General features: G+C 44.9%; 2 protein-coding genes across 3 annotated transcripts; one reads left to right on the top strand and one right to left on the bottom strand.

Moving 5' to 3' along the window:
- The first annotated feature begins 784 nt into the window (after positions 1-784).
- Kiaa0040 (KIAA0040 ortholog) lies at positions 785-36940 on the top strand. 2 transcript variants are annotated; one of them, XM_075988363.1, is made up of 3 exons: positions 785-1140; positions 15062-15133; positions 33462-36940. In XM_075988363.1, the coding sequence occupies exon 3, from the start codon at positions 33585-33587 to the stop codon at positions 33885-33887; it is 303 nt and encodes a 100-aa protein (XP_075844478.1). In that variant the 5' UTR covers positions 785-1140; positions 15062-15133; positions 33462-33584; the 3' UTR covers positions 33888-36940. The 2 variants fall into 2 exon arrangements, with proteins under 2 accessions (XP_075844478.1, XP_075844480.1); XM_075988365.1 differs by lacking the exon at positions 15062-15133.
- Positions 36941-45240: 8300 nt separating this feature from the next.
- Tnn (tenascin N) lies at positions 45241-107497 on the bottom strand. The gene is made up of 21 exons (XM_075988366.1): positions 107069-107497; positions 105684-106058; positions 104676-104939; positions 100384-100569; positions 98939-99028; positions 90247-90510; positions 86385-86648; positions 85395-85658; positions 82645-82908; positions 80663-80926; positions 76121-76384; positions 73558-73821; positions 72183-72446; positions 69932-70195; positions 65743-65873; positions 64090-64222; positions 63535-63686; positions 57263-57359; positions 56268-56435; positions 49398-49561; positions 45241-46304 (listed from the first exon to the last, which is right to left on the bottom strand). The coding sequence occupies exons 1-21, from the start codon at positions 107475-107477 to the stop codon at positions 46164-46166; spliced, it is 4686 nt and encodes a 1561-aa protein (XP_075844481.1). The 5' UTR covers positions 107478-107497; the 3' UTR covers positions 45241-46163.
- Positions 107498-144179: the final 36682 nt, after the last annotated feature.

Genomic DNA, 144179 nt, shown 5'->3' on the forward strand with positions numbered 1-144179 from the left:
ACCCTGTCTGGAGGGGATAAAAAAAACCTACCACAACCTAACTATTCTTGGCCTTTCTGGATGAATGCTGGGCCTTCTCTTCAGCCTGTCAACCCAAGGCCAGCTGACTTCTCTTAAGTAAACAGGAAGAACACTCTTGTTTCTCAGTTACAACCGGTTCACCAGTCATTCTAATTCAGGCACGCAAAGGCCAAAGGGAACCTATAGCCCAGGCACAGTCACTGGGAAGCAAGCACCAACTCTGCCCCTGCCACCTACAATCCAATGGGCAGAATCTCATGTTCTTATCATGGTGAGATCTCCCAAGGTGATTCTGGGGACGTTCCTAGCTGTCCACAGCCTCCTAGCCGCCCAAGAGATCTGAATGTAAGCACGTGAAGAACAAATGAAGTAAAAGGAAAGAAGTCCTGAGAACTTTTTGAAGTCTGTTCTCTCCACTCTCTGTGCTCCTAACAGCTTCAGGCGGCTCCTATCACTTTTCCTCAGTGTCTTAGGTCAGCAGCCTAAGATTTTCCAGGCTATGATGCCTTGAAGCACACACACAAGGATACCTAGTGGGGATGAGGCATTGCAGCCTGCTCTCCCTTAAGACGCTCCATCCCCTTTCCTAGAAGGTGGGGCCCCGTCTGTTCGGGGCAACACCGGGCTGTTGTTTTCCTGATTGGGAGTTTACACCCCACCTCCCTGCGAACACTGGGACATCTGTCAGCTCAAGGAGAGCACGGGAGGGGCGGAGGGGCAAAAGTACGTCACAGCGGGGCGGGGTGGGGACACTGGCGGGGAGCCCCGGAGGAAGGGGACTGGGCTGTGGCTGTGGCTGTGGCGTGTGAGCCCTAGTTTAAGGAGTGGGCTGGGCTGGGGAGCGGCCGGAGTCAGCCAGTCAGATTCAGGAAGTCAAGCTCCTGACCTCGGGAGCAGAGGTGGGAGCCCCGAACAGCAGGGAACACAGGGGGTGCTTTCCTCCACACCGCATGGGTGGCACCCACTGATCCGCAGAGCCGCCTCCCTCCCAGGACCTGGCAGGGGGAGGGAAGAGCTGGAGGAGGGACTGAGACCTCGCCCTTGTGCCCAAGTGACCCAGACAGCACCCGAGCAGGTCCAGGGTCCCACACGCAGGAAGTCCTCCCGCGGGTCCCAAAGGTGAGTTTCAAAACTTTCTATAGTGCTTTGTGCTGTTGCTTTCTGAATACGTTTGGGAGCCGCCCCTCGTGTGGAAGGGGACTTCCCAGTCACTTCTGTCTGGAGAAGGGTGAAATTCGCCCCGGAGAGAAGTGAGATAAAGTGGTTATTTCTAAGAAGCCTCTCGCCGGGTTGCTTTGCTTTCGTTCTAACTTACTTTGCTCCTTTCCGCCCCCGGCCTGCCACTGGGGCTCCCCTGGAGTCCGGGGTGGAGTTCCCAGCTCCAGTAGATACCAGCTGTGGGTAGGAGTCACTTGAAAAGGATCAGATGGACACTGTCTCCGCGGACAAAGTCAGTATTTGAGATGATCCGAAAATCACACCGGTTTGGGTTTTTCTTAATCACTTTAAGAGAAACTATAATTTCAGCCAGGCTACGAAACTGACCAAACTGAAAATGCGGCCTGGAGCCAAGGGGTGGAGTGAGACCTGTGTGCTATTCTGAGTTCCCAGGGAATGTGTGTGACAGATTTTTTTCTGAACTTTTCTGACTCTCCAAAAGCTCCTTGATCTTCTTCCCACCTGGGAACGTAGACCCCTGAAGGTGGAGCAGCGCTCATGGCGCCCTGATTCCCTGCCTGCCTTTGAAAGGGCTTTGTCGGAATGATTTGTGTAATAATAGTTAAGTAAATGATAGCCTGAGAGGTAGCCGAGGTTTTGAACACCAGCCCTGCCTAACTAAAGGGAACCTGAGGCAGGGACTAGTGCTTGCCCTAATTTAACAGAGAACACCAGCCAGTCTGCCATGGGACCTGCAGGCCTGCTCGGCTATCTGCTCAGCACCTAAGGGTCTCCAGAGCGCCTGCGCTCCAAACTACCTATGCTGCATCCGTAAGAGCCTGAAGGTCATCTAAGGAGCCTTCGTTGTGAAGTCCTGTTGGGGACCAAGAACAAGTCTTACAAGATACACGGGTGCATCGCGTCCTTAACCCTTTCCAAAGTTTACCAGTGCCACCTGAGTTGCAAAATCCTGTAACTGAAAGTCGCTGCTACCTTAAGCACAGTGTACTGCTTCTTGATTATTGTGGGGTTTCTAATGTAATTTTTAAAGTAAATCTTCTTATTCCATAGAGTTATGTGTGAGTGGGAAAATTCCGCAAGGTTCTCTCTCCTACCTTTGAACTAATCCAGATCTATCAACTACTTAGTCTGATGGGTCTTCCCTCAGCCCAGTGCCTCCCTTTTTCTGAAATTCTGCCTCCCCATCTTTACCCATAACACAGTTCTAGGAAAGAGGCCCATTACAAAACAAATGTTTCTCTGGCCTTCATTGTCAACATTCGGCCTATGGAATCAGGATCACGACATTCAGCAAGCTACCTTACTGGCTTTTATCATAGAGGAAGGACATCCCATCCATCCCTAAGCCTTACTGCACTTCTGTGTGTTGGGCAATGTGCCACAGCTATGGAATCGAAGATGGTGATATAGTACCAAGGAAGAGGTACTGTGGGCAAAGGAAAAAGCTTGCACAAAGCCAAAGGCAGGTGGGAGGAACAGCCCGAGAGGGGATAAGATCTTCTACTGCCAAGAGTGAGATTTCTCCTTCCAGCCCTACTAAGCCGTCATTAGGTAGTGAAAAGGCACCCTCAGATTGGTGTTTGGAGAAAGAGTTACTGGCCAGAGGAGGGCTGGCTTTGAAAGAAGAGAAACAGGGGTCCTACATGAAGACATGAACAGGGGAGACTGATGAGTACAAGCTAGGAAGATAGCTCAGAGTCAGGTTTTTCTGAGATGTCTGATGGCGAAATTCTTTTTTTTTTATTGATAAAAGGAGAATAAAAAAAAATTTCCACCTCCTCCGAGCCTCCCATTTCCCTCCCCTTCCTCCCACTCTTCTCCCCCTCCTCCCACCCTTCTCCCCCTCCCCCCACTCCTCTCCCCCTCCCTCTCCAGTCCAAAGAGCAGTCAGGGTTCCCTGTCCAGTGGTAAGTCCTAGGTCCTCCCCACTCCGCCCATATCAAGGAAGGTGAACATCCAAACTGGCTAGGCTCCCACCAAGCCAGCACATTAAGTAGGATCAAAACCCCGTGCCATTGTCCTTGGCATCTCATCAGCCCTCATTGTTCGCCATGTTCAGAGAGTCCAGTTTTATCCCATGCTATTACGGTAACAGTCCAGCTGGCCTTGGTGAGCTCCCAGTAGATCAGCTCCACTGTCTCAGTGGGTGGGTGCACCCCTCGTGGTCCCGACTTCTTTGCTCATGTTCTCCCTCCTTCTGCTCCTCATTGGGACCTTGGGATCTCAGTCCATTGTTCCAGTATGGGTCTCTGTCTCTATCTCCATCCTGATGGCGAAATTCTTAAAACTGTGAAATAATTCTGGACGAATGGCACCCAAGTATGACATACCGATTTGACTAAGTGAGTGAATCTCTAGAAATCATTACCTTATTGTAAAGGAGATGGAGAAAACCTTAGTTAGGTTGTAAGATCTGCTACGCCTCTCCAGAATGTATAGCCACACCTGTGTGAGAGACCTTTCTACATTCGAATGAAGAGAATGGCCAGGTAAGACTGATTTCAGACCCTTGCAGAGTTACTTTTAGATCGGAATGCCAGGACCCAGATCCAGACCTTATGCAACTTGCATAGAAATTTATAAAAAGAAAAAGGAAGGAAGAAAGGAGGAAATAGAGAAAAGAAGAAGGAAGGAAGAAAAGAGAAGGAAAGAAAGGAAAGAAGAAAGGAAGAGGAAAGAAAAATCCTTGGTGGAGCTAAGATGCTTGTGCAGTGCCCGGCTTTAACCACTTATCAACTGCCCTTGAACAAGTCTTTGACTCACTCTGCTTCATTTCCTTTGTATTTAAAACTGGGATAATTATTACTCACCAGGGCAATGGTTAGACTCAGAATCCAATTGAAAAAGTAAGTACATTTAACGTGCAACATAAATTTTAAGACTCTATTAAATGTAAGGGCTTATTATTATGATCTCTTGAAGCTGCCTAAACCAGATGGGGTGTGCTGGTGCAGGACACAGCAGCGTCATGGGCTAGACTTGGTGTTCTTTTAATCACATGACATATTTTAAGGTAGGAATGACAGAAGTCTCTGTCTTATCAGGGATGTGCATTAGTGTAACCTCTCCTCATCCTTCTCCTTTTCTATGGCTCCACTAAACGGGCCAGGGGCCAAAGTAGAAATGTTCTGGGATATGTGGGCAAGCAGGTTGTTCACTTCACAAGAATGTCTGAGCCCTCGAGGGGCTAACAGGAGTCAGAATTCTGATAGGCCACTGACCCACCCACTTTGCCGCTGAGTCAACCCATAGGTGACTCTTTTTTTCTAATCCTCATAAAGGTACCAGTCTAGTAGGTGGTAATTCTAAATCTGGACATCAGTTATAACTAAGGTATATTTGTGGCTTTCTCTCATCCCAACCAGTGAAGCCTGTATCCTGAAAAGATTCATGTGAATCTCATACTCCAACGTAGTAGAGTTTGAATATTATGCCAGCATCAAAACTTTTAAGTGAACAGGGGCTGTTTGTTGATGAAGAAAAGGAAGTAGATTCAGAGACTTCAAATGGAAAAAAAAAAAAAACTCTAGAGATAAACCAACCCTGCCCTTTCACTTCAGAGATGAGCAAACTGGGGTTCAGAGAGGGGAAGTGAGTGCCATAGTCATATGGCCAGTTTGTGGAGGGGCCACAAGCAAGCACCATTGCTTTCTTTTGGTTATGCGTAGTCCCATCCAAGGCTGGTATTCCCTAGACATCTGTCCATGAGGACATATGCAGTGCTCAAGTCTCAAGTGATGGCAGAGAGAAAATGAGACGATCACACATAAAGGCTGAGTCCTCTCGGAGTGACTTCTGGGGCAAACTCCAGATCTTGAAGAGACTCAGTTAGACCTCATTTTTTCTGACGATATCCAGACTATCCCTGGCTCTTCCTTTTCTGAAACTTCAATCAGTAACTGTCCTTGGGAGTTCAGAAACACTGTTTAAGCAGGAAGACCACATACTGGGTGCCTTAGGTAACTAAAGCCTTTTCAGTGCTTGCTCAAATAACCGTGAAAACTAGTCTAAGAGACCAGCAAGAAGTTCCCCTTCCTCAGCAGGCACCAACGCATAGTGCATTTGTTTGATGAGAAAGGCTTCAGGTGAGCAACCAGAGCACGTGACGCTGGCCATGGTTACAGTGAGAAATAAGGACAGTGACAAGAGACCTCTTCCCTCTCTAAGCAGCAAGGGACGACCTCTTCCCTCTCTAAGCAGCAAGGGACAATCGACAGCAGATGCTCTGTAGGGCCACAGGCCAGCTGAGGTGTCTGTTCTTTCCCCAACATTGTCCAGGGCTGTCTGTGGAGTAGACATTCAGTGGAGGACAGAAAAGAGAGTTGAGTTCTAAAAGGAACACAAACCTGGGATTTCTTCATTAGGGGAAGGTCTCAAGGGACCATGGCAGTGCTGAGGTCCCAGTCCTCATGTCTGACCAGGCACTTGCTCCCACTATTGTAAACAGGCTACCCCTGGAATTTTTTTCTCTAAGAAAAAAGTAAACCATAACCTTTCCAAAATTTCTTGGCTTCAACTTGAAGAAGAGAGAGTGCTTATAACCCACTCGAGGCTTGCCCTCACTCTTACCTCTGCAACTTCCCCTCCACACAGTATTTTTCAGCTGAGTTTATTTTCTCTTCAACAAGACTCTCATTTCAAGATAAAGAGGTCTAAGGAAAGCTCACAAGCAATTCCTTTTAGGGTTTTTTTGTTTGGGGTTTTGTTTTTGCTACTAATAAAAGAAAGTTGGCAGAAGACAGACAACCATTTGAAAACTCTGATAGGATGGCTGCATCTTAGAGAACCTTCATTCTTCAGACTATTCTAGCAGGGAAGAGGTCTGGGTCATGGATACAGAGGCGAGGCCGGAAGGCAGGGAGAGAGGCAGTGGAAACGGGGGGTTCCACCAGTGTTAGTCCAATGGAGCAGAATGACAGGAAGGACATGCTGTGCATAAACCTAAATGACATGTGACGGTGGCAACTGTGAGGAAGGGAACTCAGCTGTCTGAGTCAGAGCATCCTTATTTTCTCCCCAACCCAAGTAAGACACCGAGTCTGTCTCTGTCTTCCTATGGTTCCCCATCGTTGACTGATCCATGAGCGGGACAAGTACAGGTTTTCAATATCCTTTCCACCTGTGGTCCTCGGACACCCAGAGCCTTGGGGTAACCTGTAAGCTTCAGCTAGCCACTCGTACACACCAGCCTCAAACCACACAGGAAGTAGTTGTAGTCAATGTGTCTTTCCATGGAAACCAGAGTAAACAGGGTTCATCCACTCTTTCCCGGCTCCCCGAAGCTTCTGTGTGCATACCAGTCTCTCCATAGTTTCTTCAGGGGTCCTGTTAAGAATCTGAGGCCCTCAAAGATAACAGTCATCACTGCCTCCTACCCTCCAGATTGCCTAATGAACACATCACAATATATTTTGGCTCTTCAGCATAACACTAGGGAGAAATTCCTAAGTGAGCGGAGAGAGCGTCACTCTTAAATCTAGCTCTGCAGACTGACACCTTGGTTTCCACCCCCCACCCCAGCCCCTCTGCCCCCACCCCGCCCTTTGCTCTCTCCAGTTTCCACTCCTAACATAAAACACCTGCTGCCTGAGGCCTGCAGTCTGCTGAGTAATGGTTGCCAGTTTAGCACAGCGTGGCCTAGATGAAAGCCAGGCTGGTCACCAGGGTAACCCCCACCATTGAGAAATGAAGTCTTTGCTGAGAAAGGAGACCTATTAGCCTACCACCTCCACCTAGACACAGCCTGCTCAGAGATCTCCTGGCTTCCAAATTAAAAAGTTCAACCTCTGCCCTGTGGGATATTTGGACCAAAGCCTTCTCTGGGTCAGGAAGAAAGTAATGCCCTGCCAGGTGGCACAAAACACAAGCTGACTTGCAATGGCTGCATTCTTCTTGGCATAAGGATTATTTCACTGGCCTCTCGGAGGAAGGAGCCAGGATTTTAATTTACATGGATGGATGGCGCCACTTCCCCATGGAAAGAATCTCTCTCTTTCAGACTGTCTGGGCCAAGGGAGGAGACAGTCATGGGACATGCGCCACACGGAAGGTCAGACGTTCCTGACTGACATTTTCCAGGAACAAGAGTTTAGTGTTCTGAAAAATACTGTTGTTTTTTCTTTCAAGATGGAGCCCAAGAGTGAAGGGAAAACATTGTTGATGTGTGTGGCCATTAAACGTCTGATATTGGTATGGGGTGAAAATTCAGAGAACTTTAACACTCTGTACTTTTCAGATGGTTAAAATGATAGCTGTGCCGTCATTTGTTTTCAAGAAATTTTGTATCATCGCCTGTATCTTCTATTGACATGAAATGAGAATTATGTAAAATTACCTGTGATAAACAGTTCAGTGGTAGTTAGTACCAAGCAACCACCATGCCTATCTACATCCGAAATATTTGCACTGCCCCCAAATGAAACCATTAGGCGGTTCTTATCCATTCATGCCCTTGTCTCTGACAGTCACTGACCTATATTCTACCTCTATGGACTTACCTGTTCCAAGAACTTCCCATCAATGGAACTGTGAAGCATATGACATTTAGTGACTGGCATTTTTCACTTTGCATGTTCTTAAGATTCAGCTGTGTTGTGGCTTCTATTAACACTTTATTTCATTTATATCGCAATCTTATTTCATTATATAGACACACCATCAGTTTATGAGCATTTGGGTTTCTGCCTTTCAGCTACCATGGGTAACACTGCTGGCAATAGGTACATACGAGGATTCCCTTGAACGCCTGCTTGTAGCTCTTTGGGTGTATGCCAGGGAGTAGAATTGTGGGAGCCTATGATAATTCTATGTTTAACTTTTTCAGGAATTGTCAAGCTAGTTTCCTTTTCTCCACATTTTTATCTACATATTTACAGAATTCACTGGGCTCCAAAGTCTGCCATAGTATGTGGCATAACTTTCAACGCCTGGTCTCTTATTTGTTGCCTTGGAAAGTAAATTTTAACCAGAGATATTAAACCACATTCCTTTAGAAATTTCTGAGTTGTTTAGACTCCTACTTTATGGCTACGTGGGCATAAGCACCTCAGCCAACAGGTATAAGAGGCAATAGCTTTATGGCAAGTCTAGAGTGTCCCCCAAAAGTAAGTCTCTCCAGTCACGTGGCACACCAAATTCTAGAATTTAGAAATCAAAGCCTGGTGGTTCCCTCTCTATAAGTTTGAAGCCAGCCTAATCTATCTAGTGAGTTCCAAACCAGCCAGAGCTATATAATGAAAGCCTGTCTCCCCTGCTTACCTCGTGGACAGGGTGGGGACATGATGGTTAGGACAAGGTCCCTCTGTGTAGCCCTGGCTCTCCTGGAACTCACTCTGTAGACCAGGCTATCCTCAAACTCACCTAAATCTACCTGCCTCTGGAGGGATGGGATTAAAAGCATATGCCATCATACCCTGTGAGTCTATCTTTAAATAATAATAATTAATAGTAATAATAAACACTTAAGTCTCACCCATCTTTCCCAGGATCCGTGAGAGCTGGGTGTGTCACTTTCTCTTGACCACTTGTTCTCAGCTCCTCTCAGAGAAAGGAAAATGGTGAAAACCCTTAGGAGCCTGGTGGTCTTGCCTCTGATGGCAAAGGCCGTCTCCACATGACTTGGGCAGCATTTTTTTTTTAAATGCACAAGCATTCCTTTGACATCTGTGTGTTTGACACTGCTAGAGGCTATGGGCAATCCTCAAAACAAAACAAAACAGCCTCAGACTGCACCTGTGGGGACCTGCCACCCCGGAGCCTGCAATCACCTGCCCCTCTTCATCTAGGGCTGACAGAGGCATCTTCCCCAGGGAAGGGTGTCTCTGCTCCTGCTACCAGGTCTTCACTCGCTGCAGGTCAGGGTGCTGCCTCTCTGGAACTTCTGGCACCAGCTTCTTCACTGCTGCTGGGCTAGCTCCCCAGACGGCTAACCAGTTTATTTGACCCATACTTGCTGTTTAGGGCTGCAACAGAGAGCTCCACTTTCTCCAGGACTTTCCTGCTCCTCCTGGATCCCAGTCTCTTTTCTTTCATCCCATGACCCTAGCTTGCAGAGGCCTGCAAAGATGTATGTCTAGATAGGGTGTTCGTGTCAAATGTGAGTGTCCTAGTCCCAGTGTTGGCCAACAACGTCCTCACAGAGACAACACTAAACTCCACTTTTTCATCTCCCCAAACGATAAGGTATTAGTCAATCCATTCATCAACAACAGTGCATTTACAAACACCTTCATGTGCTACTACCAAACTGAACAGGAGATGCCCGTAGAAAAAGGCGCAGAAATAGGCCAGCGTGGAGCAGGGAAGAGACGAGAGCAGCATCCACGCTGTCAGGGATGTAACCATCTTCCACGCCTTGTTATGGAGGCCATGTGGTGGTGAGGAAGACTTCAAATAGCATGATTCCTAGGTTATAAAGATTCCAGAAGAAAAATCAAGCTACCAAATCTTCCTTATCTCACCCCTACCTGCTGGGAGCTGTACAAGAGTCAATCTTTGCTCCAGTTTTACACTCCTCCCTGGGTCTGAAATATGAAAACCATCTTTCCATTGGCACACACAGGCGTCATCACTAGGATCCCTTCTGTACACTTCAGCTCCCTGCCACCAAACCACAGCAGGGACCACAGAACAAATCCTGCAGGGAAACAGAGGGGCAAAACTAACATTCACTCTACATTTGCCCCACTGTTTTAACTAGAGTGTATGTATTTAACTTATCTGATTGTTCCAACAATCCTAGGACACAGGATCTGTCTGTAGTCTCTTTTTATAGCTAAAAACATGGCCAGGGGCAGGGATGGGTGTCAATGATTTCCATGTTCAGATAACCAGAGTTGGGGTAGGCAGGACTGACCCAGGCTGTCCTCTCTGAAAGAGAAACTCAGGTCATGTTGGATCAGGATCACAATCATGACAGGCACTCTGCTAACTGGAGAGCTGGAAGTGAAACCACAGAAATCCCCTTCACTGGACACACCCATCTTACACACTTCCCATCCCTCAGCTCTCACCCGCGGACCGGTCCAGATATTTCCCAAACCTCATTGGGTTTCCACGAACTTATGCTAAATATTGGCAGTGTTGCTATACAAACTCTCTTTTTTTCTCTCTCCCTCCCTCCCTCCCTCCCTCTCCTCCCTTTTCCTCTCCCTCTGCCTCTCCCTTCTCCCACCTGTCTGTCTCTTTCTGTCTCTTTGTCTCTGTCTCTCTGTCTCTGTGTGTGTTTGTCTGTCTGTCTCCCTCCCCCCAGCAGTGTGTGTGGGATATGGGAGTGTGGTGGATTGTAGGTATATGTATAGAGTAAGAGAACGAGAATCCCTTTAAACCCAACAACTTTAGTTGCCCAAGGCCTTGTAGCAGATCTGAAATCAGGATTACTTCTAATTTAAAAATGTGCAAAGAGAAAAGGTATGGTTGGGGGGGGGGCAGAAAAACCACCTCTGTTCACTCAAGCATTCATACACCACTCTACTTCCTTGATCAAACATGAAAATCTTGCAGGTTTTCAGGCCTGGAATGTCAGCAGTGACTCTCCATCCTGGGACTTTCGGGTCATAATACCTTGTGAACTATGTAGGAAAAGCAAGTTTCCCAATAGTTTCCTCCACAGGCTGTGGCCCTGGGGAATCCCTACCATGTGCCAGGCTGCTCCCTGGAATGTTCTGGCATTTAAAGCAGCTAGAGAAAGACCCAGGAAGAGGGAGGGTCAGAGGAGGAAGCTGGTTGAGGATTGTCATAGTAACAGGGAGGTTGGAAACCTCCAGATCTGAGCTGGAGCCTGAGCCACCTTAATTGGATTCTCCGTGGGGCCACCTCTCTCCTTTAGCAAGCTGTAGTCACTTTTCTTTTCCATCCTTGCTGCCTTGTCCTCTGACAGATGCCCACTCAGTGCTCACCTGTCTGGATCCTTCTATACATTCCTCACGGAGATTAGCTCATCCTGCCTTGCGGCTCCCGTAACCGTTGGTTTGAATTCCCTTTGGGGCACATAACTAATCCTGCCTTATGGTGCTTCCCCTGTGCTCACCCAGTTCCCTAGTAAACAAATTTCTAAACATAGTCTGTCTTCAACTCGGTTTTGAATCTTTTACCCAGAGAGCTGGCAGGGTGTTTATTTTCCATTGTGCAGCCTTTTCTAAGAAGTCTTAGAAAAAAGAGAGATGTCCTTCGTGTATATAGTGGGCAGCAAGATGAAACTGAAACAAACTGCCTACTGCAGGCAGCCGAAATGGCAGCTCGTGGTTTCCTCTGCCTTAGTGATGTCAGCAACCCAGGCTCAACAATGGAGAACAGGAGACAGTAAAGGAAGTCCCTCTGGAAATAGGGGACACAGACAGACAATTTTTGTAGTAATAGCAATGGGATAGTGAGATGCTACTACTACTACTACTACTATTACACACATACACATGCACACACACAAACACACACATCCTGGACTCAGTTTGTGTGACTGCTGGTGTCACTATGTAAATATCATCCGTCAAGAACACAACATGTCAAAAACATGAGCAGGCAGGGCTTTCCAACAAATTGGGAGCAGTCGCTTTCAAGTAATGTCATCTTAAACTTCTATATGGTGTCCCATGAAAGGGCCAATCACCTTTGCCTGCAGAGTGTGCTACTCTGGGAATCCCAGAAACACGTGGTATCTGAGCAGTGGTCAGGCTAAAAGGGTTCTCCACATGGGGAATACTGAAACTCTGATGTGTGTACTTTTCTAAGTATCTTTTCTTTGACTACAGTGCTGTATGTGAACCTAGACATCAGCCTCGGCACGAGTGCTAGGTATTCCCAGGTAGAAATTTTTGTCAAGGCATCTTTGATAGCTGTGAGACCTTGGATGAGTCATTTAATGTCCATAAACCTCGCAGTTTTCTTATCTAGAAAAGATGTCCACTCATTAACTTGGCAAATATTTCTCAGGAACAGAATAGGTCCCAGACACTGTGGATCCCGTGATGAGAGTAGATTCCATGTGAAAAGGAGGGGGGATGGCTGGATATGAAATTACTCTAATGCTGACAAGGGCTGTGGCAAGAGTATAAAGAGTGAAGGGCACAGAGTCAGGGCTCTGGCCTTTAACACAGCCCAGGAAGTTTTCCCAGGAGGAACAAGGTTTTATCTAGGTCAAGAAGATGAGTAGACAAGAAAACCCGATGGTGCTAGGAACAGTTGTGGGGTAGAAAGAGAAGCATGTTTGAGACTCCAAAACAGGAAGGGAACCCCAGGTCCTAGAGTTTGAGAAAGAGAAGGTTTCATAAACTTCCAAAGGGATTGGTGGCCACTGCTTGGTGGCCTTGGTGTTGTTTCTTGGGAGCCAGTGCAGTGAGGAGTGCATCACACGGGGACACAAAAACTGCGGCCTGTCTTCCTGTGATGACACAACAGCCTTGAACAAATCCTATGCTTCGTTCACCTGGGAAATGGGGCATTCAATCCCTCCCTTCTCTGCTTTACAGTTCGACAAAGGAAAAATTGTTCACAGGATCCATTAATGAATCCCTGAGCTGGGTGTGATGGTGTGGGCCTGTAATTCTAGCACTAGGGAGGCAGAGGCCAGAGGAGCTCCAGTTTGAGGCCACACTGGGCTACATGATGAGGCCCTCTCCCTACCACCCTCAAATCCAGAGTTGTAAGTGTGAGGCCATAATAGTACTCAATTCAATCATAAATAAAGCCAAGCCCAGTTGGTGTCAGTTCAAAAATGAGACATGAGTGTGCAGGTGTCCTTAGCTCCCACCCCCTTTCCCAAGGGATCAGGAAATCAATAAATAACACCTTCTTTCTTATTTATTTGGTGATATTTCAGATCATAACCAGATTTTTGTCTAAGGGAGAACATACGCTATTAATAAAAGTTTTTAATTGTGATATAAATGAATACTATGCCTACACACCACCATTGGCCCTGGAGTGGTGGCTTAAAGCTGGGTAATCCTGAATTCTGGCAAGGTGCCCTTTCATTTGTGAGGGAGATCAGGTACTAACACTGAAATGCTGCTGTTACCAGGTCTCTGCCCAGGGCTTCTGGAACCTCCGTGAGCTTCATTGCACTGAGCCCATATCAAGCACTCGGAGTCTCGCCGAAGTCATTTCTCAAATGTCCTCCCTGCCAGTTCACACACAGGCTCTGTGCATGCTGCCACCGGTCCCTCTGCAGCAACCTTCCCAGGTAGCCTTAATTTCCCGTCAGCATGTCCAGCCCTGGCGTAAAGACTAAATTCAAACACGGGCTACCAGAGCCTCGACTCCTGCCATCCCACTTTCCAGCCCACATCTATCTCTCTAGTCTGACAGAACTCACATGGGGGCACTTGCTGGCTCTTGGTTTAGCATTTGGAGGAACTGAGGATGTAGTTCAGCGAGTAAAGGGCCTGCCTAGCATCCACAAAGCCTTAGGTTCGATTCCCTTGAAAGGATAAAACCTGGCACGCTGGCACACACCTGTAATCCCAGGATGCGGAGGGTCAAGTATGGGGATCCCGTGATGGGAGTAGATTTCATGTGGAAAGGAGAAAGGATGCTGGGATAAGAAATTACCCTAATGTTGGCATGGGCTGTGGCAAGAGTATAGGGACAGTAAAGGGCCCAGAGCCAGGACTCTGACCTTTCATATGCCTGTGGTTTCCCAAGAGGAATAAGGTTTTAAATGAGGCTTAAAGATGTATAGACTGAAAACCTAGTTTTGGGAAGAGTGGTAAAGGCAGGGAGGTCAGAAGTTCAAGGTCATCCTCAGCAAAGTAACAAGTTGGAAGCCAGCCTGGGATGCAAAAGAACTCTTTCTCAAAACCATAAAAGCTACTCTGCAGGGCATTTTCAAATTACAAAGAATGCACACGTATATCACTGTGGGCTTTGGGATTAATACTGGAAGATGAGTGGAGCCAATGCTGGTACTGTCTTACCTGATACTGTTGGGAAACCCGAGGCTTCCAGTGCTGCGCCTCTTGACCCACCCTCTGGCAAACCAAGTCATAGCTCTTACCCTTCCGGCCCTTTAACATATGCTGATCACATAGTAAATACTTAACACTTCTTGACATAAAATCCATATGATCTACAAGGAAACAATTCAAATGCCATATTGCATTGGCACAGATATGAGAGGCACCATGAGCCTCTCTGAATGTAAAGATCGGAGACTGTGGTGTTATTTTTATGACAGGGACTCAGTAAACAGGCAAGGGAGACTCATAAGTAGTCTCTAATCCACAAACATCACAGAACAACCAGAGGGCAGCTATGAGGGTCACTCCCTTTGCTCTCATGAGCAGCCCCGCTGCCTCTCGGTGATGGATGGAATGCGCATATCAGAACCTGCTCAACAGGGTGGACATGTTGTTGGTCCAGAGTGCACATAAGGATTCAAATTTCCAGCACCTGACATCAAGTAGGCCTCCGCTCACTACCCTGGCAGAAAGAACTTCTCTGGAATTAGGCCAAGTGATGATCTACTATCCTTCCATTCTGGAAGAATGCAGGGAGGACCCCCCCCCCCCAATCACTGAAATAATTCTCCCAAGGACTCTAGGCTGCTCTGGCCTTGGGCAGAGCCAAGGAGTGACTGCTGTTGTTGTTTGTCACGTGTCTTCACCTGCCAGAACGATACCAAGTGTGACTGCATATACAGTTGCTGGAAGCCTGGCTACGGGTCACAGCGCCACCTGCTTCACCTGGAAAACCCTGTGCGAAGGGCATCACAATCACAACCACAAAGAGTGTCTGACTTTAGGGAGTGTGCATGTTTCTCATTAGAACTTCATCGAAAGATAGAGAGGGAAGCCAGTCCATGTCTCCAGTTGTCTTCTAGAGAAACAGTACAAACATTACCTTCATACAAGCACTTTGTGTGTTCTAGATTATCCGCATGGTGGAGATAGAGGAACTGCAGCCCAGAGCAACTGAGTGACTGTCCCAAGACACATACCGAGTAAGTCATACCCGCTCATCCTGTCTCTGTCTGCGAGTCTGTGGCTCTTTGACTGTCCATTAGCTGGTTTTTGATTTTGACTCATGGGGAATTCACAAGAGTATAAGCTAATAAAACCAAGAAAAAGTCAAAACCCAAGCTGGAGGCCTGGGACCCACAGACTTCCCAATACGGAGCCTACCTGCATTACCACGTATTTCCCTTCCTGGCTGCTCCAGGCCAACCCTCATCCCCAGGAGCCATTGCTGCCTCCTAACAGGTGGGTCCAGACCCACTCTTCAGACCATTCTCCAGTAAGCATTCCCACCCCACCCCTATTCCTTCGAGATTCAACAGCATGACAGTTGCTATCATAAGGCTGTCTGAGTGCTGGAGAGAGAGAAAATCTAAAGGCTGGTACCCAGCCGGAAGATAGCCCACCTTGTGGCCACACCATAGAAGGCCTGGGATGATGAGACCTGAGGTCCCTAGTGTTTCCTGTCATTTAGACATCTGGAGCAAGTGGTAGGAGAGGACAATAAGAAGGTGCACATGTTTTGATCTATCTTCTGTCTATATTATCTATACCTGCAGTTAATTTTAATTTATTAATTAGTCATGGTAAAACACTAGCAGTAAAAAAATAATAAAATAGAGTAATCATAATATACTGAAATAAATTTATATATTATTAGCAATATATATTGCAATATTACTATTATATGTAATATATTGAAAAGATGCACATGCACATATATATTACATATAATGTACATGTTATCTACCTAATCCAGATGAGGTAAACATCTAATTTTGAATTTGATTCTATTAAGATATATACCTATTTTAGCATATTATATATATATATATATATATGTAATATATATGGCCAACATCAGTTCCCTTGTTATATGAGTCCTTATTAGGTAAAAATTATTTGAACATAGCACTGCCATGCTTTAGCAGACAGTCTCATAACCCAAGCAGCTACTAAGGAAGTAACAAGTCGATAGTATAGACAGTGTGGAGACAGTGCAAAAGAATGATTCATATCCTTAGCTGTACACACTGGCCAGGATGTCATGACAAGCCTCAGAATGGTAAATTGTGTATTTCTGGAATTTTCTCAGTAATGATTTTTGATGGCAGAAAGTGGAGCCTTGGGTGAAGGGGGACTCCTATGATTGTGTTTTCCTTTGGAAAAGGCATTTCAGACTTGAGAAGGCACTTGTTTGTTACACGGGGTAGATCCGGGAAGGGGTGAAGGGAAGGGGTGAAGCTGGTAGAGTTAACAAGGAGGCAGCTGCATCTGAGACTAAAGAAATGTCCTATCTTTGGGATAAAGAGTACTAGCATGGTAGGGCAAAGACATGCTATTTGCCTGGCACTTGGTTGTACTCAGTATCTTAGCTCAATAATATGTGCCCTTTGCATTGATCAACTGTTATCAAAATGATCACAAGGAAAAGGCCTCCATGCTCTCTTAGAGACACGGGTTTACACCCATGCAGAGGACAGGTGAGGGCTCAACCTCTCCACAGTTCCCCGGGACAAAGGAGGCTGTGACCCAAAGCCTGGTGACGGAGGGTGCTATACATTCCACGGGGCTGAGTTATTACTGAAATGACAATATTTCTGCCCATTCCCCCGATTTGGCATGGGCGTTTTAAGCCTCGACACTGTAATAAGGTAGCATTTGACTTTTAATTGCCTTGAACTTCTGTGAACATGAAATGAAGGGGGGAAATGGGAAGGAAAATAGAACCCTATCTGTACAGCTTTCAGCTCGCATAATTGTATATTTATGCCACACCATTAGTTTCCAGCCTGGAAAACCTCCCTCTGTCACCACCGAGAAGAAGAAATAAGTCTGCCTTTCTGTTAGTGCTGCAGTTCGCGGAACTCTAAATGCCCTTCTCTGGTATATATATATATATATATATATATATATATATATATATATAAAAATGTAACTTTTAGTTTAGGGTCTATTTTTTTTAATTGCCACCTGTGTAGGAGCCCTTGAATCACATAAGTGTTTGGTTGACCTCTTGCTTTAGAAAAAGAAAAAAAAAACATACTTTCCCCTCCTAAAGGATATAAGTTGGAAGACTTGAGCAGCAGGGGCTGGAGTCCCCCAGGAGCTGAAGGCTCCCTTTATTTATGGAACAGAAGTGCTGCCACCCCACCCTAACCACTCCTGACTCACGGATGACCTCAGAGGCTTGCGCCTTCCAAAAGTAAAACCTCACCTAGCTACTTTACCACACCCAAAAATATTGGCTCCAAACTTTCACCAACCACTTGTGAAGAATGAAAGTGAGGGCTGGGTAATGGAGGTCTTTCGCCATGACCGTGGCTCCAGACTTTGTGAGGACTAAGACCAGGAAGTGCCCTGATTGGACGTACAGAAGTGTGAGAGGTACCTGTGTGCACTCGTGGATCCTCGGCCTTGGAAACCTAGCTCCTGCTGACTGAGACTCCTAGGGGACCTGGGGAAAGGAGTGGTGGGGAAGGGTAGTGCGCTGCCCTGGAGAGAAAAGCTCCGGGTTCCAATTCTAGGTTTAATCCCATCTTTTTTGCGTTATCCTTAAAATGCCACTACCTGGCATTTCAACTGTGATCCCCCTCACCCCCAGTGTTTTTTTGAATGTCTTGTCTGTTCTTCACAAGAATCTTGAGGACTATCCACGGCAGGTAATAACCTTGTTTCTCAGACAAAGCAAGGATTCAGAAAACTTCACTGATGCTGTCTGAGGTCAAAGACATGGAAGGCAACTGAACAGGAACTAGACCTGGTTCCTGTAACCCCTAGCTTCATAGTCATTTTGCTTCCCCCTCTACCAGCGTTTGAGCCCAGGGATATCTGTGTGTGGACCACCTCCTTCGATACCATACCTCATCTTTATCATTCCTCACGTTGACCAGAGAGCAAGCTCTGTCATCCAGGAGGCGAGTGCTGCTCAGACAGCCTGGCCCTTTGTCCTCCTTTACATTTCCCCGGCTGCTGCGTGGCCCTCTCTACAGAGATGGCAGCACAGAGACTAGGTACTGTGGTCCCTCCAACGGGAATTTTATAATTCAGGCTGCAAGCTTGAAATGCCTCCAGGGACCAGGTAGTGAACACGACTAGATAAAATGGGGATCTGAGAGAGCTCTGGCCCTTCAAAGCTCCACAGACGATGCATTCATGGGATGTAAGTGCAGCTCAGTAGTAGGGCTAGCTAAAAACTGAGGATGTTATGTAAGCCAAGAGGGGAAGTGACCGATCATCAGCATAACAAAGCATAGGTGTGTCGGCTCTAACTCTTGGAATACAAGTGGGCATTGTGCCCATCATGAAGGTCTATGCCTTAGAGGCCCATCGCCTTCTGACATACGTGGTGTTGGCTTGCACTCCCCCCCTGTTCTGTGTGGTCTTGTTAAAAATTCAAGCCCCATCAGGAGATAGAGCACTAGACAGCAGCTCCAGAGGTCCCTGGCTCAAATCCAGGCTCCCCCTGCTGATGTATAGTTAGGGTTGGAGCGTTGGTGCCGTGGTTAGGAGCACTCACTTCTCTTGCAGAGAACCTAAGTTCAATTCCTAGCACCACCTGTGATTCCTAGTCCAAGGGATCTGATGCCCTCTTCTGGCCTCTATGGGCACTGCAAGCAGGTGGCACACAATCAGACACATACATGAATAAAACTAAATTTTGAAAATATAAGCCCCTTTAAAATCACAACCTAAGTGCCATCGGGATATTTCCATAGGCTGTGGCCTACGTGGAAACTCTCCCATGCTGAAGGGGATGCTGAAGGGGATGCTGAAGGGGGTGAGAAACCATCATCCTGACAGAAAAGGTCCAGAAACTGAAGTCCTTGGTCTCCTGAGGATGGAGATCACACACCAGAGCAGCTGCAGCAGAACCTATGTGCTCCACTGGGATTAGATTGAAACCTCATCTTGCCCTTTGGTAGCTCCATGGCCTTGGACAGGTTTCTTAATCTCTGATGGCCTCAGTTTCCTCAATGGAGATAGAATTACCTTGGGTTGTGTAACTCCGCCTTGATATAAAGGCCTGATCACACAGAGGGGAGGGGGGCGGGGAAGGGGAGGAGAAGAGACTTGTGCACTTAGTCAGACCTCAGCAAATGGTAGCATTCGACTCATCAGATCGCCTGTTCTTGGGAAAGGTGCCAGGACGTTCGCCAGTGCTCTGTTTGGAGGCTTTGACCCTCTGAAGCATCTAAGGCAGACGCCGGCTCAAATGAAGACAAGTGAGTGTTGGAGCTGAAACTAAGAAGAGAAAGACTGAGAGTGATGGACAAAGCAAACCCCCCAAGAAATTAGATCCTGGGGGTCAGGGGGCTGATGGGAGGGCCAGGATCGGGAACGGATGGAAATCAGGGCAGCGAGATAGCAGAGAGAGGAGCCAACTGGAGCTGCCTGCTTTCCTGGGAGCTGGCTAACGTGCCCTTGAAAGCAATTCAGTGAAAAACTGATCCAACAGGGATCAGAACAAATGGTCTGTTAATAAAAGATGTTCTAGAATACTAGGCTGCTTTCACCCCTCGCAGTCATTTTAAGGCACCATCGTAGTGCGTGCTTTGCACAGCACCGCGGATGCCTTTCACCTGGTTAGTCACTCAGATAGATGTTGCTGTCCGTCCACATTCCACCAGGCACCGTGTCAGACTCAGGGCCAAATGCTGCTGCACCGTGGTTAAACACCCCACCCCGTAAGCCAGCAGGAAAAGCTGACCACACGGCACGGGTGTGACTGCTCCCAGACCCTCCACCATGCTGGCCAAAGACACAAAGTCCGTGGTACACATTTTCTGGCTTACAAGAAGGAAGGTGAGGAGGCATCTTCCTTATGATCTCGGGGTGTCGACTTGCCATGGATGGACTGGAGAGTCTGTGCTTACCACATGAGCACAGCTGGTGTCTCAAGGAATCAGAGAGTCATGCATGCCAGGGACTGTGTCTGGGAGTGGACCGAGTGGGATGGGCTGTTCTCAGGCCTCTGGAACGGACCCTTTGGAAATAATGAAAAGGTGAGCAAAGGAAGGGGAGGAAACAAGACAGAAATAAAGAATAGAGGAATTGGAGACTCCAGACTTTATTTTTTTTTCACAATAGAAAAAATCAAAGAAAGTCCAAATAAAGCCCATTTTAAACTCTTTTCTTTGTTCTTAAATTATTCGCTAATTATTTCCCGGTATCATCTTTAAGAAGAGGCTATCTCTGACTCTCCCTGTATGAACTACCATGGCTTAATTAATACCTGATTGATTGAGAGATTGACTCATTTGAACCCAAAGTGAAATAGAGCTTTTTAATTTTCTCTTCTGCTGAACCTGAAATAGAGCGGACAGTAATTAGGAAGGGTCCCTTGTTATCTGGAAGTCCCGGCTACAATGGGCCCTTTGCAACTGAGCACATGGAAGGCAGGTGATTATTGAGAAGCTGATAAAACATACAACACTCCCAACTGCTCTCCTGATAATGGGATTTTCGTGGTCCGTTTTTTCCCCTCTCAAAGGAACTCTATGGCTGGAGGATCTGATTGGACAGTGCTAAGCTATCATCCAAGTTCAGCTATGATCAGTGCTCACCTTTTACACACTCCGTTCTGTTCCTTCTCCAGTGACCTGAATGACCGAATCATGTCCAGTCAGGTTCCCTTTTCTTTTCAGAGCCCCTGGATGAAGTTCATTCATTTAGATGGCTACTGCCAAAGTCTAGGCATTCAAATAAAAAAGTCAGGCGAAAGGCCCTGTTCTCCTGCGGCTTGTATTCCAGAGGAGAAAGACAGCCTTTAAACATGTATATCTCCATGTACGGGAAATCATGTAGTTAGGGATGAGATGATAAAAGGAAAGAGAGGATGAGAGAAAGAGAGAGGGGAAGGAGGAGGAAGACGATGAAGATGATGAAGAGGAAGAGGAGGACAGAGGAAAGAATCAGAGTGAATGAGGTATTTCAAAGTGAGTCATCCTGCAAAGGCAATGAGACAAGATGCCACGAGAAGGCCCTTACTGAGGTATCATTGCAGGAAATTTGAAATTCATTTGCAGTAAGACCTGAATGTTATGAAGTATTCATATCAAGTTCTGAGATTACATGGGCCAAGCAAAGAGATAAAAGTTTTGAGCGGGTAGAGAATCCCAGGATAGGACACAGTGAATGAAACAGAAAGGAATGCAATACAATGTCAGAGACAGAAACAAGGCTGGATGATGGAGACAGGGACCAGATGATGCAGACAGGGTACATATGATGAAGGCCCCTAGGGGCTAGAAGGTGGAAAACAGGGACCAGATGATGGAGGCAGGAGGCAGGTGATGGGGTAATCTGTGGGATATGATATAGCATTTCTCTTTCATACTTCATGTGGTGGGGTGTCATGAAGCATAAGTTAGGGACGAGTGCACTCTGGCCTGTTCATGTGGTGATAACTAATTAGAGCAAGGGAAAAGTAGAGCCAGAAAGACTGGCAAAGCGGGGGAGGCTACTGCAGTAACCCAATTAATGGGGAGCAGTGATCTAGTGCAGAGAAGTGGATAAGTGTGGAGGCTATTTTGGAATTAGAATCCAGATGATGAGGTCATTCTTCTGCTCCGTTTAAGTGTCCACAGAAAACCTTTACATGTCAAATATTCATTATCACCTATTATATGATAAGAACAAAGCTAGATCTCCAGGCCAAACAGAGGAGTGAGAATCACTGTTTTCAGGAGCCGACAAGGTGAGTATGAAAAACAAGTCAACAAACACAGGAGTGTTTGAGTCTTATATAACCCTCTGCATTTTTTTCTGAATCCTTGTAATTTTTCAAAGCAAACACATTTATAATGCATTGAGATCAGGGCTCTGGTAGGTAATTGCCTCTGTGGAAACTCAGAAGAAAAAGCAATCATTTTGTGGGGGAACAGGAGATCTAGAGTCACACCTCAAGGCGAGGCCTGAATGGCCAGGAGTCCACCTGAGGAGTGGATGGAGGGAAGGAGGTGGGGAGACACGGGGCAGATAGAACACAGCAGAGCATTGCAGTGGGGAAAACTGGAAGTGAACTTAGTGATGAAAGGAGATGCCAGTGGGGTAGAAGATGAGGCTGGGCGGAAAGGAGGAGTAGGTCCTCTGTGCTGAGCATGGTTTCCATCACCGAGGGTTAAGCAGTGGATACAAGTCACATTTAGAGTCTAGACAGATTAAGGGAGAAAAAAAAAACTAGAGACTCATTTGAGCACTTGGACAAATGCAACAGCGGTGGCTTTGAAGAGGGCACATTGCTCATCTCAGACCCTCTCCTCCTCTTCCCACACACAGGGCTTGAGTTCACTCACTAAGGTCTGCTTAGAAAATGCTCACCTTTGGCAAGTGTGCTACCTCCCTCACCTGTGGACATCATCCCTGTTCTTTCTCCCGGAAGAGCCCCGCCCTTGTTGCTCCCGCCTTCTGGGGTCTTTGTCCCTGTCTCTGTGCATATGTGGACCTTTGTCACCCCCAAAGGCACCTCTGCAGAGGCCACTGTAATCACTTCCTTTGTATAAAGAGGACCCGCTTGGGTTTCTTTCTCGGCTCACTTGTTTATTGTCTTCTCCCTGTGGAGAATAAGTTGCTCAGTCACATCTCTCCTGCCCAGGAGTCAAGAGCAGTGCCTAGGATGCAAATCAGCACAGACACGCAACTCACTAAGTACTCTGGCAGGAGGAAAAGGGGAGAAGAAGAGACGGTAAAGGATAGTGTCACATGGAGGTGGCAAAGCAGACTTGGGTACCATTCTGCACTGTCAGGTGAGGGCTATGAGAAGATGATGAAGAGATGTCTCTCTGCCTCTAAGTGATGCCCATTCATGAATTCCTGGGATCATTGGACAGAGAAACAACAGGGAGTGAGAAATTTAGAAAGAGCCTCCATGTTCCAGGAAAACTAGAGAGAGGGGAAGACAGTCTCTTTTAGAGGCTTGCGTATCAAAATTATTATATCAGAAACATGCTGAAATTTTAAAGGGCAAGCAAAATCATCATTAGCTGGGCAGCTGAGGGCTGTTTATTTTAGCCAGCAAGTCTTTTTGCTTGAGGTCAAATCATCATATTTATTGCCTAGGTAGACTCAATGATGTAGTGTTATTTCATTGGTGTTTTAATCAATAAAGCTTGCCTGAAATTCAAAGAGTAAAACAGATGCACTGGTCAGCCCTACAGACCAGGCAGGTGGCACACACCTATAATCCCAGTAGCCACACTAGTTTGCCATAGAAACTGAGCAATAGTGGCGTGCACCTTTAACCCCACCCTGCACTAGAGAGGAATATAAAACAGGAGACAGCTCTCAGACACAGTCTCATTTTGAGATTCCTGGAGGCAGAATCGCCATTTCAGACTGAGGTAGAGTTAAGAGCCAGTGTCTGGCTGTTTTGCTTTTCTGGTCTTCAGGTTGAACCCCAACATCTGTCTCTGGGTTTTTATTAATCTTGCTACATGGAGACAGACACTCTACCAACTGGCGCAGTCATTTCTCAGAACACTCTGCTGTCAGCTCCATTTTACAGGTGAGAAAATCGAGCCCAGGGAGAGAGGTTGGCCTGCCATGTGGCACACTTAATGAGCAGAAGAGCCAGAATTGAAGCCAGGACATCTGGTCTCAGAACCACCAGTCTAAGGCATGGAGGTGACCCACTCTTGGGCCAAAGTTGCTCTCAAGGAGCACTGTAGACCTAACTAATCATATGTGTCTTGTAAGCAATAATCAAGATGAGCTGTATTGGTTGGAATGGGCTCACTGCTGGTGGGGGCCAAAGTCAGTGGCTTCCCACAACAGTTAAGTTCTGCCCCATACTCATTCAGAGACATCTTCATCCCCACTGTTCCCGGGCCCATGCTGTCCTTCCCTGGCCATACGAGTATGCAGAACAAGAAGAGGACCTTGACCAGCACCATTCCCATGGCCCCTAGAAATATAAAGGGGCCGCAAAGTCTTATGATCCACATCCAGAAAGGCAACACGTAGGTGGGCTTTTACAAAACACCTCCTAGGTGCCCGTTTTTAAGGACTTCTTTGGAGAAAGCCTGGCAAAGTGAACTGAGAAGAGGGAGATACAGGTTCTGGTTCTGACTGCACAAATTGTTCGTGGCTGACCTCCAGCAATGGACTCCAGACTTCTCACTAGTGAACTAAAGGAGTCTCACCCGGTGGCCCATCTCAAGGCTCTTCTAATCCAGGAAGCACATTCTAATAAAGTAACCTTTGATAATTTTTAAGAACTCTAGGTACCGTAATCATTTCAATATTGATGATCTATTTGTATTTTTGTTCAAAATTGTAACCATAATTGCAACATTGATTCTAGAGGGAAACACTATCTATTTTCTTCCAACCATCAATTTCTAGTCATATATCGGATATGCATGCTTTAGGGCAGGAACAAGCCTCCAACTTTTATTTTAGAACTAGTTATGTGAAGCAGTACATTACATTGGAGAAAATGTTTATTTTTATAATGTCAAGCACTGGGTTTCAGGAACAGATATGATGTTCAGCATGTAGATTATTTGCCACCACCCAACAAGTTTTGTTCAACACGGTTCTTCCATGAATTAGAGAGTACCTATTTATCCCAGGTGAGAGGGTAGCGCTGTCACTAAAATACAACCCAGGTCAGCAGAGTTGATATCACTAGGTCAGGCTCTACTCTGTTTCCTCACAGCCAGAGATGCTTGCTTGGTGAACTGTGTGACGTCATAACCATGGGGGATTTTTTAAATTTATTTTTATTAAGATTTATTTATTTATTATGTATACAGTATTCTCAGTATTCTGTCTGCATGTATGCCTGCTGGCCAGAAGAGAGCATCAGATCTCATTACATGTGGTTGATGGGAATTGAACTCAGGACCTTCGGAAGTGCAGGCAGTGCTCTTAACCACTGAGCCATCTCCCCAGCCCCACCACGGGGATTTTGTAAGATGTGTGGTTTGAGAGTCGGGGTGAGGATTGGGTGGCTAAGGTGGGATAAGGAATCAGAGATGGTGGGAGTCAGGAACTTCTCGATGGGATTCTTCTTCCTTCTTTGTGGATAAAAGAAAATGTATATTTGTATATTTACACACACACACACGGATAAAAACTGTATTTATATTTTCACACACACATGCACATGCATGCTTGTGCCCACTCAGACTTCTCACAGGAGACCAGAACTAGAAGAAAAGTAGAGCCAAGGAACATGTCCTCATGTTTTGTACGTTCTCCTCCTCACATCTGGAGAACATCTGATCCAGGCCTTTATCCCACCCTCTCCAATACGATCATCCTCTGTCCTGATGCCAGTCTCTCCACACCTCAGCCTCTCCAGTCTGATTTCTCATGCCTGCGTGGCATCATTTTTACAGAGTCTACATTCATTTTAGTCCCACTCGCTCTCACGGCACAGCACACCCCAGCCTGAGCCCAGCCCTGGGCGTAGCCCTGTAGCCACCTTTGGCTCTCAGAGATTGAATTCACCCTCTGAGGAATGAACCACACCCGTGTACTCCCTCCCACAGGTCCCGAAGCCTGGTCGCAAGGCTCGGGCCTGCAAATGCAGTCATTCTCCTGAAGTGAGCCTATGCACTGGGCCTGCAAATGCAGTCACTGTCCTGAAGTGAGCCTATGCACTGGCCTGCAAATGCAGTCACTGTCCTGAAGTGAGCCTATGCACTGGCCTGCAAATGCAGTCATTCTCCTGAAGTGAGCCTATGCACTGGCCTGCAAATGCAGTCATTCTCCTGAAGTGAGCCTATGCACTGGGCCTGCAAATGCAGTCACTGTCCTGAAGTGAGCCTATGCACTGGCCTGCAAATGCAGTCACTGTCCTGAAGTGAGCCTATGCACTGGCCTGCAAATGCAGTCATTCTCCTGAAGTGAGCCTATGCACTGGCCTGCAAATGCGGTCACTGTCCTGAAGTGAGCCTGTGAACTTAACAGACCTCTAAACACCAGCAGGTTCCCCTCAGGTGACCTTCCTCTTCCTGGTCTCTGGATGCCTGAGTCTATAACTAAAGTCACAGACCTGCAGGGTGCTGGCAAGCATTGAAGCCCCTTGTGAGGCCTCTTTCATTCGGTGGGATTAGGGGCTTCTTTTTGTAAATTTTTTTTTGTTGCTCCTGAAATTATAACTAAACATTTCCCCCTTCCCTTTCTTCCCTCCAAACTCTCCCATATACCTCTCTCCTTGCTCCCTTTCAAATCCATGACCTCATTTTTTTTATTAATTGTTACATAATACATAGATACATAATATGTAAACACAGTTTGCTCAGTCTGTACAGCAGTGGTGCTCCCTGAGCTGGGGAGATGGCTCCGCGGTTAAGAGCACTGGCTGTTCTTCCAGAAGTCCTGAGTTCAATTTCCAGCAACCACATGGTAGTTCACAACCATCTGTAATGAGATCTGATGTCCTCTTCTGGCCTGTAGGCCAGATAAAAATACTTTTTTTAAAAAAAACAGTGTTTCTTCACCTTCCTAATGCTGCGACCCTTTAATACAGTTCCTCATGGTGTGGTGACCCTCAACCATAAAATTATTTTTTTTGGCTGCTCCATAACTGTAATTTTGCTATTGTTACAAATCATAATGTAACTATTTGTGTTTTCCAATGGTCTTAAGCAACTCCTGTGAAAGGGTTGTTTGACCCCAAAGGTTCACGACCCATAGGTTGAGAACTGCTGCTGTCTGCTATCTGTATGCATGTCTTCAGGGCTAATCATTTGGTTCTGGATAACCAATCAGCATGATCTTCTCTGGAGAAGACTATTGTTCCCGCTCTTGGAATTCCTTAGCTGTCTGTAGCTCTTTATGTAGGGTTGAGCCCCATGGGCTTTCTCCGTCTACTTTAGCTGCCCTTCAGCTCATTTTTAGGTGGTCATGTTGGTAAGATTTTGTGTGTGTCGCTTCTAACATTCATAAAGACACAATCTCACAACAAACTCTTACACTCTTTCCGTCTCCTCTTCCACAATGGTCCCTGAGCCTTAAGTGCAGGAGTTGTATTGTAGATATGGAACGCTCTGCATTTTGATTGGAAGTGGTTTTCAGTCATGGTCTCCCCCCCTGTTGCAAAGAGCAGGATTTTGTTTGTTTTTATGAAGGGTGAGGACTACTATCTGTGGATATAAGATGAATGATTCTAATGTAGTAAGTGTTGAACCAGACTGATTTAGAGGATGTGGAAAGAAGACAGAATAAATCTTTTCCAGGAGGAGGTTGTTCTTCAACCAGAAGGATGAAGGATACCAGTCTATCCTTGGGAGTAGAGACTTAGGGTACGTGGTGCAGAGGGTTGGGCTTCTAGAAAAGGGGACTTTGGGAATGGAAGATTCCATCTTCAAATCAGTCCCCCTGCAGTTTCAAAGTGACAATTACCAAAGGAGGCTGGGATGGTCACATTGTCAGGAGGGAATGTTTTCTAGAGAAAGCGAAATTTCTTTGTTTAGGAGGATACACTATTCTTTGGACTCCCTTCCAGATCCTGATAGCCCACAGGTGTTATCAATCAAGTCAACTTTCCTGTCCAGTGTTTGTTTACCGGCCCATAGGAGGTTATTAGGTCCATAACTTTTCTGTTAGGATTTATGCTGGTTTAGTAAAGCAGCAGGTGGGGTTCTCCTCCAAAATACATGACTCCAATAGCCCCAGGTAGTTAGCCAGGTTTCTAGTACCAGGCATGGTTTCCCTCTTGTTGAATGTCTTAAAAGTCCAATATAGGAAACTGTTGGTTACCACCAAGGTATGTGTGCTACTACTGCACCCAAATGCTTATTGTGTTGTGCTGACCATTGCGTGGTTCATAGTGTCATAGCTGGGTAAGGTTGCTAGTTGGGTTCCCTCCCTCCTTTGGAAGCTTCCTCTGATATTGTTGTGCATATGGAAAACTGCTTAGCTGTTCAGAAAAGTTAAATCATGAGCTTTACATACATGTATGGCTGGAACTAGAAAAGATCATACTGAGTGGGGTAACCCAAACACAGAAAGACAAATGTCACATGTTCTCTCTCATCTGAGGCTCCTACCTCCAAATCTTCAGATGTGAGTACATAGCCTAGAGTAACTGCAGAAACCAGGAAACTAAAAAGGGACCATGTCTGGGGTGGGAGTGTGAGAAAAATAAAGAAGGGAATAGTTAGGTACAAATAATCTGATGGTAAAGATGAGAACAATGGAGGGGCACCAATTAGGAATCAGGACAGAGATAAATATAGAAGAAGGGTAACGTAACAATAACAATGTCTGAAAAAGTCATAAGGAAATGTACTAGTAACAATCTACCAAAAAACTAAAACAAAAAGCCTATAATATACACACATCTGTACATAAATATGTGCATATAGTTTAAATGAAAATTTCCCATCTGGGTTGACAATGCTCCCTCCAAGAACCAAAGACCACCCAACAAAACCCCAGTACCAGGTATTAGAAGCCCCCTTTTGAGCTGTTGGCCAAGATTGTCCAAGAGATTTACAAAACATACAACCTATTATTGTTGCCCTGGGTTACCTCCCAGAGGTGGAAGGTAAGTCCCTATTGCTGAAGACATCATAATTCAGACGCAGGATCCAGAGGTCCCTGAGCTGGAACTGAACTGAAAGCCTCCTCCCTGAGGACCAGCTTTTGAGGTAGTGCTTCTTTAACAATGAGGATGGAGCTAGGAGGTTCAGGATGGGAAGCGAAAGCTCATGGCTGGAATTAACCTGTTGTTATTGGAGAGAACCTGCTGTTTTATGGATCATGTTTGCATAGTTTACATTTTACAAAATGCATGAAATAGGCTTGACTGTTTTGACCTCACAGCACCGTACAGATGCTTATTAGCTTCATTTTGTAGTTGAGGTTCAATAACTTGCTGTGGTCACGCAGGTTAATCTGAGGCTCAAACCCAGATCCTCTGGCTCTAGTACTGTGTTTCCCAACATCACCTCATACTCAGGCAGAAAGAAGCTGGGGGAGAAACAACCACGAATGAAGATCTCTTTCCCTAGCCAGATACTACAGAGGATTGGAGAGATTGAGAATATTTTGTTTCTAGGGAACTGAAGGTAACTTTCCCCCATTCTCTCTCTCTTTCAAACCCAGCCCCACAAGCACAAACGCGTAGATAGACTGGCACCTATTGTTCACTTTACAAGAATAGATGAATGATGTTTCTATGGCAGTGATACTTGAGAGCAACAAAAGGATAGGCTCTTCCGAGTACATTCAGCCCAATGTGTGACTTCCTTTGCATACTGTCCCATGGAAGCCCTAACTTTTCATTCATACCACTGAGGAGATGTTTGATTGTTTCCCGAAAACACTAATAACACAAAGCTCATAAATACTAATGAAATGCTATAGATTAGCAGAGCTCAGCAAGGAACCTAGGGAGCCTAGACAAGAATTCTTAGATCAAAAAATATAAAGAATACCTTTTAATCGAATTTTTCCCAGACTGGGCTCCTAAATGCTAATGAGTACTTTCTCTGTGTGGAGAACTGACTTGAACAAGTACCTTTAAGAATGCAGAAGTGAATTATTGACTTAGCTTTAGTTGAAAAGAAATCTATTTATTCAAAGGCTAATTTAGGTGCCACTGGATGGACGCATTTAAGACAAAGGAAGGAAGGTAGGAGAGCCTGGGACGTTGAGATAAACACGTAATTCAAATGCATGCTTCTATTTCAGCCAACTAAGCAATCTAAGTGAGAATTTGCTTATTATATTTGTCTTTGATGACACAATCCTTCAATAATAATAACTGCCCTGGGCTCTAAAAGCTGGTGTCAGAAACTATAACTTTGTCATTCATTGCTGAATCTACTATGCCCGGCCCAGACTCTGGCACAAATCAAATGTCCAATAAATGTTTGTTAAATGGATAAAGGGCTCTCTTTCAATATTTTACAGAGCCTCTCAGATCTGTGATCTTTTCCTAAATGTCAGCTCGGATCTCGGTGACTGCGGCAGCACTCCCACATAAGGCCCATTCTCCACCATAACCGCCATTTGTCCTTCTCACCGCTCTCCTGTCTCCGCCTCTCCCACTCCGGGCTTCGGGCTATTGGAAAGCAGCCTGCTCTTCCATTCATGTTCTAGACATTGCGCTGCCTGAGATGCTTAAATATCCTTTCTGCCCAGTTCTCAATCAAAATCCTATTATCTTTAAGATAATTTCTAAGTGGCTGGAAATTGCCCTAACATTTTTCATGGCTCAGTGTCCTTCCTCTCTTGGACGCCCTTCTCCTTGCAGAGCCCGGCACCACCTGGTGTAGAACAGTCTATGAGTAACTGTGGTCTTGGTGTCACAGACGTGAATCACAGATACTGTGCAAGGAGCCCTTGGTCCCAGGACGGCTATGTTTGGGATCAGCTGAGAAGAGATTACCCAGATCCTCCCACAACAGAACAGAAAACTTGCTCTAAGTCAGTGGTTCTCAACTCGTGGGTTGAGACCCCTTGCGAGTCTCATATCAGATATCCTGCATGTCAGATATTAACATTACCATTTATAACCATGATAAATTACAGTTATGAAGTAGCAACAAAACACTTTTATGGTTTCAGGGGGTCACACAACATGAGGAACTGTGTTAAAGGGTTGCAGCATTAGAAAGTTCAAGAACCACAGCTCTAGATGAACCAAAACATGCTGGGTACACAAGACTGAGGCAATGCAAAGGACTATGGGAAAAAGACAAGGGAAATTCAGAAGAGAAGTCCTTTGGGGGTAGCTCAGCAGGGGGAGGATCCTGTAAAGTTATGGCTTATGTGCATGTGACTCAGGGGGTGCCTGAGGAGTTGTGGCATATGTGTATGTGGCTGGGGGAGGGGAGCTGTGGAGTTATGATGTGTGTGTGTCTATGTGTGTATGTGACTAGGGGTAATGGAGTTATGGCATGTGTGTATGTATGTGTATGTGTCTGTGTGTGTGACTGGGAGTTATGGTGTGTGTGTGTGTGTGTGTGTATGTATGTTACTGGTGGGGGTCTGAGAAGTGATGGGGTGTGTGTGTGTGTGTGTGGTGTGTCTGGGAGGTGCTGTGGAATTATGGCTTGTACCAATGGTTAGTTTTCTCTCCAGGGAGCCTGGAGTCTTGGAATCGAAATGGAGTATAGGCAGATCCACATCATGAGTGCCCCCAGCCCTCCCAGGGACCGAGGCAATGCCCCAGTGAGAAGACAAGGCTTTCCAGAGTCCTTCTTAGTGTGTTGCATGTTGATTTTAGTTTTGACTTACACTTTCTGTAAACCTGCACTTAGGACAGAATTGGGTTTTCTTCTGGGTCTCTTTATACATTTGGGAAGTGTCTCACACTGGGAAATCAATCTCTTTTCAGACTGCTTTACAGTAGAGTGGGATAAATGCTTAAGTCAGTCTGAGGAACAGCCAAGGATTGTAAGGGTCTGCAAATCCTGGGCTGCTTGCCAAAAATGGGTTAATTCCATACAAAGGACTAGGAGGCCTGGAGCGAGGCCTGTGAACAGTTCACTCACTGGAGATCTGGAGCCACACTTCCCAGAATGAGTAAGTCCAGCTCCGCCACTCGTGTGTCTTGTGACCCATACCTTCATCTCTAGCTAAAGGATAGAGATTGATAGCACTCGCTGCACATGGTAATAATGAGTCGGTGGGAGTGAAGTGAATTAATAGACGGAGCGTGCCTAGAACAATGCCTGGCACATGCTAAGTGGTTTTAAAAATGGGCTAAAATTATTGCTGTACTTTCGTGGCATTACTTTGGTTACCATGGGCTATGGGGTACACTAATAGATGCCAATCTGTACAAATAACACCACTTGGATTGAGGCCAAATTTCAGCAGAACAGGTCAGTGAAGCCACTGAGTATATAGGACAATTATAGATCATGTTATCCAAGAAATTATACCTCCTCTAGGACAGCCTCTAGGGCACCTTGTAATCTACCACTGTGTAGATTAAAGCACACCTTTAGCTTCCGAGAAACAGAACCAAACCCGAACGAATCTAGAATTTGGAGCCCGGGATACACAGGCCTCCTGGCTCACCTGTCTATAGTCACAGCACACCCCAACCGCACACACAGTTCACTTAAAAAGACGCCCCAACCGCTCAGGAGTCCATAGCTGGGTGAGGGTAAGTTCAAGCCTATATGGTTGACCTGTGGAGACCCTGTTGGTCAGCAAAGTGCCAAGGGAAATGCAATATAATTCACGTCATTATCAGCCTCTGTTTATCAACCTTGAGAGGATGCTGGGTTTATTATCCAAAACTCTGGGTGCTCCTACAGTGCCATGTAGCCTTGGACATCCAGCTTCACCAGTCTAGACCTCGCATCTGTCATCCTCAAATGAAAGAACTGGCCAGAAGGCTCCAGCCTGGGAACCAGTTATTCTTGTTATTTGAGTCCAGGGTAATGTGCTACACAGCAAGGGGTTTCCTCCATTTCTCTGAATCATGTCTGTTCCCAAAGTTATCTCTGAATACGAGAACCAGTAAATTCCAAAATCCATGGGACCTAATGAGACTTTACACCTGAGAGCTGTTCCCTAAGGTATGTGTGGAGAGGAGGCAGCACAAAGAAAGAGAATCTACTTATACAAAAATAGGAGGACGACCCCGTCTCCTGAGCTTGGAATAGGGGCCCCATGCCAGTTCCTAAGCATCAGTTCCCAGGGGCTTTTAGGCTTCTCTCCCCAAGGAAAAAAGGACCAGGTAGGGAAGAGACTGGGAAGGTTTGTTTGGAAGTAGCAAGTGGGATGATGAAGACAGAGAAGGTAGAGAGCAGAGAGGACCAGACACAGGAGTGGGGTGTAAGGAGGGGGGAAGTAGGGAATGGGGAAAAGGGCAAGCACCCAGTGGCAGGGATGTGGTGAGATGAGGACTGAGGACTCTTAGCTGGGAAGAGGAAATGTCTTCTTGTGTATAAGCTCTAGGAAGCATCACAAACGATAAATCATACATGAAGTTATCATATGGGAAACACACGCTCATTACCTGCCAGGTGAACTATGGTTGAGAAAAGATTGAGAATTGTCACTTTAGAGGAGATAGGGGGAGAATTAACCAGAAAACACATGGTGCACACTGATTAATCTGTCCAAAACCTGCTGAGCACCTAGTGTGTTCCAGGACTGATACAATATTAATTTTTTGTACTAAGCCAAATATCATGTGTGTATATTATAAGAATGGGTTAATAGTTATTGACTCATTACATTACACGGACTTTGTTTATTGAGCCTCAATATTTCAAAAAGCTCCACAAATCATTGATTTCTTCTCCTTTCTAAGCATAAAACCACTGACACTAAAAATGAAGGACCATCCCCTCTGCCTCTCTCTTGAATTGTCTGCTTTACTCTCTCCAGGTGCTCCGGGTGGCATGCTCAACCCCGAAGCCAAAAGAGGAATCAGTTACAAGTGGCCAGCACTGTGGAGCCTAGGGCTTGCCAGGTAATTGGGATCCTCTGGCCCCACACTAGCCCAGCACCATGGAGAGAAATAGTTCCTTCTTCAACTCTATCTGGGAAACCATCCGGACCAGACACGAAAGGGGCATCTTCAACACCGTCTGTCTAGCTGTCGTCCTGGGGCTGCCCCTGGTGGTGGTTCTTACATTCCTCTTCATCTGCTGCCATTGCTGCTGCAGCCGGCCACCCAAGAGCGGCCAACAGCCAGACCCAAACAAGAAGAAGAAGAAAAAGAAGAAGAAGAAAAAGAAGGATGAAGACCTCTGGATCTCTGCTCAGCCCAAACTTCTCCAGATGGAGAAGAGGCCATCATTGCCTATCTAGTGAGCAAGGAAGCAGAGTGTCCTCCCCTTCAAGCCCAGCCTCCTTCTAACCACAGATACTCAGGAGGAGCCTTAACAGTGATGCACTCACGCCTACAGATTACTTCAACCAAGGAGCAAATGTCAGACCCAGCATCCCAATGGATGGGAGCATATGGACAATTCTTCCCCTGTCTTGGCAGCTATGTGTCCAATAACAGTGACCTGTGTTGTAGTCCCAAGCATGTATTACACTGTCTCTGGTATACTCTATCACAAAAGCACAGAAAGCATGTATACATGCACTTTAGATGGAGTCTGAGTATATACACACAGCCATTGTATGTATGTATATTTGGACAGCAGGTACATGGAATAGTATATTCTGTTTATCATGTGGCCATTTAATATGTACTTTGCTCAAATATACATACTTGCAGAAATGTCTTATGGGAAGACAAGTCCAGATTTAGGCACGTATGCACAATTAATAACCATGCAAGGCCCTATGTGGTGTCTATATGCCATTCAGGTTGGAGATGGGTGCTTTCCTATTCCTCTACCGACATAGTATTTTACTGGAGATACATTTGAACATTCCAGGAGCCTGGTACAGTCCTCCACCCCAGTGTGTATTGATACAGACATAGTGGTTCCTAGATGCTTCTGACCTTTCACCTGTGCCTAAACGTTTAAAGTATGGTTCCAAATCCATTCAAAGCTCTTTGCTTGCAGCTCATGACAAGGTTCTCATTAGCACTGGCAGGTGTTTAATGTGGTCCCCCAAGACCGCTCGGGGACATCACCCCATAACTACTCAGCAAGGTGCCCTTTCCTAAGCAGCGATGAGTAGCTCTTGGCAGTGACTACTAGAAAGCCATGGAAACCCATTTATTCTCTTCAACGGGCTGCAGTTATGTGCCCATGCAATGAATACACAGACAGTACGGGTAAGGAGATGCCCCACATGAGCTAGCTATGTTCTGTGTGGATGAAGGTTTCCAGAAAGCAAAGATGGAAGGTCATCCCAAGTCCAGTCTCAAAAGCAGCACACACCTTGGAAGCAATCCCCTGTACTTGTAGCAGTGCATGGTGTGTTGGAGGTGGGATACAGAAGCCATAGTTTAAATGGAAGATTAAATTGTAAAGTCGTTCGTTGCTATTTATGTTGATGCTCAGGCAAATATCTTGTACACAGTAGGTACTTGTAACTGGATGGTTATACAATGATGTTCTACTTGTAATACCTCACGGTTCCCCCCAAGTGACCTGCTCTTTTAAGATACCCCACTAACTGCTACAAAAATGAGACTACGTATTGAGAGCAGGGTTGTGTTGACATATGTGCCCTGCGGTACCTGAGGACATGCCTACAAGCTCTGTTCTGAGTGGCGGAGAGCCTTTCCTCGCCCAGGCTACAGCTAAGAGAACAAACTGTTCGGTGTTTTGATTATACTGTAGCCACGTTATGAAGGCAGAGAAATCCCGAATTTGGAAATGGGTTGGACTCTTAACACCTCATTTACACATATACTGGGGGGGCTCTTTAAATATTTTCCCCCATGGAGACCATTATAGAAAAGTGGCAAATCACTGTCTAATTAACGGCATATTCAAATTATGACATTTCAATAGCAAGAAAAGCCCCTGAATGTGATGAGACTGGGAATGGAAAGCTGTATTCTGCTTGCTCACGTGGGTTACCTGGTACTCATGATGCTACTTCAGGTCATTGTGGTGGCTCTCACATCCGGGTCTTCTACCAGACAGGGGAGTCTTATTCACTCTCTCCTACAAAACCCCAATGTCACAGGCCTTTGACCAGAGCAGCACTTCCTGATTCTCTGCCCCTCTGTCACGTGGGGACCTTGTTCTAGTTCACCTGGCTGTCTGCCACATGTCACACAATGGCCAGGCTTCTCCGCATACCACATGCCCCTCTCTGTCAATTACTACCCATTAGGTGCCCTTCCCACCTCTAACTCTCAGTCTCCCTAAGGCAGAAGACTTGGGTAGAGGTGGAGCCAGACAGCAAAGATGGGATGTCAGGTAACGAACGGTCTGCAAGAACGGATCACCAGCATCAAGGACCACACAATCACCATGGTTTCCGTGACAACTGGCTGCCAGTTTGAATTAAGACAGCAGTCAGTTGTCACTGATGTCATGACAAGGCCTCTGTCTCCAGGCACAGTGTACCTACTGCTTTCTGATCAAATGGACTTGAACCAGTTCCTGTCACGCAGCACCCAGAAAGTCAATTCTCAGTTGCTTCCATATCCTAGAATCCAGGAGTCCCAACCCTGATTGGATCACCACTTCCTGACCCCTTCCCCTCACAACCTCTCTGACAGCCTTTGTAGAACACCTAGGATGGTGCAGGCAGTGATAAGCCCCTCCCATTGCGCTGGGGAGCAGAGGCCCAGAGCAGAACCTGGTATCCTATCTCCCTGCTTCACTCTTCCATCCTTCTCTTAGAGCTTCTTCTCCCTATGCACACCAGTTCATTCCTCATGACTCTCCACCTCTTCCCCCTTGTAGTCCATTCCAGAGCTGCCACAAATAGTCAAGGGGGGGGCAGCTCAGGACCTGTGTCTACCTGACCCATCTGGGGAGGGTGAATCAGTGGAGAACATAAGAGGCTTCAGTGGGGCTGATGGCTCAGCAGTCAAGAGCACCTGTTGCTCTTGTCGAAGACCCAGGTGCCAGGCACACACATGGTGCACATGTACACATGCAGGCAAAACACGTGTACACATAAAATAAATCTCTTAAAACTTTTTTCTGAAGAGGATTCATAAAGAAGCCTTCTAAACTGGCATGGGCTTGGGGCCGGGGATCCCCTGTGCTGGTCTTCTGGTCTACACTCAGATATGGTCAGAGGGGTGTTTATCTAAGTGGATTCTTTTGATTTCTTGGGAGGAGGAAAAAAGGAACAGGCAAATGTAAAGAAAGAGCAGTCACTTTTTAAAAAGAAGAATATATAAATGATCAAAGTTGTACAGTATTTTCCAGTGTCTTTCCTGTAAAATTAAAATCACAAAGTTTATTTAAATAAATATTTTGAAACTGAAATCCTCCTTGCACGTTGGAGTAAGCTGCTTGCTGTCCTGTCACTGAGCTATTCTCACTCAGAAACCACAATGGAGGGATTCTCCCTGATTGGTCACTGCCCTCTCAGAACCTCAGGGCCAAGGACCAGGAATGTGGCTCCTCTCCCCTCTTTGTAAAGCAGACAACCATGGAGACTGAACTGGGCAACGATGGGTACAGAACAGGTGTGATACTACCTGGAGACACTTAGAAAACATTTCTACAGTGATGTCAACCAGTGTCTTCTTACAGGAAAAGGAAGAAATAGTACAGATCTTTTTTAAAACAACAACAACAATAAGGACCTCTGGGTTAATCTGTGGCTGTGAAACACAGGAGCAAGGAGCCCTGCAGTAGCTGTGAGGGACACAGACATGAGTGTCCGTCCATATGCATGTATTGATATAAGCACATAGGCCCTTTTTCTAAGTCAACCACGACTTTGCACTGATGATCAGGAGATGAAGTGAGTTAGATGCTCCTGATTCCTCTCTCAACCATGCTTAGCTTGTCATTAAATTAGAAGCCACCTAGAGTGCTGGCCAACCAAACAAGATGGTGGAAATGGTCCCTACCGACATGGCTCAGTCTGCCCTCTTAGCCACATGTGGCTTAGTTCACTAAAATAAATCAAGTCAAAGTCCAGAGCTCAATTATGCCAGCCCTATTTCAAGTGTTCAATAGCCACCCCATGGCTAGGAACACCACCCTACATGGCGTGAGGCTAGTATTTCGTGGAAAGAGTAGGCAAATGTTTGTGAACGGCTGTGATGTTTTAAATGGGCTTAAGAAGGAAGCTAGCACAGTGGCGTGTTTTGCTGTCTTGCCCAAGGCCGGCTGTTTCACAGTTTCAGTTGATTCTTGAGCTCCTTTCCTATCACCACACATCCACGGCAACCAGGGAGTAGAGTCTTGAGTCAGCCTGCTATTCATTCCTCCAGGACCTTGCAAAACTTTCCAGTGCCGAGGAGTGGCTGCAAACCTCCCGGGGGCAGGCTCCTCGCAGGCTCCTCCCAGGCTCCTCCCAGGCTCCTCCCAGGCTCCTCCCAGGCTCACCACTCCCAGAAGGCCCCTGAGCTCCACCTGCCCAGGCCCGCCCATACTCTGGGTGAGAAATGGAGTTACACAATGTGATCATCCATTGGTATTCTTAACTCACTGGAGAACTCTACTGGTTGTTTGCCTTTTGGTCTTAAGATTATTATTGAATTCAAAGTCACAGGCAAACAAGACTGAACAAATAAATCCCTTGAACAATTTACTGTATCTGTCATAGGTTCAACTTATTGAGATGTTTTCAGATTCCCATGGGGACAAGTGTCACACTTTATTTAGTAATGGCAGTGCATACACATGAAAATATTTTAGCTTTTACTATGTGCAGAGTCCACTGAGTCCCAGTTATGAGACTTTGTCCTGAGGGGTCACAACCTGCCTAAAGGAACAGACCTCTGCAGTACAGTGTGTGGAAGGAGGGGGCTACTTGTTGGTTCCCAGCCACTAAGCCCCAAAATAATCACACAGAAACTGTATTAATTAAATCACCGCTTGGTCCCTTAGCTCCAGCTTCTTATTGGCTAACTCTTACATATTAATTTAACCCATTTCTATTAATCTGTGTAATGCCACATAGCAGTGGCCACGTGGCTTCTCTCTTACTCTGCCTTCTTCCTCCTAGCCTTTCCCTGCCTACCTCTATTCCCTGTGCAGGCCCAAGACAGTTTCTTTATTAACCGATGGTATTCACAGCATAGGAGGGGAATCCCCACAACAACAGTATGCTCATTGCATCTCAGAGGAACACACACACCAAGGCTGGCATGAAGTCAGGCTAACAAAGACTTACGCTGAGGTGAACTGAGAAGGGAGGCCCACACTGGCAGAATGGATGGGAGTCCCTGGACATTGTGGGCTAGGACTCGAGACTAGGATGGTCCAGGTCCTGATGGCCACACAAGCGCTCACTGTGTGATGTAACCTCCCCATTAAGACATTCTTCAAAAGTTAAACAGAAAGAATGCACATAAAACATTTAGCACAGGGCCTGGTTTATGGAGAGCGCTCAAGTGTTGTTAACGTAACTAGAAGGAAAAGCACGGTTGGTATTCTAGAAATCAAAGGCAAAACTTCTGGAGGAGAGAATCAAATTATCAACTTGGATTTCACTCACCTTTCTCTTTCTTCTGTTCATCATCCCGTTGACCAATCATAGAAAAGCAGCCTTGGAACTGGCTAGTTCTATGCTCCTGTTGAGGAAAAGGAAGAGTCAAAAGTTTGGAATGAGAATATAAAGTCTTAAGCTCCGAACGCTCCACCTACCATTCCAGAGGGCCTGCTAGCATATAGGGGGCATTCATGGTCACATTTGGTTCCTGTTTCACAAATAAAGAAAATATACCCCAAGAAAAGAAGCCAGCATACCAAGACATGAAATGGAGACCACAGTCTTCTTCCAGGAACTTCATGGGTCTGGTCATAAGTCTGTAAGCCTCCAAACGTCCCTTTCATGTGTTCCACAACAAGCTCCACCTCCTTGGCCTCTCCTAACTAAACCTAATGCTCTTTACTAGCCAAAACACAGAACCACATTCCTTTATTTTTCTTTAAACTTGCAATGCTGGACTGGAGAGATGGCTCAATGGTCAAGCACACTTGCTGTTCTTGCAGAGGACCCAGGTTTGTTCCCAGCTACACATAGCTGCTCACAGCCATCTGTCAGCCCAGTTTCAGGACATCCAATGTTCTCTTCTGGCCTCCATAGGCACCAGACATGTACTGGTGCATATACATATATGAAGACTAAATACTTGTGCACGCAAAATAAAATAATCGGGAGGGAGATTCTCAGTGGTCCCTCACGAAATCCTGAGTTCACATCCTGAGAATTCCTCTGCATTTATTATTCTCCAAACAGCCTTATATACCAAAACATAAACTAAGGGGGAAATTCCTTAGCCTTCTGTTTCCTAGGTAACCAGGTAAATGGCTGTGGTCATGTCCACACCTTTGCCCACACCTTTCTATGCCCATTTTATCATGTCTCCCTATCTTCCTGCTCTGTGTGCCAGCTCTGTCACGTGGGCCGGATTAACATCTTTTCAGGCATCCTCCACATTGCAAAGAAGGAGCAGAAAAACATCCTGACCCTTTGTCAGGGATGACAACAGGCTAGTTGGCCATCTCCTGTGCAGCAGATGCAAACTGTGGCCTGGGATTCTCGTCGCCATACCATGTAGAAATATGGGCCTACAATTAAGTCTAAAACAAATCTTTTTACAAATTAAAAAGCTGACAAACCAAATGTAAAATAACTAAAATTTACAATACACCTTTAGAACTATTCTATCTTTGCCCTTATTTATATAGAAGTCCATCTATTTCTATAATAAGCAGGGGTTTGTGAGTTAACCTGGGAACCTTATTTACATAGCACTGGGACTGGAACCCAAGGCATCCACAGAAACAATCCACTCACAGAGGTACTCTGGGAAGAGTTTGGAAATGCCCCTGGAACTGTCTATCCACTTCCCAGCCCGGTACATGATGGTAGACAGGTTGTGGGGAGGCAGAGTCAAGAATTCCCTTCCAGGGAACACCTGCTCACCTGTTGTGTTAGACCAGGAAAAACACTGCCTAAGCAACCACTAAGTTCAGGTTGGATGCTGACTGGACCCCACTGACCAACTCTCCAGAGGTTGATACTCAAGAAAAGTGGGGCACCCCTCTAGAACTTTCCCTTCGTGGAGTAAAGGTTCCCTTGAACCGAGAGGCACCCGGTAATGCAACACTGCCATCTCCTGGCAAGACTGGGTATAGCAGGCCTCTTGGCCCTGGCTGCAGGCTCCAACCTCCCATTGACATGAACTGTTGATCCTCTCCAGGACCCTGGTGAAAGGCTTAGCGAATGACCTGTAATTTTTTTTTAAGTGGATCTGGGGACATTTTCTAGTAACTAAGTTCCACCAGCAGCTTTTCACCATCTTTTCTTTGCATGTTTTCTTGTCTGCATGTCCACAACCATTTTCTTTTTTCTTTCCTTGATCACAATTCTTTGAAAATCTCTGACTCTGTGTATGTGTGTTTCTTCTCTCTCTCTCTCTCTCTCTCTCTCTCTCTCTCTCTCTCTCTCTCTCTCTCTCTCTCTCTCTCTCTCTCTCTCTCTCTCTCTTTCTCTCCTCTCTCTCTCTCTCCCTCTCTCCTTCCCTCCCTCCCTCCCTCTCCCTCCCCTCTCCTTTTTCTCCCTCCCCTGCAGTATTTTCTAGCCTTTGTAATCTTTGAATCCCTGATAATTCTAAGATATAAAACAGAGTGCTTGAACTCACATGACAAACATAAGTGCCGCGCATTTCCAGAGGAAGCAGCCATGAGACGCAACTAGTTCCAAGCTCTGAGGTTTACCAGCTAGTCTTTGAAAGCGATCTGCCTTAAATCCTGCTGACTCCACAGATCTCTCCCTGACACAGGCCAAGGGAATCATTACCTCTTGCCTGAACTATTACAGCAGCTGCAGCTGGTCTGGGAACCTCCATCCTTTCCCTATGTACCCCGCCCCCAGCCCTTGCAGGTGGTTAGGGGTACAGGGTGCTCTCAGACAGGAGGAATAAATTCCGGTGTTGTGTATCACAGTGGAGTAACAGGCTGGAGAGGATTAAATGTATATTTCAAAATAACTAATAGAGGAGATTTTGCATGATCGCAACACTGAGATAGGATAAACGTCTGAGGCGACGCATATGTCAGTCACCCTGATCTGATCCTGTCACATCGTGTAAGCACACTGAAATGTCACACTTCCCCATCCTTATGTGCCGATTAAAAACAGCACCAAGACTAGGGAAATAGCCCCGTGGTGGCGAAAGCAACCACTGCTCAGGTGTGAGGCCTGGAGGTAAATGCTCGTCCGGTGTGGCAGCCCACCTGACGTCAATCTTCACACAGAGGAGGCAGAACAAACGGACTGGAACCTGTGAGTCCTGGGTTCAGAAAGAGGGCCTGTCTCAGTAAATGAAGGAGAAAGTGAGCAAGGGAAATGCAGGGTAAACTTCTGGCCTCCACACATGCACGCCCACTCATGTTCTCTCTCTCTCTCACACACACACACACACACACACACACACACACACACACACACACACACTCAATTTTAAATAGTTTCCAAAAAAAACCACTATGTTGCCTTCTCCATCCTGTCACCAAACTAATGTTCCCTAACTACAAGCCTGCCACGTCACTTCAAGGTTTCAAAAGCACTGGTCACTCCCCTCCGTCCAAAGGCTTTTCATGGGGACAGTGGCTCTCCCACCTGGGTCCTTGTTAGAGTCCCCCTAGAGAACTCTGAAAAGCTCAGATGCGCAGAACTCACCCAAGACCCACTGAAGGGGACTCTGGAGTGAGCAAAAGGACACACATCAAAGCTCACACCGGCTCTGTCGGGCAATGTGAACAGACAGACAGTACAGCGTTGCAGCAAAGAATCCCTGTTTGTCCTCTCCACGGGTTCCCTGGTCTTCTCACCCACTGAGAAGCCATGTTGCCTGTCTCAGGCTTAGCCTTACTCTCCCAGGTGTCTGGCTGCTCCCCTTGCCATTCAGTCTGTCTTTCTAGGCCTGATGCTCTGATAATCTTGGTGGAATTACACACGCATACCACAGTGCCAACCACACCCCTAGTGACTCACTTTCTCCTTAAGCCTCCACCATCCGGATTAGTTTCCGAGCTGTCTTCCCACACGTTTCTGAGAGTTGATCAGTTTGCCTGCGCAGCTCTACCTTGCGCATGCGCAGAATAGACAACCTCGGGAACCTATCAAAGTTTGTGGGACAGACGTCCTGGCCCGAGCTCTGCTCCTGGCTTCTAGTGTATCCCCACTCCTCAAACCTCCGTTCACTTTGGGTCATCCTGAAGCATGGGATGACTTCCTAGACCCACCCGACTCTAAGAAAAGTGTTTCACCCTCCCTGACAAGCAGATCTACGCTTTTCCTAGGCCCGTATTCCGTTCCTGGAATGAACTGCTGGGCTGGCCACGTTAAAGCAAAGGGCAGCACTAAACACTCCTTGAAAACGAATCCCTTCCCTGCCCACAGTGGAATCTTTGAAGGTCATTGTCTTAGTTGGGGTTTCTATTGCTGTGAAGAGACACTGTGACCACAGCAACTCTTATAAAGGAAACATTTCACTGGGGCTAGCTTACAGTTTTAGAGATTTAGTCCGTTATCGTCTTGACAGGACATGGTAGCAGTCAGGCAGCCATGGTGCTGGCGAAGCTGAGAGTTCTATGTCCTGATACACAGGCAGCAGGAAACTACTGTGAGACTCACTGAGTGTATCTTGATCAAAAGAGACCTCAAAGCCCACCCCTCAGTAACACACTTCCCCCTACAAGACCACGCCTACTCCAACAAGGCCACACCTCCTAATAATGCCATGCCCTTTCTTTCAAACAATCAACAGTTAGCTAAAGATTTCTCCATAGTAACATAGGACTTTGTTATATATGTAAGAGATGTTAAAGCAGCTCCAATCTCCCACACGCCTCTACAGTGGCCAGCAGTGGAGCAACCCTGCTGGTCAATGAACCTGGGATGTACGTGGTATCATCTGGAACCAGCAAAGCCTCCTCCAGAACAAAGGCTATGGGTGGCTTTCTAGCAGAACTACTTAGAGAAGTCCCCAGCCCTAGCAGTAGTTTCAATGGGTCATAACATGTCAGGAGGGAGTCTACCAATCTACTTCTGTGGTGGTTTGAATAACAATGGCCCCATAGGATCATATATTTGAATGTTTGGTCATCAGGGAGTGGCTCTACTTGAGAGAGATTAGAAGGTGTGATCTTGTTTAAGTAGGTGTAGCCTTGTTGGTAGAAGTGTGTCATTGGGCTTTGGGCTTTGATATTTCAAAACCCCAAATCAGGCCCAGTACGTCTTTCTCTCTTCCTGCTGCCTGGGAATCTGGATGTAGAACTCTCAGCTACCCCTCCAGTACCATGTCTGTGTGCCACCACGCTTCCCGCTATGACGATAACAGACTAAGCCTCTGAAACTGTAAGCCAGCCCCAGTTAAATGCTTTCTTTGATAACAGTTGCTGTGGTCATGGAGTCTCTTTCCCAACAATAGAACGCTGACTAAGACAATGTCTTAACAAGAACATGTAAGAAGCCTGTTAGAAGTTGGTGTTTGCCATCTCTGGCTCTGGGCCAGTGCTGGGAACTGAATCCACTTTGCCAAAGCAGCAAAAGGCTTGAACCCACCAGGATGAGCCCAAGGACTCTGATCTGCAGAGATGAGGCCTGTTTGTGCAAACAAGCACAGTATGCTGCAGAAGAATCTGAGGAGAGGACCTGGATGGAGCACGGAGGCTCCACAGAGGGCCCCAAGACAGAAGAGGAAGTTACCTCAGGCTTAAGCCCCAACAAAAGTGTACCAAGACTCCAAGAGCCTGTCCTGAAAATATCTCCCCTCCAGAAAGTCTTCATTCAAAGTCCCCACCTCCATCACTATCCACCTCCATGACTCCCCTCAGGTAATCACTTGAAGTCATAAAAACTGACTTGGTTTTTGTTGTCAGGCTCGAACACGGGAGATGATTGGTCATTTACTGTCACTCGCCACCGCTGGAGTAGAAGCACCATTTGTTTATTGGCAACCTTTGGCTAGACTACGTGTGGATTTGCTTTGTTTAGGGGCAGAGCCTGGTATGGGATAAGTGTATTTAAATAGTAAGTGTTGAATACATGACAGCCTCTGAGCTCCCTCAGCTCCAGGACCGAGCACGGCTCGTTCATCTGTTTCTCTAGCAGGCCACCCCTTACTACAGTCTTGAATCAATGACCAATGCGCACACACCTTTTTAATGATCAGCCCCAACCCCTAGTGAACGTCATTTAGCCCTTTCATTAGCAGACAGATCTAGCTGTTGCTGTGGCCTTACTAGGGGGTGCGGAGACTGAAAATCTGAAAGCTTGACAGAAGTGATTTCCGGTGTGTGGCTTGGCATTGACCCAGAGTTTAAACCTGGGAAAGCTAAGCAACAATGTATAGCCTGGACCAGAAGGGGAAGCGCAGCTTCTAGAACATTTGCCTTCCTCCCCGCTCATACTTCGGCTGCATTCCAAAGAGCATGCTGTCTTATCACACAAGTAAGACTACAGCCAACTGCATTCCTGTATAATGCTCAAATTGTCCCTTCACTTGTACTTACGTTAAATTTAGAATTCAAGTGCACTTAAGTGAAGAAAACAACACAAGGCAATTTTGAAAAATCAAACGGTTTGTTTATTTTTTTTTCTTGAATGGGAATTTAAGTTACTTCAATGGTCACTGACTTGGCTACAGAAAACCTTCCAAAACGATACCAGACACACAAAAAGGATGAGATGAGGGAGCTTCCAGAATGGGGAGCAGGGAAGGAGGGAGGCTGAGGCCCAGGCCATTTAGGGAAGACTGGGGGGGGGGCGGATACCAGTTATTTAGAGAGACAGATTATTTAAAGTTGAAATGACTGCAAATTTATTTACAACATATGCAGATCTAGGAAAGAGATTATGCAAATATCTGGAAAGGGGCGGTTAAAAATAGCAATGAAATAGGAGCTTTGGTCTCCAGCAGGCTAGAGATCAGTCAGAACTTAGCTAAATACTAAGGCATCAGGGGCCCACGGTGCTCTCTCTGCCCTTCTTCATCACACACAAAATTTAAAAGGAGGAAGATTTGTACTTTTCCTTGGGGGGAGCCAGAGACAACAAGTAGTAGGTTGCCTCAGTTTGGACCTCTGAGGGATCAGAACCCCACTTTCCATTTTTCTTCTAGAAAGATCTACATCAGATATATACATAGATCTCCTCCAGTTTCTAAAGATTTCCAGTTGGTGATCTACTGGATGGTTCATTTCTTCACCCTAATCCAATACAGCTGTCATTAAGGATGGACTTTAAAACCATACAGCTCCAATACTGTGTCCCATACGTCCAAACTGTCTAATTACATTGCTGACTTTCTGGGCCCTCCGTAGAGACTGGCAAACATGCAGGTGACATGGTAGGAACCTCTAAAACTTGAAGTGTGATGATATCGTTAGCCCTGTAGGTATCCAGCAATCTAAGAGGTTAGAGGCTATGAACATCCCTCAGACTTCAGCTTCCCAGTCACGGCCACCTGCCCGCCCTAAGCTTGTCTGGTCTCCTGTGAAGACAGGCTCAAATCAGCCTTCAGAACATTCTCGCTCTTCCTCCTATGGACCGCTTCCTTCTGCCAGAGAAACGGTCTCTGCTGTAACCAAAGGGGCGGATTTTCAGCTCCACATAAGGAATGGAGAACTCATGACCTTTCCATGGCTCCCAGTTCACGCCCTACAAAACAAACAAACAAACCTACATGAAGAAAAAGTATTTGGGCAAAAAGTAAGGTGGTTTATGATAGAGGGGATCCTAGAGAGAGAGGTCACTCCCTCTCTGAAAGAGGAGGAAAAGGAAGAGGAAGTTCCAGTAGGAATCGGTTATGAGCCAAGAAGGAGGGCCAGATCATGCACGCTCTCCTGGAATCTGACAAACTGGGCAGACAGGTCTCCATGGTGGGAAAACGGATGTGGGAGAGGCCAGAGTACAAGGATGACAAGAAGGTCAATCTAGGCAGAGATCAGTAAACCCGTTATTGCTTTACTCTGTCTTTTCCAAAAGCTAAAAGGCAAAAATAAACATTAATTAGCCAATTGTGTAAAATCATTTTCAATTTAGACTGTTCAGATATTAGTGCTGGGATAACAAATGGCCTGCTGAAAACAAAATTTCATTTTATGTCTTTTGACTGGTGGGCCCAATAATATTTAATTCACTTAATAACCTTGCAACCTGGCCAATAAAGAGCCCAAGTGACCAATTTTATGTATTTTAATTTGTGAGGTAAATAATAAACAAGAAGCTAAATGCCTTGCAGACCAAGAAAAGCACATTAACCAGATGAATGTCTTTTATTAGCAAATGCAGGAATGGTTTAGGGCATGGTGGCTGCTCCTTTCAAATATTTGATTTCCGATCATAGGCTTCCCCTGGTCAGCCCACATGCTGCCACCATGATTCACGGGCCAACCCTCCCCATTACCCTGGGGGCAAATTTCTTCTTCCCTTTGAAAAAGAAAATTATATAAGGATTGGGAATGCTGGCTACCTAGTAAGGACCAAAGTAATAAAAATGTACCTGAATTTGAGAGGCGCTAATATTTATGGTAATATTAGTATATCTGAGTTCTGGGGAGAGGTGGCTTCATAAAGGCCAGGATCAGGACCTGGTTGGAAATTAGAGACCCGGGGCAGGCTTATGAAGGACAGGAGATAGATGGTGAGTATAAGAAAGTACAATTTTCAAGAAGCCAAGAAGGGTCGACAGATGTCCTATATCTGGCAAAGAGCCACACTGATAAGCAAGGATCATGGAGGTCCCAGAAAGTACTGACAGGAAAGTCCGCAAGGGAGGAGTGCTCACATACACTCAGTCCTGAATACAGTCGTGACAGAGGGAAGCGGACAGGGTGTTTGCAGCAGACTCTTGGTGACTCGGGTTAAAGTGGAGCCAAGGATGGGTCTGACCTAGAGTAGAATCTGCTCACCCAGTGATCACGGGACTGAAAGGGACAGCTCTACTGGAGACAACGGGAAAGACAATGAAGTGTCCGCTTTTGAACAGAATGTCTGTGTCCTCCCCAAAGTCTGCACGTTGAAGTTTTATTGCCCCGGTTTGGTGATATTCAGAGGCAGTTCTCTGGGAGGTCATTTTTAGATGCGCCCACAACAGAAGAGGAAGAGGTCAGAAAGCCTCTCTGTATTGTATGAAGATACAGCTGGAAGGTGCCTATTTCCAGCCAAGAAGCAAGGCTCCATCAAGAATGAATATGTGGGCACTGATCATGGATTAGGCAGCCTCTAGAACTATGAGATATATATGCATGTCTGTTTTCTTTTCTTTCTTTCTTCCCCCCCTTTTTTTTTTGTTCGTTTGTTTTTTGTATTTTGGAGACAGAGTTTCTCTGTGTAACAGCTCTGGCTGACCTGGAACTCGCTTTGTTGACTAGGTTGGCCTCAAATTCATAGAGATCCACCGGCCTTTGCCTCCTGAGTGCTCAGATTAGAGGCATGCACCACCACTGCCGCCACCACCACTACCACCACTAGGCACATGTCCTTTTTCTAAACCACCTAACCTTGTTGAAGTAACCCGATCTATAGCAGGGTCTGTTTGTGAATTAGTAAAGCACACTGAGAGCTAGGTGTGGTGGCGAATGCCTGTGATCCCAGCTCTCAGGAGGCTAAGTAGGAGAATTCAGAGTCCAGGGCCAGCCTAGGCTAAATAGCAAGAGTCTGTGTAAACAAATGAACAACAACAAAAATTTAGCCATATGTGGTGACAAATGCCTATAATCCCATAATTTACAAGGTAGAGGCAGGAAGATCATGGGTTTATGATTAGCCTCAGCTACAGGGCAAGTGTAAGGTCAGCCTGGGCTAGATGAGACTCACCCTGTCTCATCAAGATTACAAAAGAAACTTACAAATGAAGTGAGATGGCACATGATTCACATAAATGGTTTTCATAAATGGGTGACAGCCAGTCACCCATCTGCAGCTGAGAACGTGTATGGTGGTGCAGTACAGACCCTATAGGGTGCGGTAGTGCAATGCAGCCCCTATAGGATATGGTAGTGCAATGCAGACTCTATAGGGTATGGTAGTGCAGTACAGACCCTATAGGGTGTGGTAGTGCAATGCAGACTCTATAGGATATGGTAGTGCAGTACAGACCCTATAGGGTATGGTAGTGCAGTACAGACCCTATAGGGTGTGGTAGTGCAGTACAGACTCTATAGGGTATGGTAGTGCAGTACAGACCCTATAAGGTGTGGTAGTGCAGTACAGACCCTATAAGGTGTGGTAGTGCAGTACAGACCCTATAGGGTGTGGTAGTGCAGTATAGACCCTATAGGATATGGTAGTGCAGTATAGACCCTATAGGGTATGGTAGTGCAGTACAGACCCTATAAGGTGTGGTAGTGCAGTACAGACCCTATAGGGTGTGGTAGTGCAGTATAGACCCTATAGGATATGGTAGTGCAGTACAGACCCTATAGGGTATGGTAGTGCAGTACAGACCCTATAGGGTGTGGTAGTGCAGTGCAGACCCTATAGGGTGTGGTAGTGCAATGCAGACTCTATAGGATATGGTAGTGCAGTACAGACCCTATAAGGTATGGTAGTGCAGTACAGTGGTAGTGCAATGCAGACCCTATAGTGTCTGTCGTCTGGAGACATCGCGAAGCCTAGATCATGTTCTCCTGCCTTCACTGAAAGCTTTAGAGAGAGGGGGCGGGGCTACCACACTGACCTGGAAGGTGTCGCTTTGGGAGTATAGACAGACAAAGCTTGTGATAGAAAAGATATGCACCTGTCACTTACCTCACTATGCTTGGTCTCCCCATATTTGCCATTAGGGTTGGCCAAATGACAGTTCTTATACCACCAGCCACCATGATGTGTCAGCGCACAGTTGCTGAGGGCAATATCATTGTCTCGGTCAAAAGTCGTGAACTTCCATCCATTGTGGTAAGTGAGAGCATCTCCTGAGGGAGAGATAAGAAGGGAGTTGAGGCTGTACTCCAGGACAGTGCCGCCGAACAGGATGACTCTGAGTATTAAGACCCTGCAGGGACAGTGAGCAGATTTCTGGGCCTGTACTACTGGGAACTAGCCAAGAACTGGATCCCCGAAGCCAGCACGTGTGCTGTGGGGCTAGCATGGCTGTGGTCCTGGACCAGGTACCTTACATCATTGAAAATTTAAGAAGGATGAGCATGCAGCCCCCCTACCACCCCCGCCACAAGCCTCTCTGGTGTCACCTTCTGCTGCCTCAGAAACAGCTTAGCCCTGTGGAGAATGCTGAGGATGTGGAACACTGAGGAAGCCTAAATCACCAGTAGGCAGCCTCTCTGTATTGATGGGTACTAGAGCTACCTTGATGAGTCTAGCATTAAACCTTGTTCTCACACCTCAAACGGGGTGAGGGCAGGAACCATGAGGAAAGAGGCCCCAGCAGGAAATATCTAGGCAGGAAATCACCAAGGATCCTGTTGTATATCACAGATACTCACAACTCTCTCGGAACGGCTAACTATGTGAGAACATGATGTAGAGAGATGAAGAAGTTGTCCTTGCAGGCCTGTCACTCAAACGCCAGGCCTGTTTCTCCACCAACCTCAGCAGCCTTTACACTTGGAAGCTCTATCATCACATCAAGGGTCTAACGGCCCTTCTCTCCGTCCTTCTGCATTTGCCATGTTTCCTGCTGTTCCAGACCCAAACACATGCACCTTGCTTGATAAGCCTTTCACACCCTTGATCTAGCCCTACTTTCTCAAGTCACTCTCCCCACCTCTACACAGCTGCCATCCAGGCCTCGCTCCAGCTCTGAGCCTGTGTTCACCCACCAACCTCCCCCTCACACTTCATCTCCCAGCCCCTGTGGAAATACCCATTGCACTGTTTCGAGTCTACCATCCCACCTACTACCACAGAGACGATTCAGCCCCCTTGTCGGGCAGGTTTGCTGCTGAGCTGTCTCCGATGGAGCCTCCAATCCGCTGTCTCTACTGATGAGGTAAACAGGCCCATGTGCCCTCTGCCCTTCGTTAGTCAAACTCTAACCTCCCTTAAAGCCTAGCTCAACTCCACTACTGAATAAGATTCTCCTCACTGATCCTCCTCCGGTACACACGCGCACGCACGCGCACACACACACCTGAACTTCTCGAGCCCTTCTGGGCATGTATGTACAATTTAATGCTTCATTACATCCTGTCTGCCATCTGCTTTAATTACTTCACTCGACTGCACCTTTTTGCCTACCACATTTGTCTTCCATTTATAAGTTTACTTTCTTTTTCAGCTCATAAAAGGCAATAAGAGCCCATATCAATCATCAGCTTAATCAAGTTCCCCTCCTGCAACAATGACAATCACATTTACATCTGATTACTGTGACTCTCACAGGCCTACAAGGTGGGCAGGACCCCTCTGGATCCCACAAGGAAACGAACACCTGGGGATTATTAGTCTGTGGCCACCTAAGGTCCCCGAGTCCGTTAAGGAGAGCACCAAGATTCAACTGTTGGTTCTCAGATTCTAAGAAACGCAGATTCACCTGCCCCCCCCCCCCCTCACTCGCACAGAGGGCTTCATCCCTACTAGTAAGTGCAGTCTGTCTCTGATGGCCTTCAGCAATGGTCCTGGAGGGAGTTCCCAAGACCTAAATCACAGACATCATCTGAGAACCTACTAAAGACACAGATTCTCAGGCTCATACTTAGGTGAGAGCATGCATCTGTGCCTCCACAGCCCTTCCTATGGCCCCGGCACAGCTGCAGCTGCATCCACATACTTATTCAGAGAACATACATGTCACCTGCAGTGGGCGGCCTGTGTCACCTGCGGTGGGTGAGCCCCATCCAGGTTCTGGGGATACAAAGCAGAGGAGTTTCTTGTTCTTGAAAACGCAGTTGGAGTGAGTTAGGGCAGGCAGGAAAAGAGCTCATAAGGGCAGGGGACGTGGGCACAGAGCTAATGTCCACTTAGGAAGTTCAAGGGCCTTGGCTCAATCCCCAGCATCCTCTGTCCCTTAAAAAGTAACTAGCCCCTGCGTGAAATTAAGGTCCAATTTGTCCCTCCAAGTCTGTAAACTTAGCAGTGGTCCCTTCACGCCTCAGCCAGCAAAGGCAGGAGCAGTAAGAACGGAACTAGGGAGTCCACTCCTCTGATACCAAGATGGCCAGGCCCACAGGAGTTTCTTCCAGTCACAGAAAGACCGGCTGTACCTTTATTTGTGCACATTCCCTCCTCCCTCCAGATTCCTGCAGACAGTTAACTACAGCTTGAAATAACACACGATGGCTCCCCTAGTAACGGTCTTTTAATAAGCACAGCTTTCCTGGCTGGAATATGAGTTCCCAGAGCTTATTTTCCACAAAACCACACAAGTGATTTCTCGCAGATCACTCCAGTTATTTAACTATGGACCCTGGACTAGAAAAAAAAAAAGCGTGTTTCTGCCTGTATGGGATTTTTTTTTTCTCATTTGTGCATACGGATTTTTCTACCTTCAAGAAACTGAAGCCACCCTTGTTCAGAGTGTAGAAAATGAGTATGTTCGTGAATGAGAAAATAACTGGCCCCGGCTGAGGGAGTGTTACGACTCAATGAGTTCATCTTACTAAGGCAAATGGAGTTAATCTGGGTGCGATGGGAACGCCTTAACCTCAGAACTCTGGAAGCAAAGGCAGAGGATTGCAAGTTTGAGGACAGCCTGAACTACATACCATTTCAAAAATAATGAATTTTAAAAGTAGTTAATCCGGTGATGTTTAGAGACCCTCGTGTTCGCATTAGGAGAAACGGCTGCTGGGATCTATTCTAAGGGTGCTATTCTACTGGCTCAGAGGGAAAACTGGTTCACCCAGTTATACCAGGCTCAAAGAAGATCTGAACCTACACTCAAGAAGTGGCTACTCAGCTGCTCACTGTCCATCTCATCCAAACGTCACTCTGACCCCCACTCTCCTCCCCCAGTACTTTGTGGTTCAGGATGACTCTGCAGCCACCTCCTAAGACCTAACACCAGGAGAAGCCATAAACATCATATCCCCTGTGAGTCACATTTAGACACAGGGCTGGGGGGCTGGGAGTCTAGACCTCGAATGTTGTCCCTGAAATTGGGGGTAGCAAGTAAAGAGTGGTGGTGAACGTCTAGCTTTTCCTTTTCCCCATGAATATATTACTTATTTTTCTTCTTAAATGCCAGCCTTTAAAAATACATTTAAAAATATAGGACACACTGGCTTTGGGTTGAAACAGCTCTGTATGCACATTGTCATTCCTGGACCACGACATGCTGTTAGTCACATTCCCCAATGTCCCCAGGGCGTGGACCCATTCCTTGAGCACCCCAGCATGACTGAACCTCGGGTAAGAGGGATATGAGATAAGCTGTAGGTAGTTGGCTAGCCCAGTGGGAATGCTGAGACAGAGTCTATTTATGTCCACATTGTTATCTCTACATAAATGAACAGCATCTCAATGGTAGGACATAAGAAAGCCTCTAAGATGCAGAAACAGAAATTAAGCTAGCATTCTGTGGCCTTGCTGAAGCTTCCTTTGTATTAATAATAAAATAATAAGTCCATAAAACATGACTTCAATGGCAGTCAGAAGCCATGAGCCCAACTGCATAGTCTGAGCTGGGGACAAGCTTGAAGCCTACCATTTCCACCGAGGTTGTACATCTCTGCTATAATAAAAGCACTGGTGAGTCTAGACACAGAGACAGGTTGTGCACAGAGATAGCAAGACCTTCACCTTCTACTTGAACATCTGTCCTCCACACTGTACCTCATCATTTAGGGCATAGGTAGCCAGAAGCTTCCTAGGTTTTAAAACCCTCACCCAAACCTAGAAGCATATTTGAGGAAAGCTAAAATGCCACTGACCCCACCACTGTAAGACAAAACATAAAGGTAGGTGTGATGGTACACACAGGTAGACTAGACGGCTGCCTAAATGCTATGTGATTTGAGAGTCTCCCAAGGCTTCCTATTTAAAAAGACATCCTCTACTGACGGGTCCTGTTGGCCTGAACAACCTCAGAATGGGAATTATCCCCTAGTCACAGTTAAAATGCAAATAGGGTACCTGGGAGGAGAACCACATTAATTCAAGAATATGTTGACTCCCTTACCCATTAGCTTCAGCTCATTTGCTGGATTATGGTAACCAGGCTCAGAAAAGCAAGTTTAATTGTTCAAGAAAGGAAAGGGAAAGAAAGGGACAAACTGAAAAGATAGATCTGAATAAAGTCTCAACCAAGAGACCAGGAAGGGTGCCAGGATTGGGGGAGATGGGAAGGCAAGTGAGCCAAAGAGAAGCACCTGACTTCCAGCCTCGTCCAGGAAGATCTCAGGAACGAGGTACGTAAGAACTGAGACTCTAACCTGAGAAGGAAAGGCTAAGTCTAGCTGAGGTGTAAAGGCTAGCCAGATAGCCTACAGGGGACAGACCAGAGCACGAGGAGGCCCATATGGGCAACTGAAGGTTGGCCTGCAAGTCCTCTCTTATTCCAAATGATGGGAGAGACTGGAAGACGCCATCAGGAATTCAGTCTGACCCTAGAGATGAGGCATGAGTTATGTAACTGACTCAATCCTCTGAGACAATGAATATCAATTATTTTAGTATTAAATTATTATGATCACTGTGTATGGTAGTGTATGTGTTAATCCCAGCACTCAAGAGGCAAAGGCAGAAAGATTACAAGTTGCATGCTAGCCTTGGATACATAATAAGAGCTTGTCTTAAAAAAAATAATAATTATGATCATTTAAATCATTCTGAAACAAGCCTGGTAATTACATGAACAAAGGTCCATGCGTGTTTCCCGGTTGTATCCGAGCCGCCTTTTCGTCCTTGAATGAAAAGGAAAAAAATCCTTACTGACTGGCCTCATTGGCCTGAGCAAGTTTAGAACAGGAGTTATCACTTGGTCAGGGTTAGAATGCAAATAAAGTACCTGGGGGAAAGGCAATTAGTTTAGAATATGTTGACTCCTTCAACTTACTTTCCCACAAGCCTGACTTCCAGGGCTGACCCCATGTTTTATATTCCACTTAGAGCGCATACAGCGCGACCCATCTCTAGCCCAGAAAGATGCAGATCGCCTGAGGAAGGAAGGGGGAGTCCAAAGCAGAGTGGGCCTTGGTAGCTGTAGAGTCTTTTTCTGAACTTATTTCTCCCAGAAACACATCTTCGCACACTCTTTCCCGTTCAATCCCTGCTTCGACTCCTTAAACAATTCAAACTTGACCAAGTGCAAACTTCTGGGTGATGGGTACCCACCTGCTCCCACACCAAACTGGGGGTCTATTCCTATTAAATATAGTAAATATTCATGAGATTAGACAGGGAAATCCTGCTAGAAATGTCATTTTTAAAAATTTCATCAACTCTGCAGCAGACTTGATGCTAAATACTAAGAAACAAGAGTGAAATTCTTATTATTGTTTTAAGAAATGAAATCATAGAGCTCAAAGAAATTTTCTGTTCACAGTTGACCACTTCAGATCATGGCCCCAGACCCCAGAGAGCCTTGAGGACACAATTTTGAGATCACCTCCAAGTCTTTTGGAGTACTAGCAATCTCCTTGCCTTGGCTTAGTCCTCAATTCCCCCAAGACTCCCCCAGGTGTGATGAGCCCCTTCCTCCCTCCCTCTGTGTTTAGCCTTTTGTCTGAGCCAACTGCACTCCCAGGTCCTACAGGAAGCTTTTCCCCACCACTCAGGTCCTTGCTGTACCACCATCTCCACCCCGAGCTCCTTATTCCCCTACCACTTGGTCTGCAGAAGTTACTTTGTGCTTTTATTCTCCCTTTCCCATGTATTTTAGAGAGGAGAGACTGTGACCTATGCAGTCAGCCAATTTGGCTGGTAACACATTCCTACATGGTTATACCAAAGTGTGGAATGATGCAAAAGGCAGAGGGCAGGCTTTGCTTAGAAGGCATGAACATCTTTTTTTAAATATCGGTATTAAAGGAGCAACCACAACCACACCATCTCTTAAAATAGTTGTCAGTATAATCCCAGCATTTCAGTCATGCTGCTTAATTCCGTTCCTTTCCCTACAGAATTGCACACACCACCCATTGGCCAGAATCCAACGAGCAGCTAATGGAGGCTAAGAGTCCCTGCTCTTGGCTAAACCACTCATTTTTGTGTTGTCTTTGTTGTGTAAGCTAATGAGACCTAAAGCTCTCACTGCTTGACTCGGCACTTCCATTTTTCTGTTTTAATTTACAGCAAAATACTATAAAATGTTGAAATAACTCTCTCTCTCTCTCTCTCTCTCTCTCTCTCTCTCTCACACACACACACACACACACACACACACTGTTACACAGGCAAACGTAACAGTCACACTGTGTGGAAGCCCACTGAAAAGCAGAATGAAATTGTTCAAAAAGGCTAATGTACAACAGCCTAAACCAGAGGGGCATCAAGGAAGGGTCTGGGAGGAGAAAACATACAAACCTTCCTTTCAGATTTGTGGTTAAAGATTGTTTTGACTTCCTTTACCCTCAAGCGCTTTCAGAGAGCATGACTTCCATTGTTAGTGAGGACAACCAACCGCTACCTGCCAGTATTCCACAACCCACATCCATTGCACATGGCAAATCAATCCTCAAATGACAGGAGCGAGAGACTCCTGGAGAGAGAAAGCCCCCTTACCTGCTGTGCCTCTGTACTTCCCAACTGACAGCTTGTACCGCTCTTTACTGGACGCCACTTGGAAGAAATCATACACAGCGTAGGCGGATTCGTTGAAAGTCTGTAAGTCTGCCCTCACCTCATACCGCGTAGGAGTGCCAGAGGTGAGATTGTGTAGTTTATCAAGTCCTGAAAACATGGAGAGGGATTCTAAAGACCGGTCGGCTCAGGTGGGTGAGCGCTCACTATCTGCATCTGAGACATTCAGAGCTAAAGGTCATCTTAGCATTTATCTTCTCTGTTAATAAAGGGCTGTCCCAACACTTTCTCCTGGGGTACTAAGAGTCCCATTCTGTGGTTTCTTTGGCATGGCAATGCTGGTGACTTCATGGAATGCCACCATGTAGGAGAGGGTGTGTAGTACTGGGGTGACTTGCCCCTTGGTGCCACCTCACTGAAGCAGAAGCAGACCTTCTTTCTGCCGTAGAAGAACAGATCAGCTACTCATCCTCAGAACTCAAACATCATCTACTCTGTTAGACATTGAATACTCAGATTCAATCTTTTTAATTTCATACTTCCCAGAAGATGTTTTATTGGATATTTAACTCTCTGTGAACATCTGCTCCAAAAGAGAGCAGAGGGAAAAATGGGCAAAACTAATTCCCATAATATCTGGCTGCATTAGCAGAATTACAGGACCTGCTAGCACATCGTATTAACGAGAGCCCAGAATCCAATCAATCAGCTGTTCAGCTGTCATTCTACTGTGCTTACATGAAATGCAGGCTCTAGGAAGACTCCGTAGAGCTTAGCTACAGCATAAAAAGTCACTTCTGGACATCCTATCTCTTCACCTCCCCTAGTATGCAAGAGCCTTCCAATTGGCATGGCCACATCACACAGTCTCCCTATCCTTTGGATCTCTCCTTGAAAATGGGTAAAGAGCCTGACCAGATCATCAAGAGGGGTGTTATCTTCCCACAACCCCACCTTCCTGATTCTAGAGATCATACCAAGCCAGAACTCCTTCATGGGGTCCCCAAAACCCTCTACATAACTCCGCCAACGCTTGAAGAAATCCAGCTGCCCAGTGTTCCGTCTCTGGAAGACCTGTAAAGGAAAAGAATGTCTTGCTCTGTTATTGAACCAACATAACTGCAGGGCCAGGAAATGCTAGTTGTATTTTTCACGTGGCTCTGGGAGTCAAGAAGAAACTATGAACCCCTACATTTCCTAAAATGGTACATGTTTATTTTTCAGAAACAAATTTTATCTATGTCTCAGTATATTGACGATACTGTCTATTATATTCATAAGAATTTAAGGCAAAATGTGCATTCCAGGTATGAAGAGGTATAGTACCTAACAGGGAACATTGCTACCTTCATAGAGCACAGAAAAACTTGGGAGAACCAGTAATATATTACTAATAGTTGGGTGTGTGGGATAGAACATTCCAGGTCTTTTCTGTCTCTGACATATAACCTTAAAGCCTTTGACTCAATTGGAGCATGATATATTTGTATTTTGTCTTTTATCTTCCACTTAAATAGTTTGAAAGTGGGAATTATTTTAATTCACAAGAATCCTAACGTAGCAAGTATCTAGTATTTATAGAACAACACAAGTTCACTCAACAAATATTTATCAAGCATCTACTAAATAGAAGAAACCATGCAAGGTGATGGGCAAAATGAATACAGCAGAACTGGTTTCTGCCCAAACAGATCAAACAGTCCAGTAAATAAGAAAGAAATAATCAAATGAATAAGAATTCAATTAAATCAGTGATGAGAGTTATGAAGGAAAGGCACAGCAGAACTGTACCTACACAAAAGCCAAGAACACTCCCCTGGGAAATAGCCGAGGGCTGCAGGGTAAGCAAGAACATCAGGAAGAGAAAGGGAGGCTGGGCTGTCGGTGGTCCTGGGTGTTCATTAGGAAGGGATAGGAGAGGAGGCTGGGATGTGGGCAAATGTCAGCCCTGGTGGGATTCAATTTGGTTGAAGATGGTGGCCCATTGTATAAAAGCAGTGGTAATTTTGGAGACTTCTAAGCAGGAAATGGGATCTTTCCCAGGTCCTTCTGGCTGCAGAGTAGAGAAAAGTCTGGCCAGCGGCAAGAGTGGTAGGAAGGTTACCAGTCTGGAGACCACTGCATTGTGCTGTTAAAAGCAGATGGTAACTTAGACAAGAAGCCACCCTGAGAACAGACAGAAGTCAACAGAATGTAAGCTTGGAAGGCATGGTGACAGACAGAATATGGACCTGAAAGAGGAGAGCCAATAGTGAGAGCTCATACACACAGCTTGATTGGGTTTGGAATTCCAGTCCATGTTTTTGGGGTCTTGACAAACTACACAACTCCACCGCAGGCACTGGTGTTCTATAGGAGTTTGGATTGCAGAACTGAGTAAGTATTCCTCAGCTTCTTACAGAAGGGGATGCTGAGAGGGGCAGCTTTTTGAGCATATATCATAAGTTCATTTGGGAGCACTGTGGGAGTTGGGGTTTGTTCATTTTCCTTCCTTCTTAGCTGTACTTTAGTCAAACCTAGGGTCTCATGAGTGCCAAGCAAGAGCTCTACCATTAGGCTGCATCCCTGGTCCAGGACGAATTCTTTTTGAGGTTTCCTGGTGAAGAGAGGTCTCATGTAAACAGCTGGAGATTCGGGTATAAAGAGAGACCTAGGCTTGATTTCTAAGGAGGATGCATGTGGGGGAAATGGCAGGAATCCACCAAGTCATTGGACTTTTCTTGTCCCAAGAACACAGAACTTTTTCCAGCTTTCTCTGTGGTTAAGTAAAAGCTGTGTGTTTCCAGCCAAAAGGACAAGAGTAGGTGGAGTTTGCCATGTTGTCTTCCACCGCCATGTGCCATAGTAGAAGCCACAAACCGAAACAGCCCAACCACAAAATGGAAGCAGCCTGAACCGCCGAGTCACCACTCTGAGTGGTGACTGCCAAACCTACAGAGCAATGCACACATGAGCAAAATAGCTCCTAGATTTGAGCATGAGAACAGGAGAGTGCAGAACCATTCTGTCCTAACGAATACAAAGATCCACCAAGACTCAGGGGGAAATGAAGGCAACAGGGGAGGATACTGCCATCTAGGAAGAAAGTTAGAACCTAGATCTGCAGGGTGCTCATGGGCATGGGTGATTTCATTAAGGAGCAAAGAAGCAACTAAGAACACAGAAAGAAAACTAGAAAAGTGGGTAATCACAAAACCACAGAGAGAAATAATGGTCGGCCGTGTCCAATACCAATGAGCGGTGAAGGGATGTAAGAGCCAAACTCCCTGGGAGACAGTGACATGGAAATCACCCACTTCTTCAGCAGGGGCTGTGTTAGGGAGACAGGAAGCCAGGCTGGGATGAGCTGAGGAGTAAATGGGAAATGAGAAAATGGAGACTGATGTGGGTTCTATATCAGACAAATGGGTTGCTTTCTTTCTTTACAAAAAGATCTCTAGTCCAAAAAGAAAGGTCAGTTCCTCTTGAAGAAAAATCAGAGTCCTTTTATGAAATAAACTCGAGAAGTCCCTAAACCCAAACACACCTGTGCACAGTATTGAAAATGGCAATGTGTATCATTCCACTTGAACTTCAGAGCCAAGCTAAAAGCCATCCTAGCTCACTCAGTAATGATTAGCGACCACTTACCGAAAACTAGAATTATAACTCTGCTTATTTTTTTTTCTTGTATTCATCTAAATGAAGAAGTCCCAACACAAAATCCTACCCATGGTGTTAAATCTGGTAAAGGAAACCTGATGGTTGTGTGATCTTTACATTGTAGGAGGAGGGAGGGAGGGAGGAGGTGAGAATCCTGACCCTGATGGTTGTGTGATCTTCACATTCTAGGAGGAGTGAGGGAGGAGGTGAGAATCCTGCTCAAGCCCCACATGGACGCCTACATAAACTCCATTCGCAGCACCAGTAAGCCTTGTGGCCTAGGAGGTCCTCAACAGAGACACCCATGGGAAGAGAATATTCCAGGCTCCAAGGCAGCCACAGACGCGGCCTGGCGAGGGGAGAGTGAGTCAGTCCTTTTGGTTTCTGATCTCAGCCAGCTCACTGTAAAGCAGAGACCCAAGTGGGAAAGAGAAGTCTACACAGCATTTCTGGGAAAACTAGATGAGAAGGCACGTGTCTTACAAAAATGTCCTAGGAATGGCAACGTGCTGATGAGCAAAATTTAGGAAAAACCATTGCACGCAGTATCAACACGGTCCATCAGCACTGCTCTTCTTACTCTCCTTTCCTCAGCTGCCCACTCATTAAACTTCCCTACTCTTTTTTCCCCTTCACTCTTCATTCACTTACTTTATAACAACCATGTACTGGACATCGGCTGAGTGCCGGATCTGAGGAAAAAGTAACGATGCCATTTCACAGATGGCAAAGCTCAGAAAATTAGCCATGTTCACACAACCATTTGGTGACCCAAAATGGATAACACACAATCCCATCATTCAGTAGGAACGTTTGAAGATCTAACCCTTCCAGCTCTATTTCCCAGGTAGCATTTCTGGACACTTGGAAGACCTGTTTCCTGGGGAGAAGCCTGTGTCAAGCCTGCTCCTGGATTCTTCTTGTACCACCGACAATTGAATCCTAGCTGGATGTGGTACTGACACTTCCTTATTTGTATATCCACTGTGCCACTAGCATTCCCACTCCAAGGCTGGGACTGATTCTGAGCCTGCCCTTCTCAGGATGCATTACCAATGTCTCTATCTCCAATCAATGAGCAGGTTTGGGGTTTGGGTTTTGTTTTAAATAATGCGCCAGTGTGTCTAGGGAAGCCAATTCTGGAATCTCCACACTTACTAGATGTATCCTTGATTAAATTGGCTAATTTCATTTTTAAGTTAGCTAGTTTCATCCCCCCGAAATACAAGGTCTCAGTGTAGCCCAGGCTGGTCTCAAACTCACACGTAGTCCAAGGATGATCTTGGACTTCTAACTCCACTCCCTTTACCTCTGCCCCCCAGGGGCTAGCATTACAGTCGTGGACATCACATCCAGTTCTCTGTGATGTCAGAGAATAGTCCCTGAGCGTCACACGTGCTAGGCAAGCAATTTTCCAACTGAGCCACAAGCACAGCCCATGCTTCACCTCTCTAAACCGTCAGGTCAAGGTACAGCTGGACCCCATCACCCAAGAGCTTCAAAGGAGGCTTCAGGAAGGTGAGCAAACCATGAAACAGCAGAGTCGGGTACGGATAACAATAAGCTGTTATTATATCTCAATAATTGTTAGTTTGTATTTTATTCTATCATCTTTAAGTGTACCGACCACACAGATAATTTATACATCTTAGTTTGGTTGAGGCATTTGAGAGATTAAGATGCTCTGTAATGAGCTATGTATGAATAGGAAAATGTCTTAAGAGGTGGTAAAGTATCTTAGGAGGGTTCTACAATCCAGCACCGTCATTGTGCTGGAGACATTACTCATTGTCTTGAATGACTAAATCAGGAGAGAAAAGTCAAGGTTGCATTTAAATGCCTGTGGAAAGAGCCTCTGCTGCAGCCCTTAGACTTCCAAGATGGAAAGATTGGAGACTTCTAAGTGTTCCCTGATGTTCTTTCCAGTCTCCTCCTGGCAGTCTGCGTTACCTCAGGGCAAAGGCCTCTGTCTGTTCATCGAATTAGGTTCCTGCTGCCTGGGACACAGAACAACTTCCATAAAAGGATTTTAAAAGCTCAGAGGAAACCTAGGTCATCTTTCAGGGACAGCTGACCCTTAGAGACCAAATAAAACACAGGCTGACTGAATTCAGTGGTCCTATAGCTGACTGTGTTTGAGTCAGGCTCATTTGCATGGTTGTACAGAAGACAAGGTCCGTGAAGTCGGCCATCCATCGGCTTGTTCATTGCTATGTTGTCAGACAATGAAACAGTGTCTGACACTGTAGCTGTTTACTAAATATCTGTGCACTATTTCATGGGCTGTTCAAGCAGAGAGACGAATCTCTCTCCTCTCTCCTCTCTCCTCTCTCTCTCTCTTTCTCTCGGTTGCTGTAGATAAATGACTCCTTCCCTGTATAAGCTTAGTTTTCAAAAAGGCCACACTAAACAGTACGGACAACCAGCCAATGGTCAATTACAAGCACAATGGCAGAAAATTGGGCTTTGGGCCAGAGTGGGCTGATGCATAGAGTTACAATGGTGTTGATGGAAAGCAGCAGGCACAGCCCTATGGGTCTGTTCAGGTGGGAGACCTCCCGTGTTACAATCTGCTGTGTTATTTTATAAATCAAGCCTTTCTGCCATCCAACCAATTGTTGGATTTGTTGGATGAAATGGACTTTCAAGTATTTTTTTGCCACTGTGCAGATATTAAGTTTTCTTCATCGCTGCTCATCAGATGATATCATTTCACCTGTGGCTGCTCAAAGAGCCCTGAGCAAACATGTAAATGAACAGAGTTGGGCACTAGGAGACCAGGCTTTCTCTTTCCCACAATGGGTGGCAATGCACAGCAGGTGAAGGCTGCCTATAGTTTAAGAAAATAAGAGCCTGCATCAGTTCAGACACAGGGAGAAGCCAAGTGAGGGAGAAAGAACAATCTGCCTGCAATCTTAAAAGGTTCCCCATAGGACTGAATCAGCAAGCCATGACAGGAGTGGTGTAGTGTAAGCAAGATAATAAGACTTCCAGATAGAAGGGGACAGCTAGACACAGCCCAGGTTTACCTGACTCTGGCCTCAATCTTTCAATTCAATATTAGAATTGAATCATATTTATATATATTAGAATTGATCATATTAGAATCATATTTCTATCCTGCAGAGCCAAAGTCTAGACCCCAGACCAGGTCCCAGTTCAGAGGACTGATCCATCAAAAAGGCCATGAATTTACATCTTGGTCGACCTAAGATAAGCCATCAGAATACCCAAGGATCTAGCAGGCATGACTCCTGGAATGTGGCTCTAGCAACATCACTGACATGTATGACCTACTCAACCATGTAAGCTTCAGTGTCTCTCTTTGTTAAGATAGGGATAATAATCCTCTCACACTAAAGCATCATGTGAAGGTCTAGTGTTTTAAAGTACTTTGAAGAACTATGCCTGTCACAGGACCAAATTAAGCCCTAAATTCTTTCCTTACAATGGGATAGGATCTCTCTGCAAACAACTGCAAGTCATTAAAGCTCCTTTCTCCCACTGGCAGAGAAGAAAGAGAACCTCCCTGGGGCAGCAGTGACCATCTCCCTAGATTAAGAAAGAAGGTATTCCACGGGCGCCTCTGGGCACCATTAGGACTCACAATCCAGCCGCCTCCATCCGTGTCCATGTCACAGTACACCTGCATGGGCTGATTGGCGTCGCCATTTAGGTAGATCGTGTAGAGGCCACTGGCAGCATCGGTGTTCTGCTGAACCTGACTGCAGTCTGAGGGGTGTGGATAACGGGCATCCACTGAGAGCAAGCAGGACAAAGTCATTAGAAGGGAAGGAAGGAAGAGGAAACAATGCAGCTTTCCCTGTTACAAGGCAATTTACTTTGTCCAGAAATCGTTTCATAGCATCCTACACTACTTTGCTTCTTCCAATTCTTGACTCACATGTTAGTGTTCTCACTCCCTCTGCTCCCATCAATTCTTCAAATGCACCTTTAAGTGAGGTTTGTGTCGCTCGATGTCCTAGGCTAGCTCTCCCCGGTGTAACACTCAGTTTTGCCCTCGTTAGTTCCTTCACTATGGGGTGGATTTGTTTGGAATCCATAACCCCATCTTTATTTCTCCATAACTCCATGCCCCCCGAAGGCCTCTCCAATGCCTGTCTCTATTTATTGTCATTTAAAGGGACTGATTCCACATTACCTGTAGAAAGGGTGGTGGATACACTTCGACTCCGGCGATCACCCTTAAAGGCAACCAAGGAAACAGGGTAGGTGACACCCTGTTCCAGGTCTTGCAATTCAAACCTCTGCTGACCTCTTTGGAGCTGCACTTCCTACAAAGGAGGTAACAGACAATAGGCAATTCAGTTTCTCTTTCCAGCACCCTGGGCATCAACAGCATTGACTAACATGATGTCAGAAGCTCTCCAAGAGTTCAGTGGCAGCCCAGAATCCCAGTGAGTCTCAGTCACTTCCCTGGAGGACCATGCCACGGAGAGTCGGCCCTGCTAGAAGGGCTAGCTGAGAGCCAAGTCCATGCGCCGCCACCAGCCAGGTTGCCTAGGGATCTGTGCCTTCAGATTTGGAGAGATGATGACTACAGTGGTGCTATCAGCAGCAAGCTGACAATGCTAGACTAAGAACATTAAAAAAAAAAAAAAGAGGCAAAACCAGTCATCATCATCAGATCTGTGAGACAGAGAAGTAGTTGGTATTTGAATAAATTCTTCTGAACATGTCTTACTCTATAAACATTGGACTAACTCTCCAAGCTGGACAGTCAGATGCACTAATTGTAATAATAAATAAATTAGTATCCTTATTTTTTCTTTCTTATTTCTTATTTGTCTTTATTTATTGCCAAGGAGAGATAATGACAATTTTCTATTGGCCAAGTTTGAAAACTTTGCTGGACTTCAGAGATCCTTGGAGAAGGTTAGCCCTTGAAATAATGGTCATCCCTTTAGTCAGTGAATATTTATTGGTGGCCAAAAATGGTGACACACACCTCTGACCTTAGCTGCTTTCAAGACTGAAGCAGAAAGAGTTCAAGTTTGAAGTCAGCCTCGGCAAGTTAGTGAGACCTTGTCCCAAAATAAAAATACTGAAAAGAGCTAGGCACATAGTTCAGTGGTAGAGCATTTGCCTGACACATACAAGGCTCTGAGTTCAAGACTAACTATCACCAAAAATAAAATAAAACAAAAAATTCACACCAACTACATGCTAAGCACTATCCTAAATGCTTTAGATACAAAAATAAACAAAATGGAAAAAAATTCTCAGTCCTCCTGGAACTTAAAAGTGTTAGTTAAGCAGATCCAACAATTTATAGAAGGGAAGGAGGGGCAGGGGGAGAAAGAAGAGGAGCAGCAGCAAGAAGAGGGGGTACAAGAGGAGGAGGGGCAGGAAGAGGAGGGGCAGGAGGAGGGGCAGGAGGAGCAGAAGGAAGAGCAAGAGTTGGTACAGGAGGAGAAGATGTGGGAGGAGCTGTAGGAGGTGAAGGAGGAGCTAGAGATGGTACAGGAGGAGGAGATGCAGGAGGAGGGGCAGGAAGACTAGGAGGAGGGGAAGCAAGAGGTGGTTCAGAAGGAGCAGGAGGAAGAGGAGGGAAACAGAGGGCACCTAGTACGCACACCTCCCTGAGTTTGAGCCCCTAGAATTGCAAGATAGGCGATGAACAAGTGAATGGTAAAATGGGGTCTATGCCCAGGCAGCAGATGTGTCGTAGTCAATAGGAGCAGGCACGGAGGTTAGTTCTTACAATGAGAACATAGTATTCACAAATAGCATGGCTTAGCAGTGAGGGAATCAACCAGTCAAGCTGGCTTGTTGTACAGGGAACTCCTCATACCTTCACTGTGCCGTTCGGGAGCTGGTAGGTCAAAATGTAGCCATCGATTTGAGCAGAGGGGGGCGTCCAGGTCAATACTCCACCAGAATGTGTGACACCAAATGGACGGAGATTTTTGGGAGGGTCAATTTCTGTAAATGAGTAGCCAGGTAACAATTGTTCTTAAAATATGCATAATTTTAAGTGATCTTCTTTCTGTGTATTTCCCCCTTTCTCTCCCTGCCTTTAAGCAGTCGGTAGTCCTGGTCTTGCTCGGAGCCTCCCTAGCCTTTGTTTCTAAAAGTGCAGATCTGTAGAAGTGGAAGGTTTAGGAATATGGCTTTGAGTAGTCTAGAGGGGGAGACCCTGGACCTCGTTTCCCCAGGAGATTCCCAGAATGGTAAATAGGAACAGTGTAATTTGGCACTTTGGTTCTCGGTGGTGGCAGAGCTTCCTGTGTGATTTGGAAGGATGAGAGCCACAGGCTGGAAAGGACCCTGCACACAGAACCTAGGGACCGCTCAGAGGACACTGGAGAGGAGATGAAAAGATGTCGTGCTGTCAATGTCCAGCACTGAGAAACCCCAAAACTTACATGCTGGGATTAGGAGCCTTAATATGTAAGGGGACTGAGAATAAAATTAACTCAATATAAAAATACAAAATTCTATTTCTTAAACATCTAAATGTGTGGCCTTCATATATACCCAGTACAGAAATAAGAGATAGTGTTTATGTTAAAGCAGAAAGAAATTGGGTGTGGCCACGCATATCTCTCATCCCAGCACTCAAGAGGCTGAGCCAGGAGGATTTCAGAGAGTAAGGCCGGAGGCCTTCCTGGCCTATAGAGTCAGACAGACTCTGTTTCAGAATGCGAGGTGGGAGAGCTGTTAGCTAGGAAGAGTGCAGACAAGAAAGGCTTTTCTTTTTCTTGCATAGACTTGCCCACTCAGATGCCAGAGGGTCACACAGGCATGTGGACTTGTACCAGAGTGCATGCACGGGTATGTGAGCATATACCAGAGGGCATGCATGGGTCTGTGAGCATCTACCAGAGGGCATGCATGGGTATGTGAGCATATACCAGAGGGCATGCATGGGTATGTGAGCATCTACCATAGGGCATGCATGGGTATGTAAGCATCTACCAGAGGGCATGCATGGGTCTGTAAGCATCTACCAGAGGGCATGCATGGGTATGTGAGCATCTACCAGAGGGCATGCATGGGTCTGTAAGCATCTACCAGAGGGCATGCATGGGTATGTGAGCATCTACCAGAGGGCATGCATGGGTATGTGAGCATATACCAGAGGGCATGCATGGGTATGTGAGCATCTACCAGAGGGCATGTATGGGTATGAGAGCATCTACCAGAGGGCATGCCCGGGTATGTGAGCATGTACCAGAGGGCATGCGTGGGTATGTGAGCATCTACCAGAGGGCATGCCCGGGTATGTAAGCATGTACCAGAGGGCTTGCACGGGTATGTGAACATACACCAGAGGGCTTGCACGGGTATGTGAGCATACACCAGAGGGCATGCACGGGTATGTGAGCATACACCAGAGGGCATGCACGGGTATGTAAACATACACCAGAGGGCATGCACGGGTGTGTGAGCATACACCAGAGGGCTTGCACGGGTATGTGAGCATGTACCAGAGGGCTTGCACGGGTATGTGAGCATGTACCAGAGGGCTTGCACGGGTATGTGAACATACACCAGAGGGCTTGCACGGGTATGTGAGCATACATCAGAGGGCATGCACGGGTATGTGAGCATACACCAGAGGGCATGCACGGGTATGTAAACATACACCAGAGGGCATGCACGGGTGTGTGAGCATACACCAGAGGGCATGCATGGGATCATACACCAGAGGGCATGCATGGGATCATACACCAGAGGGCATGCATGGGTCTGTGAGTGTGTACCAGAGGGAATACACACGTCTGTGAGCATGTACGTGTAGACAAGGAAAACAAAAGCTCAGCAAAAATACTAATTTCCACCAACGCTGGTTAGAATCTTCATATTTTTTAAGCAAACAAGATATGAATGGAAATTTCCATTTTGAAAAAATATCATAAAAGGCGACTTTAATTTAGAACTTCCCAAAAAGCCATCTCCAGGCTATTTTCTCCCCAGTAGCATTTCAGCTGAGAACTGAATTGCAGTGTTTTAATAGAAATCAGACAGCTGTTGTTTTGAATTAGGTTGTTTTGACAAATTCTGAGTCTCTGTAATATCAGCTTGGTTTGATTTTCTAAAGCACAGCATCTGGCATGGATCATACTTTATCCATCACATAGAGAGACTGGATTTCCTTCAGAATTTAAATAGTTTAAGGTAGTTTCGGCGTCCTCCTCCTTGATTAACAACTGTGGACTTGGGATGTCTGACTTGGTTACGTTCATATCTCTATGAAGCAGGAAGATAAAAGTTACATTACTGTTCTTACAGTTGGAAAAAGTGGGGCTGGCAAAATGGCTCTGGCGACAGGTGCTTGCCACCAGGCTTGACAGCCTGAGTTCAGTCCCAGATCCTACACGAAGGAGGGGAGAACCAGCTCCTATAAGTTGTTCTCTGACCTCCGCATGTGTGCTGTGCTCACGCCCACACACACATACACAGAAAGAGAGAGAGAGGGAGGGAGGGAGGGAGGGAGGGAGGGAGGGAGGGAGGGAGAGAGCAGGAAGGAAGAAGGGAAGAGGGAAGGAGAGAGAAATGTAATTTAATTATTTTAAATTGGGGAAAGGAAGAGAAGATAAAGGAGGAAGAGGGGATGAGCAGGAGAGAGGAAGAGAGTAATGAGATAAGGAAGGAGGACAAGAACCATCCATTGCTTTTGGAGAGCCGCACAGGAGTCCGAGGAGTCTGGGACGAGGGGAAAGGTAATTTGGGGTTTGTTTGGGTTTTGTTTTACACATAGTTTCTAAAGTGAATTTTTTGGTCTTATATTTTTTAATGTGGGGTTTTAAAATGCTAGCTAATTTTAACTAATAAAAACCATCAAGAGATGTACGGCACCTCTACTGACCACAGAGGAGACCTTGTTCAGAATGCCTGAAGGGATCACAGACATTGGATCCCAGGGAGGCCCAGTTGCACAATGCTCATCTATGCCCAAAGGCCCCGTCACACACATTCACATGCAACCCAGGCACCGTCGGTCATCCACAGATGATGACACGGAGGAGGATGCTCCACCATCATCTCCATCTCCACCTTGAAAGACTGAAACTAGAACTTCCTACTTCTTTCTTTTCCCAGTAGGAACTGAGATCCAGCCCAGTTTCTTATTCAAAGCCGGGGCAGAGATCCTGGCATCTGGGCTCAGCAGATAAGCCTGGGGAAGAATTACTTACACAACCCTGGCACCATGTGCCCTCCATCCTGCCCGACCTGTCAAAGGACTACCTCAAAAAGATAACTATGAGGCTGAAGGAAAGGCTCAGTGGGCAAAATGCTTCACATAGATGCATGAGCATCTGAGTTCAGATTCCTACTACCTACAGAAAAAACTAGGGACAATAGCACATGTCTGTATTCTCAGGGTAAAGGAGGTAGAGACAGGCAGATCCCTTGAGCTTTACTGACCAGACAGACTCGCCAAATCAAAGAGAGACCTGATGTGGGATGTCCTTCTGTATATGTGTTGCTTTAATTGGTTGATGAATAAAGCTGCTTTGGCCTATGGCAGGGCAAAATATAGCCATGCTGGAAGAGATATAGAGACAGAGCAGGCAGAGTCAAGGAGATGCAATGTAACTACCAAAGGAAGAAGACACCAAGCCTTACCGGTAGGCCACAGTCTCATGGTGATACACAGAATAAAGGAAATTGGGTTAATTTAAGATGTAAGAGCTAACTAGAAAGACTCCTAGGCTATTGGTCAAACAGTATTGCAATTAATATAGTTTCTGTATGATTATCTGGGTCTGGACAGCCGGGAAACAAATGAGCAGTCACCGGCTACAGAGACCATCTCAAAAAATAATGTGGAAAGCAACTGACCCCCCATGTCTACTTCTCCATGCACATGCATACATGCACATGAATGTGTGAACACATAAACACCTAAACAAGGTCAATATGGAACCACTTAGGAAAACATCTTTAGATAAAGCCATCAGCCCCACCCGTCCCCTCCTCACCCTATCCACAGGGGGAGATTCACTCTGGGCAAGAATGAAGTATCACAGTACCTGTTAGGGCCTTTGTGTCAGCCTTCTTGCTCTCCCGGGCCCCCTTCTGGGCCCACACATGGATGGTATATTCCATGCCTGGCTTCAGACCCGTCAGGACGGTACTACTCTGATCCTTTGACACTGGAATCTCTTTGGTCTCTCCATCCGCAGAGGTGTAGCGTACCATGTACTTGTCAATGGTGGCTCGCACTGGGTCCCAGGAGATGGTGGCTGTATTCTCTGTTACCCGGTTGGTCACCAAGTTCTTGGGGCTGTCAATTTCTTTTTTTAAGATTTAGAAAAGGCTGGCTTTAGAAACATGGAAAGGCATCTCACCACTCCTTCCACAAGAGTTATTCCATTTGAAAGAGCTAATAACAGTGTAATTATTACTGGTATAATTTTATCATTAATAGTGGTATAATTTTCATGAATACAGGAGTAAAGCAGATATGGGACCCACTCCTGAAATCCCCACAGTTCAGAGACGAGAAGAGCACAGATTCAAGCACAGCCTGGGCCACATAGTGAGGCCTTATTTCAAAAACTAAATAAATGAGTGGGGGAGGAAGGAAGAAGGAAAGATGGAGGAAGAGAGAGAGGGAAGGGAAGGGAAGGGAAAAGAAGGGAAGGGAAAGAAGGAAGGAAGGAAGGAAGGAAGGAAGGAAGGAAGGAAGGAAGGAAGAAAATACCTTTAAGAGCCCCCCAGTTTCCAAGTTTACATTTTCCAGGGAAACAAGACACTAGATATTACAATAGAAGGAACCAGGTCTTCTCTATGTTTATCAATCTGGAAACATTCTCTCCAGCCCAGTTTCACCAGCATAACAATGAATATCTGAACTAGCTAAACCACTGAAATCATGGTTGGAACAACCCTATAGACTCTCCCCCATGGCACCTACTGTGCATCCCCAACTATCCTCCAGCTCCATGACTTATAACTACATCTTGGATCTGAGAGAGAATTCTGAAAACTGATGTGTGTAACATTCAAGTCATGCCCTGACCTTCCCATTGGCTGGAATGCAGGTGTATGTTAACCAAGTAAATGAACACAGTTCTCTAAGGGTGACTGATCCACAACAGCCAAGGAGCCTGGGCCCCCAGCACAGAGAGAGCTACATGAGCATGTCAGCCCTAAGCACGTACAGTCTGTTCTATATAAACTGCAGTCTTGCTTAGCCTTCCCTTTGGTGTATCTGACAATGTATCCTACGACTACGACTCACACCATCTAAGCCCCATGCCTTCCAACCCACTGATTGATCTCTAGACCTGCACCATTGTCATGTGTCCTTCGTAGGGTTTGTCAAAATTTACAGTTACAAATTTTCCTTTTGTTTATTGCCTGTCTCTCCCACTGGCTGTCAGGAGAGCAGCGGACATAATTTTTTGCCTGTCACTGCATCCCTAGACCTGGCACTTGAATGATGGTGATGAGAAGTTAGCTGCTTATTGGACACAGGGTCCCCGCTTCCCAGGGTGATGTTTGTTTGTGACACAGTTTCTATTAGGTTAATTCTAATGGAACATCTTGTCTCAGAACAGTTCCTTAACACAATAACTTTAGAACTTTTATATTTACTTTACATTAGTTCTGTAATTTTCAATAGCTGGGAAGCATTAACAATTAAGGACATATGCTGTGGAAAAAGTTTCAAGACATTATGGGACCACTCAGCAGCGGGTCTATTACAGTACTTTGTTCTCTTTAAAAGTAAATGAAAGTTTTGTTCTTTACATCAAAGCCTTCAGTGAGGTTTTAAGAAGTAGAACGTTTTAAAGGCGATTAGGTTATGATTAGGTCTGCTCTAACAAAGGGACTACCATCATTCCACAGGAGCGGGAAAGTCAGCTCGGGTCAGGGCTGAAGTTCAAGACCTCCTGCCCTCCCTTTGTCTTACATCTGCTCATTTGTCTATGTGTGTTATGTTACAGGACAAAGGCCACAAGACACTAGGACTCTTGTTTTGGGCCTTTCAGACTCTACACCCATAAACCCAAAAACTTTCTGTTGTTTACAACTTTCCTCATCTCTGACAGGCATTCTGTATGTCAGAAGAAATAGAGGAAAGTCCCCTCCTAAAACAATTCAGTCTCTGGCATCACAGACCCCAAAACATGTGTGTCACCATTCATGTAGCAGATGAACCTCTATTGATTAACTGAGTTTGCTCATCCCTTACCATTTATTTCACATCAGTGTAAGAACAGGAAAAGAACACTTTATCTTCCCCTGCAGATTGCAGTGAACAACAGTCCTTACCTGTGGGGGCCTTGGTGTTGGCCTTCTTGCTCTCCCGGGCCCCCTTCCGAGCCCACACTTGAACGGTGTACTCCACTCCGGGTCTCAGGCCCGTCAGGACGGTGGTGCTCTTCTCCTTCCTCACTGGAACCTCCCTGGTCTCACCATCAGCGGAGGTGTAGCGCACCATGTACCTGTCAATATCAGCCTGCACCGGGTCCCAGGAGATGGTGGCTGTATTTTCTGTCACCTGATTGGTCACCAGGTTTTTGGGACTGTCAATGTCTATGAGGAAAAGTCTTAGTCAGTATGTGATATTGGCTCAGCAAGATGGCTCAGTCAGTAAAGGCGATTGCACGAAAGTGGGGCACCCTGAGTGTGATCCCCAAACTGATGGAAATGGAGAAGGAGAGAATTAAGGCTAGATAGTTATCCTCTGACCTCCACACATGTGCCATGGCCTGTGTGCCTACACACACACACACACACACACACACACACACACACACGCGCGCGCGCGCGCGCGTGTGCGACAATGGTGATGATGATAGCAACAACAGCATATCAATATGCACCATTCAGAGGGTCAGGGTGCAGGTGCAGACACTGCTGGTCTTGTTGGCTGGTGAGAGTTTTCATTTTCTGCGGTTTTCCATCCCATCTACTCCCATTTTGGTGAGGGTTTGTTCATTTGCTACCTGATATTTGTCATTTATTTCTGCTCCATGCATGCACCTCTCTTCCCAGGAAAAGCTTCCCAACCAAGACACCCAACCAACCAGAATCTGAAAATCTAGGGTATGACTTCTACTAGAAGTTTAACAAAACTAATTTCTTATTCATTTAGTAAGTAATATCAAGACTGCTCTATATACAAGGCCTGCTACAGGCAATATACAGAGGATTCAAGTTGAAGACCTTGGTTTTGCAAACAAAAAGGAGAAACAGGCTTCTGTCCATTAGCAAGACAGTAAAGACTTATCATCTACAGTGACAAATTTGTTTTACAATTAAAATAAAACTTGGATGTTAAAAAGCAAAACTTTCCTTGCAACAGCAGATGGAAAAAAATCTAGAATCTTAAAGCAAAATGTGTTTTTTTTAAAAAAAAAATATTTTCTAGTATCCTTCTCAAAGAAACCAAAAACAACATCTCTAGAAAAAGATCCGAGCACCAAGAAGAGGAACGGTACACAGTCAGCCAGACAGTTTGGAGACCGTTTGGAAAGTCCAACACCTAAGGAACCAGTTGCAAGGAAGTAAAGGTGGTGTATGAAGCTGGTTGTGGGAGAAATAACCCTGCCCTTCCAAAAATCACCAATGTCATCTGTGTCAGAGGAAGAAATTAAAACTCGATGTGACAGCCATCGTACCTCTAAACTATGTTGTCCATTACCTGTGTGAGCTTTGGTGTTGGCCTTCTTGCTCTCCCGGGCCCCCTTCTGGGCCCACACTTCAACCTTGTACTCCACACCGGGCCTCAGGCCCGTCAGGACTGTGCTCCTCTGGTCCTTCCCAATAAGAAATTCCTTGGATTCTCCATCAGCAGAGGTGTAGCGCACCACATACCTGTCAATGTCCGCCTTTACCGGCTCCCAGGAGACACTGAGAGTGGTCTCTGTCACCTGATCGGCCACTAGGTTTTTGGGACTATCAATATCTGAAAAGAAAAGTACTAGTCAATAAACACTAGAATAGACACTGAAAATGGAGGCCATTTTGTTTGGGCTGAGTTTCCTGTTCTTATATCCAGAACAGCCAAGACTGTTACACAGAGAAATCTTGCCTCAAAAAACAAAACAAACAAAAAAGATAATCTGACAAGAAACTTTGCTACATGGGGCAATGGAATGGTTACCATATGCAGAGTTAGTAGGGTTGTGTTCTAATCCCAACCCCAGAAGAACAGCTGATAGAAAATACATTTTTTTTAATAGTCAGTAGACAAAGACTCTCATCCCAGTCTGTCACTGGGCAGCTATGAACGTGGACAGCTCAGCTGCCCTGAGTGTGCCTCAGTTTCCTTTTTCATAAATGGGGACCTTAACCTATGTTATAAGGTAGGTCAATATTCCAGGAATATTGCATGAATCAAATCCCACCTTCATCAACTATCTATTTGTCTTGGAAAAATCAAAGATTTCACTGGATTTGAGGGTTTTGGTTTTTTATTATAAAACTGGGGGGTACTATCTACTCAACAAATTACTTTGAAGAGAGGAAGAAGCCCTTATTTATTCCTAGTGGGTATATAAATTAGTATAAACACTATATGTATGTACTAGCATAATAAAGGACTAAATAAGAGGATGATACAGAAGTTCTGCTCCTAGGCATATATGTCTTTGAAAACAAACTTGCACACAAATGCTATGGCATCATTATTCATGAGAGTAGAAAAGAAACAATTCATATATTCACAAATGACAAATCAATAAACAAAATGTCATATAGCCAGTCATACAATGAAATATTCACTAACAAAATTAAGAATGGATTCATACTAGAATGTGGAAGATCCTGAGGAACAGTTTAATGAAAAAAGTAAATCACCAAAGGCCACATGATATATGAATCCATGTATAACAAATGTTCAGCCTCATCAGAGAAGTTTCTTTGTATAATGGATATAAGTTAATACAGAAACTCACAATTAGCCGCAGTACAGAGGAGAAACATTTATGCAATGCTCGACCACAAATGTGACATCTATATCATACACATCCTGACTTAGGGACCATTGAGGAAGAAAGAACAGAAAGACCATAAGAGCCAGAAGTTGCAGAGGACCTGAACAAAAACAGTATCTTCTGGATGTAACAAGACCACTACAGTCATGAGCTCAGCAGCTGTGAGTGCCTGCGTAAGATAGGTACAACATGAAGCCAGTCAACATTCCAGCATGAATGGAAATTGGACTCATGGAACCTGATGCCCAGTTGAGGAGTTGTTGATGGGTTGTAGGAAAGGGTCTTTAAGTGTGTGGCTTCTGGTAGGTCCACCATGGATGGCCCCATACCCGTGAGTATGTGGGCAGTATAGATTGGATTTAGTGGATTATATAGAAGGAGGAAATAACAACCCAAGCTTGGGAGAAGGTGAGGAGTGGGGGTTGCATCTGGGATGAGTTAGGGGAAGAGCGGGGAATAATCAAAATGCACTGTGTGCATTAGGAGCTTCTCAAGAATTAGCAAAAATATACTTTTATTTAAAAAGAAATGTCCTGAGCAGAGAAACCTATAGAGACAGACAGCAATTATTACGTAAGGCTGCAGGGAAAGAGGATGGGAAGTTGCTGGTGATGGGTATGAGGCCCCCTCAGCTGATGATGTCACTGAAATAATGGTAGTAGTTATATAGTTCTATGAATATTTCAGTAATATGCTAAATCCCTTGAACTGGACTCTTCCAGAGGGTGGATTTTAGTGTGAAAATGCATCTTGGCAAGGCTGTTCCTCTTGAAGAGGAAACATGGATGAAAATTAGAATCATCAACAGTTCTTGTAGAGAATTAGTCACAGGATCTTCAGAGTAGAAAACACAGTACCCAAGAGGGTTTCTTTTCTAAGGAACCAGTGTCCTCCCCTATCCCAAAGTGAGCACAGCAAAAGCCACTGATTTCAATGAAATACATAATTCACAGATCCTAGCAATGCATTTTCTTTCCAAGAAAGAAACTGACCACAAAGGAAACAGACATTTTGATAAACAGTGGGTGGATGTGCCAATCACCATTGAGCTTCGGGAGCCAAGTGAAGAGGAGAATATGAGGTTCAAAATAGTTTGAACTAATGTGTTAAATATCATAGAGAGATGATGTAGGAGATATGACAAAAGCCTGCCCCTCTGATCTTTAACAATCATTGGTTTCTTCCAAGGCCAGAGAAGGAATATCAAGTGTCCCCCCACCAAAGGCTTACCATGAAACATGTCACATCCTCAAACTTCAGGGTTCATACCTGTGGGGGCCTTGGTGTTGGCCTTCCTGCTGTCCTGGGCCCCCTTCTGGGCCCACACATCAACCTTGTACTCCACGCCCGGCCGCAGGCCCGTCAGGACAGAGCTGCTCTTCTCCTTAGACACGGGCACCTCTCTGGTCTCGCCATCAGCAGAGGTGTAGCGCACTATGTACCTATCGATGTCAGCCTCCACCGGCTCCCAGGAGACACTGAGAGTGGTCTCTGTCGCCTGGTCAGTCACCAGGTTTTTGGGGCCATCAATATCTAAAAGGAGAAGAACTGATCACTAAAGACTGGACGCAGGCACCAAAGAATGAGAGCATTTGTCCTGGGCGGGGAGACTTTCCAGTCCCTACAGTTTCCCCACACCCTATGTGCATCTTCAGTGTTTCATGGCCGGAGACCTGGTCTCCACAGCTGAGCTCAGAGCCTCAAGGAGGCAGCGCAGGAGAGCAGAATGGGCGCTGCACCCAAAGGGACTGGCTTCTACCTGAAGAGGCAGAGCTGAGGGGCAGGAGGCACCTTAGGTTCCAGTCAGCAGACTGAGGACCTCGTCCCGGCTCTGCCATCAGCCTGGGCAACTGGTACCTGACCAATTTCCTCATTTGCAAATGTGAGCCTAGGTTAATAAATTATAAGATAGCTCAGTATTGCGTGAATATTTCTGAAATCAAACCCATGAGAGATCAGCTATGTGACTTATGGAAACTACCCACTTCATAGAACTGGAGGGGAGGGGGCTCTCAACTGTAAAGCAGAGACATTGACTCCTGCTCTGCCAATTCAGCAAACACCCTGAGGACAACATAATCCTCATCTGTTGCTAGTGGACAAGTAGAATCCTATCACAACTTTTTCCTAGTAAATTAACTGTTAGAAACACCAAAGGGTCCTGTAATTGCACTCCTAGTTGCATACTAAGAAGAGTGATAGCACATATGTGCATAAAACTTGTCCTCAGAAAGGTGGGAATACAGTGAAGCGCTGGCCTAGCATGCACCAGGCCCTAGGTTTGATCCTCAGCATTGCACACACAAAAATATTTATATTACAGATGACCTAATCACATCCTTCATAATAGACTTTGACAACTTAAAAGAATCCAAATGTCAAACAGCTAACAACCTGAAAAGCAAATGTGATGGCATGTACTATGAAATACTAATTGGCATATTGATACATGTTATCACACAAATAAAGCTGGCAAATGAAAGGCATCTCACCAGAGGCCATTAGATTATAAACCCACCAGAGATGTAGAAACAGAGAACTCTATTGAATAGGCAGACAGCAATTGTTAGCAGGCTTGAAAAGTGACTAACAAAGGATGTGAACTCGAGCTCAGTACTTTTTGGTAATGAGAACAGACTATAGTAATAGACTCCAGTAATAGTTACAGAACTGTGAGCACACTAAATTCACTGAATTGTATATTTTAAAGGGTGAGTTTTAATATGGAACTATCTCTTAATATGGCTGTTCTTAGCAAATGTGTGAGCAGAGATGAAAAGGCTATGTGAAATACCAATTACCAAATACTATGTGAAATACCAATGGCGCAGTCCTCAGAATGGAACACAGTACTCAAAGAGGGTTTACTACTAAGAAAACAACATCCTCTCCTTACTCCAAAATGATCACAGGGAAAGCCGTTTTCCTGGAGTACTTAACCTCACAGACCCTAACATACATACATACACACACACACACACACACACACACACACACACACACACACATCCTTTCTATATCTTCAATAAGAAATATTTTGAGATTGAGCACAATGGGAATACTCAGCTGAAAGAACCCTGCGGAGGAGTCACCCACCATTGGTTCTTTTCTTTTCATTCAGGAGAGCAAACCCAGGACCTTGTTGATGCTATGCAGGACTATATTCCTGAGCTATATCCACAGCTCACCACCAATCTCTATGAGGCTGAAGTATAAGGTTGCACATGAGGTCCTCATTAAGAGATAATATGTCCCTAAAAACACCTATTTTTTGACAAAGAAGCCAAAATTACACAATGGAAAACAAAAGCATCCTCAACAAATGGTGCTGGCATAACTGGATGTCAACATGTAGAAGAATGCAAATAGATCCATCTCTATCACCATGCACAAAACTCAAGTCCAAGTGGATCACAGACCTCAACATAAATCCAGATACACTGAAGGTGATAGAAGAGAAAGTGGGAAGTAGCCTTGAACACACTACCACAGGAGACCACTTCCTAAATATAACACCAGGAGCCCAGACACCGAGATCTACAATTAATCAATGGGGCCTCCCGAAACTGCGACACTTCTGTAAGGCAAAGGACACAGTCAATAAGACAAAGCAGCAGTCTACAGAATGGGAAAAGATCTTCACCAATCCCACATCATTTGGGCTAATCTCCAAAATATATAAAGAATTCAAGAAACTAGACATCAAAATATCAAATAATCCAATTAACAAATGAGGACTGATGATGTGGGATTCCCTTCTGTATGCTATAAATATGTTTTATTGCCATTGGTTAATAAACAAGCTGCTTTCAGCCAATGGCTTAACAGAATATAGCCATGATGGAAGAGAGAGAGAGAGAGTAGGCAGAGTCAGGGAGATACCATGTAGCTGCCAAAGGAGAAAGACGCCTGCAGGAGCCCCCCAGAACCTTGCCAGTAGGCTACAACCTCATAGTGATGCACATATTAATAGAGGTGGGTTAATTTAAGATATAAGAGCTAGCTAGAAATACCCTTAAGCTATTGGTCAAGCATTGTTTTAATTAATACAGTTTCGGTGCAATTATTTTGGGTCTGGGTGGCCAGGAAACGAACAAGCAGCCTCTATCTACATACTGATCTAAACAGAATTCTCAACAGAAGAATCTCAAATGGCTAGGATACACTTAAAGAATTGTTCAACATCCTTAGCCATCAGGGAAATGCAAATCAAAATGACTCTAAGATACCGTCTTATACCTGTCAGAGTGGCTAAGATCAAAAACGCTAAGGACAGCTTATGTTGGCAAGAATGTGGAGTAGGGGGAACACTCTTGCCCTGCTGATGTGAGTACAAACTTGTACAGCCACTTTGGAAATCAATATAACAGTTTTGCAGAAAATTGGGAATCAGTCTACATCAGGACCCAGTTATACCACTTTTGGACATATACCCAAAGGATTCTCAATAATATCACAAAGACACTTGCTCAAAATTATGTTCACAGCAGCATTATTCATAATAGCCAGAAAAACAACCTAGATCCTCCTTAACCCAAAGAATGGATTTTTAAAAAATGTGGTACTCAACTGTAAAAAATAATGGTATCATGAAATTTGCAGGCAAATAGATGGAACTAGAAAAAAAATGATCCTGAGTGACATAACCCAGACTAAGAAAGACAAACATGGTATGTACTCACTCGTAAGTGGATATTAGCTGTAAGGGATAACCATGCTACAATCCACAGTCCCAGAGAGGTTAGGTAACAAGGAGGGAAAAAAGAGGGATGCATGGATTTCCCTGGGAAGGGGAAATAGAAGAGCTCTCCTGAGTAAACTGAGGGCAGGGTTAGGGAGGTTGGTAATGGGATCATGAGGAATAGGTTGGGTGGGTTGGGGGTTGGGGGCAGGATGGAGTGGGAGAGTGGTGAAAGACATGTCTTGATGACAGGAGCACATTTCAGGGTCAGGGAGGACCACAGCTAAGACCCCTAGCAATAGTGGAGAAAGAGCCTGAACTGGTCGTCTCCTGTGATAAGACTGGTGACTACCCTAATTGTCATCATAGAGCCTTCATCCCGTAACTGATGGAAACAAATGGAGAGATCCACAGCCAAGCACTAGGGGAATCCTGTTGAAAATAAGGAGGAAGGATTGTATGAGCCAAGAGGGTTAAAACTCATCACAAGGGAACCCACAGAAACAACCTGGGCTTATAAACTCTGGAGCCCTCATAAGATCAACCTAGGCCCTCTACATATGTGTGACAGTTGTGTAGGACTCCTAGCAGTGGGACCAGGGCCTGTCTCTAAGGCTGGAGCTGACTTTTGGGACCCTACACTGGGTTGCCTAGCCTAGCTTCACTTGGTACAAAGGGAGGATCTTAGTCCTACCTGAACTTGATATGCAATGCTTTGCTGACACCCATAGGAGGTCTGCCCCTTTCTGAATAGAAACACAGGAAGAGTGGATGGGAGAGGGGCAGAGAGGAGGTGGGGGATGAAGAGGGGGGAATGGGAGGAAAGGAGAGAGAGGAAACTATGGTTGGGGTATAAAATAAATGAAAGTTTTAATTAATAAAAATGATAATAATAAAAGAGAAGTAGCATTTATTGAATATTATTTAATTAAACACTTCTTATTATTATTTGATTAAAAAGAGAGATATCAAAGGCACTGAGAGATGCTGGAAACTGTATGATAATATTCTGCCACCCTTATTCTCTCCAAATCACTGATTTGGGTCAATAGTCATGAAGGAAACCACACATAACCTCCCATATGCATAGGATGATAACAGTCACGTTCTCAAGGAATAATGTCCATTACCTGTGGGGGCTTTGGTGCTGGTCTTCCTGCTCTCCCGTGTCCCCTTCTGGGCCCACACGTCGACCTGATACTCCACACCTGGTCGCATGCCCGTCAGGATGGTGCTTCTCTCCTCCTTCCCAACAAGGATTTCCCTGGTCTCTCCATCAGCAGAGGTGTAGCGCACCACGTACCTGTCAATGTCAGCCTCTACTGGGTCCCAGGACACAGTGGCAGTGGTCTCTGTCACCTGCTCAGTCACCAGGTTTTTAGGGCTATCGATATCTAAAAGGAAAAACTTGATCATTAACCCCTAGTAAGCAAACTGAGTGTGATATCTCAAATCTGTAGACCCGTTATGAAGAAGGCCAAGGCAGGGAAGCATGAAATGATGAACTTGAGATCAACATAGGCTGTTCAAAAAGACTTTGTCGAAACACAGACATGCACACACTTGCATACACACACACGCACACACATGCACACACACACACCAGCCACCATTAAGAATGGGCTGAGCATTCCTGTTCTTACAGTTTTCCCATCTCCTGTACTGTTTTTCAGTTGATTAGTGGACAGAGATCTTGTCCCCACAACTACTCTTGGACCCTTAAGGCAGTAGCCCAAGATAGTGAAAACAGCAATGTACTCAGAATTAGAGAAGCTGGATTGCAGTTCCAGTGCAGTGGCCTTAAACACCTCAGCAGCTGACTAAAGCTCAGTCTCCTCACCAGTTAAACTGCTTCTTAGATACATGCAGGGTAAGATAGTACATTATTTCTTGGGTATTTTATGACTCAAACCCTACGAATCATCCACTAACTGTGAGAATTGCAGAAATAATGTACTCTCCTAAATAGAGAATTCTCAGCTGTGAATGGAAACACAGATTCCTGCTCTACCAACACAACAGATTCTTCTCACGACCAACTAAATGGAGAAAATTACTCTTACTTTGCTTGTGTGTATGTAAAAGGGCACAACCACTTTGGAGATTAGTTTGGCAGGAACTCAACAATTAAATATACAGAATTAACAGTTCAGTTCTAATACATCTACCTAAGAAAAATGAATGCCCCAGTATCATTTTTCATGATATTCAAAACATGAAAACAAACAAAATAGCCACCAAGACAAACTAGCAAATAAATGTGTGTATCTATACAAACAAATATTAATTTTAATAAAAATAAGTGTCAATGTATGTTATAATACAGATGAACCTGAAACTATGTTTTGTGTAAGAAGTAAACAATACAATGCCACATATTGTGTTAATCCATGTGTTGGAACTGTCCATAACAGAGAAATCTAGAACAGATAGCAGTTGCTACCTATGGGGAGGGAATGAGCAATACCTGGGAATGCGCATCATGTTCCTTATTGTGATGAGAATTTTCTAAACATACAATCTAAGAATTGGCTGACTGTGTGACTCTGTAATAGTGAAAGCTGAGCTTTTTATACGTAAAGACATCTTAGTAAGGCTATTCTTGCAAATGAAAGAACTGAAAAGCCTTAAAATTATCCACTGCTGTTATGATGACTGCAAGCCTAGGCTTGTCAAAATGGAACACACAGTACTCAAAAGAGAATCTACTCCCTAACAGAACAATAAATCCTCCCATGCCAAGAAAACCCCAGAAAAAGCTATCTCCCTGAAGCACTTAGCTCCTAAACGCCGAACCATATGCTTTCTCTATGCCATTTCACCTTCCGGATAGAACAATTCAGTGATTGACAGTGAGGGAAATGCACAATTAGAAGAACAGCGTGGAGATGTGAGCAGTCATCAATCTTAGTAAGACCAAAACATGAGGTCTGTATCTCCAGATTAAGTGTGAAGGACATGCAGGGATGGTGTGGGAGATCTGACAGAAGCCTGTCGCTCTCATCTTCTACGAACATTACTTTCTTCCAAGGCCAGAGAAGGAATATCAAGTGTCCCCCCACCAAAGGCTTACCATGAAACATGTCACATCCTCAAACTTCAGGGTTCATACCTGTGGGGGCCTTGGTGTTGGCCTTCCTGCTGTCCTGGGCCCCCTTCTGGGCCCACACATCAACCTTGTACTCCACGCCCGGCCTCAGGCCCGTCAGGACAGTGCTGCTCTTCTCCTTAGACACGGGCACCTCTCTGGTCTCGCCATCAGCAGAGGTGTAGCGCACTATGTACCTATCGATGTCAGCCTCCACCGGCTCCCAGGAGACACTGAGAGTGGTCTCTGTCGCCTGGTCAGTCACCAGGTTTTTGGGGCCATCAATATCTAAAAGGAGAAGAACTGATCACTAAAGACTGGACGCAGGCACCAAAGAATGAGAGCATTTGTCCTGGGCGGGGAGACTTTCCAGTCCCTACAGTTTCCCCACACCCTATGTGCATCTTCAGTGTTTCATGGCCGGAGACCTGGTCTCCACAGCTGAGCTCAGAGCCTCAAGGAGGCAGCGCAGGAGAGCAGAATGGGCGCTGCACCCAAAGGGACTGGCTTCTACCTGAAGAGGCAGAGCTGAGGGGCAGGAGGCACCTTAGGTTCCAGTCAGCAGACTGAGGACCTCGTCCCGGCTCTGCCGTCAGTCAGCTGTTGGTAGCCTCGGGCCACTCAGATGCTTGTCAGCTTTATTTCTTCACCTCTAAAATTATGTAGACTGTTATGTAGACTTCGGGTTCCTTCCGAGACTCATCTTCAACGTGTGCACCTGCCTTCATCAATTATTAACTTCATTTCACTACTTGGACACTGTCTACTGCATTTGTAAAATGAAAGATTTTAGGTGTGTGTGTGTGTGTGTGTGTGTGTGTGTGTGTGTGTTTAGCTCTGTCGACTAAAATAAAGCAATGTTTACAGTTTCTGAACCTCAGGATATTCATTCTGAGGTTCGAAATGTAATAGCTGACATTCCAGCCCTTGTCCCTCAACTTCTCCACAGAGGAAACAAAAACAGGAATTGGGAGATGTTTATTTATAGCTTGTGGATTTTTATGTCATAGTTTTACATCACATAAGCTAATAACATGTTATGACTGTTCTTAGCCTGAGTAGATGCCAAGACCTTCAGTTATCGTCACTAATGATGAAATCAATTAATTGACACTATAAATCCAAAAGATTATCTTCCTCCATACTACATAGCAGAAGGCAATCAAAAACATATTTTATCAATAAGCTAGTAATATTTCCTTCTTCTAAATAATTCACTGCCAAAGCCATTTTCCTAAGGCCATTTGCACAAAGATTCTACTTCTTATGTTGCTTTAGGCTATGACCAGAAGAAACTGGTATCTAAATTCCTACTTCCTACAAGGAAGGCAGCATCAACAGTTCTAGGATCCTTGACTGACCAACCATGTCCAGACTATGAAGGAAGTTGGAGAGGCCAGTATGTTAGGACTTAGAGAATGGAATTGTTTGAAAAGACAGTGTGTACCTTAGGTGCGGTCTGAATTTAATTTGTTTCACCAGGATCCCTGGTAGAGCTTATTGCGTTTGCTATGGAACAAAAGATCTCAGCAAGGGTGATTAGCAATGCCTAAAACATTCTGATTGGCACAACTCAGTATAGGGGAGGGGGACACAGGGGTGTGCTAAACATCCTCTGAAACTCTCTTTCTCTCTCTCTTTGTCGTGTGTGTGTGTGTGTGTGTGCGGGTGTGCATGTGTGCATGCACGCACTTAAAACAAAGGAGTGCCCTGCACAAATGTCAATAGTGATGAGGTTGAGAAGCTTTTTCTAAGGCATGAGAATCAGTGAGCTGGTATATGGCATGCAGCTAAAATACCGCATCCATGAGAAAAAGGCCAGTTGCTCTCACACAGAACAAGAGGGGCTTCAGCGTTTCACACAGACTATGTGTTATTTGAGTGGGCATAGGATGCATGCGTGTTTCCCATGGACTAGATATCAGTTGAGCGAAGGGGGGTATGCCTGGGGTTGTGTCAAGCTGTTCTGGAGGACCACCGAGAGGGGGTCACCTAGAGGAATGAGAGGATGCCATCAGAGCAGTTTTAGGGTCCTCAGCTGAACAACCTTGGTCCACCAACCATTAGGGGAAGTGTGCTGGGGGGTTAGGAGGGAGGAGAGGTAATGGGTCAGGATGGGAAAAAATGTACTTAGCCAACTGAAAGAGCAGGGCTTACGTACAAGGAGGAACACAGAAGAGACGCCGAGCAATGCCCATTCCCATGGCAGGCAGTTAGCATGCAAACAGCTAACTGCAATTGAAGGATGGACTCTTGCATGAAAATGGACATTTTCATCACTAAAAAAAAAAATCAACACTGGGGGGAGGGACTAGACACTGGCTTATTTTTAGAGAACAAAACACTGCAATTATTTCATCCAAAGGGCAGAAACAGGAACAAACTTCATTGGAAGGGTTTAAACAAGGCAGGCATTTTTAAAAAGCAAAAATTGTTTGTGGCTCACAACCTGCGAGTCTGGCTCTCTCGGCCTGACAGTTACTTGTGCTTTCTTCTTAGCTGCTTCTTGCCAAAGCTAAACGTTTATCCCTAATAACAGACGAGGTAGAAGAAAGGGGCAGGCTGTGAGCAGTAAGCAGCCGTCTTTGACGGCCACAGCTTGGAGAATACAATATGAGACACCCATTCTGAGAGGAGGAGGTAGACAATTTGCTAGGGAGCACAATCACCTCTAATCAGTGAAATCATCCTGCCTGCCAAGGTTAGAGGAAGAGAAATCAACCTAACATCTTACAAGCTTAGCCATGGCATAGAGGTAAGGCATGTTCCATCACCTGTGGGGGCCTTGGTGTTGGCCTTCCTGCTCTCCTGAGTCCCCTTCTGGGCCCACACGTGGACCTTGTACTCCACACCTGGCCTCAGGCCTGTCAGGACAGTGCTGCTCTTCTCCTTGGACACAGGCACCTCTCTGGTCTCGCCATCAGCAGAGGTGTAGCTCACTATGTACCTGTCAATGTTGGCCTGAACAGGGTCCCAGGAGACACTGAGAGTGTTCTCTGTGACTTGGTCAGTCACCAAGTTTTTGGGGCTGTCAAGGTCTGAAAGGGAAATGTTTGAAAGTTTAAGCTGTAGTTGTGCAAGGCACACCCCCATTATCCTGCTTTTTATGTCCCAGAACAATCAGCAGGCAGTGAGTTACCACACCAAGTCTCTGCTGGGAGTCAGGGGAGAACGCAGTTTCTGAATCTCAATTGCAAAGTCAGGCTAGCTATATACTTAGCATCTTTTCTTGACTTTCGGCTCCCTAAAATGTAGAAGGAACAATAGCTTCCTAGTGACATATGGTACATCAAGACAGCCAATTAAACACCTGCCACACTGTCAGGGTACCTAATTTATCATTTTATCAAGGGCCACTTCACTAGTGAGAACCCTGGAAGTATTATCCCAAATATAATCATAACCAGTGGGTCGGTTAGCAACCCCACTTCTATGCGGTTGTACTGCTCTCACTGAGACCTGAGGTGTGCTGACTGGGCTTAGCTGGCAGCCCCGTGAGTCCCAGGGAGCCCCATCTGCCTCCCCAGTGCTGGGGTTACAAGTGTGTGCTCCCACATCCAGCTTTTCACAGGGGTGCTAAGGATCAGACTCGGAAGGGCAGCAAGCCCTCTGCAGTTTGAGTGCTCTTTCTACCCTACCCCACCCTGCCTCACCCCCTCAATGCCATGCATCTTAACATATCTCAGACCCCAGCCTGTGGGACCACACACACTCAAATCCATAAGCTCACATTTCGTTCCAACGGTTCATCTCTCTCTGCTCACCTGTGGGAGCCTGGGTGTTAGCCTTCTTGCTCTCTTGATCGCCCTTCTCGGCCCACACGGAAACTTTGTACTCCACACCTGGCTTCAGGCCAGTCAGGACGGTGCTTCTCTGATCCTTCCTCACCGGGACCTGCTTTGTCTCGCCATCCACGGAAGTGTAGCTTACCACATACCTGTCAATGTCAGCTTCCACTGGGTCCCATGAGACAGAAAGAGTGTTCTCTGTCACCCGGTCAGTCACCAGGTTTTCAGGGCTGTCAATTTCTTCAAGGAAGATACAAAATAAGAGGATAGGCCTTATTACTCTAATTTCTAAACAGCCAAAGACATAGCCAAAATAACAGTGTCAATTAATTTGAGTCAACCATAGCTTTAAGTGGACAAGTGGTCAGAACAAACTACTTGCATAAATGGAAGAAAGGATCTTCAAACCCTGAAAATATATAGATCAATTCTGCAAACCTTTCTCCACAAGTCGCTCTGGCGATTAAAGAAATGACTTTTACATGCGGAGTTTTCCTTTGCCATAGATTACCTGAAAGCAAGTATATTTCAATAATCTTCTCCATCTACTCTTATATGGTCTTTGGGAAGACAGATGCTCTAGAAGTAGGAGCTGCCGATGTTTTGTACATAAATATTGTGTCTGCAGCCAGGGCCTGGGGCGAGCTTTAAACTGACAGTACTGAGGGGTGGGCTAGTGAAAATGACCCTAGCAGAATCTGCCTGAGTGTCTGTGGGACAAAGCTGGATCAGAGCCTGGCTCTGGTTTTCTGGGTTCCTCACTTAGGAGAAATTGTACGATTTACGTTTCTGTCTCTGCACCTCTGCAGAGAAGGAAGGAGCAGTCCTTCCTCACAGACAAACTGCAGCATGGTCAGTGATTATATAACCTGCTATTAATAATGGCATTTCAGGTATGGGATCTCACTTCCTCCTCAAAATGCAAGGTAACGAACATTGTACCTTGCTAAACAGCAATGCCTTGATTACCCTTCTCTAAAAGTCAGCTCCTCAAGAGTGTTCCCAGAAGGAAAGAGCATTTCAATCTGCACATTGCAGCTTGCCGAGCCTGGCAGTCACCTCAGTATAACGTGTAGTCCTATGAGACAACTGATCTTAAGAAGCACAGAGATGGGGCCATACCACTGACATCTGTCGTAGAAGATAAAGGCTCTAACTCCTAGGGCACTGAGCTGCCTTTAATGTCCCAGCCTCAGCCCTTGCTATTGTACCTACCACCTCACAGACATGTCTACCACAGAGGACACTTGAGATTACCTAATGGCCCAAGCTCATACTTGAGGCCTTTATTCATGCTACTTCCCTGTTAGCTCCAGCCTGTCCTTCCAGGCTCTCTTCAAACCCTCTCCTCCCCACACTGGCTTTGGGAAGTGTTTTATCACAACAGTAGCGAGCAAACTAGGACTCTTGTTGTGTGTCGGTTGTTTTCTATGAATTAGCTCATGTGCTTGACTGGATGTATGTCAATTTGACACAAGCTAAAGTCATCTGAAAAGAGGGAACCTCAGCTAAGAAAAGGCTCCCACAAGATCAGCCTGTAGGCAAGCCAGTAAAGCATTTTCTTAGTCAGTGCTCAATCCTGGGCTGGTGGTTCTGGATTCTATAAGAAAGCAGACTGAACAAGTCACGAGAGAAAGCTAGTAAGCAGCTCTGTGGCCTCTGCATCAGCTCTTGCCTCCGGCTTCCTGTCCTGACTTTCTTTGATGATGAACTGTGACACAGAAGCATAAGCTGAATATACCTTTTCCTCCCCAGCTTGCTTTTGGTCATAGTGTGATGGAGGAAGGTCATTGGTTAAATAAAGAAACTGCCTTGACCCTGATAGGACAGAAAATTAGGTAGGCGGAGTAAACAGAACAGAATGCTGGGAGGAAGAGGAAGTGAGGTTAGATGCCATGCCGCTGCTCCTCTCCAGGGCAGATGCGATAAAGCTCTGACGCAGGATGGACGTAGGCTAGAATCTTCCCTGTAAACGCACCTTGGGGTGCTGCACACATTAATAGAAATGGGTAATCAAGATGTAAGAATTAGCCAGTAAGAAGCTAAAGCTTCAACAACAACAATTTGTGTGTTGTTATTTTGGGTAAAGCTAGCCGGTGGCTGGGAGCTGGGTGGCAGGAACGCAGTCTGCAGCTCCTTCAACAATAGTGTTTCACCACAGCAATAGGAAGCCTAAGAAAGACACTTGATGGTTACATATCCCTACGACATAGACACTCCTGAGCCACTTTATGAACCAGAATAGACTCACTGTCACTCAGCTACTTAATGGCAGCACTGGGGTTAAAATTTGAACAGCCAAGGATCCGAAGCCATAGTCCTAATTATTATGCAGACTTCTCTGAAGTTCTTTCTTTGTATTCAGTGACTGTCCAGACACAATCAGTGAATCCTTTTCCTGTGACTTCCTATTAAGTGTTTTGGAAGAGCAGGTGGATACCGATTAGGCTCTTGTGAATTCAGGGAATGACCAAAGGAGTGTTTAAACACAAAAAGCAGCCATGCTATGTCCCAGTATGTCTCAAAACACCCGAAGGCCTGAGCTGAGCAGCAGTGCATGCCGTTTGGAGGTCCTTGTGTTTCTGAATGCTTAAAAGAAGAATCAGTGGATTTGGCAAATGTTAATGCGGGATGCAAACTGTTTCCATAGTCTGAAAGAAATCTCCTACATACAAAGTGCCTCTTCGCCACTGCAGACCAAAATAAGCATTAAGCATTCAAAGTCATAGTTGGGTCAATGTTTTTAGATTTTATTAAAAAATAAAAATAGGAGTCAGAGGGGTTGGGGCATCACAAGAAAACCCACAGAAACAACTAACCTGGCTCATAGAAACTCAGTCTGAACCAACAACCAGAGAGCCTGCTTTGGACCAGCCTATATATATGTGACAGTTGTGTAGCTTGGTCTGCTTGTAGAACTCCTAACAATGGGAGCAGGGACTGTCCTGAACACTTTGCCTGGCTCTTAAGAACATATTCCTCATGCTGGATTGCCTTGCTCAGCCTTAATACAAGCTTAGTCCTGCAGCAACTTGATATGCCATGGTTTGTTTATACCAATGGGAGACCTGCCTCTTTCTGAACAGAAACAGAGGAGGAGTAGATTGAGGAGGAGCTGGGGGAAGAGAATGGAAGAAAATAAAAATATATAAATAAGTAAATATTACAAAATTTTACCCTACTCCAAGAGAGATGTATATAGAATTCCATCCCAAATAAGTATGACTATTTCTATTAAATGGTCTCATTTCTCAGTCTGAAGTTAAAAGGAAAAAAATCATAAATATGACATTGAAATTTGTTTTGGGACAAAAATCTCTGCACTGAGCTGGGGAAGTGAACAAAGTCCACCCCTAACCAAGAATCTATCTACAATTGATACACGCTGGGAAAAGAGAAATTCATTTTCTCCAATGGAGTATCACTGGGTATATCAATCATATTCCTAGCAGGCCCTATTCCCAGGAAGCCACCACAAGGCACACTCCATGTTTTTTCATAAGTTATTTTTGTTATGGTTTTGCAGGGGGTTTATTTGTTTTGATTTGGTTATAGGTTTTGTTTTGTTTTACTTTTTTCTTGGGGTCTTTTTTTGAGTGGCGAAATAACTTGAAGTTGGGTGAATAGGGAGGTGAGATGGGGGATCTGGGACAGGTTGGGATACAGAAAGAATATAATCACAATATATTGTATAAAAAAGGATATTTTTAAATTGCTTTTGTAAATATCCTCAACCCCACAAGCAAAAGAGTTGATGCCAAGTGGCAACCATCTCCACCTTCAAAATCAACCTCCTCCTTACCCTGAAGAAGCTTCCCCAATCCCATTCTCCCATTACCTGTAAGGGCCTTGGTGTCTGCTTTCTTGCTGCCCTGGTTGCCTCTCTCAGCCCACACGAAGACTTTGTAGGCCTCTCCTGGCTTCAGGCCCGTCAGAACAGTGCTGCTTTGTTCCTTGGGGACAGCTTTCTCCTTGCTCTCCCCATCGGGGGAGATGTAGCGCACCATGTACTTGTCTATGACAGCCCTCACTGGATCCCAGGATACAGATGCCGTGTCTTCTGTCACCTGATTAGTGACCACATTGGTTGGTCCATCAATTTCTTCATAAAAATACATGAGAAAGAAAAATTAGAGAAACCACTTTCCTGTTGAAATCCACGGTCATTTTAGTTATGGTCCAGGTCAGGGGTCTCCATAATGCAAGGGGGTCTCTCCTTCAACTGTGACAGGTAGACACCTAGCATCTGCTTTAATCTTAAACTGTGAATAGGTCTGTAGACTGAGAAAAAAAAAAAAGCTGTTCTAGTTTCAGATCACTGAACACATTGAGTTAACTCCATAAGGCACAGCAGATAAACACCTAAGAAGTAACCAATGTTCTCACTGACGTAGTAGTTTCTATGAAGTATAACTCCTTTAAAGTGTATGCCATAGGCACAGATGGGATGCCCCTAGGTTCCTTTCCAGGAGACTGCTCAGTAAGTTTTCAAGAACAGGTAGCCTTCCTTATCTCATCTCCTGAAATCAAAACAACTGATCTCTTCTATCTACTTCTTCCAATGGATGTTTCTAGACCAGGCATTTATCATCTGTCTATACAATGTTCCTTTCTTCTTCCTTTCCCAAATAAAAGTGCCAAAAAATTAGTTCATTCACCTCACCACAAAGTGCATGACAGGGAACGTGACAGACTCAGCAGTTATGAATAAATAACACAGCCGGAAGTCTATGACAAGCACGTTTCTATTCAGAACAATTTGTCAGCTGTATTCTGGAGACGCGCATGTATCTCAGTAGCACACCCTGCACCTAGGGCTTCAGGAAGTCTCCAAGCTTTTTCATACCAGCACTTACTAACCTTTATCAAGCTTTGGGGTACTCAAATTGTGTCAACACTAGGTCCCTGCCAAGGGCCACCAGCAGAGATTCCACTTCAGGAAGTTTAGAATGAGCCCTAGCATCTCTGTTTCTAGTGTTTCTTTTTTGGATTTTTTTGCTTGCTTGCTTTTGGGTTTTGGTGGAGGGGGGGATAGTTCTTTAAAAACAGATTCTTACTATTTATCTCAGCTGCACCTTGAACTCACAATCTTCTGCCTCATCCCTCTGAATGCTGGGATTAGAGACAAGTACCCCCACATACACACATAGCTCCCTGGCTGTGGCAGTACATGCCTGCAATCCCTGTGCTTGGGAGCCTGAAGCAGAAGAATCACGAGTTCAGGGTAAACCTGGGCTATATATGAAGTTCAACACCATACTGAACCACAGAGCAAAACTTTATCTCAAAAAATACATAATAAGTTAGTAAACACTATAAAATTTTAGTGGTTCTGATGCATATCACAGAATGAGGGCTTCCCAGTGAAGCCCATCAGCCCCATTTTACGCAATGTGTAATAATGTCCTGACCCAACATTCCTACTTATTACTTTTACCTCCTAAGTTCCAGTAATAATTTAGTATTTTATCCTTTATGTCCAGTTTCCTGCCATTGGAGAATTTTACAAGTAAGTCATCCATCTATCAAGGCAATGATAAAGCTATTGAGCAGAAGAAAACTAAGACAAGAGACTACAATTCCTCTGTATATGGATCTACATCTTTTTAGCTAAAAAGCCACTTCTTAGTCTAAAGCAGCAAAACTCCTTTCCCCCCAATCCACTCCTGGTGTCTTATTAAAGGACCTTCCAGAGAGAAGGGACAACTTCACACAGTTCCTTTTTGTGACCTCGGCTGCGGTGCACCTTCAAACATAAGGACAGAGTTTTATTTGCATGAAAAGATGAAATGTGTTCCATTACCAGAGGCTGTTCATATTTCATTTAGTAAGTCAACTGCCATTTTCTAAGCACACACCAGGGGTCACGTGCTTTTCATACATTACTTATCAATCTCATGGTAAAAACAGAAGGCATTTACTAGATGCCCCACTAGTTTGGAAAACTAATAAAGTTTTCCACTATTAGAACAGTAAGAATATGCTAGGCTTAGGTCATATAACTTGTCTAAGATCAATAGTAGTAAATATTAGTGGCCATCACTCCCCTAACCATCTTTGAATGCCCACATGCAGCTTAGAATCGGTGGTGGCATAAGTTAAATTATGTCCAGTCCTCCTGCTCCAATACAACATGCCAACCTGCTGTGCCTTGTACCTCAGTTTGGAACTTTATTGTTTTTAAACAATCCTTTCAGAGATAATAAAGTCAAAATGGGGTCATCTGGGTGAACCCAATCCAATATGAATGACATAGTATTAATCTATGTGGAGTAGCCCTTAATAACAAGTTGTAGGGAAAATAAAATATGCTCTGAGAGGCTACTGTAAGCTGAAATAAAATAGTAGTAGTAGTAGTAGTAGTAGTAGTACTAGATTAGAACTTGGGGAGTATCCTAAAGAGAGAAAATGGCCCTGGGCTGTTGGAGTGCTAGATGTATCTACCTCACTAGCAAAGAGAGCCCCGTAGAATGAGAAAGGAGGAAATCTGGGTGCAGAAACCTACAGAATCCCAACCCCAATTTCAGGAGGCTCTAAGAGGTTGTTCAGAAGAAAGCATGCACACAACAAAAATGATTCCCTCCCTACTCCCTTCCCCTTTCTGTATCCAAAATGATTTCATGCTTGCTAGGAAGGGATGGTGACAGACTACCAAGACCCTAGCTCAGCCTGGGCCATAGTGATGAGATGAGAGTAGGAGGGTAAGGACATAGAGACGGGAGTGAGTCCTGCTCCTGAAGTCCCTGACCCACCCACATCTATAATGCCCAGTGTCTCTCACTTCTTCAGCTTGCCCAGTCAGTACTCAGCCCACAGCTTTGGGCACTCCGCACAGGCCAGTGGGTGGGTAGGATCAAATCTGTCTACATGGACTGAGAGATCCAACATGGCCAGACCTGGAGCTCATTCTCCTTTAGCAGCCTCGGGACACTGAAGAGATCAAGTAGCTGCCAAGAAAAACCCTAAACAAACCCTCTAGACTCATTTGCCCTTCACTTAAAGATCACTAACCTTGTAGGTCACACAAGCAAGTCATTTTCCACCAGTTCTGCCATGGGAAACATTCAGTGTGTGGTTATAATGTTAACAATTGCCTAGATGGCTTTTCAAGGACTTAAAGAACACTTTGCTAGGAAGATCGACTCACGGCTTTTATCTGTATGCGTCTGATGGAAGACTAAACTGGGATGGGAAAGCTTGCTGCCTTTGTCTTCATGCTGGGTCTGTCCTCTCTGTGGCTTTACCCTTTGGGTCAGATTCCACTCTGCACTGCATATAGACAGGCTGACCATTTGAGAAATGCTTTGTTCAAGCTTATACTGCAGGATGATAACTTGACTTAGACATTGCTAAGTCTCTCTTCTTCCTCCAAGGTTAAAAATATATATATACCAGATGTTACACGGACACAACAGACCATGAAGAGGAGGAACCAGGGTATCTGGATGACAGCAGCACACTTCATTAGGGACTTTCTCTCCCTCATCATGCTTATCCTATGTCTGTGACTCCTCAACCCTCTAGACTCCAGGGTGAATTACAAGGAAAAACTCCAATTTCTTCATTCTTCCGTCACTTTCTCTGTAGTACTTGTCTTCCCAACATGGTGGGGTTTTTTTTCCCGTTTTGGGATAAGATTCTAGACCTGGCTTAGGTAACAATTGAGCCAAAAGCCTAAATAAATACATACATACATAAATGTATACACACATATAAATAAATAAATAAGTCTTTGTTATGGATACCAGAAAAGAAAAATCAGTCTAGTTCTATATCTAGAACAGCTTTAAATTTGTAAGTTTAACCACAGAAGTCCAGCTAGAAATTAGAACTCAGTGATTTCTGCCTCCTTCTCCTCCCCTTTCTTGCAACTCTTCAACAACGTAAACTTGCAGGGAAATCCTCACAAAGCTGTGACCCCTAACTGTTCACAGGACAGAACAAGGGTGGCAATCAGATGCTGACATCCGAGAAGGCAAGGCAGACCTCATGGATGGACCCCACACACTCACAAAATGCCACATTGCATGAAGCCATCGCCACAAGACCAAAACCTCCCTGTCTGCCAAGAGGGGATGTGGGGATCATTAAACCATTTTTTCCACACAGCAAAATCTTCCAGTAGCCTCAGTGGTGGGCCAAATCCTAGACGAGTTACAGCTGTAGCCCCGGCTGCAGATCAGGAGTCTCCAACCTGGCCCCAACAAGGAGGCGCGGCTACAACTTCCCACATCCTGGACACTGGGGGTGGGGTCCTCATCGGCTCTGTCAGCCTTGTCTTTTTCATGATAGTAGTTTGATAAAAAGAATGGCTGAAGAGGAGGAGGGAAGAAGAAGTAAATGAAGTGAATCTGTTAGCACATTTGAGTGAAACTAACCATAAGGCCTTTCCCCCTTCTTCGTGCTACATAGAAACCTTGACCTAAATCTAGTCACTGCCCAGGGCCACTTTTGTCAACTTGTAAGCTGTCAGAAGTACTAATACCAACTCATCCAGAACAATAGATGCTTCTCTCTCTCTCTCTCTCTCTCTCTCTCTCTCTCTCTCTCTCTCTCTCTCTCTCAATTTTTATTGAGCTCTACATTGACGCTGCTCTTTCTGCATATGCTCCACGCTACATAACCCTGGAGCAGGATAGGAAGATAGGGAAAATTAAGGGGAGGTGAGAAGGGAAAGGTTCCGTCACCACATACCCCCATTGTAAAGACTGCATAGAAACACTGTCACTTTTCCTGGGAGATATATGAAGCAGAACACTTAAAACAACCAATCAGCCATGTTTAAGAACAAAATGTTAGTGGTCTTTGAGTTTGCCACATCAGGATTTTTATCATAAACCTGTACTTTTTTGGTGTGTGTGGGGGAAACCTAAAAAAATGTTGTGAATAGAGCTGACAGTCAAAAAGAGGTCTTGATAAAGAGGTTTTGATTTTCTTCTGATCTAAAAATAGTAAGAACTTCTTCGACCTTTTTGACGGAAACTTTCTTTCTCGGCACTCCCTGTGCTCACTCATGAACCTGAAGAATACACTCATAAACCATCCTATAATCTCACTGACAGGTACGTCTTGTGTTAAAAATAAGTATATTAGAACACTTTAATTCACCTTTTTAATTTTAGATTTTTCAATTTAGATACAGATCTTGTCCTTTGACCAATCTGACTTCAGAATCCTTCATAGATGTTGTCAAATGCTTGTTATTCTCTGTCCCTTGAGAAGCCTGTACCTATGCCTTGAGTATATACCACCATTTCCTTCCTAACCACTGTTTTCCTTCCTAAACCCTAATTGTGCTTCATTGCTTTGTCCTCAAATTCTTTTCTGCAGCGTATTTCAAGGTCCTGACTGTAGCAGAGCAGAGGTCCCTGGGAGAACTCAAGAGGCATAGCTGTCGATGTGGAGTTACAATGTGGATATCTCCTGCTGCCAATGATAATCCAATCTCTCACCTATTGTCAGTGCAGACTCAGTGTTTAGTACGTACATTTTCCCTTCCTAGAATTTTATAAATATATTCCTGACTCCATATCCCATGCGCATATCTTGATTGCTATTTAGTTTTGTTGCCAATAGTCAAAGGAACTTGTCCAAGAACCTGGTCAGGCTTTTGCTTTGTTTTGCTTCTGTCAAGCAGCTGTAACAGCTCAATAAACTCTTATTTGGAGACCCTTCGGCTTTATGAGTTTGGGTTTAACAAGTTCCGCTGGCTGACTTGCTAAGTGGAAAATAACTGAACCACATTCTTCCCTCCCTGCCTGTGCATGTGCTATCCTTAAACTTAGGTACTCTTTTTCATTTTGTGAGGTGCAAAACATTTGGAGAACACAAATCTTTTCATCTCCTAAATTAACTAATAGTCTTAACCAGGCCTGAGATTATTTCCTGGCCTCAGAAACCATAGAATCTTTTTCTTTTTTATTTTAGTAGGGCACATACCATAGATTTATTTGCAATCCAATAAAGCATCTCATCCTGATTTTAGGATATAATTGACAATAAAAAGCACTTCTCAGATGCTAATAGTCTAGTTGGGATAATATACTTGAAAGGTTAACTACCAACTCAATGGCACATGCAATTAATTGCTGTAAGAACTCAGAGACTGTGACATTTAATGTGACTATGAAAGGCTTAGTCAAGAAGTAGAAGTTGGGCCACCAGGATTGGCTGACTTGTAGTTGACTTGCAGGCCAGTGAGGGTGGATCTTCCCTCCTGATCCTCCCTCAGGCTCTATATCCTGCGTCTCCATCCCCCATCCCTACTCCCACCCCAGGAACATTAGGAAGGGAAGCTTCACAATTGACTTCCCTGAGGTTTAAAATAACACATGGAAAGATGGAGGTATCAGGGCTCCTTACATCCATTAAGGAAAAGCAAGCTCCCCCTGGTCAAGGAAGGGAAGCTGAGTTTCACCTCTCTTCTTGGGTATTCTGGGTGGAGACACTGCCATTCTGATCTGCTGGAAAGATTAGGACATGCTATTGTCTCTCTCCCAAAAGTTAATTCACTGGAGACCAAACGTTTAGCCACAGGCAAGGGACATGAACACATGATAGGGCGATGAAATGGATAATTATCCCCTTAATGCAATAGTGTACTTATCAGCTTTACCAAGCATGCTTGCTGTTTCGAATTCAGACTTAAAAAGAAATACTTTTCCTTTTTTTTTTGATACTAACCAAAATCTGAAGTGTGCTTTTCCCAACATTCTGGGCTTTCTCACTCTGAAGCATCGCCCCACCCCCTACCATACAGCTACTTGCCAACCTACACTACCACACCACTGAGCAGCTCTTTTAGACCCTAACTCACATCTCCACCTCTTCCCCACCCATCTCCTTCCATGGATGCTGAGGGTTTTGTCTCCAATTCTAATAAGAGAGTTTTCCAGTTCCCTTCTGAACCCATTTTTAAATTCTGACTCATCAGTCTTGGGATCTTTTATTATTTTTTAACCATTTATTCATTTTATTTTTTGTGTGTATGAGTGTTTTGCTTACATCCCTATGTGCATAACATGTGTGCTTGGTGCTCAAGAAAGTCAGAAGAGGGTGTGGGATCTAGAAGTGGAGTTCTGGATGGTTGTAAACCACCATGTGGGTTTGGGGAATTAAACCCAGGTCCTGTACAAGAGCAACAAGTGACCTCTCACTTGTTGGGATCTAACACTACTTTAGTAGGTACTATCAGAAGTGAATTGATTTGTACAATACCCAGTCGGTATCTGATGGAGAAGCTTAGTGCATGTGGAAAACACGCACACACACACACACACACACTTTAATGACCAAATGTTTATGTTGTGTTGATTGTATAAGAGGAGAAAACTTATTAATCTCTCACAGAAGGGTCAAATAAGAAGCACTTTGCCTCTGTAGCTAAGCTCCAATGTTTAAATGGGAACATCCTTCTTTCAAACCCAATTCGGCCATTTCCTGGCTGGGTGATCCTGGTCTTCACTCCTTTGAGTTTAAGTTTTTTTATGCATAGGACCTAGAAATAATAGTAATAGCTCATCCATAGACTGGCTTGAGAACTAAATGACAAAACCCATGAAAAATGTCCAGGGAATTTGCTGCCTGGCACATAGCAAACTTTCGATTGATCTCTAACTTCTCAATCAAGCCATAGAGAAAGCTCTCAGAAGCAAGGGAAGTATTTACCACTTTCTGACTCACTCAAATATCTCAGCAACCATTTAGGCAGACTAACCCAGTCCATCTTGTCTGGGTCATAAATTAAATTACATCTCTTCCTTTATAATTGCAAAGGTCTCTAACCCTTCCATACGCCAACCGTCTCATAGGAAACAGAACTAGTTCATTCAACCCTCACACTGCTTCATCCTCATTATTACATTACCCCACCTACTTACTTCTAAGACTGAACTGGAAAGAATTAAGCCACTTTTTAAACTAAAACTCAAAACTGAAGGATTCCTTTTTTTGCAGGCTCCAAGTATCAGCCTTTTCCAGAGCCCAATCTGCGTGGGCAGAAGCGCAATCACTGCAGGAGGTTCACAGTTCAAGATGTACTTAAGCCTACAACGTTTTCAAGTTCCATTCTGGCTGGTAAAGGCTGCATAACCTCTTATAAATATTCTCACAGAGAAATGCTAACTATATCATGATTCCGTGTGACAGACAGCCTTAACCATCATTTCCCATTTCAAAGCAGACTGCTTGGATGTTGACATTATGAAAAACTACAAATACAACAGGAAAAATAATCTAGGCCAGCTGTCCTTGGGAAATGCACTTCTGCACACATACTAAGTCTCTCGAGACAATAATTCAGTGATTGAAACAACTGAAATCAGAAGGCAAGTGTCACGAATACTATCTCCCCTGGACTCCAAGATCCCAGGAAGAGTTTCCCATGGCAAGAAAACAAAGGGAAACAGGAGAAATTTGCCTCTGTTCTTCTGCCCATCCAGAAAGTCAGAGAATCTCTCCATGGAAATCCTGGAATTGTCACCCAGAGACCAGAAAAAATCAAGAATGTGAAATGGGTTGAACTTCCATACCCGTCCTGCCATTCAGGAGAATCGGCTTCCCCTCCAGGCCACCTCTCATGGGAACAACTGTGATCTTATATTCTGTTCCAGGCTGCAGACCTAGAGAAAAGAAGCCAAGGTGTGTATGTGAAGACAGGCTCCAAACCCCAGACCCGCACAGCTTTGACCTGGGCTCTCTTGAGGAGGTAAGATTTATGCTGATCCCCAAACTTGCCAGGAGAGGCAGATAAGCAGCCCTGGATCAGTAGAACGTGAAAGGGTGGGGATCAAGTGGCACAAAGTCCTTGGGTCTCCTGTTCTTTGTTGACTATTGAGTACTTACTTCCTGATTTTATTTATAGTCCAAATGTTTTCCAGCTCCTAACAAGCAGACTCCCTCTGAACTCGTTCTTATAATAGAGGAAAAGGGAGGAATCTGGCCTAGGTTATCTCGCTGTGGAAACAACTGGAGTGGTTGTTCCTCGTGACACAACCGCTCAGACTTCACTGGCAACATGGAAACAAACAGTTGCTTGTACGAAGCCCACATGCTCATTCTCCTCCCCACAAACAGGGAGAGCCGCAAGCTCTTCTCTCAGAAAGAAACTGAGGGAGTAGGCAGCAGAGTGAGGACCCAGAGTATGGACCACAAAGCTGGGGATCCTTCACTGGAATGGACTTCTTTAATGACCTGTGTCCATCTTGATACTCATGACTGTGTATCACCTAATATCACTTTTCTAAAAGGGCCTTGGAAAGTATAGAGACTCTGAGTATTACAAAGTTTGGCACATCCCAGACTTTCCTGAGAGCCAGTAACATTAGTTCAATCATCTAAGAAGGGATACCTACCCTTTGCCTAACAAAACCTTTCTCAGCATAGTACTCAGCAATATATATATATATATGTATATATATATATATTTCAATAATATATGTAGATTTATATATACAGATTATAGATAGATAGATATCTCCCTCCCCACCCTACTCCCCTGTACAACATCAAATACATCCTAAAATATATACTTTTTTTTTTCAGCATGTGGTTCAATTGAACTTGTCCATATTGGGCTTCATGATCTAAGTTGATGAGGATGACTGACCAGGTCTCTTCCTCAAGAGGGCACCAGATCTCATTACAGATGGTGTGAGCCACCATGTGGTTGCTGGGAATTGAACTCAGGACCTTTGGAAGAGCAGTCAGTGCTCTTAACCACTGAGCCATCTCTCCGGCCCCAAATACACATAGGGCCTCAAAAACTCTGCTGATAGGAAGGACACTTTAGAAGTAGACTGTTTAAGAAGTGTCCTGGGGTTCCAGTCCTGAAATGCCGGCACAGAGACATCATGCTCTGGGAGCAGGCTTGCACCTAGGTATCTAGACTCTAGATCCCTAAGACCCAGTGCACACCACCTCCCTTCACCATAGCTTTTGCAGCCAGCATCTAGAATCTCCCAGTGTAGACTCTTACCAGTGATGTCATATCTACTCTTGGGATCACGGCTCTTAGGCACAGTGACCTCAGCAACTTCCTGTCCTGTTAAGGGGCCATACCGAAGCTTGTAATAGTCCACCTCAGTCAGCGGGTTCTCCCACTCCACGTCAAGGGACGTCTCTGTCTCTTCATTTACCCAGGCAGTGCCCACCACAGCAAGATCTAGGACAAAGATCAGAGAAGACAAGCGAAAAGGGTTGAACACAGAGACCACACATGTCTGAGAGAGGCCATTGGCCACTAAGTCAGCTCCCTTCCTTGACACACTGAGAGCTGGCTTCAGCCCCAGGACAGTCTTTAACAGGGGTCGTAGAGCTCCCCAGGCAGCAGCTGGATGTTAGTCTCGAGGTTTTCCACAAAAGGCAGAGTCTTCGTAGGAAGATCCCATGCTTCATCCCACTATGTTCCACACATCCCACCTTCCCACACAGACTCTGACCAAGCTGGAGCTGCTCCCCTCAGGTCAGCACCCACAGTACCCAGCCTGGGGTTCAGCTGCTCTGAACTGGTGTTCTACCTGTGGCTACTGAGCCCCTGTCCTTAACAATAGCCATGGGAATAGATGCATGTAAAGTTGGGGCAATTCATTTCAAATTTTCAATATATTACATTTCTAATAGAGCCAGATTCTTCCTCTAACTCCCAAGTTAGAGCCCACGGTGCTCAGATGCACTACAGATTAACCCAAGGCAAAACTACAAAGCAGGTGGTTTTTAATTAGGTCTGTCTCTGTATCCTTCCCAAACTGTCTATCAAATTCTACTACTTTCACAAGGTCCCCAGTGTGCTCATGATGCCACACGGCCCTGTCCTGTAAAGAACATTCATCATATGACTTTGTTCATAGTGAAACGCATGGGGTTAAACATTTGCCCTGCCACTTACAAAGAAAAGCATAAAATTATAATACAAAGGAATGGCACACTAAGCAAAGACCTTTGGGGAGGGGCAACTCAGGACTTCTGTGAAGACTTAGAACTGCAACAGCTGTACCCCAGGTTGATAGAGATCGCTCTTAAAGTCTGAGGCAGGGAAAAACAACTTCCAAGACTCCCAGCCTTGCCCCCTTCCAAGGTCATGTTGCCTTAGCTTGGAGGCACTTTCATCCATTCTGACTGACCTCTTGTCAAGGATATAAGACAAGGAACTTTCGTATTAGGCAGAGTATGAACTCAGTTATCTCAAGATCCCTCAGCTCTGAATATCTGTGATTCTCTCTTCTATAGACAAGGAACTCTTCAGAGCCTTTCTTCTCACCTACAGCTCCTACCTGCTGGCCCCAGGTTCTGTTCTGAGACTTCTTTCAAAGAGGGAACCCCCCTAGTGAAAAGGCAACAGGGAAGTGACCAAGGTGACTGCAGGATTGTGGAAGACATCCTACATGGCTTAAGAGAATTGGGGGATTCACAAATTAAAAAAATAAAAAAAAAAGGCAGCAAAGACTTAAGGAGAATGTTCAAGATGGGAGTAAGTGTTAGAAAGTTAAAACTCCCCCGAGGGGCAGGGAAGATAGGTTTGAACTTGAATAGTTTAGACAGAAAGACAAACTTCAAAGTAGTGAGGTAGCAAGGTTTTACAAGTCTTCAGAGGAAGACTCTAAGAAGGGTTGCTAAGGCTTTCCACCAGATGTTCCTGCCCTCTCCTGGGAGTCTCAGCGCTGTCCTGCCTGTGGCAGATGCAGATGCAGATGCAGCTGCAGACAAGGCAGCTACAGACAATGCAGCTGCAGACAAAAGCAACCCCTACCATCAGACATTGGCCTGGCTCTCACAGCTGTGCTCAGCAGTCTCCCGTGCTCATAAACCATTTCACAAAGCATTAGCATTAGTCAAGGACACTCGGCCAGCACGCAAGATTGAGACAAAAACAAAGCCATCCTATGACCGTGTCTGAACACAGACAAAAGCAAGACTATTGTCCACAGAAATGACAAAATGTTCCCCCTCCTGACCAACAGGAGGACAACTACCTCTTTCCAGTCACGGCTCTGGTTGCCTCTGGTGAGCCCTCACTCTGGGGAAAATCCCCTAAGACACTCAATCATAGAATTGCCCCCCACTTCTTTATAGCATCCCCACCAAAGCAAAGCCCTGCGCTCCCCGTTATCTAATTCAACCCCTAGTCTAGAGCCAATCCCTCCTTGCATTCTTGCTGAGACACCGCTGGAGCTCTCCAGGATGGATATCTTCCTAGGAAGAAATGAACAGATCCAACCTGTCCAGCTGCAGGGATGTTTCTAGTGATCCCTGAAAAGGCCCGCCCTAAAACTGCCACATCTCTCCCAGCCATTCAACACTGATCTACTCAAACCTTATTCCTGCCACCGAAATAGGACAGGCAGCCTCTGTTTCCACAAAGACGGCTGCATGCCAACATCCTACCCATCTGGATCTTTCCCCCAAGGACTGGGAGTAGGGTGATGGCAGTACATTTTGATCAGCACCTAGAACAGCACCTGGCACACGGTGGCTCCTTGGTGAACAAGTGTTGAGTGAAGGAACAAATCAGAGTCACTGGGACAACTAGATTGATGCAAACTCCCCAAAGTCAATGCCACTTTAAGAATATTCATGGAAAACTAGATTTCTAGAGTGTTAGCTGCCAGGCAGTCACAACGTGTAGTCCCTACCCCACACTTAGAGGAAAACAGCCACCCTTTTAAACGACTTAACATAATTTCAGAATTCTTTTGTTTTGAAATGGGTCTCACTGTGTAGCTCAAGCTGGCCTGGGGCTAGTGATCCTTCTGTATCTGGCTCCTGGGGGCTAGGATGACAGACATGTGCCACTATAGTTGGCTCAAAGTCACTTTATTGGTGGTGGTGATGATGGTGCAGGTGGTGGTTTTGCAATTAAAGGCCATTAAAGCAACTAACGAGGATCCAGTCAAAATAGGTCCAGACACTCTGAGTCATTCATTGGCGTTATTTCTTTGCACGGAATGGCTAATATTAGCCACTGCATATGTTCATGGTGTGTGTGTATACATACATGGATGCATTTACACATGTGTGTGGAGGCCAGAGGACAACCTCAGGGGTTGTTTCTCAAGAACTGTCCACCTTGTTTTTCTGAGACAGGCTCTCTCATTGGTCTGGAGCTCACTGAGCAGGCTAGGCCTGACTGACTGGAGATCCACCTGCTCTCCATCCCCAGCATGACGATTACAAATAGTTATTGTGCTCATTTTGTAACATGTCTTCTAGGAACTAAACTCAAGTTCCTGGCCTTTTTGTTTGTTTGCTTGTTGCTTGTTTTAGCCTGCTCAGGAATGTGCTCATCTTTACATGTGATGGTAATTTTTCCTTTATCAATATGTTTCTGATACCTCCCTACCTCCACTTTCTTTGTTTGGGAAAGAAGACTGCTTTGAGAGTTAGTCCCAGCGCTCTCCTTACTTGCTGCAAGTAATAAATCCCTGTCTACTCTTAATTCCCTGGATGTTCACCAAGAGATGAGCTATTGCACTTAGTGACATAAGCAGCCATGTTCATCCCTCCTATCATTTCAGTGTTACTTGGTGACACAGTGGAGACTCTGTCCTTCAAGCCAGTCTCCTGCCCTCTCCTTGCTCTGTGTCCAGGACTCCACCCTGTTCTGTGTCCCAGGTTTTTGTCTCTGTGAATTACATCTTCCAGTTTGGTTTCAGCCAGAAGGAATCAGCAATAGATTGGAGAACAGAAAAGAGCTCAAGCCATTGATTCTTTTACTCTCCCGGCAGGGGTGCCACAGACTGCCTGTATCCCTCTATCAGCATTCCCTATTTGGGCAGCCTTTCCTACAGCTTCCCCTGGGTCGGTGTACCAACGCCCATCCTATCCTTCGAGCTAGAATGATTGCTGCTAGACCTTGAGTGTTCAGCTACCCAAATACTGCCCATACCTCTGTAAACAACTCTGTAAACCTGAATCTACCTGCTCCAGGAAACTTCAACCACTTCTCACCCAGCCCTATTTGAACTTGCTGAATGATCTCGAAAGCTCAGTAAGGAGCCAACAATTCGCTCTTTGGCTACTTGTATGGGAGTGTGGGGGCAACTAGACCTTCCTGGTCTCCCGGAAACAGGAGACCTCTTGAGACTCAGTCCATCAGGTTTCCATTGCTGGCTTGAAGGACTCAGAAATCTGAAAGAGGGCCACAGAGAAGTAGGTGGCTTCTCTAGCACCCAGGACCTCAGCTGCTGTTTTTAGACTCCAAGTTAGGGCAATCAACAGCAGAGCATTTGTGGGGAAAGCAGGAGAAACCTGGGGTGTCTGGCTGTGTCTCACCTGTGGTGGCAAGTAGATGCTGAGGACTGCTGGAAATGTCCTTCTTCACATTGCGCAGGGTGACTATGTATTTGGTGCCAGGCAGCAGGCCGGTGATGTCGTAGGTATGCTGTTCCTTGGGCACCTGGACCTGCTTTGTGTCCTGCTCCTTCCCCAGGGGATAGTAGCTGAGCAGGTAGTGGTCCACCTCACTGGAGGGCTCCCAGCTCACCAGCAGGGAATTCTCTGTGCTCTTGAGCAGCTGCAGGCCCTGAGGAGCCACCACTGCAAGCGAAACAGGAACAAGAGGTGAAGGTGGAGAAGGTGATGCTGGGCGGGCAAGTGAACTAGCACTTATTTACGGCTATAAGGAGGCCTGCGGGATGCAGGCCGAGGATCGCGCCATTCTGGACACTGCTCTCCAGGAAGTTCTTGCCTGGTTGCTGACCATCACCACCAGGAGCAGGCCCAGGGGAATTCCTGCAAATGCATATTCTCGATCCCTACCAGGAACTTTTATGTGTTACCAAAAAGTGCCGGGGGTCCAGCACTTTATTCTTTTTTAATTCATTGAAATTTTCATACAAAGGTACAATGTATCTTGGGCGTATCTACCACTTCCACCCCCTAAACACTTTCCTTTCTACCCACCGGGAGGTCCTTTCCTCCTTCCCTTGCTGTTTCTCACCTCCCACTCTTCTCCCCCCCCCCCCCCCCGCCCCATTTTTCTTTCTGTATATAACTGGTTGAGTCCAGTTAGTGCTTCCTGTACGCACTTCGGTGAGGTGCTCACCAACCTACTACAAGCCACGCCCAAGAGCCATCAATTGTCTAAACTCCTAGAGTAGGGGTGGAACTTGAGGAGCCCCTCACCCACCAGCCAACTCTATTGTTGAGCCCTCCAAAAGGATCGTTATTTAGGTTAAAGGGAGAGATTCTCAAGTAAGACACGTAATAAATAGACTTAGGACAACTGAGACCAAGGATCGTGGGAAGGGTGGACCTCAAAGCGCTTCTACCGGCTCTCACCCTGGGAACAGTCAGTGCCAGTAAAGCCCATCTCGCAGTAACACTCGCCGGTGTCACAGAAGCCATGCCCGCTGCAGTCACCCGGACAGCGTTGCTCGCTGCAGTCCTCCGCAGTGAAGTCTTCATAGCACTGGCAGACGCCATGCACGCACACGCCATGCCCGTTGCAGTCCTGGGGGCAGGCGGCGTAGGCGCAGTCGACCCCCACGTAGGGCTGGTCGCACACACAGCGCCCATCCACGCAGCTCCCGTGACCGCTGCAAGCCCCGGGACAGGTGGGCAGTTCACAGTCCACGCCTTCCCAGCCCTGCTCACAGTGGCAGCTGCAGGTCTCGGGGAAGAAGGTCCCATGGCCACTGCAGTGACGGCTCAGATCTGCCAGGAGGGGAGAAACAGGTGAAGGTCAGTGGTTAGAGATGATTGACATTTTCTGGATCTTGTGGGGACTCTGTGAGGAAAACACTTTCCACTGGCGTCAAATCTCAGTTTCTCTTTTGTTTGTCTAAAACGCTGCTTCTTGGGTGAAATCACTGGGCCCTTTCCTCTCTGAATGGTGGTGACTAGAGTTTTTCTATAAAGGGACTTTAAGTGGTCCACATTGATGGGCGGGCTCTAGCCTCAAAGGGGCAGGACTCCAGTGGCTCCATATGCAGGTGGAAGGAGCAGGACCAAGCAAGGCTGGTTGTGAACCAAGTCTACAGAAAATAGCCCTGGCTCAATGTTGTTAAGAGCACAGACTGCTCTTCCTAGAGGATGCAGGTTCAATTCCCAGCACCCACATGGCAGCTCACAACTGTCTGTAACTCCAGTTCCAGGGAATCTGACACCCTCACAACAATGTACATAAAATTAAGTAAATTAAAGAAGAAACAAAACATGAAGCTGAGAAAACATCATTCTTTGAAAAAAAAAAAACGTGTACTTTATAACTAATAAAAATGTTTAGTTCTCTGAATTCTTACTATGGGCCAGGACACTAATACACACCTTCTAGTCTCAGAACTGTGATAACTGATAAAATTAGCCTCGTTGGACAGTTGGAGAAATTTCATAACATTTTTGGCTTCCCTTCTCCCCTTTCTATACTTACCTCTTGACTAGCAATCAGGCCTGTCAGTACTACTGTCCTGGGATCTTTCCCTTCTGGTGTCATGAGCCCACGAGGCCAGCCTATCAAACCCTCCCTGCCTGGACTTCCAGATGCCCGATGAGCTGTATCAGTAAATAAACAGCACGGGTGTGTCCTGCACCCCAAGAAAAGCTGACAGTGAGAGGGGCCTGCACCAGGATCTCACAGTACCCGTGAGGCTAGCGGAGAACCTGACACATAGCAGACACTCACTAAATGTTTGTAGAGTGAATACCGGGGGGGGGGGGGGTCTCACCAGTAGCTCCCTGGCAGCAGCGGTTGGCACTACACTGCTCCTTCATCTCTGCCATCTCTTCCTCCAGCTTCTTCACCCGGGCCAGCAGGTCCTGGACACTGTCTGCCCAGTCACAGTTCTTCTGTGGAGTCTGAAGACGGATGTTGTGCCTGAAGATGAAGTTCTGTTCCTCCCCAGCCTCCCCGGCTGCCAAGAGTGATGTCCCTTCATCACTGAGGGACTGTGGGTCAGTCTCTACTTGAACCAGAGCTGACTTGGGCACATCGATCTTGTAGGTGTGGCTGACGGTGACCTGTTGCTCCTTGTCACTGCAGCCAGGAGACTCCGGAGTGGCTGGGGCTGAAGCCACCAGGAGCACAGAAGCAAGCAGGAGCCCCAGGGGGAAGGCAGAGATCCCCCAAAGACCCATTCTTGGAGAAAGGGATCAGACACTCCAGGAGGCCTAGATCCAGGAAAAGAACACAAGGAAAGCTATGAGGCTTGCAGGGAGGAAAGTGCCCATTTTAGCAGATTCTGAGTCCATACACAATTCACAGTGCCAGGAAGGGCTTCTATTCACAGTCACCTAAGCCAGCCTTTATCACCCTAATCCCTGGTGTCTATAGCAGGCTGAACATTGACCACTTCTTTGATCAACAGCAATAGGAGCACATAGAATGCTTTCTATGTGACAGGAACTGTTCTGAGTTTTCGCATTTATTAACTCAGTCATTCATCACAACAACCCTGTTGTTGACCCCATGACTTTTTTCATGTGTCTTAGAATTGAGCTTAACCTTGCACGTGCTAGGCAAGTGCTCTCATGCTGAACTACACTCATACATTCATACATACATACATACATACATACATACGTATGTACATACATACACACATATATCTATAAATATATACATATTTACAGACAGGAACAGAAGCACATTGCAAGTACACAGCTAAGAAGTCATGGGATTTTTTTTCTTTCAATGCTGAAGGGAGGATCTTCTGCTTACCGTGCAAGTTTCTATCACTAAGTTACATATACTCCAGCCCAGGAGGAGGATTGGAAACTGCGCGATCTGATTCTCAGGTCCACGCTCACCACCATACCATGCTTTTCTGCACCAACAAGGAGGTAGATGCTGGAGAGGTTCAGCAAGTTGTCCTGGACACCACAGCCAGGAAGGGCAGAGAGCACTCAGACCCAAGTCCACTATCTCCAAGACTCCACACCTGAACCCACAGATAATAAGCGACACTCTCCAGATGGAATGATCAGGGGACATCTCTTATTGTCAGGGTTCCATTAATAAATAGGTGGGAAGCATCTAGGCATCTACGGAAAGTTAGGAAGGCTGGCGAAACCAAGATGAATGGAAAGGCATGGCAGGAAAAGAGATGAATGCCTGACTAGCCAGGAGCAATTTAGAGATTGGCCCTTGGAAGAGATGTGGGTGGAGCCACAAAAACTCCATCCTGGAGTTCGATTAGGTCAGGCTGGTGCTGTAGAGCGAGGCTCATTAAAGCCTCCCACAGAGCAACCAACCAGGCTGCAGCCAGACAGGGCCTCAAGGCTCAGCAGGGGTTCTCTGTCCTAGTGGGCAAAGTAGAAGGTACCAGCAGGGAAAACAGGGAGTCTGGCACTCATGAACAGTTCCTACAAAGGGGTGTGAATTCAGTACTACAGACACCATCACTGTAACTGAGAGAGCTAACTAATAAAGGTGTCCATTACACCACACCCCAGAAAGCAACTTGGAAAAGCCAGAACAGTTGTACAAGTTGTGAGAAGAGGACAAACAACATCCAGGCACACACACACACACACACACACACACTTTTACACTGTGTGGATACCAGCAACTGGAGCAAGGACAAAGGAAAAGCCTTGCACTGCAGGGCAATGAGGTTCTGACAAGGAAAAGGATTTGACTTCACGAAAGTCATTTAATCCCAAAGCATAGAAAAGTTTGGGAATCTGCTTGAGACCTCTGTGAGAAGGCAGAATTGGGAGAGCTACAAAAATGAGTTGGAGGGTAGGAGCCCAACAGAAATATGAACTAGAGATTCATTCAAAAGTTCGTCTCCGTGACAAAGCAACTGAACACAAACTGTCCACTCAAGTCTCAAACTGCAAGCTGAGGAGCAGCGACCATTAACAACTTGCTGCTGAGCATGTGACCACTAAATGCAAGGCCACAGGTTTGGACCCAGGCGAGCAGTGGAGCCTTCACTTCCGTGTGCTCCTGTGCCCACTCAAGCACCTACTGTGGGTGTAGCAAGACATAATCTATACTCTCCAAAACCCCCTCTGGGCAATGATAGCATCAACAACACCAACTTCTCTGTTCACTCCTACCCTCCAGCGCCTCCTCCAGCCCTCTGCTCACTATTCCTGAGCCCTAAATGGAATGCAGATGTTTTTTTTTTTTTGAAGAAGTTCCTAACCAAAAAAAAAAGGGGGGAACTCCTGCCATAAACCACAGCAAGGCTGTCCAAAACCCCGTCTCCCAGTGTTTGTTTTTGAAGCCTGGAATACGAGAAGCCCCAGAAGCTCTTGCAGGAGCCTTCTGTGTCGCCTGTCCTGAATTGTAACAAGATGTCCTCGCTAATCACAGCCTCTCGGGTTGCACATGCTGAGCTCAGATTTTCCTGGGTAGAGTGATTGCTCGAAAGAAGATGGGCAGGGGAAATCCTCAATCTCACACTGTCAAGTGTGAGCAAGAAGGGAAGATGCTGGCTCCGGCTCCAGCGAGTGGGGGCAGAAAGTCCTGCCTAGCCGAAGAGCATGAGGAAGGCATGACCTCATCCTCTGTATTAATATGCAGAGCACACCGCAGACAGTTCTCAGGGTAGGGGAGGGGGACACCAAATTTCACCAAGAAAAATGGCAGATGATACATTTCTGACTAAAGATGATTCTATGGGGAGGGAGTTTCTGGTGGAAAGTGGGGAAGATGCTGGAGGAATTCATAAGGCAAAGGGAATTTATACACAGGAAACCATGGAAACCAAGGGTCCCCCAGGAACTACTGTCTCATGATTATGGGAGGGGCATTGAGTGGTGTGAGAAGGTAAGGGACAGGGGCAGGAGTAAATGCTGCCTCTGTGACCATTCTGAGAAAGTCTTTCACAGGGTTTACTGCTCACCATGACCTAGATGAAGGTCTCCTGGATCAGCCTTGAGACACACCGATGTCACAAGGGTCTATGTTTGCGTGCTCTTTCTTCTTGGTGGCCACAGATACTCCTGTAGCTTTCATTTCTAGCCCAAATGGACCATGTCCAAATCTGAAAGCCTATTCCCAGCCCAGATTGCCTGTCAGTTCAGAGATGGCAATTGCTAGGATGATACAGGTCCCTCCTGTTTTCCTAGCCATGTAGCACAGCTTTGGCCAAGTATTTTGTAAATTAAATAATAAGGGCCACTAGAGTTGTGTGTGTTTATTAGATGGTGGGTACTAGGCCAAATAATTTTAAAACATTGGCTTTAATTAATGCTCAAAATGACGAGAATCAATCAACAATACTCTTTGTCATACACACTCAAATGATGTTAAATAATTGTCAAGGACAGTCAATTAGTCAAGCAACAGAGCTGAGATCACACACCAGGTCTATCCACTGTTAATGTCTGGATTCTCCATCTTTCTGCAATATATACTGTAGATGTGGAAAGAAAAACACGGAATACCCTCTTTCCTGCCATATTTCCTTCGAGAGAGGGCTCTGAAAGGAAGGGAAAAGCCAAGGCACATCAGGTACTCAGCAAAACATCAATAAATCAGCAATGGAAGCCTGAGCCTGCCTGGCCTGTGACCAGTGCAAGCTGATGCTTGGAATGATGAATTGTGGGAAGCCTGAGCCTGCCTGGCCTGTGACCAGTGCAAGCTAATGCTTGGAATGATGAATTGTCCTTCTCTCCCAGACAGCTTAGGTCCCACCACTTCCCACAAGGAGGTAGGAAACAGCAGAGGGTACCAAGACCTCTATCCACTGGGATCATGTCAACCAAATCTTAGCAGGAAAGAATGGTCTCTCAGCTGTCAAGGTCTTCTCAGAAGGGCTGACTGGCCCCTGGGTCACCTCATTCTCTCCGAAGAAAGACACATACTCTGAGTCAGGAAAAAAAATACTACTTACATCAAATAAGCACTTGCCAACTTCTAGCCACTGGCAAAATGCTTCGTACTTAAATTCAAGGCTTTCTCTGCTCCTGCATGACCTCATCCTGCCTAAGAGTTAACCACAAACAAATGAGTGTACCGCTTTGGGTCTTAGAAAAGCTGAATTACGGTGGATTTCCAATAGAGTCACTAAGAAGATATGCTCTCCCCAAATAATAGGGTTGAACCCATTGAACTACGAAGGAGAAATGAAGGAACGGGTGGCTGTGGATGTCCTGAAGCCACAAATGTCATGGCAAACTTCACTCCTCACTCCACTCTTCTTGAGCCTAGTTTGCCGGTGTTCGACAGCCTGGGCCCTGGGCTGTTCTGAATCTTGCGACAAGAGTTCTTGGTCTAGGAAAACAAGTTCTCAGGGAGCTGAACAACCCACAATGGTGTGACCCATCCAGGACATGAGACCTCAGATAACCAATGTCCCCATTTCCCATTCTTCAATATATAAGAGAATCTAGCATAGGAGACAGCACTCTTTCTGCTAGGCCAGCCTGCAGTTGAGCCAAACTCATACAAACATTCTTACCTGTGGTCGAACTCTCTGAACAGGCATTCCTTACAGGATGAGAGACCAGTCAAGAGCAAAGATGTGGCTTTATATGATATCACATCCTAGACTGTGTTCCTGGTCCAGTGGGTCTCCCTAATGGGTCCCCAGGAAGAGTTTGTAAGGGCTCTCCAACCCTAGGCAACACCCTCGATCTCTATATGTTTCCAACCATCCAGGACAGAACAGACAATGGATGATACGCCCAGCCCATCCCTGGAGCTCAGCTACTTTTTCAGGAGTTTCAACAGGCTCATTTTCTTTTATCAACTAAATCTTAACCTGCCTTTTGCAAAGGGTCCAGTGAATGATGATAATGGTAGCTACCGTTTTCTAAACACTTTTTATATATCAGTCTCTATGCTAAGAGCTTTAAAACTGTCTGTGAACAATGGGCAAAGACAGTCATTTATGCCCGTGGGAATGAATTAATTTCTCCCAGGAAGGCTTTCCGTTAATCCCCATGGACCAGTCCCATTCACAATGGAAAGATAAAATAGATATGAGATCTAAATTCGGGAGCCTGCTTTTACCAACCCAGTCTCCAGAATGATAAAGTGTTAGTTGTTCTACAATTATCCCAATTCTCCATGGTGGTGATGGACGCCTGATGACACTTGGGCTGCAGGTGAATGCTAATCATGCATAAAGCAAAGTTACAATTCCTCTCTTTAGTTTAATGTGTTTTTCACATACTGAAACAACTTTAAAGTTCCAGCCTCCCATCCAGCTGAAGGGGCAATGCTAACTTCCAAGAATTTACATACCCTCATTGGCTATGCACATATTTAGGTAGCAGCTGGTTGGCATCTGCCTGAGTCCTCTGTGGTGGAACAGGCCAAGCTGCTGCCATCAGGAATCAGACCCGATGGCACCGCACCATCCGCTCCCAGACTGGAGGTTCCAGATGCTCCAGCAGAACCTATACCATGATCTCATGTCTGCAGCTAGACCCTATGGGAGCACGGCTCTGGAGTGAGCGATGGGGAGGTAGAGTTTCCGTGGCCTGGGCATACCTTCCTCAGGCATCACCTCAGAAAAGTGCCAGCCCACCCTACGTGTCAAACCACAGCGCAGCGCTGGCATGGAAGCCAACAGCCACAAGATGGGCTGGAAATCATGTGCCCTAGTTTCCTTGCTTTGGGCATCAACACACTTGGAAACATTAGAAGAATTCAAAGGGGCGTGAAAGAAAACCAGGTGTGATTTCCCCTTTGTCTCTGGGGCAAATGACCCCAGTATTGATACTCTCTACTTCCTCCTGTCTCTTCTCTTGACACTGTCACCTTTCAGTCTGAGTCTGCAAGGGCTGCAGAGCCATGACTGACTGGTATGGATAACTGATTATCTTTATCTTGAGCATATTCTTTTATAAATGCATGTCTAAGCAATCCTCGTCCTTAGGAGTGATGTGCTGTTTTTGTCCCACTTGGTCTTCCTCCCTTCTTATCCCAACCTTCTCCCACCCTCAAAAATTACAAATAAGAAGTCAGATCTCCAAAAATTAGTCTACCACATCACTCTTGAAGTATTTCAAAATGCCTGCTTTGGGGGCACTATAAAAGGGTAACTATATGAGAATTGAAGGGAAAGAAATTCTCCTACTCACAAATAATAATTAAAACACATACAACTAAATGAGTCCCTTCATGGGAGTTCACAAACATCATCTTCATTGGTTCACATAAAGTCTCAAAGATGGAAAAGTTATAATAGTTTCCTAATCACAACTGGAATGAAAATTCTGTTTTAAGAGAACAGCGAGCTATAACACATAAGAAATTACACGGAGAGAAGAGGCCTTTGCAAGAAAAAACAAGAAGAGACTTAGGAAACATTTAATCTCAAATGCACTGCTCCAGAGAGAATCTAGCACCCTAGCACTCGGCAGGTAAGGGGACGGTACCTACTGATGTGGAGAGGACAGAGTCTAATACCTGCTGCAGACATGGCTCACAGGTCCTGGGAGTCGGTTTTGAACTTGGTCTATATTGCATTACCTGGATTTTCAGCAGTGCGCTTCAGCCTGCAGCCTCTCCACAGTGGTCATCCTCCTCCCCAGCACAGATAAAGCCTCCTGTCAGGAGCTGGCGTTCTTACCTGAGAGGTTGCTGGACACCACTTCCAACCCTCCTGCCTCCCGTGAGCTGGTCCGGGTACTGCAGACCTCAGGGCTGGTCTATCCCTCGACTTCTCTCTCTTCTTCCCTCCCTGGGTTTAAATCCTGGCCAGGACAGAGGAGGGGCCAATCAGTGGGGACTCTGGGATTTTCCTCCTTTCCCGGACTCTGCTAAGGATTGAGCAATTCATTCTCCTGTTCTAACGAGGACAGGAAAAAAGTATACATTCCCCCTTTGATTACACAGCAGCTAAAAATACCAGGGGCTGTTTCCGTTTAAGCAGATGCAGAAGAAGGATATTAAAAAGTTTGCGTGTCTCCTGGCCAGGAGCTGAGTCTCGGGTTTGAAAGTATATTTATTCAGTCTCTTTTCCATGTTCCAGACATTCCAGAACTTACTGCTTACTACTCTTAAAATAAGAAAAAAAATCCTTTAGAGTAGAAAGAAGTTAGCAGAAACTTCCAACGGCAGACCGAGATTTGACCCCACGCCTCCATCACCTCACACCTATGAGAGGCGGGGCTCCGAAGAGGACTGAGGACAAGAACAGATCCTGGGCTTTGGGGCCCACTGTGCCACACACCTTCCCAGATGCCTCCCACAACCTCCTACATGGGAACTCTAGCCAAGGAAGACAAGCATTCTTCCCAGCCACTGTTTTTCTCTTGTACAGACCTTCATCCTCCTGTGGGGTTCCTGCGGGTGACAGGCCAACCTGCATCTTCCTCCTCTACCACCCCTCTCCAGCTCTGCCCAAAGCAAATTCGGAGGGGGTGGGCAGATCACAGCACAATGGCTAGAGTCCAAGGCTTTCCACTTCATCTCCACTGCCGTCAAAGAAAGGAGATGGATGGGGACAGAGGGAAAGAGTTGTCTCCAGGTTTGGTGTTGAACCAGGCTCATTCTGCTCATCAGACTCTATGCTGAAACAATGTTTTTCAAAAGAGAAAGGGTTTAAGTCTATTGTGATCATTAATCTTGGTGGGATTTAGAATCACCTTGGAGATGGGCTTCTGAGTGTGACTGTGAGGGGGTTTCCAGAGGTTTAACAGAGGTGAGAAGGGATGCCAATGGCACCGTCCCATGGACTTGGGTCCCAGGTTGAATGAACAAGGAGCAAGCAACAGGAGCATTTGTCTTTCTCTGCTTCCTGATGACAGGTTCAAGCCACCCAGGCTCCATACCCTCCTGCCGCCTTGCCTCTCTTGCCATGGTGGACTTTACATAAGCCGTGAGCCAAAGTAAACTCATCCGCCATCAGGTTTCGTCTGTCAGGTGTTTTGTCGAGGAAATGAGAAGACAACAAAAACAGGGGCCAAGGATGAAGGTGCGAAAGGAAACCTCAAGCCTATCTCCCTGAAACTGGGATTCAGTATGCCCAGGGGATAAAGAAGCAGGGCCGTCAAGAGGCATGGGGAAGGGTATTCGAGGCGAGGAAAGGTGAGGTAGTCAGAGGCTAGAGAATGCATGACCAGATGTCCGGCTCTTCACAGGACACGTGTTCAGAATATGCTGGTGCTAGCCGGATCAAAAAGCAGATGTCAAAGGGTCTTACACTTTGCACAGGTCCAAGAGGACGGGCCAGTTCCAACTGATTTGAGATAGCAAAAGTGACCTCCAAATTCTAAAATATAAAACTTAGGCAGGTTTTCCTCTTAGGACTCGCATAGCAGAGGTCATCTATAGCAAAGCTGGGGGATGCTGATACACCCTTGGTTACAGGTCTTGAAAACTGGTCATAAAAGCTAGTAACTGAGAGGGAGTGGAGTGTGTTCAGTCTAAAGGGATCACTCAGGATTCAGTTTAGAGACAAGCCCAGGGTCAGGGTGCTCGAGTCTGAAGCTTGTGTCTCTAACAAGCAAGTAACCTTTGGCTTAACCTTGCCATGCCTCAGTTTACTCCTCTCTGAAACAGGAACATTACACATATCGTGCAGGTTGAACAAGTTGAAACACATTAGATCATAGACTAGCCCCAAGGACAAGACAAGGAGCCAGTATCCGCTGTTGCTGTTACTATGATTATTATCCCTCTTGATTCTTGTGTATCCCACTAAATACTCTTTGATAATCTCCATCTCAGTCCAGATGTTTCCTAGTTGCCTATCTTCCTCACAACCACAAACAGTTCTGCACTCTACCACAGGAATTAGGACAAGGCAATCGTCAAAATGACCGGTGTGCTGAAACTCCCCAGCCCCAAACATCTTCCTTCCCCCTTGGAGCTCCTTTTCTGCTTCTTAACTTCACAAGCTGCCCACAGGAGCTGCTCTGGAAGCCAGCGACCCCACAGAAGCTGCTCCGGAAGCCAGCAACCCCTCATGGTGTTCCCAGCCTTTTGGCAGTGCTCCTCACGTGAGCGGTCTTGGCCTACGCTCTGTGCTGCTCTGCTTTCTACACCTTCAGTAGATGTAACTACACCAGCGGCAGAAGCTCCTTGGTGCCCCCATTGCAACAGCTAAACAAGATGGCGGATTCCTCTCTCACGACGGCACAACAGGCAGCTTAGCCAGGGAGCTGCCATCCCAGGGCTCTCCAGAACCATCACTCAGCTAAGGAGACAGGGGAGCGCATAACAACAGAAGAGAGTGCAAGTCATTGCTTTTGCAAATGAAACTACTTTATCTTACAGTCGTCTCAGACTTAGAGAAAAATTGCAAAAATATTATAAGGAATTCCCCTCGACCCAACATTCTCCTAAAACTTTTGAGACTATGTTCGGGATATGGTTTGCGTCTTCATCCTAAATGATTTCAGTGCATAGTGGCCCCCAAAGCAGAACTAAGTTCTTCTACAACTTTCACATCATGGGAGAAAGCAGAATTGATACTGACATAAGACTGTTGCTTGCCTGGCTTACAGATTGCATTCAAACCAGATCAATTGTCTCTCTAATGTCATATATATGTGTGTGTGTGTGTGTGTGTGTGTGTGTGTGTGTGTGTGTGTGTGTGTGTGGCTTTTGTCCCAGGACCCAATCCAGGATAATTGATGGCATTCATCTGTCTGCAGCCTAGACTGGGTCCTCCTCCCTTTATCAATCACGGCCTTGGCAGCTTTGGAGAGTGGGGTCAGTCACCCTACAGAACACCGCAGTTTACTATTTTTTTTTAAATTATTTATTTATTTATTTATTTATTTATTTATTATGTATACAATATTCTGTCTGTGTGTATGCCGGCTGGCCAGAAGAGGGCACCAGACCTCATTACAGATGGTTGTGAGCCACCATGTGGTTGCAGGAATTGAACTCAGGACCTTTGGAAGAGCAGGCAACGCTCTTAACCACTGAGCCATCTCTCCAGCCCCGCAGTTTACTATTATCAAATGTTCCTTCATGACTAGAGTTAGCTTGTGGCTTTGGCAGGATGCTGGGAGTCGTCCTCATCCTGCTGTATCAGAGGGACTGAAATCAAGCTATCCTACAGTTGGCAGCTTGGGTCACTTATTTAAGGTGATCTGTACCAAGCGTCTTTAAGTGTCCCTTTGTTTTTGTTTTGAAATCTTTAAATCCTTCCTTCGTTCACTTGGAACTTTTAGTTAACTACTGTGGATTCTCACCTGGAGCAGCTGCTGGCTATGACGGCAGCTGATGGAGATCCCTCTAACTCCATCTGGGTTTATTAGGAGGGATGATGGCATCGGGAAGAACCTTTAAGATGACTGGTCATGGTTTATCCCTTTAAGTCCAGGTTGAGACAAGAATCTTGTGGGTGTAAGGTGAACATGGACTATGCAATAAAATCCTGTCTTAAAAAAAGAAAGGCAAAAAAGAGAAAAGAAAAAGAAAAAAAAAGATGGCCTTCTCAGATCATGGTCTCTCTCATCATATTAGACTTGATGCTAAAATTTCCCAGGAAACTCTTACTGTGGGATTGGGCTTCTCAAGTTCTCTGGGATTAGGCCATCAAGACCCTTTCTATTTTACCCCGTATCCAAGTTCTTCCTCCCCACCCCCCCCACTTACAAATACAAATGATTAGTGTTGCTCAGTCCTCCCCACCTGAGAAGACATGGTATCCCTCCTCCTCCCTTCACTAGCCATATGATCCTAATTTCTTAGTGCCCTATTCCATGACACCTTTTCTGATTTTTCCTACTAGGTCACCTGAATTAAGGGGCAAACCCTGCTTTAGTTTTAGATTTATATATTTTATTTCATGTGTGTGTATGTGTGTGCTCTGTGTATGTGTATCACATGCCTGCTATCTATGGAGGCCGGAAGGCACTGGATCCTCCAGAACTGGAGTTACAGGGGGGTGTGAACTACCATGTGGGTAGTGGGAATTGAACCCATATCCTCTGTAAGAACAAGTACTCGTAACCACTGAGCCCGGCTCCCAGTTTTACTTTTTAAACAACTCGCCCCCAAATTTCCCTCAGGGAAGTTTAAAAAAGTATTTAGGGATCTAAGGATAAGCTTGCAAAGAAGCAATACCTTCCTATAAAACTAAACCACCCTACGTGAAACGAGTAAGGTTGGAAATGGTAAAACAAGCAAGGTTATAATGGGTTGAGACAGTGAGGCCAGAGCCTGAGAAGAATAAAATCAGAGTCCTTAAAAAACACGGCTTTAATACCAGCACTTGGGAGGCAGAGGCAGGCAGATCTCTGTGAGTTCAACCCCAGCCTGGACTAAAACAAAACAAAACAAAAAAATCAAATTACTTGCTGGGTGGTGGTGGCACACGTCTTTAATCCTAGCACTCCAGAGTTCGAGGTAAGCCTGGTCTACATAGCGGGTTCCAGGATAGCCAGGGCTACACAGAGAAATCCTGTCTCAAAATACAAACAAACAAACCCACAACCAAAACACAAGTCAAATCATTTTTAAGAACAAAAATGACTACCCAGTGTTAGATTACTTACACTTGTGTGAGTCGCTTTCCATCACCCCAAACTTCGGTTGTTTTCTACACACGCCAACACTTTTCAGCTGCTCCTATGAACGGAAATAAACCAAAAACAGGAACTGGGTCACATCGTGGTCAGCAGTGCCAAAGAGCAGGAGGTGACTAAAGGATGCAGGGCACACTGTGGCAGAATTCAGGCCCCTTGCCTACCCAGGACAGAAGTCGCAGAAGCTGGCGATGGAGGGAGGAGCAGCGGATTCTTTGATTTCTCGTAGGCTGTAAGACTGAGATCGGGGATGATTTCATTTAACCTTGATTGGCCTCTGCATTGTGGGATTTCTTCTCAGAACCCTGTTTGGATACATTCTGTGCTCATGGGCTCTTGGATAAATCCGTCCATGCAGTGTTCTTCACTTTGTTGTGAGTCATGGAGAAAGAGGTAACCGTTTTCCTTTGCTGCTTTAACACTGATCCAAAGCGTTAGTAAGTTACTTCTAATCACATCTCGTCAGATCTGTTCCTCAAGATGCTCAAGGACAAAGCAAACTACTCCAACACCAAGCAAACTGAGCCAGAGCCAGAGCCATGGCGGTAGGCACTGTTAGCCAACTCCCCCAACAGCCCTTCCTTTCCTATTACCTGAGAGAATCTCATTTTTAAAATGAAAGTTGAGCATTGTTGGGATTTCGATGGGGATCGCAATGAATCTATATATTGCTTTTGATAAGATTGCCATTTTTATTATATTGATCCTACCTATCCAAGAGCATGGGAGATCTTTCCATTTTCTGGTATCTTCTTCCATTTCGTTCTTCAAAGACTTAACGTTCTTGTTGAACAGGTCTTTCACTTCTTTGGTCATTTGGTTAGTGTTACCCCCAAGATATTTTATGTTATTTGTGGCTATTGTGATTGGTGATGTTTCTCTGATTTCTTTCTCGGCTTCTTTATTATTTGTATACAGGAGGGCTAATGAGTTTTTTGAGCTGATCTTATATCCTGTCACATTACTGAAGGTATTTATCAGCTATAAAAGTTCCCTAGTGGAGTTTTTGGGGTCACTTATGTATACTATCTTATCATCTGCAAATAGCAAAAGTTTGACTTCTTCCTTTCCAATTTGTATCCCCTTGATCTCCTTTTGTTGTCATATTGCTATAGCCAGAACTTCAAGAACTGTGTTGAAGAGATACGGAGAGAGTGGACAGCCTTGTCTTGTTCCTGATTTTAGTGGAATCACTTTGAGTTTCTCTCCATTTAATTTGATGTTGATTATCAGCTTGCTGTATATTGCCTTTATTATGTTTAGATATGTTCCTTGTATCCCTGATCTCTCCAAGACCTTTATCATGAACGAGCGTTAGATTTTGCTGAATGTTTTTTCAACATCTAATGAGATGATCATATGGGTTTTTTCCTTTCAGTTTATTTATATGGTGGATCACATTGATAGATTTTCATATATTGAACCATTCCTGCATCTCTGGGATGAAGCTGACTTGATCATAGTGGATGATTTTTTGACATATTCATAGCAGCATTATTTTCAATAGCCAGAACCTGGAAACAACCTAGATGTCCTTCATCCAAAGAATGGATAAAGAAAAGTGGTACATTTACACAATGGAGTACTACTCAGGGGGAAAAAAACCAATGACATCCAGAAATTTGCATGCAAATGGATGGAACTAGAAACAAAAAAAACATCCTGAGTGAGGTAACCCAGGCCCAGAAAGATGAGCATGGTATGTACTCACTCATAAGTGGATACTAGCTGTAAAGCAAAAGATAACAAGCTTTTAGTCCATGGCCCCAAAGAAGTTAAGTAATAAGGAGAACCCTAAGAGAAACATACATAATAGATGCCCCTGGGAAGGGGAAATAGAGATAATCTCTTGAGAAAATTGGAAGCATGGGGGTGAGGGGAGAAGGGAGAGGGGAAGGGGAGGAGAAGGGGAGAAGGATACAGGGAAGGAGAACTTAAGGGAACAGAATAGTCGAAATAGGGGAAGGACAGAGACAGAGAGCAAGGAAAGAGATATCTTAATTGAGGGAGCCATTATGGGGCTAGCAAGAAACCTGGCACTAGAGAAATTCCAAGGAATCCACAAGGATGACCCCAGCTAAGACCCTAAGCAATAGTGGAGAGGGCTGACCTTGCCCTGTAGTCAGATTGATGACTATCTTAAATATCATCATAGAACCTTCATTCAGCAGCAGAGGGAAGAAGATGCAAAGATCCACAGTGAAGCACTGGTCTGAGTTCCCTAAGTCCAGTTGAAGAGTGGGAAGAATGAGAAAACGAGCAAAGAGGTCAAGATCACCATGGGGACATTCACTAAAAGAGCTTACCTGAGCTAATGGTAGTCCACCAACTCTGGCCTGGCAGGGAAGGAACCAGCCTAAAACCAAACTAGGCCCTCTGGATGTGGGTGACAGTTGTATGACTGGGGCAGACTGCAGGGCCACTGGCAGTGGGACCAGGATTTATCCCTACTGCATCAACTGGCTTTTTGGAACCCATTCTCTTTGGGTGGATACCTTACTCAGCCTAGATATAGTAAGGACAGCCTTAGTCCTTCCTCAAAGCAATGTGCCTTACCCTCTCTGAGAATTAGATAGGGGTGGGATGGGTAGGAAATGTAGAGGGAATGGGAGGAGGGGAGAGAGTGGGAACTCGGATTGGTATATAAAAGAGAAAAGATAGTTTTTTTAAAAAAAATCAATTTAAAAATTTTTAAAAAGACTTTACTTAAATATACTCAAAAAATAAATAAATACACAAAAATAAAATAAAAGAAAGGGTCTGGAATATTTGCTATGTAGCTCAGGATAGCCTTGAACTTGTGGCAATCCTCAGATGTTGGGATTATAGACATGAGCTACCACTCCTACTCAAAAATCCCAATTTGATTTCAGGATCTACTCGTGTCCTCTTAATATGCACCAGGGAAGTCGTGGGCCCATTTCCCAGGAATGGGTTATAGCTTTGGCTGCTGTTGCTGCTGCTGCTGCTGCTGCTGCTGCTGCTGCTGCTGCTGCTGCTGCTGTTCCTTCTGCTTCCCGTCCTCCTAGTCCTCTCCCTCCTCCTCTTCTTCCTGTTCCTCATCCTCCTTCTGCTCCTCCTCCCCTTCTTTCTTCTTTTTCTTGAGACATTTATTTTGGCTCACAGATTTAAAGACTCTCGTCCACAGTGGTGAGGTATGGCAGTTGTAGTGTTGGGAGCATTTGGTTGGGACCCTCACACACTGTCAGACCAAAAGCAGGGACAGAATAGGAAGCCTGTCTGTGCTATAAAACTCCAAGGCCCTCACCTGAAGATTCATTTCCTCAAGTGAGGCTCCATCTCTTAAAGGTTCCCCATTCTCCCACAACAGTACCACTGGCTGTGACCAAGTATTTGAGCACATGAGCCTATGAGAAGCATTTGCACTCAAAGTGTAACTTCCATCTCTGGCCTGCAGAGGCTCAGAGCCATCTCACAATGCAGAATGCAGTCAGTCTGACTACAAAAGTTCACGTAGTCTTGACATTTTCAACATTGTTCAAAAGTCCAACGCTTCTTGTAAGATTAAAGGCAGTGTCTTTACTACAAGTCTCTGGAAAATATAATAAAACTGAAGAATGAGATTTCCATACTTCCAACATACAGTGATACAGAGTAAACATTGCCATTCCAAAAGATAGTAACAGGAAGATCAGGCATAAACACAGGGGGGCGAACACCACTAAACCCAACAACTCCATGTCCAGCATCCAGTACTCGTGATGACAACACCCCTCCAATTCTGTTTCTTCACTTGGTGCTTCTGCTTTCCTTGGAAGAGAATTCATGTTTGTAGCATCATCAATATCCTGAGGTCTTCAATACAATATAGGCTTTCCACACAGCCCACTCAGGAGTTCCATTCAAAGACACTATCCCTGTGTCATACTGCCTGGGCTGAGCAGCTTTTTGGAACCTTGGTGCAAGCCTCCATGACCCCATAGCACCTACATTTTGCATGCTATAAAACCAATACTGCATGATTGATTCCAGGTTCTGCAGTCAACTTGGACCATGGTACTTCGTGTGCCTTTGAGACTGAGCCTGAAAAAATATTCCCCTAGACAACTATTTTCCAGGTGGTATCTTGAGGGCTTTGTGGTTTCAGATATCCTTCTTTCAAATGAATTTGCATTATTATACCTCTGAACTTCTCAATGGATAGAGTCTGGCCTTCAAAAACACCTTTCTTATTTTTCCAGGCAAAGTCTAAACTTTCTCCTACCTGCATGAACATCTTCAACAATTACAGACACTAGTCAAACAAATGCTGTTCATTACCTAAACTGGCTTTGTGCTTTTTGCCTCACTAAAATGCACATTTGCATATTTTTCTGTCTCGTTTTCTGCTCTTTCTCCCTCTCACTCTATATCTTGCTAAATAAAGCAAGCAACAACTGCTCCACAGGCCAGGTATTATATTGTCTTAAAACTGCTTTCACCAAACGACGTAGTTCATTAGTTTTTAATTTAGCCTCATTCATGTTTTCAGGACACAAAGCATGGCCAAATCCTTTGCCAAATATAACATGAATGTTCTATAGCCCAGTTGACAGTAAAAGCCTTTCTATTCTCTAAAATGAAATGAACACAGACTTTAGTGTTTGCACTTCTGTTGGCATTCTGGTCTTCCAAACTTCCATGGTTGGCCTGTTGAGTTCAGCTTATTGCATCCCAGAATTCCTCAATCCTATAGCTCCACGCTCTTCAATATTTTTTCTATAAAAAGAGTCCAGAATAGCCACAAATCACATGGTAAAAGTTTGTCACATAAATGTCTCCATTTCTCAATACCAAATTTCTATACCAGTATTAGTTCTCTTTGCTGTGGCTAACTCCCTACCAGGATGAACTTGGGAATGAGAAGGTTATTTTGGCTAATGGTTTCAGAGGGTATGGTCCAGCACTGTGGTGAAGGAGAATAGCAGATTCATAACAGTGGGTACATGTGGCTGGAATACTTCATATCTTGATGTAGGCAGAGGCTCTTCTAAACCAAGATAATTCCATAGCAGTTTCTACAAATCAATTCAGTCAAGAACATGAGATGCATTCAGAGTAAATAATACATAAAGGATAATATATTTGCAAAGACTCAGTGAAAACTACACACACACACACCTACACCAAAGAAGAGATGAGTATTGTCCCATCTGTATAGAATAGGGACATATATGACACCTTACAACTCCCCAGAAAGAGCATTGGTCAAAGACAAAGGAAAAGTATCAAGGATAATTTAACAGAATGGAAAAGAACTCTTAGAAATTCACACCAGCAGTTGGGAAGCAATGAAAGAGAATCAGAAGTTCAAGGGCATGAGACACAGTGGAAGGAAGGAAGAGAGGGAGTGAGAGAGGGATGAAGAAGAGAGGGAGGAGAGTGGAAGAAAGGAAGGAAGGAAAATGGAAGGAAATAAATGGAGAAAATATGGGTTTGATGACATTACCAAACTACTGAATGTTTTCCTATATCAGAATTTTCTGAATTCGGGATTTTGTTCCTTAGAGTTACAATTATTCTAAGAATTACAGAAAACTAACACATTTCTTAGTAGCACCTGGATTTACTGATGTGCTGCAGAGAACAGAGACTTATGTGGAGTCACATCTCATCTAGTAGCAGGTCATAACTTGGATACAGAAAAGTTCAATTCCAAATGTTATTGTTCTTTTAGGTCCACTCTGTTGTCCGTAAGTTAAGACCAGAAACGCTAAAAACGGAATCTCTGCTGCTCGTCTCACACAGAATGAGTCATTTACCCACTGCTTGAACCAGAACTAGCCCTGTTGCCTTCTCTTTCCCAGTAGGATGAAGCTAGAGGACATACTTTGACTCTAAGATTTGCCCTCCTGTGCCCTGTAGGTATAGGTATCCCCTGCCAGATCAGAGTGCCTCTGGAGAATGAAAGAGAAAAGACAGAGATGACCATCGACCATCCTAACTGAGACACCGACATTTGAGGAAGCTCAGCCAGTATCTGTTGGACAATCCCTAATGAAACTGCCAAGCACAGAACAGTGAGAAATCAACGATTATTTGAAGTTACTATATTTCAGAGATGCTTTTAATGTAATAATGGAAAAATGACATCAGAACCTATACCCAGAACAGGGCTTGGGGACACATACTTGTGATGCTAGCATTTAAAAGGCTTAAGCAAGAGGATTGCACATTTCAAGTCATTACGGGCTACTTAATGAGTCCCTGTCTCACACAACAACACAACACAACAACAACACAAAAATTTTACAACTACAACACACACAATCAGTGAACAAATTTAACATGAAAAAAATTCCAACTCATCATTTTTGTCTAACGGTACTGAAAAACAACCCATTCTAGAACAACCTGGAAAAAAGTGTCTGGTTCAGTGACTCAACCAACATGCTATTATGTCATCTTCTTTTATTTGAGAAAAACGTAGAAGAAAGCATTCCAGTTATAGTCATCTCCCATTGTATTTGTCCTAAGAAATCCCCAGAAACACAATAGACCAACGTGCTGGCTCTGAAGGAGACTACATCAGTGATGTCTCCCTTGGAGAGCTGAAGCTGGTCTACTTGAGGTGGTTGCTATGTTCTCCTATAATGTTGTTAGCGAAGATGCTACTGAGTCTAATGGAGCTGAAACCAAACCTGAACAGACTTTATTGTCAGATATCTTGGCACACATCCTGTCTCCTATCCTGAAGAGTATGCTTATTCTGTACCTACAAGATTGTCTTTTTCTCCCTATTTCTTTTCTAGTAAACTCTAAATTCGAGCTTCCAACAGTGCTTATCAGGATATGCCATCTTTGACTTGAAATGTGCAATTGCCTGTAAAAATGAACAGAATGTGGGATGCAGCAAAGTGGGAGGTTTATTATTTTTTCAAGGCCATAAGAGACCTTGATTCTTTTTCCATCAATATTTTCTCCTCTTGGGTCAATATTTTTTGATATCCATCTCACTGGAAGTCAATATCTTCCTATTATTCTCTTTGGGCAATAACACTTGCTACAAGCCAGCTGCCTGAGATATACGGGGCCAGAGAGCTGGATTTACAGCTAGGACTCTGGACCCCAGTGGAGATGGCAGTTTTCTTTAGGAAGCTCTTTATGTATTACTTACACAGTGGTTGCTATTTTCTAAATATTATTTTCATTATTAAAGCAATTTATAGTTATAGCCTAAATAGGAAATGTAGAAAAATAATTTAAAAATTAATATTTCCTATAATTCTCAACATTGGAGATAATCACTGTTTTTTCTACAAATGAATACATGCATAGAAAAATATACCTATCTATGCACGTGCTCAATAAAGACTGGGCAAACTACAATTCTATTATATGGAAATTTTTGCTTCTTTTTACTCTTTATATAGTAATTTTGTCCTCTGTTTTCTTACCTATATTTTTAAGACTTGCTTTCTAGTGTTGCCTACCATTTTCAAATGCATATGTAATACATAGGGGAAAGAGATGAGTACAAAAGAACACAAAAATGTGGGCGCTATGGAAATGCTGTGTGTATTAACCATAGAAGTTGTTATAGACTATTTATCTGTGAAGACTCATCAAAATGCATCCTTTAAGGGCTAAAAAGATAGCTCTATGGACAAGTAGAGTTGCTGATCTTCCCAGAAAACCACACCTTTGATGCTAGCACCAACACTGGGTGGTTCAAAATCACCTGTAACTCCAGCTCCAGGGCATCCAAATCCTCCTCTGGCCTCTGGTATCTGTGGACACACACACACACATATAAAAAATAAGTATTTTTAAATGAATACTTTAAAGAGGTTATGCTTAAATAAAATAAATCACATCTTATATAAATCTTATCTCATAATGATGTGGGATTCCCCTCTGTATACTGTGAATACCATTGGTTAATAAAAAACTGTCTTAGGCCTGTGATGTAGTAGAGTAGACCTAGGCTGGAAAAACTAAACTGAATGCTGGGATAAAGGAAGAAGAGTCAGGAGAAGCCAAGGAGCCACCACTGGAGACAGATGCATTGAAACTTTGTTTGTAGGCCATGACTTCATGGTGCTGCACAGATTAATGGAGATGGGTTAAATTAAGATGTATGAGTTAGCCAGAAATACATTTAAGCTATTGGCCAAACAGTATTGCAAATAATATAGTTTCTGTGTGATTATTTTAGAGCTGCGCAGCTGGGAACAAATAAGAGGCCTCCCACTATAAATTAGTGCTCCAATGTGTGCTAGCTAAATCCACATAAAACCTAAGAGGGCTTGGAAAGGAATTCTAGACACTAAAAAACAAAGTTTAGCTGCATTTTTTTTTCCTGGATGGGCTTTGCTTGCTGGTGGCATGCTGTGGCTCCTTTAAGAGAGGTCTTACTGATTCAGCAGTAGCAGAAAAAAAGCCACATGGTTTTGAAATGGCAGCTTCCTGGGCTGTGCTGCCAGCACAAATTCTGGCTTTCAGGAAACCAAGCTTTTTTTTTTTTTTTTTTTTTTTTTTTTGGAGACCAAGCTTTTAAATGGGTTCTGTGAACAGAGTGCTACAACTTGCTTAATGGCAACATAGACCCACTGTGTGCCTAAAAATAAGGCAATGTGCATGGCTCGCAGAGGCAGCAAACAGCTCCACCATGATGAACTGGGTGGAACAAGCAGACAATGCCCTAGCAATGCCACCATTTAGGTTTTTAAGAAGCTCTTAGCATTTTAAGAAGTAGTCCTGGTCAGAAAAGGATTATAGATACACAATAAAGACAAATTCAAATGGAAAAGACCTCTAAATGTGTCACAGTGTTGTATATAGGCTTAGGTGAGAGAAGAAGGAGAATATAGATAATTATAAAAAGAAATAAATAGTTTAAAAAAGAAAGGTAAAGTCTTTAAAGAGACAGAGTACAGACAGTCATTGATTAAAAGTACTAAAGAAAAATAAGCTACCTAAAGATGGAATATACACAGAGTCTGGATTATGTATACTATTGGATTTTCTTTGAATTTTTTGACTGCAGAGAGACATTTGATTCTGAGGACTGCTAAGCTAAGCCAACATATATACTTTAAAAGTATCTTGATTTCAAAATACGGGTCTAAGGATAAATTGATTTGGAAAAGAGGTTCTTCTTTTGTTTCCACAGAAGATGAGAACCTGTGGATTAATTCCAGACTAATGTGGCTTGATGGACCAAGATCCCCTGAAATGTCACCATGAACAACCCCAAAAATACTTCACCCAACAAAAAGCAGGAATCATTTTGGAGATAACTATGCCCAAATTCCCAAATATTGTTTATAAATGTTTGTTTACATTTAAAGGGGGATATGCTATAGAGATTTGGATTGGTATAGATCTTGGTTTATTGATACAAATTTAAGGTCAATTTTGTTATATGTATATTTCTGCTCTTGATTAAAGTATTGTATTTATGCAGCTCATTTAAAAATGTATGTTTAAGAAATACAGGTTAATAGATAGTCATCTATAATAGTCAAGCTTGTAGTCAGGTGAGTTAGGTTTTCTAGATGAACAGAGATACATTTCAGATGGATAGGGATTCTTCAAATCTTTCAAAGACCTTCAGAATAAGACATTTAAAATGTTTGAAGGACTTAGGACCTTTCATGACAATGAGACACATCAGCTCCTGGCAGCACCAATCTACTTCAAGAGGATTATAAGCATTAAAGAGTCTCATTGTGGAGTTGGCTAGCCATTTGGGCAAGAAACTGCTCTTTCCTGTTATGCTGTGTGAACTGGACTTGCAGGACCCACAGAAAAATGACTGCTGAAGTTGCCTAAAGAAGGTGAGACAGTCCTTCGGGGTTTCTGCTTCATGAAAGAGTCTGTCAGACATTCTGCAGGACACAGAAGAAAGTGGCTAACAAACTGCCAATATAGGCAGAACTGTCTGAAATTTCCTGCTTTGTGGAAAATTCTGCTGGATATTATGGGCCTGTAGGCTAAATATGGATGCCCCAATGTTACAGAACTTTGGGTGATTGTCCAGGCAGTGAGATGTCTCTGTCATTTCTAGAGTTTTGGAAGTTGCTTAAAATGCACTTTTTGTTAACTTAGGTAATATTATATCCTTCTGGAGTCTTCGATGGAGTTGAAGAATAGATATTTATAATTATAACTTTCCTTAGTTATGATAAAATATAAAGTAGATATAAATATTGTAAATACAATTCTTGCTTGATACCTGTTTTGTTGTATGTAATTTTACTATGTTAAAGTTAAAACCTTTTTTATTTAAACAGAAAAGGAGAAGTGATGTGGGATTATCCTCTGTATACTATGAATACCATTGGTTAATAAAAAAAAACTGTCTTAGGCCTATGATGTGGTAGAGTAGAGCTAGGCTGGGAAAACTAAACTGAATGCTAGGAGAATCTATGGAGTCACTGCCAGAGACAGATGTGCCGAAACTTTGCTGGTAGACTACAACCTTGTGGTAATGCACAGATTCATAGAGATAGGTTAAATTAAGATGTATGAGCTAGCCAGAAATATGCTTAAGCTATTGGCCAAACAGTATTGCAAATAATATAGTTTCTGTGTGGTTATTTTGGGGCTGAGCAGCTAGGAACAAACAAGCAGCCTCCAACTACATCACAACATTCGACTTAAGAACAGAAGAGTTCATTAAAGGATTGCCATGCAATTTGCCCCAGGGTTGCCTTCACCCTGGGCTACTCTTTAATTATCTCAGTCTTGCCAACACACAGAAATGGCTGGAAGAGCGCGCACGTGTTTGTGTGTGTGTGTGTGTGTGTGTGTGTGTGTGTGTGTGTGTGTGTCCATGTATGTATGTGTGTGGTAGCCAGAGGTCTTCATTCCTCAAGAGTGAACCACCTTGTTTTTTGAAACAAGATCTCTCACTAAGACCCAGAGCTCACTGATTTGGTCAGGCTGGTTGCCCAGTTAGCTCCAGGGATCCATCTGTCTCCCCTTCCCTTGCACTAGCATTACAAGCATGTGCATGACAAACTTTACTGCTGAGCTATATCCCCAGCCCTCTCCCTGGGAGATTTTAACCAAGTTAGACAGCAACATTGTGGGTAGCAAAGCAGAGACTCTGATCTAGTTGGGCTTGGATGGAACTCAAGCACTCTGGTCTGTAAAAGTTCCCCTGGTGTTCTAGAATGTACCGTTTGGGTTGACAGTCACCAGACAGAGTTAAGTCATAAGACAAAGGGTCACGGGGGGATAAAATGAAATAAGTAAATTGCTCAATCACAGATTAGTTTTACAAATTTTATAAAGCAAAATATTTATTATCCCATTGGCATTTCTGTCCTGTTTTCCCTAAAGCAAAGCAATAGTCATATAAATATTTTTTCTTAACTAAGGTTAAATTCACATACTATTATCTTAATCTTTGAAAGTGTCCTGTAAGTGGTTTGAAGCAATTGTGCATTCATAGGACTGTACAGCCACTACCATTAACTAATTTGAGAACATATCAGGAACCCCAGAAGAAATCTCACACATGTTAGCAATTGTGTCTTATTCTTCCCCAAGTTGCCTGTGGCAGTTACTAGTCTGTTCTCTCTCTATGGATTCACCTATTCTGGAAACTTCATAAGAATGGAATCATGGGGCCAGGCGGTGGTGGCGCACGCCTTTAATCCCAGCACTCGAGAGGCAGAGGCAGTCATATCTCTGTGAGTTCGAGGCCAGCCTGGTCTAGAAAGAGCTAGTGCCAGGACAGGAACCAAAAGCTACAGAGAAACCCTGTCTCAAAAAAATAAAAATAAAAAAAAGAATGGAATCATGAAATACATGTTATTTTATGACTGGTTTCTTTCATTTAGCAGAGTTGTTAAGCTTCAGCCTTGTTGCAGCATACATTAGAATTTCATATCTTTTCATGTATATATGTATAATAATATTATGTTATTTATTATATACTGTATGTTATATTATATGTCATCATATTTTGTCCATTAACTAGTCAATGCATACTCATGCTAGTTTCAATTTGGGGCTATTATAAATAAGGTAAATGTGAACATTTGTGTACAAAGCTTTGTGAAGACATGTGTTTTTGTTTATTTGGCCATTTACCTTGGATTATACCATACTGGGCTGTATGTTAGTTCTATGTCTCCCAAACTATGTGCACCATCTTACAATTCAACCAGCAACATGCCTGCATTCCAATTTTTCCAAAGACCCATCAGTGCTCACTGCTGTCGTTATTTATTATAGACACTAAAGAGGATTCTTGTAGTTTTCATTTTCATTGTGTAATGATGAATGATACCGAACATTGCTTATGTAATTATTAGACATTCATGTATTTTCTTTACACAAGTGTTTTAAATCTTTTGCCCATTTTTAAACTGTTGTTTGTATTTTCACTGTTGAATTACAAAACTTCTTTAGATGTTCTAGGGTTTTGTTTTGGCCTTTTTTTTTGCATGGTTTTGCTACATAGCCCAGACTGACCTTGAACTCAACATATTACTGCCTCACCCTTTCAAGTCCTCGGCGCTGCCATGCCAGGCTACTAAACTCTTAATAGAAATTAATTTGCAAGTTTCCCTTTTCTTTCTCTTTTATTGAATTATCATTTTACTTTCTTGATAGCATTCTTTTGAGCATAAAGGTTTTTTAAAATTTCATTTTATGAGGTCTAATTTCTTCTTTCCTTTTTAAATGGCTTTAGCTCTTTCGTTAGATCAGAGTTGCCATGGTTACCTGAAATATGGCTGCCATCTTCAGCTATGGGAAATCCTAAACAGGACAAAGGGTGACGAACTGGCAGAGATGTGGAAGAAACTGAATTCTTTATGGTATTCTTGATCTTCTGAATTAATCAGTCTTGATGCTTTCCTACCTTGAGGTCTCATCTCCTACCATCACTTACGTCTTTGCTTAACAAGAAACCTGAGCCAGGGTGTTAGCTGTCCTCAGATCATTCTAACCAACACAGACCCTTAGAAACTTCTCCTCTGGGCTGGTGATGGTTTGCAAAGAGCTGTGCATAAATCAAACTTAGGTACCAGTTCTGGTCTTTGACATCTTCAGGAAGGACAATAAATCTCTACTTCTTTTCTGAACAGGACATAGAGTTTAAGTATCCTGTAAAAATGTTTGACTAGGAAAGAAGTGCCTTGACATCCTAAGTGGAATGATGAAATCTCGGCATTTCAAGCTGAGAGAGAGTGGGAGTCCCCTCTACCCTGGTAATCTTTGTAGTTTGATTTTTCTTTGAGCCACCATATCTCTCTCTCTCTCTCTCTCTCTCTCTCTCTATCTATCTATCTATCTATCTATCTCCCTCTCTCTTTCTCTCATACACACACACACACACACACACACACAAACCAGCATGGAGACTTGTTATTAACTATAAAAGATTAGCCTATAGCTTAGGCTTAAATTATATTTTAGCTCTTAAATTAACCCATTTCTATTCATCTACATGTTGTCATGTGACTCATGGCTCTTACCTCTCCTCCTGCATGTCTTGCTCCCTCCACATCCAGTTGACTCTGCCTTTCTTCTTCCCAGAGCTTTCTCTATCCACAAGTCCCAGCTACACTTCTTGCCTAGCTAGCGATTGGCCATTTAGCTTTTTATTAAACCCATCCCAGTGACATCTCTTTACACGGTGTAATCAAATACCTCACAACAAATTTTCCTCTCTGTGAGACACTTGCTCACCATTCTGTTAGAAAGGACCTTTGAAATAGTGTGTCAAAGCCAGCCTGGTAGGGTTTTCAAAAGCCCACTGTGCCCATCCCTCCCCAATTCTACATTCAGAGATGTCATATACAAATCAGGCCATTGTGGGAATATTTACAATGTGGAATTCAGCAAAGAGCCTTTTTCCCCTGCAGTGCTGGCTGTTTATCATTATTTGAATATCACTGAACATTCCCTCAGTAGGTCCTATAGTCAAAAAGATCCTTTGTACCAAAGTATAGCAATAGCTGTAAAACTTCACAGATGTAAACTAAAAAGATGAGGAATCCACTACCCTGCCGTGAAGATAACAGCTGGGACAATAGGAAAATTCCATCGTCTTCCTTATCCACTGAGTCCCACCCCCAAGCGCAAACGTCTCTCCCAAAGCCATGCTGTTTCTGCTTTTGAAAAAGACAGCATAATTCTCGCTAATAGTCAGTGTTTAGCGTTTTGTTTTATACAGCTAGGCCACACTGTAGCAACTGTTCCATTGCACATAAGGGCAAAGCCATGGTAATGACATGGTTTTCCTGTGGAACTGCTGAGGTCACCATCTGAGGCCATCTGTGGTCCCAGGGGCAGTTTCTCATGTCACTGAGACAGGATCCCCACAGGTCCCTCTGCAGACTGATACCCCTGCAGTCCTGCCTCTTCTCATCTGCCTCTGGCTCCAGCTTGTCCCACATTCATTCTTGCCTTCAGGTATCAAAACTTCTACTAAACATAAATTTGTGGGGAGTTGAAAAGTAGGCAAACTTCATTGTCAATGAATTTTGTTATTCCCTTTAGAGTCTGAAGTTAAAGATGGTCGCTTTAAAGAATATGGGATCTCTCAAACATATCAAAAGGTGGACATGAAAGGCACCAGGGTCCCTGCCTAGCTTCAGAAGTAAAATACAAACACTTTTACAGTTTCTACTGTCTGCCTAGCTCATCATACTTCCTTCCCTCCCACCAAGCAAGAAGCACTTTGGGCTGGAAGGCGGCTCCTCCCATGCTGTTCTTGCAATGCAAGCGCAAGGACTTGAGTTCAATCCTCACAACTCGTGTGTTAAAACAAAACAAAACAAAACAAAAAACTCAGATTTGGTGTCACCTGCTTCTAATGCCAAAGCTGGAGAGGCAGAGATAGGGAGAGATTTGCTGGCCAGCCAACAGAGAACTCAGGGAAATCTAGGCCTGTGGTTTTGGTTTTGGTTTTGGTTTTTGGTTTTTGAAGTCAGGGTTTCTCTGCGTAGCTTTGATGCTTGTCCAGGAACTAGCTCTTGTAGATCAGGCTGGCCTTGAACTCACTGAGGAGATCCTCCTGCTTCTGCCTCCCACGTGCTGGGATTAAAGACATGCCCCACCACCGCCCAGCTAAGATCCTGTGTTTTAAAAAAATGAAACGAGGTGAACAGCGCCTAAGGAATGACTGACCACAGGCCTTCACACACATCCACAAATGCCCTTTGGAACGTTCAGATGCAGAAACATTTTTAAGTGAGATTATTATTCCAATGCCCGCCTCTCTCGCAGGCGCGCTCTCTCTCTCTCCCTCTCTCATCACCATGGATTCTCACTTTATAGCCCAAGATGACTCGGAATCCACTGTCTGTTGCAGGCTGGACTTGAACTCAAGGCAATTCTCTAGCCTTAGCCTCAAGCATGCTAGGATTACAAACATGAGCCAGTATGCCTATATAGAGCTTAAATATGACCTCTTTTCTGATGTACATTTTATTCCACATACTCTGACATTTTAATTTTGAAAATAACAAGTTTGAAATGCTTTTCCTCAGCATACTGAGCCGGCATTTAAACCCATACAGCCAGCGCTAACAAACTAATGACTATTTTAAGATGGTTACTGTGTCATCTCGCGCTAATTTGTTTGCACGGAGCACAGTATATTCCCACATTACTGGCGTTTTCTCCTTATTTGTACTTCTCTGTTCCTTTCTGTCTGGTATTTTATTATGCAGATGTTTTTCATTTTAATTTGCTTAACTTTACCATCCTTTCCCTTTATGGTTTGTTCTGTTTGTGGCTTATTTAAGAAGCATTTTCTTATCCTTAGGTCATGAAGATAGTCAGCTATATTGTTCTACAGAGGTTTTTAAAATGTATTTTAACACATGTAAATCTACTATACATCTGAATTGTATTTTTGTCCAAGATAAAGTAGTCAATGCTTTTCCTTCCATTGATATCTTGGGCCATAAATGATGCTAAAACAGCTGGTTGTCAGTGAAGAGAAACATGTATTTTATGTCCCCCCCTTTTTTTCCCAAGGTCCATTCATACATAACTGTGCCTCTCCATCCTCCACTCTGGACTAATGATCTATTTGTTAGCTTCCAACAATGCCTACATTATTCTGTTCCATAGTAAGTCTCTATACTCTATTAGGTATGTCCCACCATTGTATTAGACCCTTACTTTTGGGCCACCAACCAGCTCCCAAATCATAACACAGAGGCTTCTTATTAGTTATGAATGCTCAGCCTAGCTCAGGCTCATTTCTGACTAGTTTTTTTTTCTTTAAATTATCTTGTTTCTCTTTACCTACCTTTTGCCTTAGGGCTTTTTACCTTTTCTCTCTGTATGTCCTACTTTTTCTGCTGTCTCTATGGCTGGCTGGCAGCTGCCTGGCTTCTGGCCTTGGGAATGTCCCCCTCTTTCTCCTTTTTCTTCTCATTCTCTTCCTTTTCTCTGGAGCCTAGATTTCTCCTCCTACTCCTTCTCTCTGCCTGCCAGCCCTGCCTATCTTTTCTCTGCCCAGATATTGGCTGTTTATCTCTTTAGTAGACCAATCAGGTACCTTAGGCAGGCAAGGTAAAACAAATGCAACATATCTTGACATAATTAAGCACACATCCTTACACGGTTAAACAAATGCAGCATAAACAAAAGTAACACACCTTTACACAGTTAAAGTAATATTCCACAACATAAACAAATGTAACACACCTTTACCTAGTTAAACTACAGAGCCTCAGAAGAAACTAACTCTGCTAAGACCTAGATCTTGATGCTCAACCCTCTAAATCTGTGAGAAAACAAACTCCTGTCATGTAAGCTCTTGGCCTGAGGAGTAGAATGAGTATCCCTTACTGAGAAACTCGGAAAGAGCGCTTCAGAAGTTTCTTTAAATTTGGAAATTTGCCAAAGCTATCACTGGGCTAGCATCCTAATCTGAAAGTCTCAAATCTGAAATATTCCAAAATCTGACACTGAAATCAGGAAATGCTGATGATGCAATGGTATTAACGTTGCTTTTCTTTTTTCTTTTAAATCTACAAACACAGTGTTTTGGGCCCCAGGTTGAGTCAAGCAGCAGAAATGTGTGCAGGACTAAGAAAACTATAGATGAGTGAGCAAATGAACACACCGTAGGTCCAGGTGGATGAGCGGGTGCATGGGGAGGTGGTGATTTGACCAGGCAGTGTCCATGGCGGGGCTCTGGAACAATCAGGACTGCCAGGCAGACTCTTGTGTGCACCAGTGGTGCCGCTTTGACAGTGTTAGACGTCCTCCTCTTCATGGGCTCCAGTGAGGGACTTGCACCCTCTCTGTACAGTCTGGTATATTTGGGAGCTCTTGGGTACCCTTTTCCTCAAAGTATTTTAATGTACCCATGAGCTCACATGGTTCCAGTTTACCTTGATAAATTTGTCCTGTGACTCTCCTTATTTTAGGAATAAATTGTTTCTGTGCCATGCAGGTGGTGTCTATGCTGTTTGTGTGCCCACCAACATACAGACTCATCCTGTCTCTGTGTTTGTGCTCCAACTGGAGTCGAAAGCTGCGTGGACAGCTGAAGAGATGGCTCAGTAGTGAAGTGCACTTGTTACTCTTGCAGAGGACCTGAGTTCAATTCCATCACCCACATGATGGCCCACAACCATCTCTGACTCCAGTTCCAGAGTATCTGACATCCTTTTCTGATTTCTGTGGGCACCAGACATGCATGACATACAGACAGACAAATCATTCATACACATAAAACAAAATCATTTTTTAAACCTGCAGGTTAAAAGGAGTCTCCCAGGACAAGATGCAGCCTGAAAAACCATCATTTTACAGAATATGAAACAGGTGTGAGGGGAGCCTCATCTGAGCAGGCTCCGTCAAGGCTTTAATGCAGCTACACACACAATAGATGGCTGAGAGACACCAGACACTCTGGGAATTCCTCTCACGGAGAGGATGCTGAGTCGCTGCCAGATACTCTCCTGCCTTGGATTTGTGTCCCCGCACACACCCTCAGCAATCCGCTCTACAGGAGAAAGTTCAGTCTCTCGAAATTACTCTCTGTTCCTGAATGAGACGTCTTACCTGAAGTCACGAAACACTACAAGCTGCTGTCTGTCTTGGCAGCTGTAGATCTAGGAGCTAAGTCAGGAACGAAAGTGTGTGAAGGGGAAGCTGCAACCCTACCTCAGAAGGGATGTAGAGAACAGCTCAGGCAAACAGTAGCTCTAAGATAAAAGACAACACGGTCCAGAGGTCAACACTCAGACCTGCCTCTACCTCTGAGAAAGTCCTGAGCTTCCGGAGTTCCAGGCAAGCGCTGATAATCCCAGTGGCCAGTGGTGGGAGCTTCAAAGCAGCAAGCTTTTCAGAGGTTATGCCACGCCTCACGTGTCCCTACCAAGCCAGGGGACCAATGACAGTCCTGCCTCCCACCTCACTCCAAAGCTCAGGCTAAGGTTTCTCTTTGGTAGAAGTGTTACTGGATCTTTAGATTCATTAAGCCCCCTGCATGGTTTTGCATTTTTAAAAATACTAAGAAGCAGACACTAATAAAAAGAAAATTGGATTTATATACAATTTAGTCAAAGGAGAGGTTATCTAGTTTCCTGCCCCACTGAACCCATGGTCATCTTACCTAGACTAGACTAGAACATATTTAACCATCAACAGTAAGATGAGCTAATTGGTGTTTTTTGGGATGGAGAGAGAGTAGGGGTAAGATCGAGAGCTGGGCATCAGGTGGTCTCCAACCGTTTTTTTCTCCCAACAGGTTTTTTGTTTGTTTGGTTGGTTGGTTGGTTGGTTTTTAAATTTATGTCTGGGAAGGGAGAAACATTGTTTAAAAATTCGCCCATTCTAAAGAGTGGTGAGGGTGTGGGAGGCAGAGGCAGGCAGATCTCTGTGAGTTCAAGGGCAGCCTGGTCTACAGAGCTAGTTCCAGGACAGCCAGGGCTGTTACACAGAGAAACATTGTCTGGAAAAAAACATCTTTCATTCTAAAGGAAAATAACTGATGTAGATGAGTTGGTGATGTAAGATTCCCATCCATTCTGGGCCTGGAAAAATTCTTTGTCCATAATTCAAATCTTTTTATTTATTTTTTGAGGATTCTCTATTGAGTACTATATTTACATCCTTATCTCTTCCTTCCTTTATTTCCTCCTGAGTCCCTCCCACTCCTTTTGTGATCTCTTATCTTTTAACTACATATTTATATACATACACACACACACACACATACAGCCATTTGAGATTATTTAGGGTCATTCATATGTATTTAAGGCTGACCTCTTAGGATAACCTTGGCTAAGCCATTAGAGGGTTCATCCATAGAGAAGACTGATTCTTCTCTCTTAGAAACCACTAAACGCCTGTATCTCTTGTGGAGTGGCTGGAGCCTTGTGAAACTTCCCACACCAACATTAGCATGTCAGCAGGCATTGCTGCTTTTCTCCCCACCAACATTAGTATGTCAGCAGGCATTACTGCTTTTTAAGCTTGTTTAGGCAACCATATTGTTGAGACTTCCTGTGTGCAGCTTCCCGGCCATCCACAGAAGACATTATCTCTCAGCAGATGTCCTGTCCTGGTCTTCTAGCTCCTCTAGCCTCTGTCCTCTGCTACAACGTTCCTAGCCTTTCTGTCCCTTCAATGTTCCTTTGGCTTTAGGCATAGAGGTTGTGCTGCAGATACATCAGTTGGGATTGGGCACAACCTCCTCTCAAGTTGTCGGTCAGGGGAGTACAAGACACCCCCAACATAGTATAGGCTATTGCCACAGCACTCGGCTGCCACCCAGACGCTGAAGGGAAAACCCTGTTACTGAAGACACCACATACTTTGGACAGAGGACTTGGAAGGAATGTAGCTGGACCTGACCTGGAAGTCTTACCCCCGAGGATAAGCTCTCAGGACCACACAGAGCTATGCAAGCTGCCAAGGGAAAAGAGCAGCCAGCGGTCCAACCCAGCTGGAGCCCCTGTGAACATCGACAATGGCCAGGATGGCAAGGTGTCCTAAAGCGCACAATGGTGGCACTCAAATCCTAGGGATAACCAACAGCCATCCCGGATATACTTAAGACCCTCTCAATAGGTGGGAATTCTCTACAGGCATGGGAAACATAGCCGCTACATGTGGCTGGTGAGACCAAGGGCCCTCGAGGAGAACCAACTACTGCTACTTAGCTAAATCAGTGCAGTTTTTAACCGCATTCTAAGTGCTTACCTCTATATCCACAAGTAGCTCTCACCCCATAGCGAGGACGTTTCTTTATCAGCAGACGGACACCATTACAGGAAGCCATAACTGGCCAAAACGCCATTCCATTCTCCATAAAGGCGAACTGTACAAGCCTTTCGTTTCTTTCTTTCGAGGCCGACTTCAAGATGCAGACTCCATACTCCTGTTGCAAGTGAAGAAAAGGTGATAAACCAAGAGCCAAAGGGAGGGGTCCGAGTGTGGAGCAAGAGCAGCTTTTGCTAGCCAGTTTCAGAAAGGAGCACTGCGGCAGAGGGCTTGGGAAAGTAGTCCTCTGCTCTCAGCCACCCCAGGAAGAGTGGAAGGCTTGCCGATGGGACGGCTCAGTAGGTAAAGGTGCCAACGCTGAGCACATGGATTCTAAATTCAAACCCAGGACCCTCGTGATCAAAAGAGAAAGATTCCTGCGGGTTGTCCTCTGACGTCCACATGCATTCACATACACACAGACAGACACACTGGTAATAAATAATGCAATTAAAATAAATAAATAAAAGATGGCATAGAGATGACGACAGGATGCTGTCAGTAGATGATTTAGCACCACAGATGTTTAAGTGTAAACATAGGAAGACAACATCCCAAAGCAGCTAATCTTTAATAACAAATCTTCAATTTATTAAGCCATATAATCTGTACTTAAATACAGCTGTGGTCATATGGGTTGGAATCTTTAGTGTCCTATTTAATATCTACTACTAAGCGCTGGGCTGTTGGGATTTTAGCTAGTAGGAAGCCACTGAAGATTCTTTACAAGGAAAATCATATTGGATTCTACTGTAGGAGGATTTTTAAATTATTTTTTAATCAGCACACAAAATATTAGTTTTCATTACGACATTCCATACACATATGTCATTGCACTTTGATTATATTCTTCCCGCCCTATCCCTCCTCTCCCTTCTCTATAGTCTCCCTCCCCCTCTAAAGTCCCTTTATGCTTTTATTTTGTCACATATAAAATATGGATTCTGTATAAGAGTAAATATGTTATATTTTATCTTTTCTTCTCTCCTCTCCCCTCCCCTCCTTTTAGGCCTCTTCTTCTCCTCTTATAGGATCCCTTCTACTTTCATCAAACACACACAGACATACACACATACACAAACACACACACACACAGATGCTCACACACATACACACATACACATATACAGACACACATGTATATGCACACATAAATTTTCCACATATGAAGGTATGAAATATTCATCTTTTTCCATCTGGCTTACTTAATGTACATGATGGAGCATATCATTTTGAAAATGTGTCGACGGAGCTGAAGGGTTGGTGCTTCAGTGTCAGGAGAGGGTGAGGCTCTAAACGCACGTTTCTTTTGTATCTCGGTGTTTTCAGATACCCACAGTGAGTGTCCATTACATTTCTCAGTGGGGAGAAAGTCTCAAGAATGAAGGCAGAGCGATCAAACTCATAGCTGTGGGGAGGAAGTTCATGCTCCGATTGATGATGTGGCCTTCCCCTCAATCTTGAGTCCTTCTCTTTTCCCGCTCCTGAGGCTCTCCTCCCAGTCCCAATCTTCTGACACAATGTAATTATCAGAATGTAAGCCCTGCGAGGACAAGCAGTTCACAATTGTCACCACACCAACACTGTTGGAATAAATTAATAATGACTTGAAAGGACATTAAGTCTGGTGATATACATATCAATAAGGAGGTGGTGACAGTAATACGGACGGGGAGGGAAAGTGGCCAAATCGAAGAAAGGAAAGAGAAATGGAGGGGAGAAAAGAGCATGGAGATGATTCGGTATAGGATCCGTACTACCTAATAACTCCCCATACTCTTTTAACAGGAAGCAGAGGTGGGGCAATATTCTCGAGGGAGGCCTGGGAGGGATTGCTAATGGACTAAATGCAGGCATGGTAGAGGGTTTTCTTTTGGACAGTCAGGCACAAAACAGCATCTCTTGGGATATGCAGACAGGTGTGAGTGAGGAAAGAATCAAGAACTGCACTGTGGGGTGAGAAGGTGCCAGGAGAAAGGCGTGGTGGGTACTAGGCTCTACCTTAGGGCTCGCTCGCTTGGGCTGGATGAGGCTCCAGAAAAAAGGTCGATTCAGTTTTGGAATTCAGTTTGAGGTGTCCACTGAGACACTCAATATACCCAATGAGATGATCAGGGTGTGATATTCAGGAGAGGTAGGAGAATGCGGAGAGAAACAGGAGAACACAGTGGTGGTGGCTGAGGCTATCAGAATGCGTGAGAAGAGTGGAAAAGGAGAAGGGCGAGACCAAGCAGCTCATGCAAGTCTTTGGGAGACTGACACTTGTGAAAGATGAGGGGTCCTAAAGGGAGTCCGTTAGGAAGACGGCAATGTTGGGGGGAAAAGGCATTTTGATCAAAGCAAAAGTTGAAAGAAGGAAGCTGTATGTTGAAATGGTAAATAGAAGCCGGACTTTGGAGGCCAACTGTATCCAACCCCTCTGCGATCAACAGCAAAAAGTTACTATACATGTGCTGGATTTTGTGAGCTGAGCCTCCTGACCCTATAGGAGAATTTAGAAGCAAAACAGGTCATTTAAGAGTCCAGAACCTGGAGCTGGAGTGATGGCTCAGCAGTTAAGAGCACTTGATGCTCTTCCAGAAGACCTGGGTTCAATTCCCAGCACCCACAGGCAGGTCAGAATCTGTAATTCCAGTTTCAGGGGACTCAACACCCTCTTCTAGCTTCTGTGGGCCCCAGGCACACATGTGGTACACAAACACACAGGCAGGCAAAACACTTACACACATAAAAATAAATGAATAAAAATCTTTTTAAAAAATAAATATCTTTCTCTTTGACATGTGTCATCTAAACCAAGTCAGCACTGACTTGAAGGAACTGGAGAGGAAACCCCAGAATTTCAAGGGCTGTCATTATTTTTGCTCAGTTCTTATGAGCAGCCTGTTGGCAGTGACAATGACAAACTCCCCAAGAATCCTGCTGCTCTAGCCAAGTCCAAAACCAAATTCAGCTTATCCGACAGCCTCAACGAGGAGCCTCTGTCATGGAGTCTTGGCGCCACGGGAACCCTGGGACTTTGGGTTTATACTCCAGAGGAGCCATCAGACAAGAGCAGAAGCGTCTGTTCACCTTTCCATTACAAAGCCCCACAAACAAAGAAAATGGCCCGAGGCGTGGGGAAAGCAGACATCCTGACTCTTTTAATTTTTGGCAACCCTACCTTCCACCATGCCACTGTGGTTTTGGGAGAAGTTGAAAGTTATGCTTCAAAAGTAATTAGAAATGAAGGCTCTGGCTAAGCACAGCCACAGCAGGGGGGAGACATGAGCTGCATCTTTGCGGGAGCCGTGGGGGCTATGGCGAGTATGTGAGCCTGACTAAAGCGTGAGGCGATGTCTGGGTAGATGGCATGTGTTGGGGAGCGTGCACGTCACAGCAAGATGGTCTGCTCTGTGTAGTCTAGGAGATGGACAGTGATTCAGGCTGGCAGACAGGTGGCTGGAACCGGCAGGGTGCTTGTGAACATCCGCAGGAGATTGCCCTGGCTCAAACACTGTGGTGGTGTGGAGTGTATGGTTACTTTCAAAAAATCTTCAAGTCGGAGGCGACAGAGACTGAACTGATAGATGCGATGGGCAGAGCTGCCACTGTCGGGAAGTGACTGGTCCTGGGAACATGGAGAAAAGAAAGGGGAAGATAAGTGAAGTTGGTCAAGAAGTTCTTTGATCAGTTGGTAGTGGCGCATGCCTTTCACCCCAGCAGTCTGGAGACAAAGGCAGGCAGATCTCTGAGTTCAAGGCTAGCCTGATCTGCAGAAAGAGTTCCAGGACAGCCAGGGAAACAAAGAGAAATCCTGTCTTGAAAAACAAAACAACAAACAAAAGCTCTTTGATCAAGACTATAACATATTCCTCTTGGTCCCAGTTTCACTTTGTTCTGGATCATTCTTCTGCCTTAGTAGGCAGGGGAGTCTTTTGGAGTGGAGAGAGACCACTTGTAGATTTTGAAAGCACAGGAAGCCTGAACTTAGTCTTTTAGGCTTCCTAAGGTGCCCCACATTAAAGAAGAAAGGCCTCTTCTTTCTCTTAGCTCACAGGTGATGCGTAATATGTTCAATGGCACAAAAGAGGCAAAACTAACCATCAGATGGTCGCTGAGGACAGGGCTCATAAAGGAGTCAACTCTAACAAATGAATCCAAAAGTGATCTCAGACTAAGGGTCCCAGTACCATGGAGAAAGGGAAGTGCACAGCAGGTAAGCTCTGTCTTGGCTACAAAAGCTAGCGGGTGCTCTGATGGGAAAGAACTGACCCCAAGCTCCTGTACAGTCTACGGACTGGAGGAAAGGCACAGTTGATAAAGAGCTGCCACACAAGTCTGAGGACCCAGGTCCAACACCCTAAACCCAACCAAGTGAAAATACTGAGTGTGGTGGTGCAAGCTTGTAGTCCATCCCTGGGAGGGGAGGCAGGAGGAGCACTGCACTCTAACTGGCCAATCGAATTGGCAAGTTCTAAGCTAGGAAGTAATCTTGTTTCTTAGGAGGTGAGCAGCATTTCTGAGGATAACCAGATGTTGTCTTCCAGCCTCAGCATACATGTGTATACAGATCTACACACACACACACACACACACACACACACACACACTCCTTAAAGAAAAGAAAATTCTCACAAAGTCTGTGAGCATTACTAGTACCAGAAGTATTTTAAGAGAACACTAACTCTGCCTGGGGGTCCAGGGAAAGCCTCCTGGCTAAGACAGCAATAAGTAAGTGCGCTGAGGTCAGAAAACAGTAATGTTTGCATGTGTGTATGCACAGGTGCATAGCATGTGTTCCTTGAACAGGGTTTGCAAATGACAGATGCATAATAAAGCTTTCGAGTTAATTCAAGAACTGATTATGTTTCTCTCTCTTGACCATTCCTCCTAAACATTACTCTTCTCTGGAAATGCCCAGAGAGTTTCATTTTAAATAATATTTTGTAAATGAGACATCAATTAGACATAGAAATTGCCATTTTATGACATGAGACAACATTTTAAGAAAGAATCCCTGTGGGCTACAGCTAGAGGGAAATCGTTGTCATTGTGATCATCCTGGATCATTTACTAGGTGCTCTAAGGGTGAAATGCGGTCGACCCTGCAGCCCTCACAATAGCCCAGCACTGTGGGGAGTTTCAATGAGGACTCAATGTGCAAGCTAAGTAAACAGTAGATCTAAGGTAGTCTGGCTT

This window comes from Microtus pennsylvanicus, chromosome 10, assembly GCF_037038515.1.
Source record: "Microtus pennsylvanicus isolate mMicPen1 chromosome 10, mMicPen1.hap1, whole genome shotgun sequence".
In the NCBI taxonomy this organism is placed as follows: Eukaryota; Metazoa; Chordata; class Mammalia; order Rodentia; family Cricetidae; genus Microtus; species Microtus pennsylvanicus.

What these genes read in the sequence shown, in the direction of transcription:
- Kiaa0040 (XM_075988363.1), top strand. Translation starts at nt 33,585, where the DNA reads ATGGAGAGAAATAGTTCCTTCTTCAACTCTATCTGGGAAACCATCCGG.
- Tnn (XM_075988366.1), bottom strand. Translation starts at nt 107,477, where the DNA reads ATGGGTCTTTGGGGGATCTCTGCCTTCCCCCTGGGGCTCCTGCTTGCT. An exon ending in GCATCTACTTGCCACCACAG is followed by an intron (nt 100,570 to 104,675) that starts GTGAGACACAGC and finishes TCTTTGTCCTAG; the next exon opens with ATCTTGCTGTGGTGGGCACT. An exon ending in CATGAAGGAGTTCTGGCTTG is followed by an intron (nt 56,436 to 57,262) that starts GTATGATCTCTA and finishes CCATGTTTTCAG; the next exon opens with GACTTGATAAACTACACAAT.